Here is a 144179-nt window from a genome sequence, read left to right on the forward strand (position 1 = left end):
GCTGCTTTAACAGCACACTGATAGGCCACAGATAGTGAGAACGCAGCTTCGGAATCAGACATGGGCTCTGACCTTGCTAGACAGCGTGGCAGAGATTACCATAGTGTGAGAGGCCCTGCGTCCACTACTGAAGGTGACAGCGACTGACCGTTATGTTGTTGTGGAGACAGCTGACACTAGAGTAGCTCCCCCTGACAGACTTCATGAAATAGTCCTATTCATTGAAGGTGACATTCAACGTACCATAGAAGAAGTATTTTGGGAGAATCTTACGACTATAACACAAATGAATAACTGTGGGTCTAAGAAACTACTAAGAACTACTGGAGATCCTTTCCAGACTCAGGTAGAATTGTCTAAATTCTTCAGAAGAATAAGGCTTCATTTTTTCTTTTTCAAAAGTTGACAACGTAGGCACAGTGGAACAAAATACTGGGCTTAAAAGACCCTCTCCAAAGCTGAACAGGAAGCCTTGACCAATTTGACAAAGGATACCTCTGTGACAATCAAACCCACAGATAAGGGTGGTGCCACTGTATTGATGGACACCACTACTTACAGAGAAGAATTTTTATGACAACTAGGTCCTATAGCCCTCTGGCAGAGGACCCTTTTGAGAGACTATGTACCACCATTGGGCATATTGTTGAAGAAGCTCTATCCGAAGGATGAATTACCCCTAATGAAGCAGTCTTTTTGCGCACAATACATCCGGGGATGCCATATTTTTGTGTGCTCTCGAAGGTTCATAAAGAACAACGTCCTCCACCAGGACGCCCAATAATTTCTGGCATCGGTTCCTTGCTCAAACATTTATCGACATTTGTCGACGTCTTTTTAAGACTTATGGTGAAGCTCATGCCGACATACCTCCAAGATACTAAAGATCTATTGAGGATTCTCCCAGACATCGAATTTGATACTTCAACTGATCTATTAGTATCTTTTGATAACGAGTCACTATACACATCGATTCCCCAAAATGAAACATTGGAAGTAATAGAGGGACTACTACGAGAGAGAGATCTGGACTCCATCACGCCGGTATCTTTAATAATGAATTTGGCCACTCTAGCCATGAAAGAAAATTTCTTTCGATTTGAAGAAACAATCTTCCTGCAGATCTCAGGGACCAGTATGGGCAGTGTTTTTTCCCCGAGCATGGCAAATTTGTACGTACACAAATTCGAACAGGACTGTGTGCTGAAACCAACTATTCCCTTTAAACATCTGTGCGAGTTTGGAATCGCTACATCAATGATATTCTCGTGGTGTGGCATGGCACTACAGCTGAGTTAATGGCCTTCCACAAACGGTTAAATGATCAGAATACCTTTCTACTCTTCACTGTGGAATATGACAAACTCTCCTTAGCCTTCCTTGATCTTCGAATCACGGCAACACCGGATGGTTTGATATCTGAGCTTTACAGGAAGCCCATGGCCCGCAACTCGATATTGCAATATGACAGTTGCCATCCCAAAGCACTGCGGGACAACTTGCCTTTTGGGCAATTTTTGCGTATTCAACGCAATTGCTCAACCAAGGAGACCTTTCTCACACATGCCAGAACTCTAGAGAAACAACTGATCTACAGGAAGTATCCAAAAAAACTAATACGGCAGTCCTTGAAAAGAGCAGCAAATGATAACCGAGAATCACTGCTTGAACCTGCACCCCCAAAACCAAAGAATGAAAGGATCACCTGTGTAAAAACATTCAGCACTAAGTCCAATGCCATTCAACGGATCGTGAGGAAACACTGGAGCATTCTAAATACTGGAACAGACACTTTACGACAGCCCTTGTTTGCATTCAAAAGGGGAACCAGCATAAGAGACCGACTGGTCCACACCAGACCGCCTCCGAAAATGACTCATCAAGTTGGAACATTATGGGACATGCCACCAGTTGAGGGACATCACCCTTGCGGTAATTGTTCTGCTTGTTACAGACCTCTCGCTCCACTAGCATTGACATTGGGAGCAGCCGCCAATGGGAACAAAGGCGGTTCACGAACTGCAATAGCAACAACCTTATTTATATGATCACATGCCTGTGTCATTTGAAATATGTCGGGATGACGACGAGAAAGATAAAAACCAGAATCACGGAGCATAAAAGCACCATCAGGTGTAAGAAACAGGCCACCCGCCTCACTAACCATTTTGTAGAGGTAGGGCACAAACCCACTGACTTCACCTGGACGGTACGTGAACAACCCCGCATCCCTACACATGTCACTGACATCTCAAAACACCTATTTAGTTCAGAGTTTTCCTTGTTTTTTACAGAAAACATTTGGCTCACTAGCCGGTGGGGGAGAACGCAACAGAGGTCGAGGTGCCCCGCAAGAACATGAACATCGTCTTCCGGCTGACGGTAAAGGCAAGCAGAACGATTTTCCACATCAACGCCCTTTGTTTCAGAAAAAGAAAGTTGCTGCATTATTGGCAAGGGAATGCCACAGACGGTAAGAATTCAACTTCTGAACATAACATGGTCAGTAACGATACTAGACAGCGCAGCAGAGCTTTCAATAGTGCGGCAAGCACTGCGTCCACTTCTGAAGGTGACAGCAACTGGCACTTTCATCACAGTAGAAACTGGCGACACCTGAGTGTCTCCCCCTGACAGACTATGCAATATAGTATTTTAACTGAAGATGACATAAAATGCATAGTTAAAAGGAATTTTTGGGAAAATCTGATTAATTCTTATGACATCTTATTAGCAGAGGCAGATTGGCCCCCGTCTTTTGTTTTTGCCACTCCAAGGGGGGAGGAGGTAATCCTCCCTAGTTTCTCACACACTGCCCAACAAGCATGCACTAAATTTTGCGGAAGAGTGGGCTCTAGTGCTTGCACCTGTTTTGTATCATACTCAGGTTGGGCGGGTGGGATAAACTTTAGCCCCAACATGAGATACCTTTGCGGTCTATGCCACAGCAACAAACCCAATATCCCCTCCAGTGGGAGACATAAGCTCCTGTTGCTAAAATCCTTGAACAATTGGGATATCATGGTGTGACTGAGACAGATGTGTTAGCCATGAATAACCCTCTTTTCACTGCTACCAAACCATATGGGTAGTACCACCTAGTTTTAGATTATCGACACTTGAACTCTCATTGTCAAACCTGTGCGGTTCAGAATACCCATAGTTCTGCCCTTGTCGACAGTCTTGTGAGAAAAAGGTTTAAAACCACACTCGACATTTCAAATGGATTTTTTAGTCATAACCTGTCTTCTATTAGTAGTCAAGGGGCAGCTTTTACTTCTGGCAGAAAACAAAAACAATTGGCTATAAAAACAGCCCAGGTGTTTTTACTGCATGTATTGTCTCTTCGTTAGACAGCATTGACCCAGATCCGTATTCGTACGTTGATGATATTTATCTCATGGGCGACGAATTATAGCTGCATCTCTGTGATGTAGACCACATCATAGTTCTGTTTGCGGACTACGGTTACAAATTTAACTTTGCAAAATGGCACATTGCAGAGAACATAGTGCTGTTCCTGGGCTATGCGCTCAACAATGAAGGTCGGTGTCTAGTTCCTCCTCTCCTGGAGAAAGGCACATGTTTGCGTTGTCCTACAACTCTGAGAAAACTACAATCTTTGCTGGGTTTTTAAAATTTCGGTCAAACTTACATTCCAGATTATACCAAGCGTATCAAGCCGCTGTATTTCTTGATACAACTTACTTTTACCAAATCATGCTGGCTTCCGTAACATTCTGCTATTCTGCAATATCACAAACCTGGGAATAAGAACTGTGACAGGCGCAGTGGGTTTTACATAATTGACGTTTAATGAAGGGGACGCAGTACCCTTTGATAATAAGTCACACTTGTACACCTTGGCTGAAATTCGATTTTCGACTGTTGAGAACGTTTTGACAGCAATACAGATTCTAAAAGAGAGGGAAAATACATGTTGGTTGTTAAAACTTACCCTGCCCTTGAGGCAGTGACGAAAGTCAGTGTATCAAATTCAAAAGCTATACATCCACGTTGGATCTCCTGATGTCACATGTATCTTTATCTTTGATTCCTCATTGCAAACACAGGAGTTTTTACAGTATGATTGTGTTCATCCTGCTCTTCTTTCCATGCGCCTCTCACAATTGTAATTCACACTCTAGGTCACCAGCGCGTATGAGTACACGCTGCTTGCAAAAGTTTAGCTGACAAAGCAGCAAAAACAATAGTAGCCACATAGCAGCAGCAGTTACAACGTCTAAAGGTAAGATTGGTGATGCCATCTTGGCGGCTATTGCTGCTACAGAGAAGGGTGTCAATTACCCCAATGGTTTCCCTTCTAAATATTCTTATCAATTAAGTCCAGATATTGTTGCCTATGTGAGAATTAACGTGGTCGGTGACAGGTTGATTCCCAACGTGGACCGCAGACTTTCGTTGATAACAGCCACTCAGGAAGGCATGGCCGTGGCTCATGCAGGCAACTCAGTGACTGTTTCTATCGTACAACAACGTTACTGCTGGCAGGGCTAGTATAATCAAACTTGTGATTATATCCTTTCTTGTGACATTTGTCAGCAGATTACACCTTCCAATACTGCACGGCCACCACAAACACAGCTGTACATATCTAATAAACCACTGGGTTGTGATTATTTGGATCACGGTGGTCGTTTTTCACCTGATACTGCGTATAAGTGCATCATATTTGCAGTGGTATCGTGCACATGCTTTCTAAGGGTTTGGCCACAACGCGGTGCTGGTGCATGAACTGTCATCAGGGATTTGCGTGTCTTTGCGGTAATTTTTTCATGTGGCACCTTTTATTCTGACTAGGGTCCTGTGTTTGCCTCTAAGGCGCACAAGGAGGCCATGAGGTCCTTGGGGGTGCAGGTCACATTTCCATCTCCATACCGGCCTGAGGGCAATTCTGTAGTGGAGCAAATGAACAGTGACTTAAAGTGAGTTTTAGGTACTAGCAGGAACTGGCTAACCCATTTGTATAGCGTACAACGTGTACTTAATAATCTCGCTAGGAGATCTATGGATGGGCCAACCCCATACGAAATGCTCTTTGGCATAAAAATGTTTGTTCCGGACTTTGATGGTCTAGACATAGTGTCGACAGCCGCACCCTTTGACGTAGATAAACATTCTGCTGTATTACAGTACCTACAATAGACTTGTGATAGTCTTACAAAGAAGCATTTGCCCTCCACAACTGATGTTGAACTACAGATTCCGGTAGTTGGCTGGCTATCTCGAGTCAGTGTCCTGGTCAGTGAGAGGTTGGAGAACAAGAAGGAGTTTATAAATAAATAATCCACATTTGTAAAGCGCGAACCATCACCCGTTAGGGTCTCTAGGCGCTGGGGGCCGTCGGGAAGATTAAACAAGCTATCGCCTAGAGTCACATGGTGCTGGGCTAATCTGCCGCCGGCCCAGGGATCGAACTGTGATCCCCAGATTCCGGAGTGTGTCACCCTGGCCCCGGCTCCACACCTCTCCCTGACCCCTCTTATTGTGCACCGGTTCCAGTGCTTGGTGTGCAGGGTACTAGATCAGTACTACCACTTCCTGGTCACACGCATAACAGGTACATCTCTATTGACAATGTCAAGCTGCAGCGAATGGCCGATTCTTCTTAGTATGACTCCAGCAGTTTCCTGCCCTATAATGATAAGGAATTCTGTCTTGGCCTCGTCAAACAACATCAGACGTCATTAAGATGCACAATGTTACTAATCCATTACTGAATCCTGTAGCTGCCAGTCCTAATGACTATACAGAGTATACTTACCCCTCTGCTGTGTCATTACCTGGTGTCCAAATGAATGAGAACAACCAGTCTTGTTTTGTATTTGAATTCTGCGAATTACGCTGACTTGTTTTACTTCCTGCAGTAGGCCATCATTTTCTGCATAAAGCTAATACCTTTAGAAATGTGGTTAATTATACACAATGGAAACATACTTTACTGATTTTAACCCCTCCGGTGCTCATGACGAGCTGAGCTCGTCATGAGGCACGGTGCTCGTGTTCTCATGACGAGCTGAGCTCGTCATGACCACACCCATTATCATTATGGCCCAGCACAGCAGAGGAATATCCTGCACAGCCAAGGTGTTAACCCGTTCCATGCTCGCATAGTCCAATGGCCGACGAGCACTACCTAAAAGCTTAGACTTCATATTGCCGCTTTTGCACATGACACTTTATGCTTCTGTTCCCGTAAATAGACTGCTTGATTTTCTTCACATGAGAACAGTCTGTTTTTTACAAGTACGGGCTTACACTGTGACCTTAGTCTGCACAGAGTGTTGAAGGTCGAATAACAATGTATGCTGTTAATTCATGTTGCAGCAAACAAATGATGGACGGAATGCTGACAATGCAATCATTCTCCCCCAGTCCAAAGATCTGGGTTAAATCCAGTGTTCTTTTGCCCACTACACCACCTCAGTTTGGACCCAGCCATATGCAATTCAGTCTTGAAACTGTGCCCCATGGGTACAGTCCAGACCAAATTGCCAGAAAAGGTCCTCCCTGTACCGGAAACGAGCAGCCTGGGACCGGTTTCATGGTATGTCACCCTTCTTCAGCCAGGTTAGCTTGAATCCAGTGGCACAGTGAGCAAGAGACCCACATCTGGGCATACCCATCCCACTTAGGGTGAAAAGTGTTATAGCAAACAAATGATGGACAGAATGCTGACAATGCAAACATTCTCCTCCAGTCAAAAGATCTATGTTAAATCAATTGTTCTTTTGCCCACTTCACCACCCCAGTTTGGACCCAGGCATATGCAAATCAGTCTTGACCCTGTGCCCCATAGGAACAGTCCAGACCGAAATTCCAGGTCAGGTCCTCCCTGGACCGGAAACAAGCATCCTGGTACTGGTTATAGGGTATGTTACCCTTCTTCAGCCAGGTCACCATGAATCATTTTCTGCATCTCTTGCTTCTTTCTACAACTCACTTGCCTCTTTCTGCACTTCTCTTGCTTCTTTCTGTACCTCTGTTGCTTCTTTTTGAACTCTTCTCGTGTCTTTCTGCACCCTTTGCGCCCCTTTCAGCACCTCTGTTGCTGCTTTCTGCACTTCTCTTTCTTCTTTCTGCACCCCTACTGCCTCCTTCTCTGGCCAATTTGTGCATATCTCCTGCCTCTTTCTTCACCCCTCCGGCCTCTTTTTGCACCTCTGTTAGTTATTTCTAAACAGCTCTTGCAACTTTCTGCACCTCTTTTGCAAATGTATGCATACCTCATGCCTCTTTATGCACCCCTCTTCCCTATTTCTCTACCTTTCTTGCTTCTTTTGGCACTTCTCCTGCTTCTTTCTGCACTTCTCATGCTTCTTTTCACCTCTTTTGCAAATATCTGTATACATCTTACCTCTTTCTGCAACCCTGTTCCCTCTTTCTGTACATTTCTTGCCTATTTATGTACTTTTCTTGCCTCTTTTGGCACCTCTGTTGCTTCTTCTGTACATCTCTTGCCTCTTGGTGGACCCCTCTTGCCTCTTTAAGCACCTCTGCTGCGTCTTTCTGGACTTTTCTGGCTATTTTCTGAACCCTTCTTTCTGTACCACTTGTGCCTCTTTGTGCACCTCACCTGCCACTTCCTACACCTCTCTTGCCTCTTTCTGTTCCTCTTTTGCTTCTTTCTGTACTTTCTGTCCCTTTCTGTAACTCTTTTGCCTCTTTCTGCACCTTTGATGGTTCTTTCTGCACTGCCGTTACTTCTTTCTGCATCTCTGACTTTAATGTAGTTTTCCCTGTGCCTTGTTATGTACTAGGGCCTAACATGGGAGGTCATGCCATTTACTGGGACACCCTAGCCATAGTGAACTCTAGTGTATGTAGGTATTTTCACTGTATTCTTTCTGTTCTTTAGCATAGCACTGGCACATGGCCAGACTAGTCAGAGTCAAAAAGTTGGGGGGTCAGGATGACTCTGCAACAAGGCCACTTTGAGCACCTCTGTTGGTTCTTTCTGCATGTATATTGCTTCCTTCTGCATATTTCTTTGTCTTTCTAGATTTCTGTTGCCTGTTTCTTCATTTCTTTTGCTGATTTCTGCACCTTTCTTTATCTTTCTCCATATGTCCTATCTATGTAGGCATAGTTAGAAATTAGCATTTAAAAAACCTTTGACATTTGCAGAGCAAATACATAAGTTTCAGGGACGTTACAGTTAGAAAATACCATTTAAAAAACCTTAGAAATTCACTAAAAAAAAACAGGTTTCAGGGATGTTATAGTTAGTTGTACATTTCAGTTGTACAAAACCAGAGAAAGGTGGCTGTTATAGTTAGTTAAGGTACATATAACTTGCGACCCGCAATGCACTGCTAACTACGTCCAATTTTACATCCCTTTTGACATGGTTTGTGACATCACTGATGACATCTCAAATGACATTTTATTTATTTATTTATATAGAAGTTTTCTATAGCGCTAACAAGACCCGAAGGTAGCAGAGCGCTTTACAATAGAGGGAATGAAAAAGAGAACAACATGACACAAACCCAATAAAAGCGATCAGCGAGCGACAATTTGGAATGGGGAAAAGTTCGGACAGCAGGACTTCTTGGTAACAGGATTCAATGTTACCGCATGGATTCAGGGGACGCTTGCTGATCCAAGTTACCCGCAACCAAGGGAACGGATAAGGCACAAGGATTTGAGTTGGCTCTTGAATTCTGCATAGGACGGTATAGTTCTGATGTGCGGGGGGATGGCGTTCCATATTTTGGGGGCATTTCCTGAGAAAGAGCAGTCCGCAGTTCTCTTCTTTCTGGTTTTTGGTGGGATGAGCAGCAGGGAGTTGGAGCTTCTCAAGTTTCTGGCTTGGCCTGCTTTTTTGAGCTTGTTTGCCAAGTTTTCCGGTTTGCCGGTGTGGAGGGCCTTGTGGGTGAGGCAGGCCGTTCGGAAGGTGCTCCGCATTTCCGCAGGGAGCCATTCGAGTTCTTTGAGTGCCGGGGAGATGTGGTCAGATTTTTTGCAGTCTGTGATCATTCTCGGTGCCGTATGAAGTGTTGTTTTTAGTGGGGCCAGATGCGATTTGGGGATGCCTGTTAGGATTGAGTTCCCATAGTCCAGTCTTGATAGAACTAGAGATTGCGTGGCTAGTTTGAGGTCCTTGTTGGGAATGTAAGATTTGATTTTGTTCAGAAGTCTGAGGTTGAGAAATGAGCTTTTCGCCGAATTCTTAATGTGGTTTGTCAGGGTTAGTTTGGGGTCTAGGGTGAAGCCCAGGGATTTGACGGAGTCGGCTAGCGTGAGGTTACCTTTGAGAGCATCGATCGACTTTAGCCACTCGGTGATTTGAGGGTTGTCTTCTTTGTTTGAGATGAGGAGTGTTTCTGTCTTGTCGGGGTTGAGTTTCAGGTGATTCTTTGTCAGCCAATCTTGAACTTCATTTAGGACATCTTTAAGTCTGTGGATGTCTTTAAGAGAAGAGGTTTCCAGGTAAATCTGCGTGTCATCCGCGTAGAGGTGGAAGTGGATGTTGGCGTTCCTGAGTAACTTGGCGAGCGGTTCCATGTAGATGTTAAAGAGCTGAGGAGAGAGCACTGATCCTTGCGGGACACCCTTGTTGACTTGCTGGGTTTCGGAGGTGAAGTTCTTCATTTTTATTATTTGCGTACGGTTATGTGAGAAGGAGGAGAACCACTTGAGAACTACCTCGCCAAGGCCGGCTCTTTCTTGAAGAGTCATGATGAGGAGCTTGTGGTCCACCGTGTCGAACGCTGCGGAGAGATCAAGGAGTATGAGGAGGCAGCACTTGTCTGCGTCAAGAGAACCATGAATGTCGTCTATGATGTTCAGCATCGCGGTTTCTGTGCTGCGGCCTTGTCTGAAGCCGGATTGGAGGGGGTCCAGGAGATTGATGTGATCCAGATGTTGCGTCAGGTGCAGGAGTACGCAGCGTTCAAGTGTTTTCGAAAGCAAAGGGAGGTTGGATATCGGTCTGAAATTGTTCAAGTTAGTTGAGTCAAGACCGGGTTTTTTCAGCAGAGGAGTGACTTGCCCCATTTTTAGACAATAGGGGACCACTCCGCTTTGTAAGGAGCTGTTTATGATTCTTCCCCAGATGGGCGCTAAGGTAAACTTCATTTTTTCGATTAAAGAGGGGGGAATGTGGTCTGAGACGTGTGCTGATGGTTTGGAGGTCGAGATCAGCGAGATTATCTCAGTTTCCTGGATGGGACGAAAGCTTAGCCAGGGGGAGGGAAAGGAGTAGGATGGGATTGCCAATGGGAAGGCCGAGTTGCTCTTGTGGAGGTGCGGGTTGTTGATGTCTAGAGATAGTTCAATCTTTGAGACCTTCTCATTGAAGAAGTTGGCGAAGTTATCACAGAGTTCTTTGGATGCCTGCAGGGATGAGGGCCGGGGCTTGGATGTTTGTTGTCTGATTATGTTGTAGAGCTCTTTGGGTCTGTTTGTAGAGCTCTTTGGGTCTGTTTTTGGATTTGACCTGTGCCTCGCGGAAGAAGCTGGATTTCTTGTTTTTGATATGGTTGTTGTACTTCCTACGGGCAGATTTTAGTTGGAGGCGGAGAATGGCGGTTAGGTTGTTTCTCCACTTTCTTTCTTTGGCTCTCAAGTTTCTTCTTTCTGCGTTGAGGTCCGCAGTGAACCAGGTTCTAGATGGAGTGGCTTGGCTTCTTTTGAGCTTTAGAAGAGCTAGATTGTCGAGTATGGAGACTAACCCCGCGTTGTAGTGGTCGACGAGATCATTGGTCAGAGGTGCAGTGAGTTATTTGGAAGAAGTGAACTTAGCTGACCTTCCAGGATATCTTGGGGTACTTGGGGGAGGTTTCTCGACCATTTGGGGGGGTCTTGCGGAGGTTTAAGCGAGATGATGGGGTGATTGATATGAAATAGGATCATGTGGTGATCTGACCAGTCAACGGGTAGTATGTGGTTGACCGTGATAGAATTCTTTTGGGCAATGATGGCATCCAGTGTGGCTCCTTTGTAATGAGTCTCCTCAGTACAGTGTTGGGTGAGGTTGTTATCATCTAGGAGGTTAGATAGCGATCTGATTAGAGGGTTATGGGTCTCATTCCATCGGAGGTTCAGATCACCAAGAATTAAGATTTTGGAATCGCCAAGTGCGTCTTGAGCAATCAGGTTTGATAGTTGTTCTCCAAACTCATTATTTCTGCCCGGGGGGTGATAGAGTAGGTGGCACAGTAGAGAGTCGTTGTCTTTTGTCTTGATGACGGTGGATAGACATTCAAACGAGTTGTACTCGAAGGAGGAGGTTTCTGTGATGCTCCAGCTATCCTTGTCGATGATAGCGACCCCACCTCGTCGTTTTTTAATCCTGTCTTTGAAGATGAGGGAGAAACCAGGTGGAACCAGAATGTCTAGGCAGGGAGGGGATGTCTTATTATGCCAGGTCTCCGTGAGGAACGCAACGTCAATGTCATGTGTGAGGATGGCTTCAGCTAAGTCTGTTGCATGTAGTGAGGCCGATCTGCAATTGATTAGGAGGCAGTTGGTGAATTTCTCCTGATTGCTGGTGGTTCTATCTTTAGTCTCTCTGGGTATAGCGGTGAGGACTGGTCATCTCTGTGGTTTGACCATGGGTAGGACTTTCCGATGACCTGTGATAACTTGAATTTTGGATTTAGGAGAATCAGCAATGGGGCAGTCGTAGGTGGCGGCTAGTAAGGCTGCTTGCCTGTCTGACATGGGAGCTTCTGATCTAAGCAGCCTGGAGGTCAGGTGTTTTGAGCCTGCTGGAGTGGGAGAAGAAATGGAGAACAAGGGTCTGGTGCAGGGGGCTCTTGTTGTTTTTTTTTTTTTTAATCGGAACCCTGGACCTTGGGGAGGGGATCCAAAGGCTGGGCACTGAGGGCTTTTAAGGGCCCTTGGGAGATGATGGTATTGGCGTGGAGGGGGGTCTGGGGAGAGGGTTTATGGGGGTTACAGACTATACCAAGGTTAGAGAGGATTTCTGATAAACCTTGGGTGATAGTGTCGACCTGGTTTTCCACAAGGGAGGGGATGTGGGCATCCGGAGTGGGGTCGAGTGTGGTAGGGTTCGCGAGGGTGGGTTGGGCGATAGGGGTCAGGGAGAAGGACAGGGGGGTTCGGGGGGGGCCGGGAGGAGGTTTAGACAAAGGGGAGGTAGGGAGGAGGACAGGAGTAGGTTTGGGCAGGGGTGGTTTGAGAATTGTAGGGAGATTCGTGGGGATGAGGCTCGTTGGCTGAAGGCCGCATGTTGGCGTGGGGGTGATTGTCGTAGGAGGCTGTCGGAGACTGAGGCGGGGGGAGGTGAGGTAGTTGGAGGAAGGGGTAGAGGGAGGGGATTGAGTATCCTGCTGATGTTGGGTGGCTGTGTGTGGGGGGTGAGATATGGCTGGGTGAGGGGGAGCCTGTCGGACTGTATAAGAATCGTGGAAGGGCGTATCAAGGTCTTCTCTGTTAGTTGTGGTCGTGGTCAGAGGCAGCGTTGGATCGAGGTTAGAGGGGGTTGGGAGGGCTGACCTAAGTGCGGGAAATAAGGAGTCAAAAGCTTCCAGGTTCTCGTTGTTGGCTTGGATGAGGACCGTGCCATTGGTGAAGATGGTCACAGTTATATGGCCTCTACCAGCTTATCTGAACGGGAGAATCGCGGTTAGTATGCAGCTGTGGAGAGTGGAGGTTGTTTTGGCGATAAGCATCTGCGATCTAATCGTGGAGATCCAGTATTCCGGTCTTTCAGTGTGGAATATTAGGTCCGTCTTTGTTGGTCCATTGGAGGCCGAGTGGTAGATGTCAGTAATTAGGGTTTCTTTATGATTGCGAATGAGTTTCTGCTTGAAAGTGCGTCGCAACTTAGTAGAGAGGAGTGGGGGGAAAATGATGGTGCAGGAGTTCCGGCTGTGAGGTTTAAGGTGGGCAAGTGGGACTGGAGGAGGGGGTGGGGGCTGGTCCCGGGCCATCGTGGGTGTGGTGGAGGGGGGATCCTGATTAGGTAGCGGTGTGGCGCTAGTAGCTGGGGTGGCCCGGAGGGCAGGCGACCGGCCGAAGGGGCGGTTCAGTAGGACACGTGATTTGGAATCATGTGGGGCATTGTAGGTCCTCCTGGTCCGCTATTCTGAGCAACGGCGTGCAGGTGGTGGTCGGGGCAGGGCAGATAGACCAGGTGCCTCTGCCTAGGTGGAGGGGGTGATCTCATTTCCCCGTGATATGCTTCCCCGTGGCAGCCAGTAGTACAGGAGGGGAAGGCTGAGCTAGTTATCAGCTATTATGGGTCAGCACTTTATTAATGTGTAAGATGTAGGTTGTAGAAATGACAATTTATTTATTTTCTTAATGCATCATTTGCTATCCAGTGTTGGTGAGAGTTGTCATTCTGTGCCTTTCCCACTTTATATTTCCCCCTCTTCTTTCCTTTCCTTTCCTACTCTCTTCCTCCTCTTTTTTTTCTCTTTCTTTGTTGGAGTCCTACTTCTATTTTTCTGAAGTGTCCCGGTTGTAAGATCCCAAGATTTGAACACACTGGCGATAGGGCACGGGCCCCTGTAACTCCTTGTGCCCCCCGTATCTTCCAGTACCTCTTGGGGTGGAAAGAGGTGGTTCCGGTGGAGGCTCTAGTCAGGCGACATCCTCTTTGGCCAACATTTTAAAGTCAGGCAGGGGGCTGGCGGAGGCAGGAGACAAGGGGCTCCAATGAGGAGGCTTTGATTACTGGAGTAGCAGAAGCTTGGTGGTGCCCAAATAAGAGTCAGTAACTCACGGGGTGGGAGAAGAGCAGCTGTGGAGTCGGCTCCGGTCAGGCGACGTCCTCTTTAGCCGCCATTTTAAGCCAATCGCGGGTTCGACAGCTTTGGGGAGTCTTGGAGCTCCGGTGGGAGAGTTTATTGACTTCCAGTGGTGGTCGGGGCTGTGGCTGATGACATCATCCATGTGATAATCTGATGTACCTCCTCACACCCTAATATAACCGTTGATACAACCATTCCAAACTATAGACTACCATTTCAAATCCAAAGACACACCAATTCCAGTTACTACATACCAACACACTGATTCCTAGGACTATTTACATCTACTCATTCACCTATACAGTCATTCACACATGTAGTCACTCATCAATGCCGCATTATCATATGCACTCATATACCTATACAGACACTCACACACTGCCACTCACCCATAGAATTACTTACACACATAGTCAGTCATGCAGAGAATCAATCACACTCCCATTTACTCACATATACAATTATTCACACACCACCTCACTTATTCATACAGATACTAACACATACTTACTCTATTATACAATCACTGACACAAGCACATACTCTTCCATACATGCCATACATGCACTCTCACAGTCAATCACTCTCACATATAGTCATTTATATAGTTTAACAGTAATATATACTGACTTTCACATATGTAGTTACTCACACTTGTAGCACTGGGACATCTAAACACTGACCAATACACCCATACACACACTCACCCACACATACAACCCTTCACAGATACACTCTTGAACCCTTACACCGGGTGGATCACCCAGTCACTCATCTATGCACAGTCACACACCCCCTCCAACCCACACAGACATTCAGACACTTATACAGATATTCAGACAATAAATCAATAACCCATACTGACACTCATGTAGCTACCCACCAACCCATGCAGCCGCTTACACACCAACTGACAGACTGATACAGACATTCACACAGTTTATTTACTAACCCATGTATTCAGTAACCCACATTTAATCACTCACTTATACAGGCACTTACACACCTGAGGCCTGAGCCTCCGACGAACCATGTCTGGAAAACCCTCTCCCATGCTGAGGAAAAAAAGGCTATGTCGACTGGCCCGGGAGCTGGCAGGGTCATGTAAGCTTAAGGTTCAACATGGTCTTTGTGTTGTGCAATCCACCTGAGTTAGAAGAATAAATTAAAAAAGGAGCACTTTAAAGCACATAAAAAGAGAAAAATATGAGAAAATGTCCACTACAAAGAAAGTGAACTAAAACATGTTTTCCTAGTTTAGTATAAACTGTTGAAAATTGGAAAAGGGTATTAAGTATCACCTTTCTCTACAGAGGCATGACTAGAACAGCAGTAATATTATTCCCTTTAATAGGTCACCTTATAGAATGCGAACAAAGGTACAACCATCTAGGCATTGCCACTTTTGAAGAAGAAACCTGTGATGATCACATTATTTTTCTTATTAAAAATGACTAACTGATCAACAGATTAATGCAGTAAAGTAATAATTATCAACTCCTCTTCAATATCTAATGCTACTGCAGAAAACCCACTCATAGCTATTAATCTCTGCTATAATTGTTCATATAAAATACAAAATTGATGAATGACATCATTCATTGCTGATTGCAAGTATATATTTATTTTATTTTTGTTGAACAGAAACAGCAGCAACTAAGGCACAGCACTAATGTATGGAAACTAACCATCTAAACATGGAGGAAATATTTTGTTGCATGTACAATATGAATAGAGGGGGGAACAATACAATTAGAATCATGGTATAAATCATAAGAACTCTCTTCCTTTTTAGGCATTGGCCTAGTTATGTTATGTTGAGACTTCACTTACTCCAGGACACTAAAAAATATCATTTCTTTTACTCGCAATAAGCAGAAAAAGTGCATTTGCATCTGACACTGAAAATAGATTATTTTCAACACGTGCATTAACTTCCAATGATTTAATTACATAACCAGCATCTCTAATTGCACATCGCAAAAATTCTTCATCCATGCATAGACTTGGAAGCTTGTGTGTTCCAGTCATGCGAAAAGTGCTTCCAAGTACCCCAAACATTACAAGGAAACCTTCTGGTTTCAAGAGTGATGACATGTTCTTCAGAGCACTGCAGTAGTTTTCCTTGGTGAAGCAAAGCTTTTCCAAACAATGTAAAGCAAGAATACAATCTGCTTCCGGAAACACCCCTGGAGCTAATGGATTGCTTTGAAGCACATCAAATTTTAGAAAACATTTGATCTTTCTTTTCAGTATCTCTTCTTTTTCAACCCACTTTTTCCTACGTAAAAAACGAAACAAAGTTAATAGCTGGTGAATTTTCACAGTTCATTCAGTTTTTAAAGGAACATTTTCTTATTAGAAGACCTGTGTATAACTACATTTTAATATATATTCACAGAAAACATCAATGGTGAAAAATAAATATTAGGAATCCTTTGAAAAAAAAAAGGTTAAATTAAGTTTACAGTTAGGTCAATATGTCAGTGACAACATAAACATTTTGATATAAAAAGTCACACACATTCCCCAGTTAATAGTTAGCATAACTACATATAACGTGCTGCTATGCACCGCTTATGGGTTTCATTCATTATTATTTTGCTCACCACATCACTCCAGTTTAGGCCCATATATTAGCAAATCAGTCTTGACCCTGTTCCCCACCCATATTGGCAGTACCTCCCTGAACTGGAAACAACCATCCTGGGACCAGTTTGGGGCTATCACCACTCATCAGGCAGGATTGAATCCAGTGTCACAGCAAGCACGGAACCTCACATAAAACATCACTTTTGACATTTTCTATGACATTATGCACAATGCCTTCATTGGCCTGGGCACAGACTCCATCAACGGGCTGTTTCAGTACAATGTTCCTATCAAGCAGCTTAGGTCGGCAAGTAAAAATCTGCTGATAGTTTCAAAGTTCAAGAAGGCTAGATGGGGAGGTAGGGCCTTTTCCATTGCTGCTGCTAGTCTGTGGAACTCCCACCCAGATGATCTGTCAGGACAAGCGTCCCAGTCCCTCTTCCGCAGGGCTTTGAAGAGCTAACTCTTTACACAGATATCAGTCTGAGTATATTATATTAATTCGGTAAAATTGTCTCTCCTGCAGCACCTTGGCACCTGTCATCATCTAAGCTTTTTTTTTACACATTGCTCTTTGAACGTGTATGCAATTAGAGCTACGAACATTAGTGAAAAGTAGCTCAGAATGATATGAAGCATCTTTACTGCTATACTGCACACAACCCCAGTTTATATTAACAATGTTTCCATAGGAAAAATATTTTTTTTGTATGCCCATTTCTTTGGAGCTCTTTGTATGTATGTATGTATGTATAGGCATTTATATAGCGCACTACTTACCCGGAGGGTCCCAAGGCGCTTGGACCGCTGCGAAACCCTTCCTGGCTTCCCTGAGAGATGGTCCCTTAATGGGTATCTCCACGGTGAGACCAGGCATCCCCGGCGGTCTGGTGGGGCCGTTAGAGAAGATGAGGCAAGCTAATGCCCAGAGTTGCCGAGTGTGATCGCTGATCAGAGTGGGCACCGAGGCGAGAGAATTATCGAGTCCGCTGACCCTTTTCCAGAAACCTGCCGCGCCGGGATTCGAACCCTGGTCCTGGGCCGTCCTCTGCTCTCGGGTCTGCCGCCTCTAACCAGTGAGCCACACTACTTCACAAAAAAAAAGGTAAAAAAGGTCTTTCACCCCGGCTCCTAACTAAAAAGTTTTAGGGTGATCATCCATCAAACAGGGGCTGAGAATCAGGGGGTGTCCCAGGAGGCATTTTTCCTATTAGTTTTTCAATAGTAAAATTATACACAGCTACAGGCAAAACCACTGTACGGAATTATACCAAATTTAGAAGAAAACAAGATCCTGCTCCTGAAAGTGTTCTTTTTATGAATTAGTGTAATCTCATTCAGTAATTTTGGAGATATTTTGGCTCAAAAACATTGTATATTTCATGCTGTGGAGAATCCATGGAGCCGACAGCTCTCAAAGTGAGATCTGATTTGTTGCCATCACATCAAGATTGATATGGTGACAGCCACATTAGGACACTGAGACACGGTCCGCTGTCATTCATTAAAGTTAAAAAGATATAAGAGCAGAGTTAACATAACCTGCCTCCACAGGCCTGGTTGGGATCTGCAGATGGCCCTCCCTGGGGCAAAACATTTTTTTTTCAGCACCGCAGATCCCTTCAAGATCCATGGATCTGTGGATGTGATTAAAAAAAATAGTGGTCTACTGCACCCCCCCAAGCCTCAAAGAGGCACTCAGGACCCCATTCCCTAGAACCAGTGTTTATCTGTTGAGACTGGGATTATGCGTGTGGTGCCCCTTTCTGAAGATCAGCTCCAGGGCTCCCATTTCTTTGAGCAATCTTTTAGTCCATTCCCAGGAACCCAGTGGTTAACTGACTGGTGATTACAGGCATACCCTGCCCCACTCTTCCGCGCCTGGACAATAAATTTGCTTCTGCACTGGTGGGAACAGTGAAAAATTATGCTCTTGCATGGGAGCAAAGGAATTGTGTCAGCTTCCATCAGAATTCAGTATGGTGCTCGCAAGGGAGCTAACTGGTGCTCCCAATAATTCTTCCTTTTTCTCTTTGCCCCTACTTTAGTGATCATCCCCAAACTTTACTCCTGAGGGTCCTTGTTTGCCAATGACCCCTCCTATTACCTCCAGGAAGTCCCGCACAGCTGGATAGCTGAGGAGTTGTTGGATGCCATCTCTCCTTTCAACACCACTCTGCAAATGCTCGTTCTGGCACAATACCGGATGGGGGAAAATTCCACTTTAACCCTAAGGCCCTCAGGAGAAAAATGGCATTTATTTCCCAACCAGTAGATGCTTTTTCAGAGTGGTGGAGAAGGGTGACATGGCCTCCAAAGACCGCTGTGTAGAACTTAATGTGGGAAACAGGAGGGCATGTTGGCCCCCAAGGACACTCTGCTGCCAAGGGGACTTTATCCCTCCACCAGCAGTGTATCAGGAGGCAAGTTTGAAGAGCGGTGGAGGGGGCAGGCCTTGGTATTCTTGCCCATTTGTTTAAAATATATATTTTGTATTCCCTGGGCTGTTTTAGGCCCTTGGGACCCCATCCCCATGGCCAGCTCTTTTTTTCAATAGGGAGGTGGGCTGTGTGACACTCTCTTGGGCTAATTTCGTCCCCAGGGCCCCCAATCCTCTGGGATAGGCATTTTTAAAATAAAAAAGTTAAAGGGAAGGCGGCTGTGTGGCCACTCTCCCAGGCCGATTTCATCCCCAGGACCCCATCCTCGGGGCTTGTCTTCTAGTCTGGGTGCCCTGGTGCCATTCAGGGCACCAAGGTACTTTGTTGGGGACCATGGGGGAGCCTGAAGGACCTTGGGTGGGACTGAAAACCCCTGAAGACCCTGTCGACTCCCCACCTCTTGCGAGAGCTGGCATTGATTTTGAACAGAGTGAGCTGATGAACATGCTGTCTACAAGCAATTGACTACGCCAAGCCATAGCAAACTTCTGTGTCCCAGGGAGGGCACTCCCAGACTTTGCAGTAGCTGGCCTGGAGTGGCAGTCCCCAGGAACATGTTAGCTCCAGTAGGGGAGACTGTGCGGCCCCTCCTTTCTTTCTATTTCCCCTGAGGATGTGGTGGTTCTCAGTGCTGGTTGGGGCTGAGCACCCCCTGCATTATTTCTAAATAAAGTGCCAGGGTTGTGACAGCTCCTGGGGTGGCAAGTGGGTTCATACCACCCCCACATATATCAACTCAAAGCCCCAGGGACATGGCAGTACTGGGGCTACGGGGGGGCACATGGCCAGCCACATGGCCACCCGCATTATTTCTAATTAAAGACCCTGGGAGGTGGCAGCCCCTGGGATGTGGGGGATCTGTATGACCCCTACATTTGTTTCAAGTATACCTCCACGTAGGTGGTGGTACCAGGAGCTTTAGAGTCTAAGAGACCCTACAGTTTTAAAATGAGAACCCCTGGGGATGTTGTGGTCTCGAGGGCATTAGTAAGCTCCAGAGAGGGGACCATGTGCCTCGCCTCCTATATTTGCATAATTTCCCCAGGACCTGGCCCATCTGAGGACCGATAATGAATGAACCGCAGAAGCCCAAGCTTTTTTTTGACGTTTTTTGTTGGATTAGCAGATTCTGATGAAAATGTAAAAATAGAGGCCTAGAAGCAAGGGTGTATCACTATCTACCCTGCCCCTTTTCTTTTTAAATTTTTCTGGGGGGAGTTACTTGGTTCAATTGAGTCACAAGATGGCTGTCAAATCTTCCTGGTTGAAGTATTGGCAGGCAATCACATTGCAGTAGGGTTCCAGTAGGATTTTTGGCTCCCAGATATCAATAATATTAAACCTAGATATCTCTGAAACTGTGGAATAGATTTACACCAAATCACAAAAAGCCCACTTTCTGGACCAACATCTAGCTTTCATCCAAAGTTTATGTAATTCTGTTCAGCGGTTCGAGCTGTAGTCGAGTTAAAAAAAAGAAAAATCCTCATAAACATGATATGGGGAAAATGTGCTTCATTACTCCGAGTCTTAGTCTTCCTCGCCACAGTAATAACAAGTGAGCATTCTGCTCCCACTGAAACTCCAAATAAAAAGTTAACATACTAGTCATCCTATCCCTCCAATATGGCCTCCCGTGGCAACAACCAATCATATAAAAGGACAGAAAGTCAGAGTACAACCTGTAAGCAAAGCCGTAGACATGAAGCCACAATACAGGGCCGGGAGAGAAGGGAAACTATACTGTGGTAAGGAAGACTAAGACTAGGAGTAATGAAGATTACCAGTAAGTAACCAAGCACTACCGCCTCTCCCGTCTTCCTCACCACAGTAATAACCATTGAGTAGATACCAAAGCTATTTCAGCTTCATGGCTAGAAAACACAGCCCACATATGGAGGGCAGTAGAAAACAAAATGTATTGATAACAATGGAGAGAGACACATCTGTAGAAACCACAGAGTCCAGGATCGAAGAGGCAAAGGCAAGAGAAGCCCCACCCCAAATCTCAAGCCGGTAATGAGACATGAAGTTATGAGGAGAAGGACAAGTGGCCGCCCTCCAAAAATCCTCCATGGAAACACCTTTAAAGGCGGCCCAAGAAACAGCAACAGATCGAGTAGGACACCCCAGAATAGGATGAGATGGAAACACAGATTGAGTATCATACGCAAAAAGAATTGTCTCCTTTATCCATCTACTGAGAGTGGAAAAAGACAGCTTGAGGCAGCATCGAGCCAGACCAAAAGTGACAAACAAATTGTCCACCTTACAAAAGGAAGCCATGCAAAACAAATAAATCATCAAACCAAGCTTAATATCCAAAAGGTGCAAGAGAGACTCCTCCGCCGATGAAGGAACAGGAAAGAAGACTGGGAGGACCACCTCTGCAGAATGATGTGAGAATGAGTCCACCTTAGCTGCAAGATCACTCTAGCCTCCAAAATCCCAAAAAAGGAGCAGACCCAAACTCCACTAACACGTCTGGAAGAGGTAATAGCCACCAAAAACACCACCTTAAGTGTCCAAAACTTCAAGTTCACTGACTCTAAAGGCTCAAAAGGAACCCCTTGCAAGGCCTGCAACACCAACGGAAGGTCCCAAAGGGGAGGAGACAACACCAGACAAGGGTGTTGAAAAGCCAGAGATTTGAAGAGACGAGCAACCAAGGGCTCCACAGACATAGAAGGGAAACCATGAAAAGCACAAATGGCAGCCCACTGGACACGGAGGTTAGAAAGGGCCAAGCAGCACCCGCCGCAATGCTAAAAATACAGGATAGACTTCCAGGGTGGCGGTCACATCCTAATTAGCACGGAGAGACCGCCACTGCCCCTGCGGACGGTCCCTCCTCCTCTGGGGTGGCGGACGGACGCAGGTCTGTCCACCATCCTAATAGGCCCCTGAGTCCTAAAGTGAGCCCCAATGTACGTCAGATCCTGAGAAGGAACCAGTCAGGACTTTTTCTGATTCACCAGAAATCCATGACCCTCCAGGATCTGACAAACATCCTGGACATGGAGCTCCGCCTTAGAAAAAGAAGAAGCAGAAATCCACAAATCATCCATGTAAGGAAAGATCTTAATACCCCTCCCATGAAAATGACCTATCGTCGGGCCAGACCCTAGGGGAGTAACACAGGCCAAAGGGTAAAACCTTGAACTGAAAAATCTTGCCCATAACATAGAATCGGAGAAACTTCTGAGAGTTCAGATGGACTGGTACATGGAGATTAGCATTCTGCTGGTCGATGGAAGCCAGAAAAGTTCCCTGAGTGATCAGAGGGAGAATTACATGCAAGCACACCATCTTGAATGTTATGGGAGGAATGAACCAATTCAACCACTTCAGATCCAACACAGGTGGGAGGGTCCCTGGTATGTTTCTCTACCAGGTAGAGAATAGAGTACACTCCCAGCCCCCACTGCTCCATGGGCACCAGAACGACAGCGTACTTTTCCACAAGAAAATGAATGCTTTCAAACAGAGCCACCTTCTTCAGCGAGTCCCTTGGTTAAGGAGTGACCTGAAAACAGTCTTGGGTTGTCTGTATTAGCCCAAGTTTAAAACCTTCCAACACCACCTAATGAACCCATTGATCCGATACAGTTCACCTCCAGTTGTACAGAAAGAGAGGCAGTCTACCCCATAGATCCCCGAGCAAGACAGTCAGGACTTGGAGGTAGCAGATTAAGATGAAGAGTTGGAAAAGAACCAGGATTTGTCAGAGGAAGGAGCACTCTGGCCAAGTCACCTTCCACAAAAGGGCTGAGAAGCCTGTCCTTGACATGCAGGACCAAAGGCCCTACAAACCCCTAAAAAGCATGAACGCCCTGCTCTCTCCGGAGCCAACAGTTTATGATGTTCAGCAGACTTCTTTACCATATCCTCCAAAGGAGCACCAAACAATTCAACTCCAGTTCAACGCGCAGCATCAGCTTTCCAAGAACGTAACCACAAATGGCGATGAGCTGCCACAGAAGATCCAGCTGTAAAAGCAGCCACACCCACAGAATCCAAGGAAATGTCAGAAAGCAGCCACACCTGTTGTTCCATTAGTGCCCGAGTGGGAGAAACGTCTTCGCCCTGGTCCCTCAAGTCAGCCAACGACTGGATGACATAGGATGAATAGTTAACAGCCCTAATGGTAAAATTGGCAGCATAAAAATTGCGTTTCACTGCTGCATCCACCTTTTCATCAGCAGGATCTGCTGGGGAGACATCCTCAGAAGTAACAGTAACCTGAGAAGACATGCCAGCAATCAAAGAATCCACCTTCACTGAGGCCAGATATTTAACCGCAGAGTCCTGTAACGGATACTGTTTGGCCAAAAACCTGGGAAAGTTACTCTTATCCAAATCCTTCCATTCAGTTTCCAACATCTTCAAGACAGAGGAGTGGAGCGGCAATGACTTTGGCTCTTTCAATCATTGGATCAAGCCAGGGAAGGGATCATGTCCATAGACCCAGAAGACTCCCTAGTGTGAGCAGAAGGCAACCTAAATCTAGGTTTGATAAAAAAAACATTCAGTGGTGAGAGAGCAGTGGAAGGTTGTAGATGTGGCTCTGTTGAAAAGACATTGGCTAATAAAGAAAGGGCATTACAGCCGTCTTCGGCCCGGCTTGCTTGAATCCTGATGGTGCAGTGAGCAAGGGACTCTTGTCTGAGCATACCCTTCCACGCTTATGGTGGACAAAACGATTCAGAAAAGGGGGGTGGTGATGGACAGAGTATCTGAATTAGGCAGAACACTCCTACCCAGTCAACAGATCAGGGCTTGATCCATCACCGTTGTTTAGCTCACTGCACCATCCCAGCTCAGAACCTGGCTACATGCAAATTTCCAGATTCATGGCACCCTTGGTATAAATAAGGTAAAGAAACTGTAGCTGTTGTGGACTATGATGATGTTTGGAGTATCTCCAGGTTAGTGAAGTTTAATGATGCTCAGAGAAACATTGTACATGGAACCTTAACAAAGAATGGCTTCTCTATTTTGAGGAGCAATAATGATTTATTTGAAAATTTGAAGAGAAAGAGCAGGGTCAGACTAATTGGCAAAAGGAGTTTGTAATGAGATAATTCTTCTCTCATTGTATTTGTACAAGATTTAATTTGCAATTTCTTGCCTGTTAAGGGTAGTTATTGTTGCTTTGTTTCCTGCATTTTATTTGTGATTATATTTTTCTATGCACTGTAAAGTTTAATATTTTGGGGGAGGGAACAGTGTTATGGATTATTGGCATGTCTAATATTGTGATGCTGCTACACTGTAGCTAGGAATATTGGACCTCATATGCTTCTAACTCTAGTGGGTGTTCTGTTTAGGCAGTTGAAGAGACGCTGCTTTGCTATGATGATGCTGGTGTGTATGCTTCTCAATAAACAGAAATATAGGACCTTCATTTACCTGTTGGACTCGGTCGTCTCTGCAGGGTCATCCACAAACGTTTTCCATTCAACCTCCCTCCCGTTTCTTGTGCTTTTTACCACTGCTAAACAATGCTAATGTGCTAGTGCTCTCTCTTCTGGAAAATTGGGGAACAACCAAATGGTACTGTTAAGTGGTACTACAGGTAACCACATCCTGTGATCTGTCAAAATAAACCTTTTTGCCAGTCCTAATATTTCCTTTTTAATACATATAAGTCACCCCTAATTTAGGATCTAAACATCCCATAGAGCTGGGTGCATTGTATTTTAAAAGTTGGACATGTTCTTCTAAGTTTTGTATGTCTTACTGGTAAAAATCTCTTAAATTTGTGTGTTTCACTGTGGCAAGACCTACTGCTCCATTAGAATAGCATTCGGTTTAATTATTACATCTAGTAAGAGGTAACTTTCAATTATGAGCAGTTAGGATGGCCTATGTTGGTGCTTAATAAATTGTAATATAAAACTCTATTTGATCTTAAAGTTAGATTTTAAGTCACAATTCTGAAAATGCCACTTTTAGAAACTGGGGTGATGTAGTAGGCAAAAGAATGATGGATTCAACCCAGATCTTTGGCCTGGGGGAGAATGTTTGCATTGTCAGAATTCCACCCATCATTTGTTTGCTGTAACACTTTTCGCCTAAGTGGGATATGTATGCCCAGAGGGAGGTCCCTTTCTCACTATGCCAGTAGATTCAAGCTAGGGTGACATACTCTGAAACCGGTCCCAGGATGCTTGTTTCCGGTCCAGGGAGGACCTGACCTGGCAGTTCGGTCTAGACTGTTCCCGTGGGGCACAGGGTCCAGACTGGTTTGCATGTGGCTGGGTCCAAACAGGGGTGGCGTAGTGGGCAATAGAACAATGGATTAAACCAAGATCTTTTGAATTTTCAGCATTCCGCCCATCATTTTTTTGCCGTAATACTTTTCGCCCTAATTTGATGGGTATGCCCAGACATGGGTCCCTTGCTCACTATGCCACTGGATTCAAGACAGCCTGGCTGAAGAAGGGTGACATACCCTGAATCCATCCCAGGATGATTGTTTCCGGTCCAGGGAGGACCTGGCCTAGCATTTTGGTTTAGACTGTGCCCACAGAGCACAAGGTCAAGACTGATTTGCATATGGCTGGGTCTAAACTGGGGTGGCAGGGCGTGGCTAAGATGGCGGCTTGAACGGACGTGTTTCGCATGGCTCCACGGCCCTGAACCCTGTAACACCCCGTAATTAGCTGAAATTCCCCTGAAACTGCTCCAAATTTGCACAGTGGGGTTGTGCCCCAAAGCGACACACTCCAGGTTGAGTTCTGCTGTGGCGGCCGGCGCCTACATCTCATAGCAGCCAAGACCTGCGAGACCGGTGCAATGGCGGCGCCGAGCTGAGTCTTCCCGGCGGAGCTCGCGGCAGGAAGGCGCATCAACGGTGGGAGACTCTGCCCTGCCGGAGACATCGAGGGGCTGCTGGACCTCTGACACAGCGGTGAGGTCAGCGATGGGCGATCTATGGGCCCGGGGGCCAAGTGCGACTCCGGCCGGTCTCCGCTACTTGAGGCTCCGACGTCGGGCCTGGCCTGGATGCCTACGAGACCTGGTCCTGCGGAGGCATGACCGAGCGGGGATTCCACGCCGCATCTCCAGAGCGACCACAGCCTGCGGACTGCTCTGGATCTTGGGCCCGTGCATGGACGCCAACGGGGGGCCTGGTCCTGAGCCCGGGGATTACCCGCCTGCTGCCGGCTCTTCCGCCGGGTTGGTGCCAAATTGAGACCCCGGTGCCGGGCCTGGTTTGGCGGTGGTGGGCCGCAGAAGATAGGGAGGGTCCTGGCGACTCCTGGATGCGCGGGCGGGCCTGCCTGGGCAGCGTTTGCACCTGGGGACCGATGCACCACCACAAGAGCCCACAACCTACAGACTGCTCCTGACTCGATGACAAATATGCGCGCTGCTGGGGACCGGGCCTGGTGAGGTCCTGCTCCAGCGTCTGGTGCCCCCCAGCTCATACCAGCGCAGAAGCGCACAGGTGCACCCCCTACGCTGCCCGACACACAAAATAAGGGCGTCTGCCCTCGGCCGGCCTGTGGGCGGCATACGAAGAGTGGCTGGCCTGGCACCTGAGTCCCCGGCTTCGGACCTGCTTGGCGGCGGCTGGAGGGATCGCATCCTTGGTGCCCAAGCATGTTGCATTGCACCCGGCGTCCTCGCTGGCACTGCTCTCAGCTTCCGGACAGTCGCGAGTACTCCATCATCGAAGGACTGGCCCTACCAGACCGGGTCGGCTGTATTAGCCACATGGGCCTGGTCCTGACGCCCGAGGAGGCCTGCACCACAAGCGGGAGAAGCACGCGAGTGCGGTGGTGCCCAGTATAGCTGCCCCGCCAACTCTTGCCACCCGAAGGCACCTCCATCGCTCTACGGGACATCGGGCTTGGTGGTGAGTGGAAAATCCCTTTGTTTGTACCCCGTTGCCCGACGCCATCTGGAACTGGCCAAGATAGACCCTCACGGGCGTTGCCCCTATGCCCACTTGCCCCATGCTTCTCTGCCTGGGCCCCTAGAGAACGTTCTCCCTTTCTCCCGCCCGGCTGGAGAAGGGCCCTCCCGCCCCACCCCGGTGAGCGGGGGTTATGGCCAACACAGGATGCAGGGCAGGACGCACAATACCAGACATGCTGGCTAAGAGCGCCATGAAGGGGGAGAAGACTCGCACACCTCCCTCGCCCACAACCCTGGCCAACACTGCACCGCAGGAAGACAGGAGTGCCCCTATCACAAAGGCATTCCTGGAATCCCTATTCAATACCCTGCGCAATTAATTTACGGCCTTGAAGCAAGATCTAGCCGGGGAACAAAGAGAATTGCGCAGGGATGTGGATGGCCTGGGTGAGTGAGTGGCGGCAGTAGAGACCGCAGACCAAGCACGCAGCGAAGAAGTAAAATGTTTGCGGCAGGAGGTGCTCCAGCTCCAGGAACATCAGGTGGACCTTCAGGTGCACGCGGAGGACCTTGAAAACTGTTCCCGGAAGAACAACATTTGTGTGCGGGGTTTTCCTTCAAAAGCCGAGGGTAACAGCGTGTCATGCTGCCTGCAGGAGCTCTTCAGGGAGATTCTCGGGGAGCCAGCCGACTTCGAGGTCCGCATAGACCGTGCACACAGAGTGGGTCTGGCGATGATGGCCCCTGCCCCTCCACCGGACATTCTGGTCTTTCTTCCAGATTTCCCTTTGAAAGAACGTATTCTGAGAGAGGCGCACCATAGGCAACCTCTTAGCTTCCGAGGCCACTCCGTGGCCTTATTTCAAGACCTCTCGGCCATCACGCAACAGAAGCGGAAATCCTACTGTGCAGTCACGGCCTTTCTCCAAGATAAAGGGATACCATATTCATGGGGTCATCCCTTTCAGATTATCTTCAAATGACAGGGGGCCCTGCATCAGATGCGATCCCTCCGCCACACATACACCTAACTAGGCATCGACATTGAGGAGGATGATTCGCCTGGAGGAATGTCACAGTGGCTGCTACACGAGGGTCCCTCATCATCGCAATCTGATGGGTGGCAGCAAATATGGAGGCGACGCCATCCCAAGAAGGGCCTCAAACCCGACCCAGAGACAGTAGCCCAGGAACCGGCAGTGGCTATCCAAGAGGTGGTCAAGGACACAACAAGCTCTGACTGACATATCGAGGTTTGGGGGTTGATTTAATGCATTATACTCACAAAGGAGGGGGAAGGGGGCCGGGGGGCCATTGGGGCTGCTGTTGCCACATTCCTCCACGTTGAACTTTCACAGGTCTGGGACACTGACCTGAGACTGGGGGCTGAAGGGTCGCCGGCGCCAAGCTTCCCAATACTGACCTGACCTATGGGCCTCCACGAACTTGTGACCGGTCCAGGACAATGTTGTTCTTTGGGGACTTGCCAGTTGGGGTTAGGGAGGGAGTCAAGGGGGAGTTGGGGAGGGGTTGGGGGGGAGTCCAGAGCTCAATTCTTGTATACACACATTGCTTGCATCTCAACACTGCTCGGAATTTGCCGTCCGGGGGGAAGCCTCTTCATTCATTAATATGGGTCGCTTCGGGATGCCATAGCCTCATCCCACCATCTCACACATCACGATGCCACACACCTTTAAAGTATTGACACTTAATGTGCGGGGTCTCAACAACCCAGTTAAAAGGCGAGCGATCCTCTCCTCTTTGGAAAGTACACACGCGGATAACTGCCTCCTCCAGGAGACGCACCTGCTGGCCCGGCATTGTCACAGGCTTCGCTCACGAGCGTTCCAGGGACAATTCTCCTCCTGCGGGACCACTAAAACTGCCGGGGTAGCACTTCTAGTAGCAAGACATTTCAAGGGGGAAGTCCTCCACAAAATAGTAGAGCTAAAGGGCAGACTCCTAGTGTACCGAGTGGTCCTGGGGGGAGTGACTTACACAATAGGTTCTTTGTACAGTACCAATGAAGGTCAGGAGAAATTCCTACACACTGCTCTCACAGAGATAGCGGCGACTTCGGATAGACACATTATAATAGGCGGGGACTTGAATGTTGTGTTTGACGCAACCTTAGACCGGTCTTCCCCACGCACCTTCCACGCTAGAAGCCTCTCAGCCGCTTGCACAGACAGGCTACGTGACCTTGATCTACATGATCTATGGCGGCAGTGGCACCCTGGGGAAAGAGAATACTCCCACTACTCTGCGGTGCACAAATCGTACGCACACATAGATCACCTTCTAGTGACGAGTCCGGTGAGTTCACTCACCTCGTTGACCGATATGGGATTCTTATTTTTGTCGGATCATGCCCCGGTCTCCATGACTGTTACCATCACGCCATCTCAACCGTCTCCTAGAGTGTGGCGACTCCGAGACACGCTCTTGCACAGACGGGACATGGTGAAACAGGTTCTGGAATCCATACAAGACTTCCTGCAGCACAATGCGAACCCCGACACCACGCTAGCAACCCAGTGGGCCGCATTGAAAGCTGTCAATCGGGGAGTATTTATTGCAATCTCCTCGGCCGACAACCGAATGCGAATGGAAAAAAGAGAGGAGCTCACTCTAAAGGTGCAGGAACTCGAGCGCAGGCACCAGCAGACAGGGGCCCCAAGAGTCTGAAAGCAGCTCAAGGTGGCTCGGGGTCACCTTGCTGTTCTCGACACGGACCGGGCAGAATATGCGGCACTGAGGCTGAAACATGCCTATTACACCGGCGGAGACCGGTGTGGGCGGTTACCGGCCAATCGGCTCAGAGTAGCCCGGCAAGATCAGAAAGTGAAGGGAATCACGCGCACGGACTGATCCACTGTATCAGAGGATGCACAAATAGCGGAGACGTTCCGAGACTTTTATGCTAACCTTTACGGGGGCACGCCTCCGAATGTCGCTGCCACAACTAGATATCTGGACTCAGTCATACTCCCATCTCTGGCACTGGAACAGTTGGAATGGCTAGAGAGGGAAACCCGCATCGAGGAGGTGGTCGCTGCGATAGCGCGGCTCAAGGTGGGGAAGTTGCCTGGACCGGACGGCTACTCCTCCTCCTTTTACAAAACGTTCTGTACCACCTTAGCGCCGTTGCTCACTCATTCATTCACAGACCCAGGAGCCATCCCACCAGATCTCCTGTGCGCCTCTATCTCTGTCATTCCAAAATCAGGGAAGGACAGAACTAAATGTGGGGCGTATCGACCAATTTCCCTCCTTAATGTGGACCTCAAACTATACACTGGCATCCTCGCCATGCATCTGGCCGCCCATCTGCCAGGCTTAGTAGACCCCGATAAGGCGGGCTTTGACCCTGACAGGCAGACAGTTGGTAACACTAAGAGAGTAGCCCACCTGATCAAAAAAGCTTCCCGAATACCTGGGGAATACATGATATTGGCAGTCAACGCTGAGAAGGTGTTCGACTGGGTTCACTGGCCCTACCTAGAAATGGTATTAGCCAAGTTTGGGATAGGAGAGAAGTTTCTAGCCCTAATCTTCAACTGCAACAGCGTGCCCTCCGCAGTGGTGAGAGTCAATGGCTATACATCGACCGCGTTCTCCATCGAGAGGGGGGCGAGACAGGGGTGCCCACTGTCGCCACTCCTCTTTGCCCTCTACATGGAACCCCTCGCTTATCGGATCCGGCAGCGTTAGGAGGCTCTTGGCATCAAATTTGGCAGCGATCTTCAAACAATCAGCCTCTATGCGGACGACGTCCTATTCACCCTGGATCATCCACGGACGGTGATATTGGCGTGGGTTGCTGAGCTTGAGGAGTTTGCCACGGTGTCCGGATTCAGGATGAACGCAAACAAATCTATAGCATTAGACCTGTCCCTTACGGCCTCGACACGAGCTTATCTGCAGACCCTTCAACCCATTCAATGGGCTACAGATACAGTTCCATACTTGGGAATTCAGCTCACCCCGACTCTAGTCAAAATGGTTACGGCCAACTACACTACTTTGCCCACCCGCATCTGAGGAGAGATGGATCGGTGGCGACATCTTCCCCTATCCTGGCTGGGTCTCATTGCTGCAGTTAAGATGACCATCCTGCCACAAATTGTATATCTCTTTCGTGCCCTACCACTTCGGCCTCCAGTGGGCTGGATACGACAAACCCAATCGGACCTAGCCAAATTTATTTGGCAGGGTCGGAAACCCCGGTTGAAGAGAACACTCGCCACTTTGGCTCCTGAGGAGGGAGGTTTGGGCGTTCCTGACCTGTACAAATACTACCAAGCGGCCCAATTGTGCTATTTGCTGGAGTGGAGCAAGTGGGAGTCTGACAAACACTGGTTCTTTCAGGATCAGGCGATGGTGGGGCGTCCGCTGCAAGAGATACCGTTTTTACCTCGAGCTTATAGGCCGCCCAACCTCTATGCTTCCTTAATCACCCGGGTTCCCCTTGAAGTTTGGGACGCGACTAACACACTCCACGGCCTGACCAAATTCCCCTCTCCGCTCACTGGTGGACAACCCTGACTTCACCCTGGGAATGGCTAAAGGGGTCTTCGCACACTGGAGACCGGCAGGTTGCCGCTTCATGTATCACATATACAGCTCGGAAGGGGAGCTTCCTTTCCAGCTCTTTAAGCAAGAATATAACCTCTGCGAAACAGAGGGTATGAGATACTTGCAGGTGCGTCACTGGGCGTTGCAGCCGCAAGTCCGAGCATCGGCCAACAGGAAATTCACCCTGCTCATCCAATCATACTGGACACACATCTTAGATGAAGTGGACGTACACTTCCAGATATAAATACCCCACTTTCCTGCTTATATCATTCTGGGCCTTCCCAATGCACTGACTTACCCACTGCGCTCTCGTAGGGCCGTCAAACAGCCATAGCCATTGGGTCTGCTCTGGAGAACATCCTTGCACACTGGCTTACCGCCAATGTCCCCACCACCACAAGCTAGCTCCACCGGATGTGGCATGTGTTGGGTATGGAGAAGCTGTCACTCACCGCAGAAGGGAAGGGGGAACAGTTTGAGGAACTCCGGCAGTCATTTAGAGCACTACTGCTGACTGAATTCACGGAGATAACTTGTCCTAGATATCTCAGGCTGTTGCGCCTGACGTCACCCATAGCTGCTGACCCCTAGGTATTCGAAACATGAGAAGCTCAGAAGTTACATGGTTGAGCCGTAAGGAGTTTGATGGGAGCTTTGGACTGGGTGGAGGGAGGGGGGACAAAGGGGGGATTGGAAGGGAGGGTTGGGTTAAGGGAGGGCAGAAGTTTTTCCAGGATTTTCCTAGTTCTACTATTTCCTTGGTACAGTGCATTTTCATCCCCGACAGGTTGTACACTGCTGTTATTGCCAGTATTGCATTGAACATCATGCCTCCGTTGAGGATTACTACTCGTATCTGGTGTAACCAAACTGCTTATTGTACTACATTGCACTGTCTCTCAATAATAATAAAAATATTTAAACCTATACTCGGGTGGCATAGTGGGCAAAAGAACAATGGATTGAACCCAGATCTTTTGACTGGTGGAGAATGTTTGCATTGACAGCATTCTCTTCATCATTTGTTTGCTATAACATTTTTAGTAAGTTGGCATTTCCTTGTCCTAACCCTTTGGTGTCTGCAGCATGTACCCTGAAACCCATGACTGAGGGTAGCTGGCTGTTGGTCTTTGTGTATTGCTACCAGATGGTGAGAAAAAGGGGGAATATGTGTCAACAGGATGGTAAGTCTCTGGCTTCAATAGGGGGCTACCTCACTTGCACATCACAAATGCTCTGCGTGACCAAACACAAAAAGGGTTTGATACTAGTATGCTTTGCCCCCAGACAAGCTGGGTCCTGGGCAGTAGGCAGAAAATTCCACACCTCACCTGGTAAAAACCATTAAAAAATTCCACCATGAGGTATAAATAGTGGACCTTTAGTCCTAACTCATCAGATTACAGATGTCTCTGCCTTGGGAGTTTTTCTGTTTCTGTTACGTGTTTTTTTTTGCAAAGCACCGGGACACTCCTGGGAGTACCTGCTCACTTTAAAAATACAAAATTAACATAACCTTACTTCAGGACCTGTGGACTCTGCCAGGAAGAAGGACTGCCCAGCTGTGAAGTCTGCATTGCTAATCAGCTTGCCGATCAAGGGCTGCTTTTTTGCCACGCAGCCTGCCGTTGCTGTACCAGGATTCTTCTGCTGCTGTGAACGACATGTTGAATCCAGCTTACCTGTGTGGACCCAGAACTCCAGTAAATCTCCTAGGGTCCACGGGTCAATTGTTTGGCCACCTGTTCTAAGCAAAAGGGACACAACAGACTTCTTCGAAACTGGTGCCTCTTGAAGGGCATTGATGCACCTCAATCCGGCACAACTCAGCTTTGACTCTGATCCAGCACAACGCAGCTCCTCATTGATGTCACCGAATATCAGCGCAAATCCTTGCAAGCTACAATGACTCCCTCGACACAAATGCTTCTACCTACATGATATATCTCCTTGAAAACGGCCCATCAACCTACTGCTGTATGATGCACCTCGATGCCTGGGCCTTGCTCTTAAATGCTGTTCCATGCAGCTCCATGGAAGAACTTCACATCTCAATGCCCTCGGTAAGAAGGTACGTTCTTAGCAGACGGAATTCAGTCCTGTATCCAGTACTCACTTCATCACAATCATCCTGAACGTGGACCCCAACTATTGTGGGTGATGCTTTTTCCTTCTTAGAGCTTAACTTTCATAAAACATTTAAAATTGCACATCTCCAATACTACTAAATGGGTTTTTGCATTTTGGGTCAAATAGTTTATTACAAATTCACTCTAATTTTCTAAATTTGGTGTGGGATTTTCTTGTGTTGTGTTTTACCATTAACACAGGCTGAAATTCTGTATCAATACTTTACACCTTGCTTCTAAGGTAAGCCTGATTGCTTTGTGCTAATCTGCCAGTAGTTTACGCAAAGGTTAGTTTAGGGTTTGCTTTTGTTTCACCTGACAAGAATGCTGGTTGCTGCTTGGGTAGAGTTTTATTTATTTATTGATTTATGTTATGTTATTTATGAGGTGAAAGCCGGGAGTACGTGCTCGTATTTTTATCTGTTTAACATTGCTTTGTACTTGTTTTAAAATCACTTGCCACTCACCCCTGAGCACTTTCCCTGGGGAAACGCTGCTGGAGATCACACCGTACAGTGGACCACAGCGCTTACGGGTAGGGACAAACTGCGCCGCCATCGCGCGTCAAACCCCCTGGCCACGCCCACTGCTTGAGGCCACGCCCACTCCACCACAGGCTTCATAAGCGCTCTGAGTGCTAGTTGCGCTATTGACACCTAAGCTCCTGAGGCGGAAGCCGGGAGTACTTGCTCGTATTTTTATCTGTTTAACATTGCTTTGTACTTGTTTTAAAATCCCTTGCCATTCACCCCTGAGCACTTTCCCTCGGGAAACGCTGCTGGAGATCACACCGTACAGCGGACCTTAGCGCTTACGGGTAGGGACAAACAGCGCCGCCATCGCGCGCCAAACCCCCTGGCCACGCCCCCTGCTTGAGGCCACGCCCACTCCACCACAGGCTTGATAAGCACGCTGAGCGCTAGTTGCGCTATTGACACCTAAGCTCCTGAGGCGGAAGCCGGGAGTACTTGCTCGTATGTTTATCTGTTTAACATTGCTTTGTACTTGTTTTAAAATCACTTGCCACTCACCCCTGAGCACTTTCCCTTGGGAAACGCTGCTGGAGATCACACCGTACAGCGGACCTTATCGCTTACGGGTAGGACACAAACAGCGCCGCCATCGCGTGCCAAACGCCCTGGCCAAGCCCACTGCTTGAGGCCACGCCCCCACCTATCTATAAGTATGTGCATTCCCTGGACGCGCAGCGGACGAGAGCAGCGGGCGCGCCGTCAGCGCGCCGAAGGTGCGCCTAAGGCAAGCCCGTCTGCGCCCGTCCGCGCCAGGCCAGGCCCGGGGCCCTAAACCCCTGAGAAAACGGTCCATCATTGCGGACCTATTCATCAGACATGCTACACTCTCTGAGACTCCCCGATAAACATAATTGTAAGATCTTACAGAATGACCGCCTGAGTTCTACCTCATGCCCATCCTGCAACTTCCATCTAGAGGTCCCTCAGTGCTGCCAACGCTTTACCATAAGTTGCCAGCCTAAACAGAAGTGGTTTCTAGGCAGCCTAAATTGCTGATCTCTCTGCAAACATAAAAGAGACATCCACGACCTTCTGTCGGAAGATACATTGGATGCCTTGTTTCTCACTGAGACTTGGCTACATGATAGTGCGGGCCCTGATATTGCAGAAGCATTACCATCTAACTTTGCAATTATAAGAAAAGACAGAGTCATCGGAATGGGGGAAGGCATAGCAGTCATTTTAAAAAAATCATTTCATTGCACCTTGGAATCAATTCCATTAATTGCCTCTGAGACGGCCCTTTTCAAACTACAACTGCACCCTAATTTCACTCTCATTGGTCTGTTGATCTACAGACCACCTGGTCCCGCCCAAGCTTGGGCCACCCAATTCGTGGACTGGATTGCCTCTGTCAGGATCAACTATGACAGTCTGTCTATCATAAATGACCTAAATATACACCTGGATGACCCATCAAACAAACTAGGCAGTAATTTAATCCATGACCTTGCGGCCATGAAAATTGTGCTGTGGAACTCGGGAGCAACACACAAAGCAGGCCATCTCTTGAAACCTATTTTTTCCAGCATCTCCCTGTCACATTGCCCTCCTGCCTTACCTTTACACTGGTCTGATCATTTTCTAGTTAATTTCAGCGTACCCAATCCAACGGTTTGCAGGCTATCCAGCCCGCCGTTACTGCTTCGAGATAGGAATTGGAAGAAGCTGGATATAAACCATCTCATCTCCGTCCTAGACTCCGCCCCCGTGGGCGAGATATTTAATACGGAAGATATTGAGACAGTAGCCACTAAGATTAACGATTGGCTGTTAGGAGCCTTAGACACATGCCTGCCCCAGGCTCACAAAAAACTTAAAACACACAACCCTCCAGCGCCATGCTATAATGAATCACTGACGGCTATAAAATCCAAATGCAAACGTTTGGAACGCTTATGGAGGAAAGAATATTCCAGTGTAGCTGGTACGATCTACAGAAATGAACTTAAACTTTATCACAAAGCCTGTACCGTGGCTAGGACAACCTACGTGGCAAAGACCATCGCCGAGGCCTCAGACAAATCTAAAATACTGTTCAATTTAGTAAAGGACTTAGCAGGTGCTAACACCACAGCCAAACCTCTTCCGCTGAACGATGTTCAATGTGAAGAATTGGCACTGTTTTTTACAAACAAGATTGAGACCATCTATCAGGATATTGTCATGCAGCAACAGACTCAGGCCAAAACGCATCCAGAGCCTGATCCCAGTGAGGTGAACACCTCCTGCCCGATAGACTTGTCCTATGAGCCGTTGTTATCCTGGCCTGAACTAAAAATGTAGGACCTTCAAGCCATCTAGAGGAAACTGAAATCAGGTTCCCCGATCGACCCCCTCCCTATCTCAGTACTAAAACTTCTTGACACTTCGCAACTTTCTGTAATATGTCAGACCCTGAACCTATCCCTATCCACAGCAAAGGTTCCATCTATGTGGAAACACGCAATGGTCTCACCACTGCTAAAAAAAACATCGGCTGACCCCAAAATCCTGGCCAATTTCCGTCCTATATCACTACTACCTGCTTTCTCCAAAATTTTGGAGACACGTCCACGGTCACCTTGCCAAGTACTCGGAGAAAAACGACTTACTACACCCTTCCCAATTGGGTTTCCGCCCTGGTTTCTCGACAGAGACAACATTGCTCGGGGTGATGGAAAATCTTTGCCTCCTGGTCGATAGAGGGGATTCTGCTGCGCTGATCATTCTGGAACTCAGGGCAGCATTTGACACCATCTCCCACCCCATCTTGTTAAAATCTCTCTCGGCCATGGGCATCAGGGGAACTGCACTGGATTGGATTGCATCATTCCTTACACTTAGGACTTTTCAGATTGCTTCCAATACCTCGACCTCTAAAATCCATTGATCCCCCTATGGAGTCCCCCAGGGATCAGTTGTGAGTCCCCTGATTTTTAACCTGTAGGTAACCCCTCTTGCCCAGATTGCGGAAGATAGAGGATTAAACATGTTTTCCTATGCTTTCCACATTCTAAAGGTGATCAGTACGCCTCCTCTTGCCTACAAATCGGCCTCAGAAAAATTGCAACCTGAATGAGTAATAATTTACTCAAGCTGAATGGTAACAAAACGGAGGTTCTAATATTGGGTCCAGACCACAACCTTTGGAATCCCAGACACTGGCCCTCTGAAATGGGGTCACTACCTACCCCGTCAAACCAAGTACGTAACTTGGGAATTATTATTGACAATGGTTTAACCACGGAGCCACAAGTTACCAATGTAACTGCCACCTGCTTTACCATTCTGCGGTGGCTCAGAAAAATCATCTCGATGTTGCCAGAAGACACTCAGAAGACAGTGGTCAATGCACTGATCACCTCCCGTTTAGATTACGGCAATGTCCTATACATGGGATCAGCACAAGCAGTCATGAGACGCCTCCAACTTGTCCAAAATGCCGCTGCTAGACTACTTTGCAAGTGTCACAGAAGGGAAAGAATATCTGGAAATATCAAGGCACTCCACTGGTTGAAAATCGAAAACCGTGTCAAATTCAAGACATTGAGCCCTATGCACAGAATTAAATGGGGAAATGCCCCAAGATATCTACAATCCCTCGTGCAGGCTTATATGCCGGCTCGCTGTCTTAGGTCAGCATCTCAATGCCTCTTTTGAGTGCCGAAAGTGCGTAGAGCAAAGATTGGAGGAAGATCTTTCTCTTTGCTGGACCCCAAACTACGGAACGCTCTCCCACTGAACTTACGTCTGGAAACCCGCTACAACTACTTCCGCAGAGCCATCAAAACATGGCTCTTTAATCAGTAAGTTGCTCCTGCTCCCTCTTCAGAGTTGCACAATCTGCTCATGAATATAGTGTCTCTCAGCGCCGGGAAACCCTTCTTGGGTAGCTGTCGCGCGTTAGAAACCTAATAAATAAATAAATGATAAATACATTTATGTATTTACTTAAAAGGTTTTATATAGTGCTGGCTGGTCACAAGAGCATCAGAGCACTTTAATGGATTTGATAATACAGAACTGCAGTTTAACTTTTATACATTGAGGTAATAAAACAGGGCAAACAGTGTTCATTTCAAATGAGGAAAATTAACTAGGAAAACATAAGTTTAACAATGTACTGAAGATAGTAGTAATGTAAGAAAGCAAAGGAGGGGGGAGAAAGTGTAAGGCGACTGTGGAGTGTAAGGGGTAAGGGGAAAGAAGATGGAAGATGGTTATCTATGCTAAGAAGGGGGTCATGAATGAAATAATTTGATGGGGGAAAGGGGGTGAGACAAAAGTAGAGGGGATTTATTCAGTCAGGGTATTTTATCAGAGAGGTAAGATGGGGTGTTTTGATGGAGGGCTTTATGCATGATGCAAGCAGTCTTGTAAGTGGATCTACCTTCAATAGGAAGCCATTTAAGGTCTTTGAGGATGGGGGAGATGTGATCAAACCAGTCAGTAATAAGCCTGGCAGCAAGGTTAAAAATGGATTTGATAGGGGATAGGTGAACTTTAGGAGAGTGGCATTACCATAGTCGAGTCTAGATAGGATCAATGATTGTACCACTGATTTCAAGTCATTAGCAGGAATAAAGTGTTTAATTTGTTTGAGATGGTGGAGTGTGAAGAGAGCACTTTTGGCTGAATTTTTTATACAGGGAGTAAGACTGAGGTTCTGGTCTATGCTGATGCCGAGGGATTTGACTTAGTTAGAGATGGAAAGAGAGCAGTTGAGAGCTTTGATGTCAGAGATCCAGTGTAGAATAGGGAGTTTGAGGTGGGTGTGATGGAACCAATTGAATCTTAGTGAAGGGGTCATTAAGGTATAAGACAGCGGCATGGGGTTTGATCTTATAGTAAAGTTGGGTGTCATCAGCATAGAGGTGGTAACTGATTTCATCTTACTTAAGAATGAGGGTGTGGGGTTATGTGGAAAGGTTGAATAGAGTGGGAGAGATAATAGAGCCCTAGGGGACCCCCAAGGTTACCGGCAGAGGTTTGGAAAGGCAGTTGCTGACTTTCATTTGTTGGGTTCTATGTTTGAAAAAGGAGGTGAACCATTTGAGAACAGCACAAGGGAAGCTAAAATGGTCTTTGAGAATGTTGAGTAAGGCAGTGTGGTTAGCAGCATCAAAAGCAGCAGAGAGGTCAAGGAGAATGAGAAGGGAGGATTCGCCCTTGTCTAGGGAGTAGTGGATGTCACCAATAATTGTGAGCATGGCTGTTTCAATGCTGCAGCCCTTCTCGAAAACCTGATTGTAATGCGTCCAGGAGGTTGAATGAGTCAATGTGTTTGTCCAACTGGAGCATGGCACATTTTTTGAGGGCCTAGATAGGAAAGGAAGGTTAGAAATAGGGCGCAGATTATTTAAGTCATTAGGGTCAGCTGTAGTGTTTTTGATGGTGGGGGTAATTTTTCCTAGTTGGAGAGAAGCAGGGACACTACCGGTGGCTAGGGAGGAGTTGATGATAGTGGTCCAATATGGGGCGATGATGTGTTTTAGGTCTTGAACAAGATAGGTTGGGAGGGGATCTCTGGTATGCGAGGATGGTTTAAGTTTGGTGATGAGGCTGAGGACATCCCGTTCTGAAACTGCACAAAAGTTATTCCAGAATGCATTGTTTAATAGTTGGGGGAGGATGTAGAAGGGCTCAGAAGGGGTATCACGGGGGAGGGGGGTTTAGGAAGAATCTGGGGGAGGGGAAAGGGTGGGTGGAGACTTAAAGGAAATTTTGAGAAGGGGTCATTGGCTATGTGTGAGGGGAGTTAGAACAAAGTATTGACCAATCTTATTGATTTCATCTGAGATGAAGCTAGTGATTTCTTCACATTTCTCGACCCTAGCCATTAGTTTGGGGGGGGAGCTGAGGTATTTTGGCTTTTGACAATACTAAAAATTTCTCTAAGTCGGTTTCTTGCCTGGTCAAGTTGTGATCGGAAGAAGTAAGTCTATTCAAGTATATTCAATAAAGATGTGATTAATCCTAATGGTTTAAGGGTTTAATCCTACCTCAACAGTTAACCCAATTGCCTACACTACCTTATTGAATTTATCTGTTCATTAAGATGCACATAACATTTGGTTCAAGAAAATAAGAACAAATCCTTTAACATGCCTAGGAAACACCTCTAAAATCTTGAAACTGTAGTCGATACATTCCTGTCTGCTGCTCAATTCATATGTGCATGCATAACTGTTTACTGCACCATATCGGTTTAACTGTCTTAAGTAAACGTTCACACTATGCCCTAATATGTATACGTGTTCTTTATCTTTTTATGTATTTTAAGACATGTGGTCCACTATAAACAGACTGTAAAATCTTTATCGTAAATTGGGGTGGTTAGCTCGTAGCCTAAGAGAAATCTACCTTTCTTTGTCATTACAAATTTTCCACAAAGCTACCAGAAGGCACTTCATTGTATAGCTGATAGCTATGCCTATATATTCATAATTCGTTGTGACAGCTTGAATATGCAACATTAGCTGGGATCCATAGCAGAAAAAGATTCTGATTTAGAGTTTGCTGAATATGTCACATGTCAAAAAGCAGTGGATGTTGTGTTCATCCCATTCACAGTATATAGTACATATTTACTCTATAGATAGGGAAAATAGGACATCCATCTCTTTTTGGCAGATGTCATTCCTCTCCCAAGCTCTAAATATGACATACACAGAAAAATGGTCGGGGTATTCAACCTATCAATCAGTAGACTTGCAGAGTGTGATGTGTCACAGGTGAAGGTATCCAGGTTTAGCAGGGTCCAGAGTCTCAGTTAAAGAGAGGAGGTTTTCAGAATTCCTCCAGAGTAGGAGAGATAGAGAGGTGAAAGGGGTAGGCCATTTCAGGCCCTGGCTGCAAGGTAGGGGAAAGAGTGTCCTTCCTTTCTGCTGTGGCGTAAGCAGGGGGTTGTGAGTAAGCACCATGAAACATGAAGGCAGAACAGTGGTGTCTCGAGGGTTTGTGAAATCTCAGGTGATGGATGATCTAGGCAAGTACAGAGTCGTGCAACAGGTAGGTGAAAAGCTTGAACTGGCATCTACTGTGTATGGGGAGCCAGTGGAATTCTCTCAGGTGGGGGCTGATAGCGATGCAATGAGAGAGATCATGTGTGAGTTGTCCTGCAGCATTCTGGATGGTCTGTAGTCTTTGAACGTAAAGGGACTCAAATAGAGTGAGAGTATTGATTAGATTCCAGTCCTCTGTGATGTGTTTGCAGAATGCAAAAAGAACAGATGATGGACGTAATGTTGAACAATTTAAACATTCAACCCAGTCACAGATCTGGGTTAAATCTAGTGTTGTTTTGCTCACAGCTCCATTCTATTTTTGGGGTATCACCCCTCATCAGACTGTTTTCAATGAGAAAGAGGGATAATATGAAAAATGGAGCAAAAGACAGGAGGCTGTAATGAGCAGAGCATGAACATACGGGTGCCAAACCCAAAAGGAAAGGTGAGAATGATGCAAGAGGCAGAACGTGTAAAAAAGGAGAGTAAAATTGGTGCAAGCAGTAGGAAAGGATGGGAAAGCAGAGCGAAAAGGGAGAGAAAGAGGGGCAACCAACAATTTGCAAAGAGGGTGAAGAGAAGGCAAAAAACAATAATAGGAGATTTGCAGTAAAATACGAGTCAGAAATGGAAATCGAAGAAGAATGCAGCAGTAGGGAAAAGGTCTAAAGGATAAGCAGGAGAACCCAGATCCTGGAGTTGGCCTTGACGTAACTCGGAGGTAGGTTGAGAGCTGGGCCTGGTTCTTCTAGGCACTAACTATAAGAATTAAATAAAATTGCTGTTTTTATCCAATGGATTCATTAGTATTACAATAATGGCTCTCAAAACAAGCAACAATTAGAATGCATGGTGACTGAAGGAGTCATACTTTAATTGGTATGTTGTTCACCATATTCTTTAAGATTTCAGAATGTTTTGCTAGCCTTTTAATGGCATCAGCAAATGTTCCCTCTCAGGTAAATCCCTAAATGGCTGTAAAGGCTTGGCAATTCATTCCAAATACATTTTGAGTGTAGGATGTATAAGTTTCATCTAGGGTGTTGTTAAAAGAAAAGAACCATAGTTGCCAGAAGATGAGGTTACCCATAATACAGACTGTATATTGGTGGATTAAAAGACTGATGTGCGAATCCTCTCTTTGCTATGGTTCTTGCAGTTAGCATTTCTCATTCTCATGTGCAAAGAAATTCACCCAGAACAGGATTGTCCAAAAATGGCAACATTTGTTTTTCATTTGCAGATACATGGTTTCTGATTGCAGTAGAGTTAGAAATTTAAATGGCAAATATCAGAACTATTTTTCTCTCTCCATATGAATTCCTTCAGTGAACTTACCATATATAATATTATCTGTTCTTGGAAAGATAATGGTATTTCTTCAAATCAGCTAGGGTGCATTAACAAATTTGATTCTTTAGGATTTAAGGTATTTAGAACTATTAATTTGAAAAGTGAGCCTGCCTTGTGTAACCTCCAAATGATGCATTCTATTTTTTTAGGTTCACATTTTAATTCAGAGCGTTGATATCATTATTTTTTTGTTAATTTAAATATTAGACATAGTTGGGCATAACTCGTGTTACTTACTGTCGTATAGTTATGTACACTTACAGCAAAATTATGAACGATTACACAAAATAATGCTGGAAGCATAACCCAGCATTTAATGTAATTTTCTTACCTCAAACTTAACGCTTGTGTCCAAAATGGATCTTAGGATGGATTTTGCACTAAGAAGATAGCGCTAAATGGATGAGCAGAAGCCAAATGCCACTTGCTCTCTGTATCTGAGCTCTTCAGATAGGCAGTTTTTCCACAAATAACTGAGAACCTTACAAGTGGGTGAAATTGTGTAATTTTCAGTAATTTCATGTTATCGACGCTTAGGGCGAATCGCGCTGTTTTAGACTAGCTCACCTCTGAGACGGAAGCCGGAGGCTTGTGTTGTGTTTTTAACTGTGTGCATTTGGGAAACCTTGTTTAAATCAGTTATTTGACATTGCTTTTAAAACTTTACCTGCCTCACTGCCGATCGCATCTCTTCTCCCAGCGCAGCAGACTACGTTCTGATGCTGTAGGAGAGTGGGCGGATAGCCGCCATACTGGAAGGAGGTTGCGGTCCAGTTGATGGCCGCATCCCGCCCTCCTTAGCACAGGATATAAGGACGATGTTATCCCGTCCGCGCAGCGGGAGGGCTCAACGGGTGCGCCGTCTGAGCGCCGTCTGAGCGCCGAAGGCGCGCCAAAGGCAAGCCCGTCTGCGCCCGTCTGCGCCGAGGTAGCGCCTTGTGCCAGCTACGCTGCCTGTTTCGGCCCAACAGATTTTGATCAGCTACCATCTGGCCCTCCCTACTCGAGAGAGATGCTTATACAACTAGGTAAGCTCCATGCAGATAAAGGAACATTTACACTGTTGCACACGGCCCTCCCTCGAGCCAACTTTCTGGGTGATGATCTTTTAAAATGTGGGCTTCTGAATGTGAGGTCCCTGCCTAAGCACAGTACAGAGATTCAGCTATTGATTGAAACTCCTCTTCATGACGGAAACGTGGACTCGTCCTGACTGTTTGGTTGACCCCGGCTTTGCGTGTCCTCCTGGGTTTAAATTTCTACATACTCCTAGGTCTAGTGGGAGAGGCGGGGGGGGGTAGGAGTGATTTTTAATGCAACCTGTAGTATTAAGGTTTTCGTTTTAGACCCGACTGAGGGTATAGAGCTTCTAGGTTTATCGATCCAGGCCCACTCCGGGACTACTGTTACCGGGGTATTATGTTATCGCCCGCCAGGTGCGTTTAGCCTTCAGCAGCAACAAGCGCAAATAGCTACCCTGACTAATATCGCAGTTTCCCTTCACAAGCTGTTTATTCTTGGTGACGTAAATCTATGGCACAATGGCTCCCTTGACTCGGGACTTTGCAATATACTCCAATCTTGCGAAAGTTTCAGACTTTCCCAGCTGGTCAAGGGGGCAACCCACAAGGCGGGACACCTTTTAGATTTGGTGTTCGTGGCTCCTGACCTGGTGGTTATGGGGGAAACCTTATCTATGGAGTAGACAGACCATTTACTTGTTACATTTTTATAAACATAAATGGTGGCCATCACAAGGCTCCTGCGACGACTAGGGAATTTAGGTGCAGAGACTGGAGGGCTTTTGCACGTTTGCATTCCTTAGGTGAGGTGTTCCATGTGGAGCAGCTCTTTAATGGGGAAAAGCAAGTAGAGGAAAATTATGCCTCACTATGCACTGGAATCACAGCTGTCCTAGATGCTCTTGCTCCTCAAAAAACACGTAGCTGTAAGGGTAATGACTCTGCCCCCTGGTTTAATGATACACTGAAAAACCTGAAGCAAGGATGCAAACAAGAGAAGGTGGAGACATGACTATAAGGAAACCTTTAAGGAGGTGTGAGAAAACAAGGTTCTAGAATATAAGAACCTGATTAAGAAATCCAAGGCAGAATATTATTCCTCTCTGATTTGTAACTCCACCAACAATTCCAGGAGCATTTTGAATATATTGAATAGTGTTACTAACCCTGAGTGTTCCAAGAACGCTATTTTACTGTCCCAAGAACTCTGCGAGAACTTTGCTGAATTTTTTAAGGAAAAAATTGAACACATCATTAAAGATTTGGAAGTTTCTCCGGAATATGTTCCTCCCTCTGACTTAAGACTTGGGTCTCCAGTGGACCGGATGGCTGTGCCAGCCTTGGCTCTGAAAGAACTTTTACTTGAGTTCCCACTTCTTACGTACAAGGCTTTCAGGAAGCTAGCCAGAGGGATTTCCTCTGGGTCTCCTCTAGACCCTGTGCCTCATAAAATTTGGAAGGAATGTGATGAAGAACTATTTCCTTCACTCCACCTAATATGTAACCAATCTCTAGTGACTGGTACCGTCCCAGCTCAATGGAAACGGGCGTTAGTTTCTCCTCTGCTGAAAAAACCCTCTCTGGATCCGGATTGTTCAAAAAACTATAGACCCATCTCCCTGCTACCTTTCCCAGCCAAGATTGTCGAGCGTTTGGTTAGTAACACTCTTTCCAATCATCTGGAATGTCACCAATTACTAGATGTTGATCAATGTGGCATCCGGCCTGTCCATGGAACCAAAACAGCCCTAATCACCGCTATGGACGAGCTTCAGAGGCGTGCAGACAGGAGGCAGGCAGTGTTCCTGATCCTGCTAGATATGTCTGCAGCCTTTGACACGGTGAATAATAAGATCTTGATGAGGTGGGGGTGAGAGGTACTGCTCTGCTGTGGTTCCAATCATTCTTGCAGGATAGACAGCAAGCGGTGTCCATGCCCCCTTTTCAGTCAGCTTTTACTCTGATATCGCATGAAGCTCCTCAGGGCTCAGCAATTAGCCCAATACTTTTTAACCTGTATCTTAGACCTCTGATTTTACTCATTAAAAGCTTTACTATCAGGATTGTCAACTATGCTGATGACATGCAGATGATCCTCTCCTTGGAGGGAGAGGATTCAACATATGTGGAGGTCCTCCACAACTGTCTGCGTGATACGTCCTGGTGGCTAAAGGATAACTCCCTCCAGTTTAATGCGGGGAAGACGGAGGTGATCTTCAGCGCCGGGACTAAGATCTCCCGGCTGTTCCCAGACAACTTTTGGCCCCCGGAAACAGGGACCTAAGTACCGCCTGTGGAATCAGTCCGCAATCTAGGGGTCATGTTAGATCAAAGGCTCAGTATGGAGACGCGTGTACAAAAGACGACTGCCTGCTGTTTTGCCATCCTACGCTCCTTGAGGAAAGTCCTGCCTCTTTTACCAGCCCATGCTCGTGCCCAGGTGGTAAGGTGTACTATCAGCAGGTTGGACTATTGTAATGCCCTTTTGCTAATGTCCCCTAGGTTCCTGCTGGATAGGCTCCAAAGGGTCCAATCAGCAGCTGCTAAGCTGGCCTTGGGGCTTCCGAGAAGATCACACGGGCCGTCCTCACTGGGCAAACTGCATTGGTTGCCGGTGAGACAGAGAATACAATTTAAGGCCCTATGCATAGTCTTTAGGGCTCTCCATGGAACTGGCCCGGCCTCCTTACAATCAAAATTTGCCTGGTATATTCCAACTAGGCAGCTTCAATTTTCTGCGGCCAAGCTGGTAGTGGTACCCAGATTTAGGAAAGTCAGAGCCGGAGGTAGATCCTTCGAGGTGGCAGCTGCCAAACTCTGGAATACGCTCCTGGTTGAGATTAGGCAAATTATGGAACTTCTCCCGTTCAGGAGAAGGATTAAAACCTGGTTATTTCCCAGGGTAACCGCCTGAAAGCTCACTCTCCCCTCAGTCACTTCCGCTTCTTTCTGAACTAGTCAGCGCCAGGATGCCTGCAAGGTGACAGTGTGCTTAATAAGTGTCTTAAATAAATAAATAAATAAATAATAGATAAATAATAGGAGCTCAAGTGTATCCAGATTATTCCGTCATACCTAAAATTTTACTCAGGCCTAATAATATTCTGGTCTCACAAATAATGCCCTCATTGGGTCAAATGGGCACCGTATCACAAAAATCACAGCAAACAGAAGAATTCCTATACATTTATATGATATATATTTACTTAGAAAGCTAGTAAATGGATCACATATGCAATACCAACAGATGCGAAATGTGTATTTGTACAGTACCTGTCATCCTCAGCCTCATATGAAAGCTTTAGAAGTTGTGCCCAATCAAATGCTCCAGGTTCTTTGTTCAACCATTTCTTGATTTCCTGAAGGCAAGTGTCAGTGTACTGGGCAACAATGATCTCGCGGAATGATTCACAAGCTGGCAGGTATTGGAAAATGGTGGGTGGTAAGGACAGTCCAATCAGAATATCTCCTTTCACATCACCTGAATTACAACGTTTAAGGAGGATAGTTATTGTGCAGCAAACATAAATATTCCTCAAGCATCACATACAATTTACCATTTAATGATCCACAAATGAACAATACAGTCAGCACAGGTGGGGTGTCTATTATCATATTGAGTTTTAAGTACTGTCTTGTCAAACATTTAGGCCTAGATTTCCAAACACTTTGCATCAGGTTTGTTTTACTTTTTTTAACAAAGACCCAACGCAAAGTGTTGTGTTGGCATGTACAATCCAATGTAAATCATGATTTGAAATGAATTTTAAGATGAAGCAACACAAAGCACTACAATGTGTTGCTTTGCATTTGTTGAGTTTCAAGGATGCTGTCCATGGGTGATGCTTGGATGTTTTTGGGCATTCATCCATGAATTGTGATGCACATCTGTATCTACATAGATATGTATACATGGATTTTCACCAAACTGTGCATTCGTGAGGCTAACATAAGGATAAGAAATGTGTTTCCTCATGTTCCTCTGTGCTTACATGCTTCACAAACAAATAGAAATTACTTTTCACTATAGTTTCTGTTTGGGAATGGACCCCTCGCAGCACAAAAAACTATGCCGATCTCAACAGAAACACCATGGTGCAAGGGTTTTTGCATTGGTACATGGCTGCATAATGTACATAAGCACAGAGAGACAGTAGAACTATAGAACAGTGCCACATCTTTGTTTATATCTCTATGTTCTGCTCTCTCTTGTTTATACAACACAGCACTGTTATTTCACTTTCTGTAATGTGTTAAATGATTTAAGTGTAAATCTGTACCTATATTCAGAAAGTAGAGTACCATAATATTGTGAATATAAGTATATACAGGTAGGTATAAACTCCTAAATCTAATCTCACTACTTTGTGCCTGCACCTACCTTAATTTAGACTAACCTTCTAACCAAGGAGGTGAGAGATGATTCTAATGCTATAAGAGGGAATAGGTTAGCCAGCAGTTTAGGGGTGGTTCTCACAGGCAAAAATAAGTGATGTTTAGGATTCTGCTTTGAGAGAATCTGTTATGCCCTTCAACCTGCAAACTTATGATCTGGAAGCGTGAATACCAGTCAAAGCAAAATGACTAAGATGCCTTCATATAATACACTATCAAACAACACTGCATGCATTCCTGAGACACCACATGCACAACGCAATTCCTAAAAGCAGTGCCACTATGTTTAGATGGATAAAATGGGCTCCAATTGTAAGTCCTTTGAAGAGATTACATCATGGATGTTTCAAATAGGTCCAGCAGCTCTATTCTTATATTCTTTTTCTTGACATCAAGGACTTTGAATGAAGCAATAGTATAGAAGAACATTTTTTTTAAAGTGAACTCAATCATATTGGACAGCAAATCATGTGTGCTCTAAGTTAGAGGATCAAAACAATGAATAACATAATTGCATTACATTCAATAGCAATACATCACTTCTGTGTAGACAGTGATTTAGCCACAATCTGGCTACATTTGCCACAACAAATAAGGACTCCTCACTGAGAGACCATTAAAGATGTGCACTTGACATACAGCCCCATGCAAAGCCCTACCACCATTATACAACACTTTCTAAACTTCAGGGGTCTGGCTGTCCTAATGAGGATTGGGCATCAGGCCAACGTGCTAAGAGCATTACGCAACTGACATAAACCTGGCTCAATATATTACGCATTTGTTGAATTGAGATCGGTCAAAAAATTAAGACAACATCTCTCTGATACCCTGATCTGAGGCTGTTTTCATTTGTATGGCAAAAACACCATCCTCTGACTTAATCCTGTTGACTTGGACGTTTAAACCAGTCTAGAGACAAGAAACAACAGATAACTATGTTGACACTGTTGAAAAGTATTCACAACTCTCTTCTCAGATTAAGGAAGGATTCACTGACAGGGAGGACATGAAGGCCACAACACTCAGTTCAAAGGGTCAACCAATTACTTATTTTGGATCCATTTACTGCCATTCAGGCATGTACGGCTGAGTTCCAAACTCTTTAAAGCATTCATGTGTGTTGCTCTGTCTACCTCCACTTACCTGATACATAAAAGACGACGGAACTGCAAGATAGAACAAGCCATCCATTTTTGCATAGACTGGGGCGCTAATTGTGAACTAGAGGTCAAATACAAGTACTGATGGACCTCTGACATTTTTTTTCTCTAGAGCATCATATATGGAAAATGTGGGTTTTCAGGATTTCAGGATGAGAGATTTAATATTATATATGAAGCAAAGCTAAATATATGCTTTAATGTATAAAAAATGCCAAACTAGGCTAATAGAAAGTTAAGAACTATAGGGTCTATTGCACAAACAACACTTTATACTACATTTGACATTACTACAAAAGTACTATGCACATATAAACAAATAGTATTCACTAAACTACGTGTGGTAGTCTTTGTCCATACTGCTCCTATCTGTATTGCAAGCATATTGAGGATTTGGGGGCACTCCTTGATGCAGGTCTTTGAGAAATTGGGATATTAGTTGAGAGATGTGAAAGCCCTACTCAAATAATGAACTCAATCCTTTTAAACAAACAAGCAACCCCATTTTAAAGAAACCAAAAGTGTATCTCACCTGCTTGGAAAATTATTGCCCCATATCCCTACTTCTAAAAACATTTAATATGCATCTCTCAGAATTAATTGAAACCATAAATAGACTTTACTCCACCTAAACCGCTTTCTGGCCTAACCAAAGCACTGAGACCTCCTTCTAGAGGTGGTGGGGGGAATGCTCAAATAAGGCTTGTTCGAAGTGACATACCAGCAATTATCCTTCTTGACCTTAGAGCTGCCTTTAACACTGTCAAATATAAAGTTCTTCTACAAAAGATGTATCAGGTACTGCCTTGTATTGGCTAAACAACACTCTTTCTTATAGAATCTTCCAAGTTTATGAGAACTACTTTTACTTCTCCTTCATTAATGTTCCTCTCCATAGGACTTCTCCTTAAGCTATACATGCAGCCACTGGTGGATATTGTGAAACGATTTGTGGGGGATGATACCCAATTGGTTTTCTCACCTACAACAGATCAAGAACCATCTTCTCCAAATCTGGGACCTTGCATGTAGGCGGTGGCCAGATGCAGAACGGCAGTTGATGATTCTAGGGAAATATCATTTTCCCCAATGGTCTATGGGCTGACACGACTGTTTAGGTTTTCCCACTACTCCCAAAACATCTATAAAAAGATTTTGGATGAATAAAACCCTAATGGTTGAGAGCAAGGCCACAAAACTCACTGCATCATGTTTTGGAATTCTCCGAATGCTTAGGAAAATACTCCCTTTGCTTCCCATGACATCCAGAAGACTAGTGGTTCAGGCACTTATCCTTTCCAACCTGGACTATGGCAATTATCTCTTCCTGGGAGTACCCAATTAGAAAATTACATGTCTTGTAGAATGTAGATGTACATACTTTCTTCTAAATACCAAGACATACGTCAGTGAGAACAGGTCTTAAAGACCTTGATAATTTAGAATGACCCCCAGGCATTCAAATGTAAGGTTTATTGTATTGATTTTAGTGAACTTAGAGGACAGGGAGCTTCCATCTTACGTCAACTCATATACCTCTATACCCCGACAAGGGCCCTTCATGTCAGGCACTGATCTTATGCACCTACATTATGGGCCAAAAACAGGAGTTCCAGGTTATACACTACAACTCCCAGAAGACTTCCATCTGGGAGGGGCTTAGGAGTATTTAAGGTAGGTGACACACAATAGCGGTGTGCATAATACTAGGATCTATTGGAGTTGTGGAACAGTGCTACAGGCTCTATCCAAGAGAGCCATTTGGATATCATAAGGCAGCTGTAGTCAGCTGTTGAGGGTGTTGCGGCGCACAATGAGTGAGTGTGTTCTGTGCACTTGGTGTAGTTATGGATTCAGTGGCATGAGGTGTTCCCAAAGGTGTCCTTGCTTCCTGTTGTGGCTCGGGCTCAAGTTACAATCCTTACAGGATAGGAGTCTGGAATCCCGCCTCCTCCCAGACCCACATTTCATGAGGTACAATTTAGAGTGGCTCTAATAGGGTTTCAGAGCCAAAGACTTGACCCTTTCTTTGCACTAACTGTGGTAATATAATTTATCTCATCCAATTTCTATGGGAGAACATCTGTTTATCATGGAACATTGTAACTGGAACCAAGCATTCATATTGGTTCTGAGGGGTTGTAACTCAAGCCTTTCTTTTTGACTATGGATAGTTAAATTCATGTTTTCTTTTCTTCCTTTTTGATGGGAATGTAAGAAGTGTATGTATGATTTATGCTTGGCTTATTATCACCGGAGTGAGAGAGGTGAGAACGGAAAAATTGCCTACGCTTTGTTGTTATAGGTATTTCATTTTTCCAGGATAGAGCAGAATCTTTACTGGATTATAAAGTGAAACACAGTGACTACTTGGTTCTTGTTATGAGGTACCAGTCACATTAGTGAGACTTACTGAGATTAGACAGTGTTATAGAACTATGGTATATGTGTTGTTTTTTTTGTTCACAGGTGTCCTGTTCTCTGCTGTTCTGCCCAAATTCCCATCCCCAGCTTGATTGCCTCAATACTCTGTATAAAATAGGTCAGTTTTTGGGAAGTCAAGAGGTGAACTCTTTTGTGCATCGCCCGGATTCTGAGAAAATCCGGTTCACGTTACAGAATTACACACCCACGATACTTACTCCTCCCAATCTGGGCGAATCACGAGGATGCCATCTATAGATGAAGTAATGCAAGCACTGGTATTGTTCCAACAGGAATTAGTTGCATTGAGAGCTGAATATGCAGCTCTAAGGGACAAGGTAGATAGACAAAATAAGGAACCCTTTCAACGCAAATACATTGGGATCGCAGATATAGTTAAATGTACCTCCACCCATTCCCTTAACTAGTCCTGAGAGATATTCAGGTGGTAGCCCATTTGAGGGAGGACCCCGCGGATGCCCCAGCCCTGGCAGGGGAGAAGACCCCCTACCCTCCTTTTTGCAGACGACACCCTCCTGATGTCCAAAACTCCTACGGGTCTCCAAAAACTGCTGGATAGATTTAGCCTGTTTTGTGATGAGCGGGGGCTAACTGTAAACACCACCAAAACCAAGTTAATGGCGTTTTCTTCCCAAAATAAAGCGAGGAGAGTGTATATAACACTTAATGGGTCCCCGTTAGAGGTGGTGGAGGAATTTGACTACCTGAGAGCAAGGATTAATGACAGAATGAAATGGGACTCCCACGTGGCCAAGATGCTACTAAACCTCAAAAGGACCTCTGGAGCAATTTTGAGGAATCAGCGTATTTGAGTGGTTCTGATTGGATTTGGTTTACTTCTATGTTAGAGCGGTATGTCAGTTAGTAGGCCTATAGCTCCAGCTTTAGCTGTCTATGAAGGCAAGGCACTGGCCTCAGCGGTGTATGGTTCTGAATTATGGGGCTGTGAATGCATCAAGGACCTGACAAGAGCAGAGAATACGTTTGTTAGGGATTCAGTTTCCCTCCCTCACTCAACACTCTTGAAACCCCTTTTTAATGATACAGGTAAACGCCCGATTGCTGACATAATTCGCCTTCGCCCCTTGCTATTCTGGGTGCGTCTGAGAAGGACACCAGAACTGGAAAATCATGCCAAGGTCTTGGATGAACTAATTGCCTTGAATAGTTCAAACAGGATACAGTGGCTTAATAAACTAAGGCAGCTGATTATGATCCTGTGGATGGGCAAATATTGGGATTCCCAGTCCCCCCCCCAAGCAAATTGTCAAAAAATCTATTGGGAATGGGTACAGGCTGAGGATATAAAGAGTACTAAGCGGGGGGTACTTACCATCAAATTTCTAGAACACAAACCAACTAGAAAACTAGAGCCCTTCTTAGACTTTATTCAAGTCCCGAGAGATCGATCCCTCTATCTGAAAATGAGATACGATATACTTCCTCTCAACAATTTTATAGAGGGGTGGAAAAGATTGAGGGACCAGTGCTTCACCTGCCCAGGATGTCCATATGTGAAAGAATCCCTACCCCACTTCTTGTTTGCTTGCAAGGCATACAAGAGGTCAAGGTCAAGGTGGCTAAAACCAGTATGCAAGAAGCTGGGCGTTAGAGATTTTAGGATTAGCCTACGTATCCTCTTAACAGACACTTCATCTCTGTATATTGTATTTGGGGTCGCAAGGTTTCTTGCCAGTGCTTGGTTTATACGCTCAAGGCTGCTAAATGGAATTAAAAACTAGATCATGCGGCTGCATTTTAACCTGTGTAATTACTCTTTTAAATTGTATAGTGTACTACTGTTTTTAAGTAAAGAATTAGTTAGAATGTTTTTAAGCAACAATTTTTTGTCTGGAAATGTCTAAATGTTTGTACTTTTATGATATGAACATATCGAATAAAGTATTATGATAATGATATTCAGGAGAGCCCCTTAAAATACAAATCTTCCTTACTCAGATCATGTTAAATTTTTTCAGCCATCCAGCTTCATTCCCAAACAACCACTCTCGAATGGCTTTTGCCATTTCATATATGACGGGGGATGCTGCTAATTGGGCGGTACCGTTGGTGAAATATGCCAACCCTTTACTCTCTGACTGCAATGCCTTTCGTAGAGAATTCAAAAGGGTATTTGATAGACGTGCCACTATGTTTAGTGCAGATAGGGAACTTTTAGGGCTAAGACAGGGAAAAAAGAGATTTGATTACTTATTTAGGTTTTTCAATCGTCTGATAGCCGAAAACGCTTGGCCTGTGGAGAAGAGGGTGTCCCTGTACTATTGGGGACTCTGAGATGAAATGAAGGAAGCATTATGCTCACCGGGAGAGAGGTGCGGCCTGGCAATGTACCCATGGATGTGGGAGCCATCAGTGCACCCTTGTCTAAAGCAGAAAGAGAGCTTCATCAAGCACAGTGTCTATGTAAGTATTGTGGTAAGAAAGGCTATTTTGTGAGAGAATGCACCCATAAACCAGAGACACAGGATTCAAAAAAAGGTAGTGGTTGCAGTAGTACATACTACAGGTAAAGGGGTCACACGAGAGATGGACTTAACTGCAGAGACTCATCAGAGACAGGATCTAAACTTACCTTTACTAGCAGGAAATGAAGTAAAAAATACAGACTCACATATAGTGCTATCGATGACCCTTACGAACGGTCATCATGAACACCAAGTGTGGGGGATGATAGATTCCGGAGCCACCTGGAAATATATTGAATGCTGCTTGGTACAAAGGTAGACTTACAAAGCCTTCCCAGAGAAACCCCAGAGAAAATATTGGCTGTGGATGGTAAACCTTTAATATCAGGTCCTATCACAAAACAAACTGAGGAAGGTAGGTTGATCTTAAAGTGTGATTAGCAGGACGACATAGAAGACTAAGGGGCAGATTTATGTTAACTGGTGCATCCCGAGGGATGCGCCAGTTAACATGCGCCACAGTGCGCCACAGCTACGCCACCCATGGTGCGCCGCATTCACAATGCGGCGCACCATGGGGCAAAAACGTCACAGATGCGTCACGCATCTGTGCCGTAAAAGTGACGCATTGCTGGAGTTGCGTCGCAAGCGTGACGCAGCTCCAGCAATGCTCTTGGGGGGCCTATTCTTTCAATGCTGCCTCAAGCCTTACGCCTGCTTCAAGCAGGCGCAGGGTTTTGACGCAGCATTGCCCTGAAAGTGACTGAGTGAAATCTCATAGATTTCACTCAGCCACTTTCAGGAGGCGTTCCTGCGCAGGAACGCCCCCCCTGCGCAGGAACGCCTCCTCATGGCGCAGTGCTGTACAACGTGACGCATCTCCTAGATGCGTCACGTTGTAAATAGGGCGCAGGGATGCGCCACGTTTCCGCGCCGTTGCGTGACGCAACGGCGGCGTAAACGTGGCGCAAGCCCTTCATAAATCTGCCCCTATATCTTGAATATCATTGAAGTTCCCAAGTATGAGGTGCTCCTAGGCATGCAGTGTTTATGGCAATACAATCCCGAAATTGACTGGATAAGGAAAGCAGTAGTTTTTCTGTCAGCGGTGTGCAAAATACATTGCATGCGATTTCCTGGCTCCCATACATTAGCGCTTACACTCAATCAATCAATCAATCAATCAATGACACTTGTAGAGCGCGCTACATACCCGTAGGGTCTCAAGGCGCTGGGGGGGGGGGGGTGCCGCTACTGCTCGAACAGCCAGGTCTTCAGCTTCTTTCTGAAGGAGAGGTGGTCTTGGGTCAGGCGCAGGTCGTCGGGAGGGACTTCCAGGTCTTGGCGGCCAGGTAGGAGAAGGACCTTCCTCCTGTGGTCGCTCTTCGGATGCGGGGGACGACGGCGAGGGCGTGGTTGGCTGATCGGAGGTGGCGCTTGGGAGCGTAGAAGTTGATCCGGCTGTTGAGGTAGTTCGGGCCTTGGTCGTGTAGGGCTTTGTGTGCGTGGGTGAGGAGGCGGAAGGTGATTCTTTTGTTGACGGGGAGCCAGTGAAGGTCTCTCAGATGTCCGGAGATGTGGCTGGTTCGTGGGATGTCGAGGATGAGTCTGGCTGAGGCGTTCTGGATCCGCTGGAGTCTCTTCTGGAGCTTGGCGGTGGTACCAGCGTAGAGGGCGTTGCCGTAGTCCAGTCGGCTGGTGACGAGGGCCTGGGTGACGGTCTTCCTGGTCTCGGTGGGGATCCACCAGAAGATCTTCCGTAGCATGCGTAGGATGTTGAAGCACGCCGAGGAGACGTTGTTGACTTGCCTGGTCATGGAGAGGGAGGAGTCCAGGATGAAGCCCAGGTTGCGTGCATGGTCTGTCGGTTTGGGTGCGGTGCCCAGGGCGGGAGGCCACCAGGAGTCGTCCCAGGCGGAGGGTGAAGAGCCGAGGATGAGGACCTCCGTCTTGTCAGAGTTCAGTTTCAGGCGGCTGGTCGTCATCCACTCGGCTACCTCTTTCATCCCTTCGTGCAGGTTGGCTCTGGCGGAGGCGGGGTCGTTGGTCAGGGAGAGGATCTGCTGGGTGTCGTCGGCGTAGGAGATTATGCTGAGGTTGTGTTTGCGTGCGATGGCCGCGAGGGGGCTCATGTAGACGTTGAAGAGGGTGGGGCTCAGAGATGATCCTTGAGGGACGCCGCAGATGACTTCGGAGGCCTCTGACTTGTACGGTGGTAGGTGGACAAATATTCCACATTGACACAGCCACTGAGAAGGATACATTACTTCCCTCTGAATATGCATCATATAGGGAGGAATTTTGTGAAGCCAAAGCAGAAATAACTCCTCCTCACCAAGACTACGATCGTTGGATAGACGTGATTGCAGGAGTCAGGATCCCTTCTTGTATGGTCTATGCCTTGTCTGATTTGGAGACTAAGCATTTAAGAGAATACCTAGATTACTATGTTGACATAGGTTTTATAAGGCCCTCTCGTTCATCAGCAGCCTCACACTTTTCTTCATTATGGAGATCTCAGAACATGCATTGACTACCGCATGTTAGACAAAAACAGAGTGAGAAAGTGATACCCTCTCCCGCTCATCCCAGAGTTTTTGGACCAGCTGAGGGAAGCCAATATTTACACTAGGCTTGACCTCAGAGGGGCTTATCATCTGGTTCGGATACACGAAGGGGATGAGTGGAAGACTGCCTTCAAAACACGCTATGGGTTATTTGAGTATCTTGTGATGCCCTTTGGGATATGCAATGCTTCTGCGGGATTTCTATACTTTCTAAATGATGTGCTTAAAGAGTATGTAGACAGAGTTGTGGTTGTTTATACAGCCGAAATCTTCACCTCATCTCCCAATCAGGAAATACATGTCAAACAATTTGCCCAAAAGTTAAGAGAGCATAGTTTGTTCTGCAAGTAGAGCAAATGTGTGTTTCATGTGGAAGAGGTTGATTTCCTGGGAGCTGTATTAAATCCCCCGGGAATAAGCATGTCTGAGAGAAAGGTGACAGCTGTTCAAGAGTGGACTATTCCTAAGAGTGTGAGAGACATTCAAAGTTTCTTAGTTTTCTCCAACAATTACCGGAGATTCAGCTCTCATTTCGCTCATCTGGTCTCACCTATAACAAGACTGTTGAGAAAGGGAGTGAGTCTGAGTCAGAATAAAGTTTATTTAGATCATTAATCTTTAAACCACAAAAAATACTAATTTTTTCAAAATTCTTAAAATAATTACAAAAACATTTCATTCCATTAACATCTGTGGAATTTCATATCCTCCATCATAGATATAGTAAAACCATTTCATACAGCAGCTAAATAACATTCAATTATCCTATAAAAAAATAGCTTGCACTAAAAACCTCTTTTAAAATGTTAAAAAGGATAAACCTTCAATCTCTATTCCTCATTACTCAATCTATCTCTCCAGTCCCTATTCCACGTACAACCTTTTGAAAGCCTGGATAAACTTTGCCACAGCTATGGCGATATCAAGGTGATGCATATCAGTGAGGAGCTTGATTGCTTGCAGACGGGACCTAATACTATATTTTATGAAAATCGGTCGTAAAAACTGTTTTCGCTGGACTACTCATTTTTGACAATCCATTAATATATGCAAGCAATTACATTTCAAACCGATCCTGCATGTGCATCTGCTATCTGGACCCATCAATTCCTTTTTTATTTCGCTATTTGACCGAGCTGGATTTGTCCCAATTCTCACCCTTAAAAGTTCCATTCTAAGCCCCTGATTTGGTATGGTGTCTAAGTAGGGATACCAATTTTATTTCCTCCAGCTATTTATCATGGGTTGCGCCAACACTTTTTTTTAGAAGGTAATCAATATCAATATCATTCAGTCTAGAAAGTTCCTTCCCACATCATTACTTACCTGTTTTAGATAGATGTCCCAGTGCTGAACCTAGGAGTCCAACACTGGATTACAAAAGTAACGTAAACATACTTTATCTGGAAACTGAATTTCCTTCCATAGGATAACATTGGTAATTTCAACTGAACAAGTTTCTCAGTTTCAACTTTTAAAATACAATAATATTCCTTAAAAATCACTACTGTAACCAAAATGCTTTTACTTAACTGTTTACAGGACATGTCCAAGGACTGAATCTAGGATCCAGTCCTGTGGTTAGAAAAGTAATCTACAAAGTAACTAATTCTATGTAACTAAAAATGCTCATTGACCTCAATGTTGCATTGTGTTTGAAATAGTGTTGACTATTTCAACTAACTGTGACTATTGTATTCAAAGAGTCTAATTGGAAAGCATTTAAATGAAGTAATCGATTCTGAGAAAGTATATGCTGCTACTTTGTTGGTTCTAAAATAAAACAACTATATCTTTTGATTTCAGTTCAGTTCCTGAGTGTGTGAGACCATTTGCTGACTGTGTGTGTTCAACAAATGCTTTACACTGTCCTCTGATACTGGCTTACTGCTCGACCATACTACCACTTTAGACATTAAAGTTATATCTAACTTTAGCCTCTGCCATACCTCTGGGAACAATGGTCTATGTGCCTTACTTTTTTCCAGTATATACAGAGTATATGTAGTGTCACTTGGGACCCGTGTCCCACCTTTACGAGAAGACGTGATTTGACCTTGAAAATACTGAAAAGTGGGAAACCATCTGATCAAAGCCATCCGAAGCATCCACGGCCTCCTGCCCAGCTGCGCTTGCCAAGTGTTTACTCTCACCCCTACAAAGTGTGTCAGTTCTTAAAATCTGATGCCCATATTTTCCTTTGAAACAAACCTCCACTTACGACCCAATATTAAGACTTTTGACTTGGCTTTTAGCTTGATTTTCGGTAAAATGTTATTTTACATTGTTTTTTGGTATATTGCTATATTACATTGTTTTTGTACAGCCCACTTCACTAGTTGTATACATGTGCTTTACATGTCAAATTAACTACTTGTACATGACACGTTTACAACAACTACATTTGAAAATCTAAAAAATCTTTTCGGGAGATCAGAAAGAAGGGTTGGGGTGGTGGAAGGTGGGAGGTGGGCATAGGGGATCTTGTGGAGATTCACTACTATGAACATCTGTTACATGATAATTTCATAATTCATCCTCAAAATGTACTAGACAGTCATTCATCCACTAGTGAATTGCACACTGAGGGCACAGCTATGGGTTTGATGGTGCGGCTGCAGGACCGCCCCACCTCCACACCTACGTGAGGACCGTCCACCCAATAATGACTTTTTTTCATCGATGGAACTGCTATGCATGCACACAATGGGCACATGTTTTCCCCTCCTGTGTGCATCGACAATGTGTGAGGTACAAGAGGGCCCTGCAGCGCCCCATTCTTTTCTCACAACCACTGTTTTCATGGAGAAAAGACCTCCATGAAATAAGTGGCAGTGATAAAAGTATTAATGTGCTTGGCAGTACCACTGTATACATTTGTCTTGGCTGAATTGGTGGACCCAAAGTGGCACGACTACTAGGGTTGAAATGTGGCATGGTGGTGCAGCCATCGCTGCACCACCATGAATGAGTCTGGCAGTCCTCGGACTGCCAGACTCATAATTGGGCCTTAAGTGTTGACCCTAAAGACATGTTATGGAAACTGTTATGCATACTTATCTCTGATGTGCTACATCTTATTTTGTGGATTGTTTTATGCATTTTTTACACTTTGGGGCCAGATTAAGCAAGGTTTTGTATCACACTTAAGCCACCCAAAGGGGCCCAAGGGTGATGCAAAATCTAAGTGAGATTTATCAAGCCATGCAATGCCCCCGTGCACGGTCCTGCACGGCTTGATAAATCTGGAGTAAAGCAAGGCATCAAAAACTGCTGTTCCTCTGCCCCATGGATGTGTTCATGGGTGTTCCCACTCAACCACCTATGGATTTGAGCACAGTCACAGATATTGGTGGTAGACCTGGCAATGCGTCAAAATGCTGCTCCTTCTAAGGTGAAGCAAAATGAGGAGAAATATCTTTATTTCTCCTTGTTTTTTTTTCCTCTTTCTACGTGTGATGCATTCTTCCTTCCTGCACAATAACAATGTAGGCACACTTGCACCATGATGCAAGGGTGCCTGCGCTAGGCAGCCAAAAGTGCGCCAGTGCTAGAAAAGGATAGTAATGTGCTGTAAAATGTTATATACGTTGCATTCCTGCCCTTTCATGCAATGTAGCACAGCAAGGTGGTTTGCTGTGTTGCGTAAAAAAGTGATACATGTGGGCCTTGGTTTTTGCACACACCCTGTGCCTCAATAGGAGCATATGATTTTTTATTTTCTTGTTTTTTTTACCCATGCTCCTAAATGGCCACCCATCGATGCTTCAGTGAGACCTTCTGTTTCCCTTTTATAAGGCATCCGGACCTTGGAACATGTGTCTCCAGTTCCACCAATGTTCACTTTGGCAGATTAAATATAATGCAAAGTCTTCCACCAGAAAAGAATACCAACAAACAATGTTTTCATTAACATCAAAAACTCATACTAAATACCAAAGTTTGTACCCTGTTTAGAAATTCAGCATGATCCTCCCAAATGTATGTTTCAAACTTCCTGCTAGCTTTGCATTTTCCGTCAGTGCACCTCATAAAGCGTTTTCATGCAGCAAAATGTTTCTTTTGCAGGAAGATAAGCAGCAAAGTTCCAATAAAGGGACAAAATTAAGGGCATTTAAGGATAACAATCCCTAACTTAAGGACAATCTTTGCTTTAGTACAGCAGCATACTCACCTGAGGTAAACACTTTCTCCAGCTGTTTCAGAGGCTTCAGGAATAAGTCTTCAAGGAATGGACCTTGGGGTTTAAAGTATGTCTCGAGTATAAACTGTGCGTCATAATATTTCTCATACATACTTTGAATGGACAAATCTGCTTCCATTTCTGTTATAAACTGACGTGCAGTTACAGTGACTGCTGCTTCTGGTTGAGACATCTAAGTATATCCAATACGCCTCGGGAAGAGCATGTGTTTTATATGTTTCTGAGCAGGACCTACATCCTGTTTCTTTCTTGTCTTTGCTTACTCACTGCAGAGCACGTATTATTAGTGCATTGATTTAAATCTACAGTTATGTAAATGTTCAGAGACACCAGCGAGGTCTGTAATAAATGTACCTGCACTTTCAAATGCAGCACGGCTTTCAACAGTGCGATTTGGAAACTTATCTTTCAACACTTCTGCTTGTAGTTAGGAGTGTCAGTACATGGAACCATGAGAATCACTGTTGATGTGAGCTGGCGTGGAAGAAAGACGAGAGAATACAAGTAAGTGCATATGCCATAAAATTGACCAGAAAGGCAAGATTGGGTGTAGAAGTCTCTAGGACACAAGAGGACCTCATCGCCCCACCAGCAATATGCCAAGAGACTGGTATAAAAAGGGGTGTGGTCGGACCACCTCTCAGCAATCCCGCTGTGTGGGGCCTACTGGAGGTACTTGGTGGGGTACCTATCCCCCTAAGACCCTCATGAATCAAGGGGAGTTAATCCCCCAACCCAGAACGCGCAAGGAAGCACGTTTGCAGAGTGGTGTAAGGAGGCGTCGGGCATCCAGCGAGATCTTTTTGCATTTTTAGAAGGGGGGCTGTGTAGTTCCGCTTCTTTTAGTATATTTTTGGGCCCTAGGGACACAATCCCCAAGGGTCTGACCCATTTAAAACAAAAATATGGGAAAGGGGCAATTTTGGCCCCAAGGACCCCATCTCCCAGGGAATGGCCTGGTTCATTTAAATCTTTTTAAATTATTTGTCACAAAGTGGGCCCTTTCCTAGGCTATTTTTGGCCCCAGGGTCCCCATCTCCTGGGGCTTGGCCATTTCCTGTTTATATATAATTTTGTAAGGAGGGCCGCGTGGCCCCCCTTCCCTGGGCCTCTCTTGGTCCGGGGACCCCATCCCCCAGGGCCTGACCCCTTAAAAAAGAGCAGGAAGTGAGCAGTTACCGAGTCACAGGATGGCTGCTAATACTTCCTGGTTTGGTGTGTTTGCAGCCAATCAGAATTAAGCTTGTGCTCAGGATGATTTGCTGCTCCTCCTCGGTGCTCAGATATAGATATTTGGATTTTTTTAATTTCTCAAAAAATACTGAATGGATTTAAACCATTTTAAAAAAGGTCGCTTTCTGAACCAAGAGCTACCTTTTTGCCACATTTGGTGTAATTCTGTTCAGTAGTTCGGGCTGTAGCCTGTTCCAAAATTTCCTATGGAAAACATGTTTTGGTACCCCCATTTTAGATCAACCACTGCTTGACAAATCACACCCAAACTTTCAAGACAGGAGCTGACCTGAGCTAGTCATAAGTTTTGAAAATTTCATGAAGATTCATCAAATGGCTCCAAAGATATTGGCAAATCCATAAACACTTTTTTGAATAGAAATAAGGTCTTAACTGTAACTACCTACTGGCGAACGCCAGTAGGTAATATATACATATATCTACATGTATCTATATTTGAGTTCAAAAATAAGAGATATATGGGAGCCAAGATGAGCTTCGGGCACTGACACAAATTAAATCCTGACAAACAATGTTGTCTTCTGCGCGGTCAGACACAAAACACACGAAGACGCGGAGACTCAAAGGTCCTTGCAGTGCTTGAGCAGCAGCTTTGCGGCAAATATTAATATTAATATTGTGCGTAATTAGCCGCTGCTTGTCAGTCTGTAACCCATTTAATTATGTTAAGATAACAATATTATCTGAAAGATGAGCACCATGGTGCAGCATACCTAAGAGCATTAAGAGGAGGCAGGTAGTTGCATGTGAAGTGCTACAATAAAGCAGACTCTATCACCGGGGAGCAGATCGAGTCACCCTGCAAAGCACTCCTCACAGGAATCACCAGCATTTAAGTCCACTTCATTACATGTGGCTGTGGGTTCAAACTCAGGAGAAAACTCATACAATAATAACAGTGTCATTACCGTACCTGCCCCATTGGATTTTGGCATAAGTACCTTCGTGTAATCTCATGATCAAGGTCAGCAAGACCCCTGGGACTCCTAAAGCCGCAAGCACTTCCCACAGTTTTGCCCGTGGTACCAGGTCGAAGGAAGCCCGCAGATCGACAAATGCGGCATAGAGGCTGCCTCCACCTAGCACCATGGTCCTCCACTGGATCAGTTGAAAGCGAAAGACTTGATCCACAGTACTGGTTGCCCTGCGGAACCCAGCCTGGAAGGGAGATAAAATATTGTGATCCTCCGCCCAGTCGAGCAATCTGTTTACAATCACTCGCCCCACGATTTTTTGGACAGTATCAATTAGACTGATTGGGCGGTAGTTGCAAGGCTGGGCACGATCTCCCTTTTTATATATCGGGATGATTACAGCCCCCCGCCATGATACCGGGATATCTGCACCCCTGGCAATGTGGTTTATTAGCAGGTAAATATATTTGCACCACCTTCCAGTGTCATTTAGAAAAACGTCCGCAGGGACCCCGTCAATGCCAGGAGCACGGCCACTGTGTACAGTTTTGAGGGCAGACAGTATTTCACTCTGCGTGAAGACATTGTCTTCTGCAAATAAATGAGTGGGACAAATACTACTTACAATCTGGTCCCTAGTAGCATACTGTTCACTGAAAAATTTAACCCAGGCGTCCTGTGGGACATTGTTGGTACTTGACTCTTCAATCCTTTCTTGACCCCATTTGACAATGTGCCAAAATAATCTAGAGTGTTTTCGATCACTTGCACATTTCAACTTATTCCAATGGGCTTCGTCCCAATCTCTTTTCGCCTTGGCAATGCAGTTTTTATAATGCTTCCTAGCAGATCGAATAACCCCCACAATTTTACTCTTAATTGCGGCTCCCAAAGAGGTTCGTGCCACCTTGCAATCATGATTATACCACTTAGCAGCTCTATAAGCACATACCCTCTTTCTGCTTACAGGTTTTAAAAAATAACATTTAATTTCATTAAAGAGAATCTCATGTACTTTAGTAGTATCGTCTTGGCCCGGAAGATACCCTGCCACACACTCTAGGGCCATGATAGCCTTGTCAGTTGCCACTCCTATTTTTTCTAAGACCTGCTGGTCTGTCCTAACACTTGTCCACCTCAACCTACGCATGTCATTTGTTGGTACAATCAACGGAGGTAGAGGTTCTTCACAGGGAATAGAAACAATATCTTCTGACAACCACCATTTGTGAAAAACACATAAAGGGTTATGGTCGCTCTCAAGCCTTTCCATTACAACCATATCGCTAACAGATGACCAAAGAGACATACTACAAATGACATAGTCGATGCGGCTTTTGTTTCTCCCATTGTTGAAAGTCATGGCTGGTACTCTATCTGACTTTGTTCGGCCATTCAGAGCTCTTAACCCTTGTTCCAGGCACATTGCATTTAGACCTAAAATATCCTGAGTCCAGCGAGTTACTGGAGTAGAATCTAGTGCAGGAATATCCCATTGCTTATCTTCCTCTGCACCTAAGAAAGCCTCCCCAGTGTCTAGAGGTTCAAACGTGCGATTTAAGTTGCCTGCAATTATTATGTTCTTCCTGGTAGAATGGGTCTCTAGAAGATTATATAGGGTCAGGAGGACCTCAGATTTTCCTGTACTTCCACCTCTAGCGTATATGTTATAGATGTCGATGGAAATGGATGAATCACTCATGAGTCTAATGAGCTGGATATCTTTTTGATGAAGCTCCACACTTTTTAATACAACCTTTAGGGACTGACGGACCCATATGGTAAGGCCCCCCATCGGGCGCCCTTTTGGGCCCTTGATGGCTGGAACATAGAAATTTAAGTACCCTAAAGCGAAAACAGGATCACAGGCCCATGTCTCTTGGAAAATGCAAACATCATACTGGCTAACAAACCCAAACCAGACTCCGCAATCCAGCTTGGAGCATAGCCCGGCCACATTCCAGGACAATAGATTCCCAGTGCCGTTTGCCATGACAGGTTTAGGGCTAGAGACAAACCCATTCAACATCGTGTCATCAATACTAATGTTATTTGCATTTTCATTGATTGGTCCAACTGTGTCCTCAGAGTTGACTGTCTCAATTCGAGCGCCTGCTATATAACCAGGCTCCCCAGTAGAACATGCGTCAAGGGTATTTTGCAACAAAGGCTTGGGGTTAAATGGTTGTCAATCACAGGCATCCAGGTTTGAAAGGGCAGAGAATCTATTTTCCAAGCCTAGGCCCCACTCAGTAAAACCAACATCCTTACTGCCCCTTTTGGTCACAACGTTCCATTTTGTTCTTAAAGTGCTAGAATTCGGGCCCCTTCCTTTCCGAGGATAGAAAAAGTCCAAAGTCAATGGGACAATTGAAGTTGATCTTCGCTGTGGGGGTAAGATGTTGGGCAAGATGTTTGGCAAGACCTCAGGGTCTGAAAAGTTAAGGACAACACAATCCCCCTTGAACCTTTTGACCCTGTTACCAATCCACTCTACCCTTCTGGCATTTACAAGTTCTTCAGATAATTGCTGCTTACCCCAGGAAGAGATTACCATGTTGTTAGTAAGCCATGATAAAGATTTGTTTAATAAAGATGATGTTGATTCAACCTCTCCAGATGCTAGTGGGGGGACATTTGCAAGGACGAGAACTAATGGAGAAGCTTCTACTACAAGCTCGAAGGACCCTTTCCCAGTATTAAAATCACCAGTGGGAGGAACGGGGGGTACAACACCAGAGGCACCACCAGGTGGATTAATCAGTGGTACCATTAGAGGATTTGGCACAGGAATAGGTATAGGTCCACTGTTTTCACCAGAGGGTGTTTTGCTCACTAATGGCTCCACCCTGGACACAATGATTTCAGGGAGATTTCCTACCTCAACCAAAGTTTTCTCTAGTAAACCTTCTAGTCTACTGACCTCAGCGGTAAGTTTATCTATTTTACTAACCAGGGGTTTAACTATACCTTTAATTTTTGTGTCCATCATGCTCCATAGTTTATTAAATTGAGCATTGGAGAGGGTCACATAAGCTTCACTAGACAGATCATCCTCCTCATCTTCAAGTATTTTCCTTGGTGGGGTTGCAACTTTATTTCTAGCAGACCTTAAACCCCCCCGTTTTTGTGTAACCTTTCTTTTGCCCCCGGTAACCCTCGGGGCTGGAACAGGGGCTGCAGTAAGGATAGGGGACTCGTTATTAGTGGATATCACTGTCACCGCTTCGCTGTCACTATTGTCTTCAGTAATAGCAACTATGCCACTAGGCTGGATGGTATTTGTATCGTGGAGAGAGTCGTGTATCACACCAGATGTACTGCTATTTTGTAGTGCGAAAGAATCCTCTATCTCTTTATCGTCCAAAGGAGATTGATTGGATGAGTCTAATCCCAATGAGGATCTCCTGTCGCTATTTATTTTTGCCACGACTTGACAAAGATAGTTATCGATTGTGTTATTGGCTGGGGTTTGCTTTTTCCCGGGCATGATTAGGATGGACAATACTCTCAGAGCAAGATGGTTACTCACAGGACCCAGCAGCTGTTATAATTACCCAGTACAGTGTAGTTCCAGATGGACTATATCCAGAAAGAGGTTGAAAGGATTTTCAGGCAGGGTTCCTGGCCCAACCCAACCTAGTCCAACCTCGGACGGCCTCAGACGGCCCGTCCTTTGCCCGGGCTTCGCCCAGCGTCCCGCGAGGCGGGGCGAACGCTGATTTTAAGCGCCTCCTGGCGCGGTTTCAGGCGTCGCAGCCCGTGTGGCTGCTGGGTAATGTAGTTCCTGCCCTGCGCTCCACTCGGCGGCTACGCTTCACCAGCGAGCGGCCGGAGGCGGGCAGGACGCTGCAAGGCTGACAATCAGGTGATCCACAAGGCGAGCTCCCCTCAGCAAAGTGCTAGGCGTCGTGGCGGCAGCAGAGCTTCAAGGTACTAAAGGATTCCCCCCTCGTCAGGGCAACGCTGATTTTAAGCGCCTCCTGGCGCGGTTTCAGGCGTCGCAGCCCGCGTGGCTGCTGGGTAATGTAGTTCCTGCCCCGCGCTCCACTCGGCGGTTACGCTTCACCAGCGAGCGGCTGGAGGCGGGCAGGACGCTGCAAGGCTGACAATCAGGTGATCCACAAGGCGAGCTCCCCTCAGCAAAGTGCTAGGCGTCGTGGCGGCAGCAGAGCTTCAAGGTACTAAATATATCTTTCCCGGTCCACTTTCCTCCCCGAACGGGAGAATCCAGGGGCGGAAGTGTGTAACGGAGAGCCTAGGTGGGTGGAGTGGGCTGCACCTACTATTGAATAGTGGGTTGTTGATTCTACTACCTCTCCCTCACTTTACCCATCCCAGAACAATTGGAGCAGTGACAAGCGTCCTTTATGGTCAATGCAGGAGGAAGAAATGCGGGAAGGTTACTTTACCGGGTGCATGAGGAGGAGGACACGCCCCAGTTAACGCAAGGACAGTGGGATTGGCTAAAAAGGAGGAAGACTCGAAGATGGCATGTGATGTCACCGGAGAGGAGAGTTTGACATGGAGAGGAGTTCAAACAGAGTTTGGAGGCGAGGATGGAGATAACCGGTATCGGGAGGCGAGAGGAGTACCTTCAGAGGCCCCCACAATTCACCATGCCACAATCCAGGAGGAGAAGCGTGGCTTCCGCAGGTACGGCAGTGGGTGTCTTGCTGGGTTGGGAGGCGGGGAGACTCGTCTCATTAGAAATACTCAACCGGCCTGCTCGAGCCTATCGTCCCCATTTGTATATACTCATTCCAGCCCCCTCTTTCCTATTGTTCTCTTCCACCCTTTCCTCACCATCGTATACCTCACGCCCCATGTGCATAGCATGGAATAGAACCACTGGTGTCCAACCCTTACCACTGTATTGAGAAAGAGCCATCTTTCTTGGATGGTATGCCCCTACTTTTTGCTGAATTGCTGATGTAATTTAACTGACTGTGCCCCGGGCTTCTGCCAATCAAGTGCCCACGGCCAGTGTTCCTTCCCTAAAACTGTGTTGAAGCTAAACCCCAATTGGCACCTCTGGCCACCTGTCAGCCCCTGGTATTTTTTTCATTAGATACCAAGGAAATTGTGACCAGAGAGGAACTCTAAGGGCAGCAGCACATATTGTGCCACCTTAGGGGCCCTGACACACACACACTGCCTGCTGCAGAACTAAACATAGAGTCGACATGACACACATCTCTGTGTGCCATGCCCACAAACCCACTGCCTTGGCATACATCAGTCACCCCTCTAACTGGGTGCCCTATGCCAGTTGTGCGGGCACAGGTGCATGAACCTTGTGCCCTAACAGTACCCAGGGCCATTCCTTGGCACTGTAAGTGCAGTGATGCCATTCAGAGTATATGGTGCTGGGAGGTTGTCATTATGAACTCCACAGCACCATAATGGCTACATTGAAGACTGACAAGTTAGATACTAAACTTCTCAGCACATTAAACCCACACTGATGCCAGTGTGGGATTTCATATAACATGCACCAGAGAGGGATTCTTAGAGATGCCCCCTGAAACATAACCTACAACCCACGTCTTGTCTGAGAGGTTGCTTAGGCTGCCACACAGCAGACATGTTGCTGGACCCCTATGTGGGAGCCCCCCGCTCCCCTGGGCCTACAACAATGCACATCTTAGGCAAGGTGCTAGGTCTCCTCCCCCAGGATGGGCAGGGGGAAGCCTCAAAGGCATGCCGCCTTTAGGAGCTTCTCCAGGCCACTTTCTGTACTCAGCAACTGGCCCCTACCAGTTCTCACTCCCACTCTGGTGGGAAGACTGGCGGGAAACCCTACATCAGGAAAGGGAGTGTGCCAGTCTGGGCCAACTCTACCCATCAGCTGGGAGAGGTGGAGTGAAGCATAACTCCGGGCTACTGCCATCTTGAGTATGGGGTACCCTGCCCACTCACTGCTAGGCTCCTGCCCCATCCCACAGGAGAGGAGCAGGTTAGGGTAAAGTACCCATCCCAGAACAGGGACCTATTTGTCCCTGCCCTGACCCTACCTGTAACGCCCCTAAGTTTAGTATTTAGGGGCACCCTGAACCTTCCTTCCTCAGATCCCGATTTCAAAACAAGAAACAAGACCAAGAAGAAGAATACCTGCCGTGCAACCGCTAACAAGAGGACAACACCAACTGACTTGCCCACAGCCCTACAGGCCTGTTGATCCTTGAACCAGCTCCTGCTAAATCCTGGCATCTCCAGCAGGCAACAACCTCAAGAACCCAGAGGACCTGCCTGCTTTGACCCTTTTAGAGGCTGGGACTCCCATGAGCAGTGGGTCTGTCCAAACAGCAATGTCCCTGGTGCCAGCCAGGAACCACAAATCCAGCCCTCTCTGCACCCACCGAGCCTGTCCTGTGCCCAAGTGGACGAATACCCTGAGGACGTCCCCCCTGTGATTCTGACCTGGAATCCAGAGCCCAAGGACGATCCTCAACGACCCAGATGATGCCTCCAGCTTCAGAACCAGGAACCCCCCCCAACTGTGACTAGGAGAGGGTAAGATTCCCTGACGCCAAAGAAACCCCTGCACTCGGCACCCCTTGTGCCCAACTCCGGGGTGCCTACCTACCCTCCAAGATCCCAATGTACCCCTTAAAGTGTTGGTCACTCCAGAAGATCCTCCGTCCCCGAGCCTGCAATATTTGTTCACTTTTCAAGATTTCCATTGAATAACATTTAGCACCCGACGGCTGAAAAGCGCCCTGCACCCAGCCCTGGTAGTGCAACCTTTGTCCTATCCTACTTCCCCATTTGCCATGAGCAAGTGACCAGGAGCCCACAGTTGCGTGGCCTGCTAGCCAGCAGCCACCAACCAAAGCCCCCTGCCTCTCTTTAGATAACATTAGACCTAACTACCTCTGCTCCCGGCTGCCCTTGTGCCATTGAGGGTGTACCAACTGTACCTACCTGACCCTTGGGAGACTGCTGAGTCTATGCCCAGGACCTTATCTCTACCAGTTGAGTACTTACCTAAAAGCCGATAACCCTCTTTTCTTCCATAGGCTGACATTGACTGGTTCTGCATGGAAATACTTTTAAGTGAGGAGTTTTGGAACTTTAAAATATTCATCTAAAATCAGCTGAACAACGAATTCCAATTTACTCACCTGTTATCAGGAAAGACCTCAGAGCTTCATCTTTGAGCCCAGTACTGACCCTGAAATGTAATTCTAACCATACTTACCAGTAACTTGAATTTCCTTCCATAAATTATCATTGCCTGCTTTTCGCTGAAAACGTTTTTAAGTGTCGATTTTTGAAACTTACAAATATTCTTTAAAAATCATGCCAACGATAAAAACATCATTGCTTACCTGTTTTAGATAGATGTCCCAGTGCTGAACCTAGGAGTCCAACGCTGGATTACAAAAGTAACGTAAACATACTTAACTGAATTTCCTTCCATAGGATAACATTGGTAATTTCAACTGAAAAAGTTTCTCAGTTTCAACTTTTAAACTACAATAATATTCCTTAAAAATCCCTACTGTAACCAAAATGCTTTTACTTAACTGTTTACAGGACATGTCCCAGGACTGAATCTAGGATCCAGTCTTGAAAAGTAATCTACAAAGTAACTAATTTTATGTAACTAAAAATTCTCATTGAGCTCAATGTTGCATTGTGTTTGAAATTGTGTTGACTATTTCAACTAACTGTGACTATTGTATTCAAAGAGTCTATTGCCTAATTGGAAAGTATTTACCTAAAGTAATCGATTCTGAGAAAGTATATGCTGATACTTTGTTGGTTCTAAAATAAAGCACCTATATCTTTTGATTTCGGTTCAGTTCTTGAGTATGTGAGACCATTTGCTGGCTGAGTGTGTACAACAAATGCTTTACTCTGTCCTCTGATACTGGCTTACTGCTCGACCATACTACCACTTTAGACATTAAAGTTATATCTAACTTTAGCCTCTGCCATACCTCTGGGGACAGTGGTCTATGTGCACACAGTGCCTTACTTTTTTCCAATATATACAGAGTATATTTAGTGTCACTTAGGACTCGTGTCCCACCTTTACGAGAAGACGTGATTTTACCTTGAAAATACTGAAAAGTGGGAAACCACCTGATCAAAGCCATCCGAAGCATCCACGGCCTCCTGCCCAGGTGCAGTGTTTACTCTCACCCCTACTGTGTCAGTTCTTAAAATCTGATGCCCATATTTTCTGCTTCTGATGTTGGATGTAGCTTGAAGTTGCCTGGCATTTTGCCCCCCAAAAAATTTACACAGATAAAGATACATTTTCCTTTGAAACAAACCTCCACTTACGACCCAATATTAAGACTTTTGACTTGGCTTTTAGCTTGATTTTCGGTAAAATGTTATTTTACATTGTTTTTTGGTATATTGCTATATTACATTGTTTTTGTACAGCCCACTTCACTAGTTGTATACATGTGCTTTACATGTCAAATTAACTACTTGTACATGACACGTTTACAACAACTACATTTGAAAATCTAAAAAATCTTTTCGGGAGATCAGAAAGAAGGGTTGGGGTGGTGGAAGGTGGGAGGTGGGCATAGGGGATCTTGTGGAGATTCACTACTATGAACATCTGTTACATGATAATTTCATAATTCATCCTCAAAATGTACTAGACGTCATTCATCCACTAGTGAATTGCACACTGAGGGCACAGCTAAGGGTTTGATGGTGCGGCTGCAGGACCGCCCCACCTCCACACCTACGTGAGGACCGTCCACCCAATAATGACTTTTTTTCATTGATGGAACTGCTATGCATGCACACAATGGGCACATGTTTTCCCCTCCTGTGTGCATCGACAATGTGTGAGGTACAAGGGGGCCCTGCAGCGCCCCATTTTTTTCTCACAACCACTGTTTTCATGGAGAAAAGACCTCCATGAAATAAGTGGCAGTGATAAAAGTATTAATGTGCTTGGCAGTTCCACTGTATACGTTTGTCTTGGCTGAACTGGTGGACCCAAAGTGGCAAGACTACTAGGGTTGACATGTGGCCTGGTGGTGCAGCCATTGCTGCACCACCATGAGTCTGGCAGTCCGAGGGCCTAGTGTCCGAGTGTCCGAGTGGCCTTAAGTGTTGACCCTAATGACATGTTATGGAAACTGTTATGCATACTTATCTCTGATGTGCTACATCTTATTTTGTGGATTGTTATGTGCCTTTTTTAAATTTTGGGGCCAGATTAAGCAAGGTTTTGTATCACACTTGAGCCACCCAAAGGGGCCCAAGTGTGATGCAAAATCTAAGTGAGATTTATCAAGCCATGCAATGCCCCTGTGCACGGTCCTGCATGGCTTGATAAATCTGGAGTAAAGCAAGGCAGCAGAAACCGCTGCTCCTCTGCCCACTGGATGTGTTCATGGGTGGAGCGCGGGTGTTCCCACTCACCCACCTATGGATTTGAGCACAGTCACAGATATTGGTGGTAGACCTGGCAATGCTTCAAAATGCTGCTCCTTTTAAGGTGAAGCAAAATGTGGAGAACTATCTTTATTTCTCCTTGTTTTTTTTCCTCTTTCTACGTGTGATGCATTCTTCCTTCCTGCACAATAACAATGTAGGCACACTTGCACCATGATGCAAGGGTGACTGTGCGAGGCAGCCAAAAGTGCGCCAGTGCTAGAAAAGGATAGTAATGTGCTGTATAATGTTAAATACTTTGCATTCCTGCGCTTTCACGCAATGTAGCGCAGCAAGGTGGTTTGCTGAGTTGCCTGAAAAAGTGATACATGTGGGCCTTGGTTTTTGCACACACCCTGTGCCTCAATAGGAGCATGTGATTTTTTATTTTCTTGTTTTTGTTACCCATGCTCCTAAATGGCCACCCATCGATGCTTCAATGAGACCTTCTGTTTCCCTTTTATAAGCCATCCGGACCTTGGAACATGTGTCTCCAGTTCCACCAATGTTCACTTTGGCAGATTAAATATAATGCAAAGTCTTCCACCAGAAAAGAATACCAACAAACAATGTTTTCATTAACATCAAAAACTCATACTAAATACCAAAGTTTGTACTCTGTTTAGAAATTCAGCTTGATCCTCCCAAATGTACGTTTCAAACTTCCTGCTAGCTTTGCACCTCATAAAGCGTTTTCATGCAGCAAAATGTTTCTTTTGCAGGGAGATAAGCAGCAAAGTTCCAATAAAGGGACAGAATTAAGGGCATTTAAGGATAACAATGCCTAACTTAAGGACAATCTTTGCTTTAGTACAGCAGCATACTCACATGAGGTAAACGCTTTCTCCAGCTGTTTCAGAGGCTTCAGGAGTAAGTCTTCAAGGAATGGACCCTGGGGTTTAAAGTATGTCTCGAGTATAAACTGTGCGTCATAATATTTCTCATACATACTTTGAATGGACAAATCTGCTTCCATTTCTGTTATAAACTGACGTGCAGTTACAGTGACTGCTGCTTCTGGTTGAGACATCTAAGTATGTCCAATACGCCTCGCGAAGAGCATGTGTTTTATATGTTTCTGAGCAGGACCTACATCCTGTTTCTTTCTTGTCTTTGCTTACTCACTGCAGAGCACGTATTATTAGTGTATTTTTTTAAATCTACAGTTATGTAAATGTTCAGAGACACCAGCGAGGTCTGTAATTAATGTACCTGCACTTTCAAATGCAGCACTGCTTTCAACAGTGCGAGTTTGAAGACTTATCTTTCAACACTTCTGCTTGTAGTTAGGAGTGTCAGTACATGGGACCATGAGAATCACTGCTGATGTGAGCTGGCGTGGAAGAAAGACGAGAGAATACAAGTAAGTGCATATGCCATAAAATTGACCCGAAAGGCAAGATTCGGTGTAGAAGTCTCTAGGACACAAGAGGACCTCATCGCCCCACCAGCAATATGCCAAGAGACTGGTATGAAAAGGGGTGTGGTCGGACCACCTCTCAGCAATCCCGCTGTGTGGGCCCTACTGGAGGTACCTAGTGGGGTACCTATCCCCCTGAGACCCTCATGAATCAAGGGGAGTTAATTCCCCAACCCAGATTGTGCAAGGAAGCATGTTTGCGTCGGGCCTCCAGCGAGATCTTTTTGCATTTTTAGAAGGGGGGCTGTGTAGTCCCGCTTCTTTTAGTATATTTTTGGGCCCTAGGGACACGATCCCCAAGGGTCTGATCCAATTAAAACAAAAATATGGGAAAGGGGCAATTTTGGCCCCAAGGACCCCATCCCCCAGGGAATGGCCTGGTTCATTAAATTTTTTTTAATTATTTGTCACGAAGTGGGGCCGTGTGGCCCCCCCTTCCCTAGGCTATTTTTGTCCCCAGGGTCCCTATCTCCTGGGGCTTGGCCATTTCCTTTTTATACATAATTTTGTAAGGAGGGCCGCGTGGCCCCCCTTCCCTGGGCCTCTCTTGGTCCGGGGACCCCATCCCCCAGGGCCTGACCCCTTAAAAAAGAGCAGGAAGGGAGCAGTTACCGAGTCGCAGGATGGCTGCCAATACTTCCTGGTTTGGTGTGTTTGCAGCCAATCAGAATTAAGCTTGTGCTCAGGATGATTTGCTGCTCCTCCTCGGTGCTCAGATATAGATATTATTATTTTTTTAATTTTTCAAAAAATACTGAATGGATTTAAACCATTTAAAAAAAAGGTCGCTTTCTGAACCAAGAGCTAACTTTTTGCCAAATTTGGTGTAATTCTGTTCAGTAGTTCGGGCTGTAGCCTGTTCCAAAATTTCCTATGGAAAACATGTTTTGGTACCCCCATTTTAGATCGGCCACTGCTTGACAAATCACATCCAAACTTTAAAGACAGGAGCTGACCTGAGCTAGTCATTAGTTTTGAACATTTCATGAAGATTCATCAAATGGCACGAAAGATATTGGCGAATCCATAAACGCTTTTTGAACAGAAATAAGGTCTTAACTGTAACTACCTACATGTATCTATATTTGAGTTCAAAAATAAGAGATATATGGGAGCCAAGATGAGCTTCGGGCACTGACACAAATTAAATCCTGACAAACAATGTTGTCTTCTGCGCGGTCAGACACAAAACACACGAAGACGCGGAGACTCAAAGGTCCTTGCAGTGCTTGAGCAGCAGCTTTGCGGCAAATATTAATATTAATATTGTGCGTAATTAGCCGCTGCTTGTCAGTCTGTAACCCATTTAATTATGTTAAGATAACAATATTATCTGAAAGATGAGCACCATGGTGCAGCATACCTAAGAGCATTAAGAGGAGGCAGGTAGTTGCATGTGAAGTTCTACAATAAAGCAGACTCTATCACCGGGGAGCAGATCGGGTCACACTGCAAAGCACTCCTCACAGGAATCACCAGCATTTACGTCCACTTCATTACATGTGGCTGTGGGTTCAAACTCAGGAGCGCACTCATACAATAATAACTTAAAAAAAACACTGTCTACTGCACACATTAAGGGCTTTAGCTAATGAATGCTACTACTAGGTCAACAATACGGGTCTCAGAATAATGGAGGTTCCGTCTGTGATGCGGCAGTTCAAACTTTCCGATTGCAGAACTTGCCAGTGGAAAATGTTTAACTCTCGAAACCATTCTCCTGTGCAGAGTGCCTGATAGGCACTGCAGGGATGCCGGGGCCCTTAGCTCCTTGCATTGGTGTACACTATCAAGAGGAAGCAAGCCTGTGTCTCCCATATAGACCTCAGGAAACACATTGGTGAAAATGTTGCCATAGCCTCTGGGGTGTCTAACACTGGTATGCCACCAATGGGACTACAGGTTATGGTAAGAAGCCCCTGGGGTGGCCAAGTTCAATGTGCCATGGATGGTTGGGGGTGTGTAGGCTCATCTCAATGGCCACTGGGGTGGTGAACGCCAATGTACCATGGATGGGGAGGGGTCGTTTAGGAAGGGGTGTACAGGTTGGAGTCAGTAGGCCCCAGGGTGGCCACGGCCAAAATGCCATGGAAGGGGAGAGGTTGTCTTGACCAAAAGTAGGTACAGATGGGGTAAGTAGCACCTGAGTGGCCCTCCTCTGAAGAGGCCTGTGGTGCAGTCTTCCATGTTAAATCAGTTCCCTTCTCTCTGTCCAGGTGAAGACTTGCCAAGTGAAGCCAGCAGAAACAGGTAGGGAGGGTATGTGTACACATCATCTGAAGGCTGGTTAACGTCTCAACCTCAAGGATATAGATACAGACAGTGCGGCGGGATATGAGTGTGCATTTACGCAGCACTGATGCTCAAAGCTGTGTCGACACTATGCTGATTACACACACACTGATTGTTCAGCAAACAACATGTCCAGATGCACACACCATCTAGATAAGGGCTTTGTTGTGCATTACCAGGCCAGGCTTCATTGGAATATTAATAATTCCTTTAATTGACCAAGGAGGGCATCAGAGCAGGGCTGCTGCTGATGCTGCCAGGGAAATAGGCCAGCACCCGCCAGCTACGATCGGCCAGCCTCACCCTCGCCGCCGTTCCACGCATCCGCAGAGCCACTACCGGAGGAAGATCCTTCTCCTACCTGGCGGCCAAGACATGGAACTCCTTCCCCATCCACCTCCGGCTAACCCAGGACCATCTCTCCTTTAGGAAGCAACTCAAGACCTGGCTTTTTGAGCAGTAGTGGACCACTCTCCCCAGCGCCTTGAGACCCCTTTGGGCGAGTTGCGCGCTATAAAAATATCATGATTGATTGAATGCTTGACAGTAATCTTGTTTCTTCCTGCGAGACAATCAGCGGTGTTTACCCAGAAGCGCAAAGGCTAACCGAATCGGAAGGCATTGCTCTTCTGGCACAACTTCCAACCATGGGTGGATATTATTTAATAGCAACCCCTGAGGACTTAACAGTGTGTAGAGGTTGTAATACTGTGGCATAAAGTGATTTAGAAAACTATTCTTAGAAATGATGACAATATGGGTGCTTTGCATACTCAAGTGCGCTGATATATTATGTATGTATGTATGAATGTATGTATGTATGCATGCATATATGTATGTGTGTATATATGTATGTATGTATATATGAATTCACTGAAAAAACACAAGTTTTAGGGACGTTATAGTTAGTTGGACATTTCACTCTTACAAAATAAGAGAAATTCGGCCGATATAGTCTGTTCAGCTAACTATAACTTGCTTTCCCGCAATGCACTGCTGATGATGTCACATATTACATCATTCATGACATGGTCAGTGACATCACTGATGACATCTCAAATGACATCATGGATGACATCATCCAGTGACTGTGTGTTTCTGTAAAGTTTAAATATGTTTTATCTATATAAAGGCCAAGATGTATTGAAGAATGAGTGGGTGTATGAGTGTCTGAATGGATGATTTCGTAGGTGCGTGACTGAATGTATAAGTGTGTGATTAACTGTGTCTAACTGAATGCATGGGTTAGTGACTGATACAACATTCACACAGTTTAGTTTTTCAGTTGGTTTGTAAACGATTGCATGGGTTGGTGAGTAGCTAAAGGAGGGTCAAAATGGGTTATTGATTGCTGTCTAAGTATCTGCATGGGTGCCTGAGTGTCTGTGTGGATGGGTGGGCGTTGTGACTCAGGGCATAGATGTGTGAGTGGATGATTCACTGGGTCCATGGGTTCAAGAGTGCATCTGTAAATGGCTTTATGGGTGGGTGAGTGTGTGTATGGGTGTGTTGATGAGTGAATGGATGACTCATTGGTATATGTATGAGTAACTGCATATGTGAAAGGCAATATATGTGAGTGTTGGAGTATATAAATGAGTATATGTGAGAGTGAGTGATTGTGAGAGTGGCTGTATGGATGAGGGGGTGCTTGTATTAGTTATTGTATAAGAGTGTAAGTATTTGTTAGTATATGTTTGAATAAGTGAGTTGGTGTGTGTATAACTGTATAGGTGAGTAAATGGGAGAGTGATTGATTCTTTCATGACTGACTAGGTGTGTGTGTAACTCTATGGATGAGTGGTGGTGTGTGAGTGTCTGTAAAGATAAGTGAGTGCATATGATAGTGCTGTATTGATGGTTGACTGCATGTATGAGGGACTGTATGGGTGAATGAGTGGATATGTGTGTAGACCTAATAATTAGTGAGTGGGTTTGTACTAACTGGTATTGGTGTGTATATGGTGTTGAAAATGGTAGTCTCTATTTTAGAGTGGGTGTATCAAAGGTTGTATTAGGGTATGAGGAGGTGCATCAGATTATCATGCGGATGATGTCATCAGTGATGTCATAAGTTATGTCATCAGTGATATCATCAGTGATGTCATTGACCATGTCATGAATGATGCAATACCCAACGTCATCAGCAGTGCATCGTGGGGGCGTGAGTTATAGTTAGCTGAACTAACTATAACGGCTGAATTTCTCTTGTTTTGTATGAGTGTAATGTCCAACTAACTAAAATGTTCCTGAAACCTGTGTTTTTTCAGTGAATTTCTAAGGTTTTTCAAATGCTAATTTCAAACTATAATGTCCCTGAAACCTTTTTTTTTTCAATGAATTTCAAAGGTTTTTTAAATGCTAATTTGTAATTATAACTTCCTGAAACCTGTGGTTTTATTACCGAATTTCGAAGATTTTTAAATGCTAATTTCTAACTATGCCCACAAAAGTAGGACATGTGCAGAAAGAGGAAGAAAGGCACAGAAAGAAGCAAGAGAAATGCAGGAAGAGGCAACGGAAGTCAAGAAAGTCAAAGAAAGGTGCAGAAAAGAAGCAAGAGATGTACACAAAGAACCAACAGAGGAGCAGAAAAAGGCCTTGTGGCATAGTCATCTGGTGCCCCGAACTTTTTGATGACTTGTACTGGAGGTAACTGACTCTGACTAACCAGGCCCGGAGCCATTGCTATGCTGAAAGGCACTGAGAATACAGTGAAAACACCTAAATACACTAGGGGTACCCCTGTAATTGGCATGACCTCGCCTGTATAGCAATAGTCATAAAAGGGCAGGGTGAGTAAAACTACCTCTAACTAAGAGAATGAGGCAAGAGTAGTACAGAAAAAAGCTGAAAGAGGCAAGAGAGGTGGAGAAAAAAGCAAGTGAAGTATGGAAAGAGGCAGGTGAGGTGCAGAAAGAAGCAAGTGCAGTGCAGAAACAACCAACATAGGTTTACAAAGAGGCAAAAGGGGTGCATAAAGCTATAGGATAGGTGCACCATGAAGCAAGGGAAGTATAGAAAGAGGCAGGACAGGTACAGAAAGAAGTATGAAAAGTGCAGAAAGAGGCAAGAGAATTCCTGAAAGAAGCAAAAGTGGTGTAGAAAGAAGCAAGATAAGTGCAGAAAGAGGCAAGTAAGGTGCAGATAAAAGCAAGAACAGTGCAGAAATAAGTGCAGAAATTCCAATGCAGAAATAACTAACAGAGGTGCAGAAATAGGGAATAGGGGTGAAGAGAGAGGCAAGAGGGATGTAGAAAAATGTAGGATGGGGGCACAAAGAGGCAAGAGAGGTACAGAAAAATGCAGGAGGGGTGCAGAAAGAAGGAAGAGAAGTACAGCAACAGCCAGGACAAGTACAGAAAGAGGCAAACGAGGTACCTAAAGAGACAACAGAGGTTCAAAAAGAAGCAAGACAGGTGCAGAAAGAAGCATGGAAAGTGCAGAATGATGCAACAGGGATACAGAAAAAGGCAAAAGAGGTGTAGAATGGAGCAAGTGAGGTGCAGAGAGAGCCTCAAGAGGTGCAAGAAAGGTGCATGAACAGGAAAAAGAAGTCCACAAAGAGGCAAAAGAATTACTGAAAGAAGCAACAAAGGTGTAGAAAGAAGCAAGAAAAGTACAGAAAGAGGCAAGTGAGATGCAAAAACAGGCATGGAAAGGTACACAAATAGGGAAGATGAGTGCATAAAGGGAGAACAGGGGTTCTGAAAGAAGCAAATGAGGTGCAGAAAGAGGCAACAGAAGTGAAGAAAGAAGCAAGAGCACTGCAGAAAAAGTCAAGAATATTGCAGAAAGAGGCAAAATAGTTATATAAAGAGACAACATGGGTTCAGAAAGCAAGACAAGTGCAGAAAGAAAAGAAAAGTGCCGGGACACCCTTCTTGGGTAGCTGTGCGCCTTACAAATTTAACAAATAAATAAATAAATAAAGACGCATGGCAATTGCAGAACGAAGCAACAGGGATGCAGAAAGAGGCAAGGGAAGTGTAGAAAGGAGCAACTGAGGTGCAGAAAGAAACAATTGAAGTGCACAAACAGGCAAGAGGACTGCTGAAAGAAGAAACAGAGGTGTAGAAAGAAGCAAAAAAAGTGCAGGAAGAGGCAAGTGAGATGAAAAACAGGCAGAAAAGGTACAGAAAGAAGGAAGACTAGTACAGAAAGAGACAACAGAGTGCAGAAAGAAGCAAATGAGGTGCAGAAAGAGGCAACAGATGCAAAGAAAGAAGGAAGAGAACTGCAGAAAAAGTTAAGAAAAGTGCAGAAAGAGGCAAAAGATATACACAGAGAGACAACAGGTGAGCAGAAATAAGCAAGACAGGTGTAGAAAGAAGCATGGAAAATGTAGAGGCAACAGACAAGAAGAAAGATGGAAGAGCGCGGCAGAAAAGGCAAGAAAAGTGCAGAAAGAGGCAAAATAGGTATATAAAGAGCCAACACAGGTTCAGAAAGCAAGACAAGTGCAGAAAGAAGCATTGAAAGTGCAGAATGAACCAACAGGGATGCAGAAAGAGGCAAGAGAAGTGTAGAAAGGAGCAAGTGAGGTGCAGAAAGAACCAATTGAAGTGCACAAAGAGGCAAGAGAATTGCTGAAAGAAGCAACAGAGGTGGAGAAAGAAGCAAGTAAAGTGCAGAAAGAGGCAGGTGAGATGCAAACACAGGCAGTAAACTTACAGAAAGAGGGAAGGCAAGTTCAGAAAGAGACAACAGGGGTACAGAAAGAAGCAAATGAGGTGCAGAAAGAGGCAACAGATGCAAAGAAAGAAGGAAGAGAACTGCAGAAAAAGTTAAGAAAAGTGCAGAAAGAGGCAAAAGATATACACAGAGAGACAACAGGTGAGCAGAAATAAGCAAGACAGGTGTAGAAAGAAGCATGGAAAATGTAGTATCAAGCAACAGGGGTGCTGATAGAGGCAACAGAAGTGCAGCAACAGGCAAGAGAAGTGTGCAAAGAGAAATACTGAAAGAAGCAACAGATGTGCAGAAAGGAGCAAGAAAAGTGCATAAAAGGGGCAAGTGAGATGGAAAAGAGGCAGGAAAGGTACAGAAAGAAGGAAGATTAGTACAGAAATTGAAAACAGGGGTGCAGAAAGAATCAAATGAGGTGCAGAATGAGGCAACAGATGTGCAGAATGAGGGAAGAGGGGTGCAGAAACAGGCAAAAGAGATACATATAAAGGCAACATGGATGCAGAAAGAAGCAAGATAGGGTGCTGAAAGGATCACGGGAAGTGAGGAATGAAGCAAAGGGGGTGCATAAAGAGGCAAGAGAAGTATAATAATGAGCAAGTGAGGTACAGAAAGATCCAACAAAGGTGCAAAAAGAAGCAAATGAGGTGCAGAAACAGGCAAGAGACGTGCAGAAAGAGGGAAGAGAGCTGCAGAAAAAGGCAACAATTTTTCCCCTTCTCCCCAGTGGGGCAAGGAGAATGGTAGTCCAGGCCCTGATTTTATCACACTTGGACTATGGTAACTCCTTGAACCTGGGAGCGCCCAAAGCCACTATTAGGAAACTCCAAGTCGCCCAGAACTGTGCAGCAAGGATGCTGCTTGGAGTGCCAGGAACGCAATCTGCGGAGCCTTGCCTGAAAGACCTTCACTGGCTACTGATTCTGGAAATAGTGAAATTTAAAGTACTTTGCATAGCCCACAAAACCTTGATGGGACAAGGCCCCACCATCTTTAACTCCTTTTAACATTTTAACAACCCCGGAGATCACTCTTTTTTGCCAGCATGAGTTTGGCTGTGGTGCCGAAAATTCAGCGAACAGGGAGCGGGGGTTTATCCTTCTTTTACAGCATAGCCAAGCTGTGGGACACCCTACCCTTGAAGATACTCTCAGAGACTCATCTCCTCATTTTCTAAAAGCATCTGGAAACATGGCTATTCTCAAAACATTTGCTGTAGACCCTACCTCCATTCCACTCCTATTCCGCCAGCACTGGGATGCCTCTGGGCAGCTATGCGCTCTAAAAATATTAAGTAATGATAATATTAATAAGAAAGGAGCAAGTGGGGTGCAGAACGAGCCAACAGAGGCTCAAAAAGAGGCCACAGAGGTGCAGAAACAGGCAAGAGAAGCGCACAAAGAGGCAAGAGAATTACTGAAAGAAGCAACAGCGGTGTAGAAAGAAGCAAGAAAAGTGCAGAAAGAGCCAAGTGAGATGCAAAAAAACAGGAAGGAAAGGTGCAGAAAGTGGGAAGGCGAGTACAGAAAGAGACAAAAGCAGTGCAGAAAGAAGCAAATGAGGTGATGAAAGAAGCAACAGATGTTCAGAATGAGGGATGAAAGGTGCAGAAAAAGGCAAGAAAAGTGCAGAAAAAGGCAAAAGAGATACATAAAGAAACAACACAGGTGCAGAAAGCAGCAAGATAGGGTGCTGAAAGAAGCATGAAAAGTACAGAATGAGGCAACAAGGTAACAGAAAGATCAAGAGAAGTGAAGAAAGGAGCAAGTGAGGTGAAGAACAAGCCAACAGAGGTGCACAAAGAGGCAAGAGAGTTGCAGAAACAGGAAAGAGAGGTGCATAAAGATGAAAGAGAGGTGCAGAAAAAGCCAATGCAAGTGCAGATAGTGGCAAAAGAGGTACATAAAGAGACAACAGGGGTGCAGAAAGAAGCAAGACAGGTACAGAAAGAAACATGGAAAGTACAGAATGAAGCAACAGGCAATAGAAGTTCAGATACAGGCAAGAGAAGTGCACAAAGAGGCAAGAGAATTGCTGAAAGAAGCAACAGAGGTGTAGAAAGAAACAAGAAAAGTGCACAAAGAGGCAAATGAGGTGCCGAAAAGGCAAGAAAAGGGTGGAAAGAGTCTAACGAGGTACATAAAGAGACAACAGGGGAGCAGAAAGAAGCAAGACAAGTGCAGAAAGAAGTATGTGAAGTTCAGAAGGAAGCAACAGGGGTGCATAAAGTGGCAAGAGAAATGCAGAAGCAGGCAAGGGAAGTGCACAAAGAGGCAATTGCATTGCTGAAAGAAGCAACAGAGATGTTGAAAGAAGCAAGAACAGTGCAGAAAGTGTCAAGTGAGATGCAAAAACAGAAAGGAAAGGTAAAAAATTAGGGAAGACAAGTGCAGAAAGAGACAACAGGGGTCCAGAAAGAAGCAAATGAGGTGCAGAAAAAGGCAACAGGGGTGCAAAAAGAGGAAATAGAGGTGGGGAAAAAGGCAAGAAAAGGGTACAAACTGTCAAAAGAGGTACATAAAGAGACAACAGGGGTGCAGAGAAAAGCAAGACAGGTGCAGAAAGAAGTATTAAAAGTGTGTATGGGCACTAGGTTGCACACAACCAATATGGCTGCACACCTGTGAGGCTCCAGCTGCTTGGCTCCATTATATTATATTTATCCTCGTCCCCTGATAAGTCACCAGGGTATGATTGCCGGGAACCGGTAGCGTAGACTCATCACCCACTCCGGTGCGAATTTCCGCTGTAACTGAGGCCCGTTGCGGAAGGAAGAGCCTTGTGAAACGGATGGTGGAGGGTCATTGTAATCTGCTTGGAGCTCTGTCCGGCTGCAGAGCAACTGGAATACCGAGGCTTCCCACATGGTAGCCAGGCTGTGTTGTATCAGACTGCAGTCGGCGGGTGACACGCGGGGATAACATTCAGGAGCCTCTGACCACATAATCGACAGATTAGCAAGTGAGAGTGGTGAAGGCGCGGCTTGGCCTCCTGTCCTGGATTTTGTTGTGAGACCCTGTAACACGGGCAGTGCGGCACTGTGAGGTGCAGGCGCACCTCCCCCTAGGCCTAACGAACAGTGAGCGGTCCCAGGATGGGTGGCCATTTGGATTTGATGTGGCTGATAGGGTCTGGGGCCCGAACATGCACCTGCCTTGAATCGTAGATGTGATTTACTAGTTTGCTACCATTACTATGCGAGTTCTGAACTCCCTCAGGTGCGAACTGCCCACTCCCTGCTAAACACTAGATTCCCACGGGGGATTGACGGCCTGCTGGCATCGGCTTACATCAAGGCATCTTTTCCAAGGTTGTACCTACATCTTATAACAATACATCATTGTAGTGGTGTGGAGCTGCTTTCTGAGTCTGCCTGCCTCAGGATAATGCAATAACCACAGCGCCTACTGTACATATACTCCTTCGGGTTTATGGCTTTGGGCTCTTACTCAATGTACGGTCCCTTTGCAAGCACCATACAGAGATTGTTCTTCTCATTGAGTCCTGTGGACTGGATGTGCTTGTCCTCACGGAAACCTGGACACGGGTGGACAGTGAGGTAGAAGTGGGCTTGGCCTGCCCTTCGGGGTAAAAAATTAGGCATACTCCTCGCTTGAAGCACAAAGGTGGCGGAATAGGATTCATCTTCAGGGAAACCTTAGCCCTCTCGCAGTTAGAGATCAAGGAGGTACCGGGATTTGAGCACATGGGCTTCTTCTTTAAAGGGCAGGAGAGAACTTTACATTCAGGGGTTCTCTGTTATAGACCGCCGGGTAATGTACCATCAACTCTGCCGGAATTTATTTATCTCATCTATAACCTCTCTAACTCCCATACCAGATTGCTAGTTCTGGGAGATTTTAATCTGTGGCCAAATGGGCCTTTGGATAATGCCTATATTGATCTCTGCCAGGTCTGTAGCAATATCCAGTTGCAACAGCTGGTCCTTTCTGCTACCCACTAAAGGGTCACGTCCTGGACCTGGTTTTTGCTGACGCTCAGCAGGTAGTGGTGAATGACATCATGCCCCAATGCTGGACGGATCACGCACTTGTCTCCTTCTATCTCTATCTACCAGCGATTTCTTCGAGTGATACAGGGCGGAGACACACCAAAATGGGCAGATCTTGGGCTAGACTCCTAAAATCTCCAGCTCTGCCTACTCTCCTGCCTGAAGGATTTATACTGGGAGGTAGTGTTGATGAAAGCTATGCCAGCCTGTGTTGGCAAATATTCAACTTCTTGGACAAGGTGGCCCCACTGCGCAGATCAAGGGACAGACAGAACCAAGCTATGCCTTGGTACACCAACGACCTCTTGCAACTGAAGCTGAGATGCAAGCGGGCAGAGAGGGCCTGGAGGAAGCACTATTTAGATGCAGTGAAAGTTACCTTTAGGCTGGCACTAGAGGAATATAAAGCACAGATCAAGTGTGCAAAAGCGGTCTACCTGGAGGACATGCTGAATCAGGCGACCAACAAGTCACAGACCTTGTTTAAGTTTGTGAACGATCTTTCCCACCGACTGGTGCCATGAATAATATTCCATTCTCACAGGCCTTATGCGACTCTCTGGCAGCCGCCTTTGACGACAAGATCACCACTATCCTGAGCGGACTTGCTGGATCGGCCCCGCCTATGTCAGCTTCAGCGGATAATCTATTTAGTCGGGGTGCTCCAGAGGATCCTCCATGCTGTTCCCAGTTGGGAGCTCCGGATGAATCTTCCAGCCGGCCCCAGCTGAGTTGTCTTCCTCTCAGTCTGGGAGCTCCGGAAGCACCTTACAGTTGTCCCCAGCTGAGCTGCTCCCCTCCCAGTCTGGGAGCTCTGGAAGCACCTTCCAGTCGACCCCAGCTGAGTTGCTCTTCTCTCGGTTTGGGAGTTCCAGAAGAACCGTCCAGCCGACCCCAGCTGAGCTGCTCCCCTCTCAGTCCGGGTGCTCCGGAAGTGATGGAGCAAGGATTTGCACGTGAAGCGCCTTGCCCCGTACAAGAACCTCGCCAAATGTATAACATTACTAAAATTCATTATTGTCGTTTATTACACGTTTTTCCAAACACGCAGGTGTCCCCGGATGCTTGCCTGTATGTCTTTTTCCATATTAACGAAGCTTGCGCTAAGGAAAATGGCTGCTTCGCTGAAATTCAGTCTGCGCATGCGTCGGTCATACCCATGTGATGTGACGCACTCGCATTCTGGAGGGAGTTCTGTGCACATGCGCATTGTCGCTAATATGGCCGCTTGACTCTCACCACGCTCTCTGCTATTGCTGCTGCTTCAGCCTATCTATCTTTTCGCACTAAAACCTTAATGCTATAGTCATTATAAAGTAAGGGTTGGATAAAATTTTTCATGGTATACAGTGTGATCATTCTGGATGTGATATTAATTTGTTTTCGCTTATTTTTCATGTACCGCGTCTTTTGGGGCTGGGAGCTCTTAAGCTACGCCATCTTTGACTCTCTTCTGGGGTTTGCCATGTGACCTGGGAGAAACTCGACTGCGCAGAAGCTAAACCAAGCCAGCTGGCTCCTGAAGCAAAATGCGCCTGGGAATCCAGCACCCAGTGTGGACAATCACCTTGAATTTAACAAACTTGTTGCAACTGTCTTATGCGCTCATACTTTCTGTTGTACTCTATGGATGGGAACGTGAACCCGGGGGGCGGGTATGAAAACCTGAATATTGAATCTGGGAAAGCTGAATTTTAGGAGGTGGTAATGATCGCACCACCTCTCCTGACCAATCAAAATATGGGAAACTGTCACTTGCAACATTAGTGGGTGGTCTGAGGGACCCCAGAACTGTATAATTGCCCTAGTTTAGCTTATGGAAATTGTCCGACTTGTCCGAGTAGCAGACCTGTCACTGACCCTACGATCTCAATAGGTGCTCAATCTGAAAGTGCTGCGGAGCACTTTGTCCATACTTTCCACAAACTTCTAAGGGGTGGAAATTCCTAAGTGCTGGCGAAGCACTTTGCTGGGAGATTCGAAAATCCAATCGGGGTTTCTGGCGGATTACTTGCAGAAAGGGGTAACGCAGGCGTTGCTGTCCGAAGCTGTGGGTGTTGGTCGTTCCCTGGGAGGCCCAGTCCTTTGACCCGAACCTGAGGGGTATCCTGTCCTGACCTGTCCGTGGGTTGTACCTGTTCGCATTCTGGTGTTCCTTTTCCGAGGGTCCTTGTCCCCGTCTTCCCATCTGACCCGTGGCCAGGGTTAGACTTCAAATCTGAATTAGGTAAATATCGTTTGTGGGTTTGCGTACTTTCTGTAGCCTGTTTTTTTTCTCTCTCTTCTCTCTTTCGTATGATCTATTAAAGCACTTTACCTGTGATATTGCTCTATTGCCGTTGCTGATTTAGTTTGGTTCCTTCTCTCTCTCCCCCCTTCCTTTAGGAGCTCATTGATTTTATCATAAATAATAGTATGTTCCCGTTTTTCCCTTTCCTTTAGTTGATTGCAGTGAACTTAGAAAGAATAGTTTAAGGATTAAGTACATGTTTAGGTCCCAACCTTATACCTCGTGTCCTAGTATAACGTTGCAGTGATTAGTTCTGTTCCAAATCCTACCTCTAGTTTTTCCCATATATCTTAATGGTCGTGATTTTCTTTGTGCAAAGTTACCTTTTGATGTTGATATTAATGTTTGACATAGTGTTCTGCATATCGCTTATTGTCTTGGCATCTTCTTTTTGAATTTTCTTATAAAGTGTCAAAACTTCATCAGGTGTCTGTGGTCATTTACAGAAAGTGGATAAAATATATGGACGTAAAGAAATGTTTTAAGGTCCTGTCTACTATTTTCCCTTTTAGCTCTAGGTCCATCGAAAGTTTGTGCCTGTGGTAAGTCAGGTGCATGGTAAGCAGAGGTAATTCTGAACCATTGATTACTCATAGTAGCGTGCCAGGATCTCACCCGGTTCACGAGAATCACTGATTGAAACTAAATGCACGCCGGGGCCCAGTGCGTGTAAGAAATTGGTGACCCGGGTGAACTGCGCGCTCTATCAGAAGAACCTCCCAGTCAACCCCAGGTGAGCTGTTCCCCCCTTTGTGTGGGAGCTCCGGATTAATCTTCCAGTCGACCCCAGCTCAGTTGTTCCCCCCTCAGTCTGGGAGCCTCAGAAGAACCTTCCAGTCGACCCCAGTTGAGTTGTTCCCCCCTTAGTCTGGGAGCTCTGGAAAAACCTTCCAGTCGACCCCAGTTGAGTCGCTACCCCCTCAGTCTGGGAGCTCCGGATGAATCTCCCAGTCGACCACAGCTGAGTTGTTTTTCTCTTCCTCCTTTTGATGAGTTTTGCAAACTGGCGCATAAATTCTGGAAACTGTTCCAGAAAGAACTTTTTCATCCACTGTATTCCATCTGCCACCAGTCGTTTGCCACCGCGACTGTCCCGGAGAGTTAGAAGTTGGCAGTGGTCTCACCCCTCCTGAAGAAACCAACACTCGATCCCACCTGCTTGTCAAATTACAGGCCCATTTCCTTGCTCCCTTTCCATGTTAAGATCATGAAGAAGCTGGTTACACGATCTCTATCCAGATCTCAACACTTGGTTGGATGTGGCCCAGTTTAGTTTCCGGCCAGCGCGCGGGATGGAGTCTGCGCTGGTGGTCGTGCTGGACAATCTTCGCTCGCGGGTCGACATGGGTCGGGCAGCCTTTCTAGTGCTGCTTGACATGTCGACCGCGTTCGACACGGTCAGCCACTCCACCCTTATCGGGAGGCTGGAGGAGATCGGGGTCACGGGGTTGGCAAGGGACTGGTTAGTCTTGTATCTCAACAACTGGCAGCAGGTGGTGGCATTGCCGCCTTTTAGGTCGGATGTGCAGAAAGTTGGGCAGGCGGTGCCCCAGGGCTATATTATTCAATCTGTACCTCCGCCCTCTGATCCAATTGATAAGCTCCTTTGGTATTTCGGTGTTTAATTATGCCGATGATACCCAATTGGTCTTTTCTCTGGAGGGCAAAGACGCCGTCTCCTTAGAGACATTTCACCGCTGTATGACAGCAACAGCGGACTGGCTACATTCCAACTCCCTCCAATTTAATGGGTCAAAAACGGAGATGCTGCACTGCTCAAATGATCGTGTTCCGTGCTCATAGCCAGATGATTTCTGGCCTTCCTCTTTTTCTGGGGCAGTGACTGCAGCAGAGTCTGCTCGTAATCTGGGGGTCATGTTTGGCCCCAACCTGCAATTGGACATTTTCGTTAATAAAACCGTAGCCACCTGCATGATGCTGCTTCGGATGCTACGAAAAGTCCTACCATTGCTCCCAGCGCAGGCTAGGCCAGAGGTAGTGCGAGGTATCATTCTAAGCAGACTGGATTATTGTAACGCACTGCTTCTGGAGGCGCCTAGAGCGCTGGTGGGCAAGTTGCAGTGGGTACAAAATATGGCAGCCAAGCTGGCACTTTCTCATCCGCGCACTGCCTCTTCCACCACGGCACTACTGGATCTACACTGGCTGCCTGTTCATCAATGGATCCTTTTTAAAGAATTCTGTCTGGTTTTTATAGCCTTGCATGGACAGGGTCCAGTTTTGCTGCAGAACATATTTTCATGGTACTCTACCTCTCGGAGCCTACGCTCTTCTTCTGCGTGTCTGATGGCGGTTCCCAGAGTCCAGAGGGTAAGGATGGGAGGTCAGTCGTTTAGCTTTGCGGCTGCTAGACTTTGGAATTTTCTCCCGATATTGCTGCGGAGTCAGGTTGAATTTTTAACCTTTAAGAGAAGTTTGAAGACCCACCTGTTTCCAAGAGCAGTTTGATTTCTTCATCGATGGTTTCGGCTATGCTGAGTCAAAGCGCCAGTATACCCTCTGGGTGACTGTGTAGCTCTATATAAGTATGCAAATACATACATACATACGCCCCTCTCCCTACTTAATACTGGATTCACGGGAGGTACTGACGACCTGTCTACATTGGCTTTCATCAAGTCGCCATTTCTGGGGCTGCATCTACTCCCTCTGCTGAGCCTCCATTTAATCAGTGCGGAGTTGCTTGCCCAGTCCACCCTCCTCAGGATAAAGCAAAGCACACAACGCCTACTGAAAACTTGCTCTTTTGAGTCTTTGACGCCAGACGAGTTGCCCCCGTATGGGCATTGATTGGTGCGGAGCTGCACGCCATACCTCACTTGCCTTTTAGGTGGACCGTCTAGGACTGGGTGTCAGATTGGGAGAACCACGATCACTGGTAGGGTGACAACGCATAGCCATGACCATGGCGATACAGCTGATCACTGCCTACCTGCGCTCATCGGCTCTTTGGTTTCATTAACACCTGCAGGAGACAGAATACGCAGGTACATTGCCAGCCATGGGCAAACCAGACGGTAGGCAGCCAAAACTGGTATTTGACGCTAAGAGGGTTGCCACACGCTTGAACTCTGATGACTCTACTCCAGTTTCGGGAAACATGGTGCAGACTCAACCCCCAGCACAGGGAGACAATGTCAAATCGCTGCTTCTAGCTCTACAACACAGTACAACGGCTTGTCTGAGAATTGGACACCATGAATTTGCGCCTTGATTTCCTCATCCAGAAGGTCGACAAACACAACGGACAGCTGAAAGAAGAGGAGCGACGTATATCAGACATTGAGGATACTACCTTGCTGCTGCAGAATCAAATCGACTAAATGGATAAACTACATAAAGTCATCGCAGCAAAAAAATGACAACCTCGAGGCCCGCACCTGCAGCAATAATATCAAAATCATGGGCATTCCAGAAAGCACTAATGTGGGCCGCATGGGGGAATATGTGGAGAGGCTGTTGCGTGGTGCCAGTGATGACAATCCCTTCTCATTCCAGTTCATAGTCAAATAGGCACACCGCCCCCTAGGTCCCTGGCCACCCCCTGGAGGGCCCCCACGACTAAGAGTGGCATGTCTCCTAATTTACCACAACCATGATACCGCTCTGAAGATGATCAAAGAAAACAAGAATCTGCTATATGACGGAGAGGAGTTTACTATATTTACAGACTTCACTGTGGCGGTGCAGGAAGTGCATCGCTAGTTTTTGGGTGGCAAGCAAAAACTCCGGGAAGTGCGGATCAAATATGCCCTACTGTACCCGACATGCTTGCGGGTCACTCACTGTGGAAAAAGCTACATCTTTACTAACCTGCATCAGGTGGAGGAGTACCTTAAATCAATCAGCGGCACTCTCCAGGAACTACATCAGAAGATCGACCTTCCAGATCGCCCTCTCCGCAAACAGATTGATGCCCTTTCCTCTGCGGGTAGGGAGTGTAGCACAGTGTAGCCATTTTTTGTGTTTTCCACTGTTCTGCCTCTCCTTGATGAGTCTCGCCACTCAGAGCCCCCACCCCTTGGATCGGCAGGCTTGGAGGAGATGATGTGAAAGACCGGAAACAACAGATGGACAGATGGCGACTGACTGCAGATAAATGACTTTATTGATTCCCGGTTATTGATTTCATCCTCGGCTGTCACCACTATTTGTACTTTTTTTCCCCTTGACATGGCAGGAGGTAACAATCCATGATGAGCAGGGTGACCTTCCTCCCCTCATCCCCTGCCTGGCCTTTTTCCCACTCAAGCCAACACATACTCCTGGCCTTTGGTGGAGAGATGAGTGTCTGTTTCCGTGTTGCCCTGGTGAACCCCCATATGGGAAATCCCCCTTAACACTTGCTGTTTTTTGGCTGTAACTTTCTGTAATGTCTTCATTGATTATGCTTACATGCTGTTAAACTGGGGTTTAGATGAGTGGGAGCTTCCCGGCATGATTGGGGTGCTATGGTGGGTGGGGGTAGGTAATGTTTCGATTGGAATAATTTCACTGTTTCAAAATGATACAGCACTAATTGAATACATAGGTACATAAGGCACAGCTTACACTACGGTCCTCGCTTATGGCATCATATACTTTCCATTTCAAAAATATACATGGCATCAACACCTGACCCCCTGAAGATGAATCTACCCACATGGAATGTCAGAGACCTGGGAGATCCCCTCAAATGTTGAGAACTTTTATCCTACATGGACCGACACCAAATACACATATCTGCACTTCAGGAAACACACACCACCCCTCATGGTGAGTCCAGTTTTGGAAGTAGGTAGGCGTTGATAAGGATATTCTACTCGTACTCCTCATACTCAAGACTCACGTTACTATTAATTAAAAAAGGCACCCCCTTAGTCTCGGGAGGCTCACTTGGCGATTCCACGGGTAGATATTGGATACTCTGGGGCACTTTGGGCATGCAGTCCCTCATATTAGTTTGTTGCTATGGTCCTAACATTGATGTCCCTGACTAATGCACTTGGTTTTGGGGACAGATTCTAAACATGGGCTCTACACATATCATATGGGGAGGGGACGCAGGAGTGTCCCAGACAATTGCTCCAGGACCATGGATTAGCAGATACATGGTGACACTGGAAGCCTGGGAGGAGGGAAGGCATGCATCACACAACTGCCCGAGGTGCCGGGTCCCATCTAAGCTACTAGTTAGTTACCAGAGGTGTATCCCCTTGGATAACATCTGTGATGCATATGGCTAGAACATTTTTGCCCCACTCGCCTGTGTTTTAACAGATAACTCTCCCCTGACAATAAGGCATCCACGTTCATTTGGAGACTGGCATCTGAAGCACTCTTAGATACAGTATTTAAGTCTGAATTGGGGGAAGAGTTCTCAGACTGATATTGCCGCAATAAAGGGTTGGGGGCTAGTATGGGTACTCTTTGGGAGGCTTTTAAAAGTGAAAATCCACGATTTCTGCATGGACATAAGGCGTAAATTACGTAAACTGGAGGGAGAACTCAAGAAGTTGGAAGCAGATATGTGGCGAGACACAACATGTACAAGGAGGGTGGACCGTTGAAATAAACTCCCTGAAAACATAAACACTGCTAAGTGGGAGACCCGGTTTCGAGGGAAACATTTCACTGCATGCCACTATGGTGAGGGTGACAGGCGAGGCAGAGCGCTAGCTCAGAGCATACAAAAGCCACAATTTTCTAATTATATATTGGAGATACTGGATGCGTCTGGAATGCGCCACAAGGATGGTCGCGATATTCTCCGCACATTCACCTCATGCTATGAAAAACTGTATACCTTCAAACGCATTGCTCCCCTGAACTTCTGCCTCTTTCTAAATGACATCACTTTGGGTTGGATGGGAGACACGCAAAAAACATTTCTAGCTGCACCCTTCGATGTAGATGAGTTTAAAGAAGCGATTATGCAAATGAAATCCGGTAAGGCACCGGGGTATGATGGGTTACCAGTAGACTTTTACAAAGCCTACATTGAACAGCTGATGCCCATATTAAGGGAAGTCTAATAGGAATCACTAGAAACTCACCTTTTACCGGCCTCTATGAGAGAAGCTCTTATTATCTCCCTGTTAAAACATGATAAACCTACAGATTGTTGTGATTCGTATAGACCACTTTCCCTAATTAACACGGATGCGAAGATCCTTGCAAAGCTTTTGGTGAATAGACTCAGTCTACTAATGGAGAAATTGGTTTTACCGGATCAAGCGGGTTTTATACTGGTAAGAGCAACATCTCACAATTTGCGTACATTGTTTTCGGTTATGCACAATGTTGACCCGCAGCTGGCGATCGTGGCTGTCTTATTAGATGCTACAAAAGCTTTGGAATCAGTGAAGTTGGACTACCTGTTCACCGTGCTGCAGTGCATGTGATTCCAGATCAGGTTTTTATTGTTGATCCGGCTCCTATATACCTCCCCCACGGCCAACGAATGCATAAATGGGCACATCTCCTCTTCCATTAGTCTCATGAGAGGAACTCATTGGGATGCCCTATGTCCCCGCTGTTATTTACCTTTGCAATTGAACCACTCGCAGCGAGACTCCGGCAACATCATTCAAAAAAAGCCCCCCAGTGTTTTCTGCGCCCCATCTTAGCCTCTTTATATGCAAATAACTTCACTTTATACGTAAAAAAAACAACCCATAACCTCAACTCGTTGCTGCGCAAATTAATAAGATTCAGTGGACTGTCTGGTATCACCATAAATTGGGCTAAATCACAACTATTTCAACCTACTTCAGTTGTGAAGCCCTTTGCTACTGAGTACCCTATAGTCTGGTGTGCTGAACAGGTGACATATCTGGGGGTGCAGGTCACCAATGATTGTGCAGTGCTTCTGCGTAGTAATTATGGATGTGCATTAGACCAGATCACCAATTGTATTACTAGGTGGATAGCTTTGTGAGATGTCGGGATGCATCTCGCTTATCAAAATGATTATACTTCCCAAATTTCAATATCTTTTTTTAAACATTCGCCTATACCCTAGGTGATCCTTTTTTAACATGCTTAGAACAGAGCTCTTACGACTCGTCTGAGGGGGCAGGCATCCCCGATTACAGTGGGAAATCCTCACTCTGCCATATTCATAAGGGGGTTTTGACGTGCCGAATTTCGAGTTGTATTATCTGTGCGCACAAGCACACTTTGCACATTATTGGTTCCATCCCCCCAGATACACACCTTAGGTTGCAACAGAGCATTGTTTGGCACATCCAATTCCACTGGACGGAGTAATCTTAGCAGTACCTGGACATAGGGCTGTAGGTACGACTTCAGTAGAATGTACTATTATAGCCTGGCAGCGCCTCCTCCAAATACTTAAGGTACCAATGCTATATTCTCCAGCGCTCTCCTTACCTATCACTCACATTTTCCACTGTTATCTGAAGGCATTTTCTCCAAGGCCAAATCTAAATTCCAGATTTATAGCTGGGGCGACCTTCTTCATAATGATTCCTTTAAGAACATGACACACCTTTTTCAAGAAGCACAAGCTTCCTCTATGGTTATATTTCTGTATGTCTGACTGAGACAGGGTATTCAAGAACACACTCCATTAGACCCCAGAAAACCTCCTATAATGGCAACACTGCATCATGTGTTGGCGCCCCTGATACCTCCAATCTAGTGTCGACCCTATACTATAGCTTATACACAGATATTGAATATAAGCCCTTCCCAGCTCATGCTAAATGGTGCATGGAACTAGGGTGCAATATCACTGACCAGCAATAGGATTACTGCTGTAAGCAGACAGGGCTAATCTCTTCAAACAGCTGACTCTGCATCACACACTACAAATACCTACATAGAACTTATTATATTCCTGCCAGACTGCACCTCCTTGGCCTACCAGACCATGCAAGATGTGATAGTTGTAACACAGACAATGCAGATTTCCTTCATTTAGCATGGTCCTGAGGAGTAATATATGTGTACTGGCAACAGATATTTGAAGCCCTGAAACATATGACCCTGCTGTACTTATAGATGTCCCCTGTGCTAGCTCTGCTGGGATACAGTGAGTCGGTCCCAACTGCCCAACACAAGTTTGTTGATTTTAGCATTTTATTAGCCAGACGTAGGGTGACCTACAGATGGGGCAGGGGAAGGGCTCACAAACTTAAGGACTGGCTAGGGGATCTGATCCTGTGGCAAGAACAGTTGAATACATATGCTGAATTGATTCCCGAACCTTCCAGACCGTTAGATATTTGGGCCCGCTCACTATGAACCTTTTGGAGCACTAACTAACGGTACAGGCAGACACAGCTCCAGTGCCCACATAAAGTACCTATGGATTCTATGCTCATTCTCTCTTCAGGGTGTGGTAATAATTCACCCAATTAATGTCAATCATGACTGGGAACAGGCCCTTTGCTGGCAATTCTAGTAGACTACGGAAAAACAGATTTAGAGACTGATGCTTATAAGAATACATTTTTCCTATGTAATGTACCAATATTCTCTCATCATGCGATGTATTGTCGTGCCTCAATGTGCTGGGAATATGATTTGAAAATGTTTGTTATTACTGAAGAAAACACCAATAAAATAAATAAAAGTATCGAAAGCGCAGAATGAAGCAATAGGTTTACAGAAAGAGGCAATAGGAGTGTAGAAAGGAACAAGTAATGTGCAGAAAGCGCCAACAGAGGTGCAAAGAGAGGCACGAGAGGTACAAAATCAGGCAAGAGAAGTGAACAAAGAGGCAACAGAATTGCTTAAAGAAGCAACAGAGGTGTAGAAAGAAGGGAGAAAAGTGCAGAAGGAGGCAAGTGAGGTGCAACAACAGGCGGGAAAGGTACAGAAAGAGGGGGGACTAGTGCAGAAAGAGACAACAGGTGTGCAGAAAGAAGCAAATGAGGTGCAGAAAGAGGCAACCTCTTTTGCATCTTTCTGCACGTTTCTTATCTTTTTTGCACCTCTATTTCAGCATTTCTCTTTGTGCACTTCTCTTGCCTGTTGCTGCACTTCTGTTGCCTCTTTCAGCACCCCTGTTGTTTCATACTGCATTTTCCATGCTTCTTTCTGGACCTGTCTTGCTTCTTTCTGCTCACCTGTTGTCTCTCTATGTATATCTTTTGCCTCTTTCTGCACTTTTCTTAAATTTTTCTGCAGTTCTCTTCCTTCTTTCTTTACATCTGTTGCCTCTTTCTGCACCTCATTTGCTTATTTCTTTACCCCTATTGTCTGTACTTGCCTTCCCTTGTTCTGTGCCTTTCCTGCCTGTTTTTGCATTTCAATTGCCTCTTTTTGCACTTTTCTTGCTTCTTTCTACATCTCTGTGACATCTTTCAGCAATTCTCTTGCCTCTGTCTGCACTTCTCTTGCCTGCTCCTGCACCTCTCTTCCCTCTTTCTGCATTCGTCTTCCCTCTTTCTGTACCTTTACTTCCTGTTTTTGCATTTCACTTGACTCTTTCTGCACATTTCTTCCTTCTTTCTACACCCCTGTTGCTTCTATCAGCATTTCACTTGCCTGTTTCTGCACTTCTCTTGCCTGTTTCTGCATCTCTCTTTCCTCCTTTTTGCTCCTTTGGTGGCTCTTTCTGCTTCTCACTTGCTCCTTTCTATATTTCTCTTGCCTCTTTCTCCCACCCTTTTGCTTCATTCTGCACTTCCCATGCTTCTTTCTGCACATTTCTTTCTTCTTTCTGCACCCCTGTTGTCTCTTCATGTACCTCTTTTGCCTCTTTCTGCATTTTTCCCGCATTTTTCTGCACTCCTTTTCCCTCTTTCTGCACGTTTGTTGCCTCTTTCTGCACCTCATTTGCTTCTTTCTGCACCCCTGTTGTCTCTTTCTGCACTTGTCTTCCCTTAGTAAATTTTTAAGGTTTACTGTTCAGCTCATCCCTGAGTTATGTTCAAATTGGAGTTAGAATAGTAAAATATTATGTTTTAATGTCCAGAACTTTTCCTGAGTTATGTGGGACTTGGAGTTAGAATAGTAAATTATTATGGTGTACTGTCCAGCACTTTCCCTGAGTTATGTTGGACTTCGAGTAAGAATAGTAAATTATTATGGTGTACTGTCCAGCACTTTCCCTGAGTTATGTTGGACTTGGAGTTAGAATAGTAAATTATTATAGTTTACTGTCCAGCACTTTCCCTTAGTTATGTTGCTTTTGGAGTTAGAATAGTAAATTATTATGGTTTACTGTCCAGCACTTTCCCTGAGTCATGTTGGATTTGAAGTTAGAATAGTAAATGTTTATCGTTTAAGGGTCCAGCACTTTCCCTGAGTTATATTGGTCTTGAAGTTAGAATAGTATATTATTATGGTTTAATGTCCAGCACTTTCCCTTGGTTATGTTGCTTTTGGAGTTAGAATAGTAAATTATTATGGTTTACTGTCCAGCACTTTCCCTGAGTCATGTTGGATTTGAAGTTAGAATAGTAAATGTTTATGGTTTAATGTCCAGCACTTTCCCTGAGTTATGTTGGAGTTGGAGTTTAGAATAGTTAATTTTATGGTTTAATGCCCAGCACTTTCTCTGAGTTATGTTGATCTTGGAGTTAGAATAGTACATTATTATGGTTTAATGTCCAGCACTTTCCCTGAGTCATGTTGGTTTTGGAGTTAGAATAGTTAAGTATTATGGTTTACTGTCCAGCACTTTCCCTGAGTTATGTTGGGTTTGGATTTACAATAGTAATTTATTATGATTTACTGTCCAGCACTTTCCCTGAGTTATGTTGCGTTTGGAGTTAAAATAGAAAATTATTATGGTTAATTGTCCAGCATTTTCAGTGAGTTATATTGGATTTGGAATTAGAATAGTAATGTATTATATTTTACTATACCATATTTTCTGTCACTTTAATTTTATTTGGAGTTATAATAGTAAATTATGATTATTGAATTATTTTTATAACAATATTGTACATAAGTACAACTTTTTATAGTTTGAAACATTTGATTTGAATATTGTGTCATGTATTTTGAACTTTTAAACAAATGAATTACAAATTTTTGTAACATTTTAATATTTATTTGTAATGAAGGTATCATTATAAGAGTTGGGGCAAGATGGCGGCCGTGTAGAATGGCTGTGTGCGATGAAGCGGTGGAGATGAGCGAGTAATCTAGTTCTTCACGAGAATGCTTCATGAAAACCACACAACGGCATAGTAATCAGTCTGGGAGGTGATATCGGCAAAAGTGCTCATGACCTCCTAGTAAACGCCTTTGTCCGGATCTGGGTCTGAAAGTGAGGAGCAGCGAAAGGCAAAAGGCGAGAGGCGGAGAGCGGCAGAGATTCGGCGATCCGCTAGTGACCTATGTTCCTGCCTCTCACCTGCCGCGGGCCCATTGGTCGATTGCTCTGGGAACTAACGCTAGCAGTGAGAGTGTTGGCAGCGGGAGGCAAAGGTTATACATCAGGGAGGAGCCCAGCGGTACGAAGCCCACGGAGCTCACGGAGCCTAAGGAGAAGGCAGGAGATCCCAGCGGCAAGAGGCTCGCGAAACCGAGGGAGCAACGGGAACAGCAAAATCAAAAGACGATAAAAATCGGGAGGAAGTCATGGCACCGAAATTAAACACGACCTCTAAAGCAGCAGCTAAAAGGAAAGCCGCTGCTAAAGCTGCAGCTGAGGTTGATGAAGAGGATATCCATCAGGTGAAGCAGACACCCCCGGTAAGGAAACTCCAACTTGGGAGCAAAGCTAAGCCGGCTGGTACCCCTATAGTCGAGATGTTTGCTAAAGTGGGGAAAGGAAAGGACCCTTAAGGCTGTTGTGGTGTCAGTGGAAAAGGAGCAGGGAAAAACGGCTGAAGAGGTCTCAGCAGGTGTGGATGCTGAGGGGGGGATTTAACTGTTGAATCTACTGAGCCCCTCTCATAATAGAGACTATCTTAAAGACTGCTGGGCAACCTAACCAGCAACCTAATGAATCGCCCTCAGAGAAAGAAGTAATTATGGTTCAGGAGCGGGCAGGAGAAAACATAGAGGCTGCAATTCTGTGCTCTAAGTGTCGCGTTCTAATCTAGGACCCTGATCAATATTGTGACCTTATGCCCCTATACGGCTATAATCCCTTTGTACCCCTATATTGGCATAACTGATCAAATGCAAAATTCAGAAACTCGTCTCTGGCCTAACACGAACAGAGCCAAATTTCAGAATCACTTCCTCTGCAGCTTCCTCTGCAGCTCATTAGAGCAAATTACACAGCAGAAGCCACTATCTAAGATTCCTAGATTACACTCCGAGTTCTTCAACAAGATAAAAACTCAGCAACCCAGGAAAGCCCTACTTGCTATGTTTTGATTAGTAATAGAACTCTAATGAGCACTGAGAGACGATCACTTCCTAGTGACATCTTTATTGACGTCTTATGTCCAAAAACTTACGTCAACCCAGGCACCTTTCAGGTATAAATATTACCAACGTTGCCTTAAGCAAACGCTGATTCGCTGAAGCTGAAGCTATCGCTGCCGCCCTGATACTGATGCTATCACTGCCTTAACGACATCAGCGAGCGATGGTGTGGTGTAAGTAGGAGCAGAACAGCTGTCCCCTGCAAGAGCCCAGCAGATGCAAGCTGCCCACGGACGCTGCCCCTCCTCCTCTTCCTCGACGCGCTGAGAGAGACGCTGTCTTTTCTCCTGCAGAGAAAATCCAGCTCTGGCGTTTCCAGCCTACTCTTGCGAGTGACTGGGATATCAAGTCCCTGGAAGGAGATACCAGACCTCCAACATTCTATTCCAGAGGTATGGTGTTGACTAAACCCTTAGAGACAATTCTTGAAGCAAACCTTGGCAAAACCAACTTAACTTAAAGCTACTTACTTACTCCCCTCCCAAGTACTAGGCTTAGGTCTGGTACACTGGGGTAGGCGTAGTTAGAAGCACCAGTTGAGTACGTTAGCCTAATGTATATAGGAATGTATATATGTTTTATTCATTTTAAACCATTGTACGGCTAAGAAACCATATCAATGCTTTTACAGTATTATTTCGCAATCCTCATTTTACTGTACGCACTTTTTATAATAACTAGTCTTGCAATTGTGGCAATTCATTTCTATTGTATGAGAAGAAAGACTGTTCAATAAATAATACCTTTTTATTGAAAACGCCCATCTCTCTATTCTCTGCATATTGGTGAAAGTAATCTGCACAAAACTGACTGAGTAAAATAACTGTCTATTGTTTCACACGACTCTAGAGATTGACTCTTATTCTAAGGAGCAAAGTTGTCATGTTTATGCGGTTGTTGGAAAACTGAATCCCTTCCTGTCTGTATCAGGGAAGCTGATCACTTCCTATTCAGTCAAGAAAGTTTCCAGTGACCTCTGAGCTAGTTGGTAACAAACCCAATTAAGTTTAGCATAGTCAGTGGAGACCTGGAAGATCCGCACTTCTACGTCCATACTACTGTTTATGTTATTCCAATGCGCAGGGCCTATTGGGAAAATAGGAACTACACTACATAAGGAGGCAACGAAAGATAAAATAGAGCCTGTACTGTCTCAGAAGGATAATATGGTAAATCACCCTGGCCCTGGAAAAGTAACAGATAAGGATAAGGATAAGGAGAAAGCCCCTAGCGAATGGTTCTTTTCTGTTTCAGAAGGTGGTGAGTGGTTGGATGATGACAGATCTGAGCAGGAAGTTAGTAATTTGGATACAGAAAGTGAGCCAGAACAGGACCCGGGGTCACATATATCTGCAGCAAGACCACCTGCTGGGGGTAAAGTCCAGGAGCTTAGCTGGGACCACTCGTCAGCCACTCCATTACTTGGGAGCCCACATGGGGATGCCGCACAGATGTCCTTCCTAGAGGTGATACACAAAGAGATCCTTGCACACAGGGAACAAACTCGACAGTATAGCCTCAAGGCACTGTGAGGAAACTGTCTAAAGTCTGTGTCAACTTATGCAACCGAGTGTCAAACTTAGAGGAAAGAGTGGTCTCAACGGAGGCAGAGTCAGCAGCAGCCACCACCAGGGTAGATGCCCAAAATGCTCAAATAACGGACATCCAATGGAAACTGGAGGACCTAGAAAACCGAGAAAAGCAGAATAACCTCCGGGTGCTAGGGGTACAGGAGGGGGCTGAAGGGACGGATGCGAGAGCATTCGTCATTAAACTCTTCGAGCAAGCATTTGCAGATTTGCCAGGATGGAACTGGGCAGATGAGATACAGCGGGCGCATCGCACCCCGTTCAAGCCTAACAAACATTCAAAGGAAGGGGATAAGCCCAGAGCGATATTGATATTCCTAGGCAACTTTCTGCTGAGACAAGCGATATCGGAAAAAGCAAGACCAGATTCAAGAAGGACCGTTGGAGGGAAATAGTTTTGTGTCAGGCCCGACTTCTGTCATATAACAGTGGAGAGGCGATGAAGGTTGAGGCAGTTGATTTTACCTTTTCAAGCTAAAAAGATGCAGGCTTATTTGATCAACCCGGCACAATTGAAAATAATCAATGCTGGCAGAACACTGTATTTCACGTCGGAGGTAAAAACTAAAGAATATCTGGACTCACAGGGGGCATGAGTTTGTCGAAACAACTCTTTTTCTGAATAGGATGTGTATTTGCATATTTATAAGTCTTGTTAAGCCTGCAAAGAAGCCAAATGTATTATCTTTTCAGCACGGTATTATGGCTGCATGAAGTGTGATGTGTGGTTAACTTTAGGCATTTAGGTATTCATCGGTGGTTTATCTATATCCAGAGTATGGATCTTATGTACGGTTTTGAGCAACGTCATCTCCACCGCTCTAACCGCCTCTCCATCGTGTGCACAGACTAGGTCTGAGCGCCTTACTTGAGTGGGTGTGTGGGTGGGGGGTGGTGGGGGTGGGGGGGAAGGGATGGTGTGGGGGGTGGGAGGGAGAATGGTGGGAAGGGATGGGGAGGGAGGGGAGGGAGGAAAAAGCAAACAATGAGATGTTTGGGTACAAGGAGGTTTCGGGGTTCAGTCAGAGAATATCAATAACAACAATCGATAAATCAAGACTCTGCTCTCTATACTATCATGGAAAGATAATCCAAGTTTATGTCACACATTAAAATTTGCTCCATCAATGTTGGTGGGTTAAATGATTGGAGGAAACGTCAGAGATTGGGTCACTTTGCCAGCGATAGTATATTAATCTGGATATTCTTTGTGTGCAAGAGACCCACCTCCCATGGGCTAGGAAAAATCTATTAAATATTAGGGGATATGAGATATTGGCCTGTTCATCATAAACTTCAACGGTCAGGGGGGTGGCTATTCTTGCCAAATAAAGTCTAGGTGGGGCAAAGAGAGTGAAGGCGGATAGCTCAGGAAGATAGGCAATAGCAGATTTGACCCTTGGATATACACTGTGTACAGTGTATGGGTCAAACTATGATGACCCGGAAGTGTTTGATATCCTAGAGGAAGAGCTGGCAGATTGACCGACACCGATCATAATGTGTGGTGATATGAATATCTTGGCCGATTGGAATAGGTCAGGTAGCTATTCAGGATGTAAGCCAAAAGTGTTTAGGGCCCTGACCTCACTCTTGAGATCACATGGACTTGAGGATGGATGGAATGAGAAAAACCTACTGAACAGGGCTTTACCTATTTCTCTTTCCCGCATTGGAAATACAACAAATTGGACTATTTCCTGCTCTCCTCAGAGAAGCTTTGCAAAGTTAACATCATGTATATATCAGATCACAACCCACTGATCCTAACATGTGTGGTAGATAATGTTGAAAGGCGGATAACAAACTGGTCATTTGAGAGAAAGCTTCTCGCCGATGATAGGTTTGTGAAACATATAAGAAAATGGACTAGTGAATTCTTCGAGATTAATCGGTATAGTGCTTCTCGTAATGTAGTCTGGGATGCTTTTAAGGCGTCTCTGAGGGGTGAGACAATAAGCTGCTCAGCCAGATTGAGGAAGGAGGATAGGATGAAGGTTGAAACTCTGATTGGGGAGCTAGGAATAGTAGAAGCACAACATATCAAAGAGATAGGGCAGGGGGCTGATGGTCAGGCAAGTTCAAACAGAATGGCTACGATCAAAGCCGATCTTCAGGGGGTAGTGATGCAGAAGGAGTCTAGGGAGTATCAGTCCTCTAGGGCAAAGCGATACGAGATGGGGGAACAGGCAGGAAGAACTTTAGCACTCCGGATTAGGCAGGAGAGATCTAAAAACTTGATCTCCAGCATACAGGAAAATGGGATCGAATATACCGAACCTAAGGAAATTCTGAGAGTTTTTCAGAACTTCTACCAAAACCTATATGATGAAGAGGGTGGGGGGACTGTACAAACCCCAGTCCTCAAAGATGACAGCCCAGAACTAGATGAAGGAAGTAGGGAGATGTTGGAACGTGACATGACTCTGACTGAGATAAAGATGGCGCTTCAGGAACTAGCAGCTGGTAAAGCTGCGGGACCTGATGGGATCCCCCTGGAAGTTTATAAGGGCTTAGAGGAGGAAATTGCCCCTATCCTACTGGATCTGTTTATTGGTATAGTATGCTCAGGTCTAATCCTTGATACCTGGAAGGAGACAAATATTGTCATATTTCATAAAAAAGGTAAACCTAAAAATAACCCAGGATGATATCATCCGATTTCCCTTATTAATGCAGACACAAAACTTTATTCCAAGGTCTGGGCTAAAAGATTGGGAGGATCATCGGTCGATTGGTTTCCCCGTGGCAGCATGGGTTCGTGCCAGGTCGAGGCACTACGGATCACATAAGGCGTGCCATAGCATTATTCGATGCCCATGCTGCCACGGGTGGAGATATGATCATGATCCTCCTCGATGCTGAGAAAGCATTCGACCGTGTGATCTGGGAATGTCTGTGGGGTATCGTGGCTGGAAGAGGGTTTGGGAATAAGAGCATGAGGGCAATCAAGGCGATGTATAATGACCCGGTTGCTAGGGTTATGGTTATGGCTCAATGCTCGGATGAAATAATAATCAGAAGGGGAACCCGGCAAGGATGCCCTTGCTCCCCGATATTATTCTCGTTGTATATTGATCCTTTAATCCAAAAATTCTGATGTCTGAACAGATTATTCCAGTGATACTTAATAGACATACCACCAAACTAATGGCATACGCTGATGATCTTGCATTTATAACAACAGCACCCCAACAAGCTATGATCGAGATATGTCAGCTGGCTAAGGACTTCGGTGCACGGTCAGGGTATCGCCTGAATGAGGAAAAAACACAGATCATATGCACAAATAATATCACAAAGTTGGATCAAAGATATGTGGAATCAGCGGTGTATCTGGGTGTAAGGGTGAATGCTAATGTGAATAAGATTATTGAGGATAATTATTTTCCATTGATAGACTCAATTGAAAAGGAGCTTAAGAGGATAGATGTATTACATTTATCACTGATTGGCAGGGTAAATGTATTGAAAATGGAGAAGCCCATGAGCTCAAAGCCCGGTACCTCCTTGATCTCTAGCTGCGAGAGGGCTAAGGTTTCCCTAAAGATTAATCCTATTCCGCCACCTCTGTTCTTTAAGCGCGGAGTATGCCTAATTTTATAACCCGAGGGGCAGGCCAAGCCCAGTTCTACCTCACTGTCCGCCCGTGTCCAAGTTTCCGTAAGGAAAAGCACATCCAGTCCACTGGACTCAATATGAAGAACAATCTCCGTATGGTGCTTACAAAGCGATCGGACGTTAAGTGAGCCGCATAAAAGCGGCTCCGGCATATCAGTAGGAGTATCCTGCTGAGTACAAGGTGTCTGGGTCGGTCTAAACTTCAAAAGTTCTATCCTAGAATAGACTATGCGTGAAGTGTTTGAAAGGGCAGCGTCGCCGGCCCTAGGCGCGCCCGTTGCGCGAACAGGCGCAAACGGAATTACCTCTGGCGCACCTCCGGCACGCCTACGTCGCGCCCTCTGCGCGCTGACAGTGTGCGCTGACGCTGCACGCTTGGGAGGTGGCCATCTTAAATACTGGAGTATCGCGGGAGTCCTGTGAGGGCAAGCCACTGGCCCCTCACACAATATGGCGCCTACAGATAGTGTAGACCTCCTGAAAGCCCAACCCATTATGGCGGCCAAAAGCGGCGCGTTCCAAAGGAGCCCCCAAGCTATCCCTCTATCCCAGTAAATGAGGGTGCCAACTATTATCGTGTGGGTAAGTTCTATCTAAAATACCCCAGACACAGGAAATAGAGCATCTGCTTTCTAAGCGCGAGCAGCACGAAACAAATTAATGCCAAGTATAATTGATGCCAAACAAGTTTTTAAAATATTTAAAACAAAGCAGATAGTTGCAGTATAGTAGCGAGTAGCGTAGCAGGCAAGTAAATCTACCTGACTGAAGGGAGACAGCTTACTTAAGTAGACTCCTCCTCCAATGCGGGAGTCCTGTGAGGGCAAGCCACTGGCCCCTCACACAAGATGGCGCCTACAGATAGTGTAGACCTCCTGAAAGCCCAACCCAACATGGCGGCCAAAAGCACCGCGTTCCAAATGAGCGCCCAAGATATCCCTCTATCCCAGCAAATGAGGGTGCCAACTATTATCGTGTGGGTAAGTTCTATCTAAAATACCCCAGACACAGGAAATAGAGCGTCTGCTTTCTAAGCGCGAGCAGCACGAAACAATTTAATGCCAAGTATAATTGATGCCAAACAAGTTTTTAAAATATTTAAAACAAAGCAGATAGTAGCAGTATAGTAGCGCGTCACGTAGCAGGCAAGTAAATCCACCTGACTGCAGGGAGACAGCTTACTTAAGTAGACTCCTCCTCCAATGCGGGAGTCCTGTGAGGGCAAGCCACTGGCCCCTCACACAAGATGGCGACTGCAGATAGTATAGACCTCCTGAAAGCCCAACCCAATATGGCGGCCAAATGCGGCGCATTCCAAATGAGCCCCTAAGCTGTCCCTCTGTCCCAGCAAATGTGGGTGCCAAACTATTATTGTGTGGGTAACTTCTATCTAAAATTCCCCAGACACAGGAAATAGAGCGTCTGCGTTCTAAGCATGAGCAGCACGAAACAAATTAATGCCAAGTATAATTAATGCCAAACAAGTTTTTAAAATATTTAAAACAAAGCAGATAGTAGCAGTATAGTAGCGCTTCGGGTAGCAGGCAAGTAAATCTACCTGACTGAAGGGAGACAGCTTACTTAAGTAGACTCCTCCTCCAATGCAGGAGTTCTGTGAGGGCAAGCCACTGGCCCCTCACACAAGATGGCACCTACAGATAGTGTAGACCTCCTGAAAGCCCAACCCAATATGGCGGCCAAAAGCGGCGCGTTGCAAATGAGCCCCCAAGCTATCCCTCTGCCCCAGCAAATGTGGGTGCCAAACTATTATCGTGCGGGTAAGTTCTATCTAAAATACCCCAGACACAGGAAATAGAGCGTCTGCGTTCTAAGTGCAGTCAGCACAAAACAAATTAATGGCAAGTATAATTGATGCCAAACAAGTTTTTAAAATATTTAAAACAAAGCAGATAGTAGCAGTATAGTAGCGTGTCGCGTAGCAGGCAAGTAAAACAGAAACAGTCAAGGGGAATGATAGAAGACAGTTAAACTTCATGACACAAAGGTAGATCAAATAAAACAAGAGGGGGACTCAGAGTTTCCATTTTACCTCCAGTGCAACACAGACACACAAACACACAGCAGCATTTCATAAATCAAAGCACCTCTCTCCATTCCGAATAGCGGATTACTATGCCTCAGACTCAACTTTGAAGCCAATAACATCTTGCTTCTACCTGTTGATGAGATAGTCCCATGGCTCGCACACTGAGTTCTTGCATCGTCCTCCTGATTCTGAGTTACTCCATCCCTGAAAGGTCATGATTCAAGCAATATTGACATGCAGTGCACTGGTGTTGTAGAACAAGTAGAAAAACAGAATTACAGTATTTTGCATAGGTTTTTGTTTGTTAACTAAAGTGACTGTTCTAGAAAAAAAAGAGATCACTTAAAGTAAATATGGCTAAGTATGAAAGCGTTAATCACCTAAAAGGAAAAAAAATATTGCCCATCATTTAGACCTTAACATTACAAATCAGATGATTTTACATTACACATCAACTTGTAAATCAAATTATCTCATGAGCCAGACCTCCTAAGTGATGAAAGAGCAGAAGGCTCATAGGAGTGGAATGAAGTGGTTAATTTTTATTTTACTAAGTACGTTTTTAAAGGCCAATCCCCTCTGGGAAACAAAAATTATCACCCATGATTCAGGCCCCAAACATTGTAGATGATGTCAAGAAATTTCCCAAATCACAGTTCAATCCCCTCCCTTACTGTCTTCCACCATATATATAATCAATCATCACCCACCCAATCACTCACTCACTCACTCACTCACTGTTGCAATAGTTGTAGTTCCCTCTTCCAATCCAAGCACAGGTAGGTTAGTTAGTAGGTATTATTGGAATTTGGTTTTGGCATTGTTGTAAATCAATGATCTTCTGGGATATCCCTGCTAGTGCTACATGATCCAAAAAAAGGATAGGCATGCATGAAGGGTAGGCATTGTCTCGATTTGTTAAATGAATTGTGGAAGCTTCTTAAATGCACACTGGTCCAACTGCAATTCAGCAATATATGTGACCAAAAAATGGTGGGGCAGCATAAATCTGGCACAATTCCATTAGCGACCATTTTTGTTTTGTTTTGCAAAGATGGATGTTTAACTAGCAATAATTCAAACATTCTATGTGGCACCGGGATACTCCATTTGGGAAGTAGAAATTTATCTCAAACTCAAGTCATTCTCCCAGAAGTTGGTCAGCTAACAGACATAATTTTGACCAATCCTGCTCCTCCTCCTGTGCTATTTCAGAAGCAGTTTAATTGTTTTTTTGAAATATCGGTTAATTTTGATCATAGTCAATCTCTCCATGTTTTAAAGTGAGAGATGGGTCCTTCCCTCTGTGACAACTGCACTATCTACACTGAACAGACGCTCAGCAGACACACTAACTACAGGATAAACCAGACACATTATTGAAGTCTGTTGAACTTTGTACTTTGGTTCATCTTCCCATACCAATACATAAATGGGTTTTGACCCACATGGAACTTTGTTGGATCATCTAGATACTCCTTGGTACTTCCTGTAGATGGTCATTGGTGCTACCACTTGTTCAACCTCTTTTGCCTTCACCTCTGCACTGGACTTAAGCTCTGTTGATTGAAATCAATACAATGCAGAGGTTGGCATTATTCATTCTGTTGCTGTTGTTGCCAGCATTCTGGTGGATGGTGTTGTTGACTGCTCTCTGGAATTTAAAGAATGCACCCCAAAACTGTGGTGTGGGACTCTAAGTTTCAGACATTTTTCTTCCAGGTCTCTGGCACACTCAACAATACATCTCTTATATTTTGAAATATCTCCTTCAGAAAAGCAATGAAAGTGGGCAGAATATTTTGGATCATAGATCAAGTTGTGTGGTACAGATGTAGTCTTTAGATGAGATTATGAGATTTTGCAACTTTCCATTACCAGCTAAGTGAAAGAGTAAGTTCTTAATCAAGCGATGCATTCCCACCTGCAGGGGCAAACTTCTCAGACACCTTCTTTACCTGGCTCTCCTCACCACCATCAACATGTTTAGTAAAATAATGTTGAGATGCTCCTCCCAATTGATTGTCTGGTGCTTTTCCTGTAGGTCATTCTGCATCTAGCTAATTTGTACTAGGTTTACCTTGACAAACATTTGTATTGCAAATGCTGCATACTGCAATGTGCTCCCTCTTTCCTAACCGTGAAAAAAGTCTCAAACTGTGGAGAAGTACTTTCTTACTATGCCAACGCCTGAAAAAAAACTGGAGGTAGGTGGGCATATCATTTATTGCATCTCTGTAGTGCATACTTCTACTGAGTTAGTGGGCATAGTGCAGGGCTCTGCTGGGGCTTTGCAAATGCAGGGGCTGGTGGTGCTACCTGTGCTCCAACCCTCAGAGCAGGTTGGATAGCAATGTTGGACTCCTTTGTGTCACCTTCCATAACCATTGCCTTGTTATTATCATCCTCTTCACCATCCCCTTCCATGAGTTTAAGGCTTCCAGGAACTTTTCCATTGTCTCTCAAATGTTTCTCCTGGACACTGCTGGGGTCCACTCCATGTACCTATTGTCATGACTAGAAGTGTTGCTTGGAGAAAGGTGAAGTAGTACCCTTCCTTTTCCTAGCTAGACATCTAGGAGCCAATGATTGTAAAAAAAGAATTACATGAGGAAAATGCACTATTGCTGGCTGCAGCTGATATCCACTTTTCTCTATTCCTGAAATGATTGTGTAATACTTTGCGAAAAGGACAAATCTATTTAAGTGTAACTGTTCGGTCTGCATCAACAGGATTGCAGTGACCACCTCACTGACAGACATGGTCTTGGGCTTATGCTGGGGTGCAGCTGTTGATGCGGGGGTGCTGGTATCAGCTTATTTCCCAGAGATTGGAACGGCAAGGACACAGCATTGTTGTCCAAAAAAGATTTGAGGTAACATGCCACTGTTGGAAAGCTGCTTCTTCTCACTGACCACTTTCTTGAAGGCCCACCTTGCAGTTCTCAGTTGGCAGTTGCACTGTGTTGTCCGAGCAGAAAAGATCGGATGATGATGTGTGGCTGACAGGCCTTCTGTTTGGCCCTACTACAGGTGATGTCTCTTATGCACCTAAAAGCAAACAAACAAGAAAAACATTTTGTATGAAATGTGAAATTGATTGTAGTTTGAATTAGTAAGGACAAAGGCAATATTATTGTGGTTGTTTTGTTTACTTAGGTAACAACTTAAAAGTCAAACCACACCACACTACCATAATTCCCCATCAGAATAACACACAATATACAGAGTGCTAGAGCTCTTTCCTTTATTTCCATACATTCTAAAACAGACACATGTGGTGGCACTCAGGGCACTAAAAGGGTAAATGGAATAATAATGTTTTTAAAAATAGAGGTTCGTTTGCACCTATGGCAGGAAATGTGCTCCAGGGACCGGAACAATCATCGTCATTACACAAATGAATGATGCTAATATGGCTACTCTAAAGTGCACCACAGCCAGGGTGTTCAGGAGGGAATGGGAGTATGTACCCAACAATGCTGTTGCACGGATGTGTGCCTATGGTGGATGAATGGATAGATGATGTATCAACAAAGGCAAATGGAAAAACAATGGAAAAAAATACAAATAGAAAAGTTGCAATAAAACAATTAAATTCAATCAATCAATCAATCAAAGGCATTTATAGAGCGCACTACCTACCCGTAGGGTCTCAAGGCGCTTGGGGGAGGGGGGTGCCGTTACTGCTCGAACAGCCAGGTCTTGAGCTTCTTCCTGAAGGAGAGGTGGTCTTGGGTCAGGCGCAGGTCGGCCGGGAGGGAGTTCCAGGTCTTGGCGGCCAGGTAGGAGAAGGACCTTCCTCCTGTAGTGGCTCTGCGGATGCGTGGGACGGCAGCGAGGGAGTGGCTGGCAGATCGGAGGTGGCGTTTGGGAGCGTAGAAGTTGATTCGGTTGTTGAGTTAGCTCGTGCCTTGATCGTGTAGGGCTTTGTGTGCGTGGGTGAGGAGCCGGAAGGTGATTCTTTTGTTGACGGGGAGCCAGTGCAGGTCTCTCAGGTGTCCGGTGATGTGGCTGTTCCGTGGGATGTCGAGGATGAGTCTGGCTGAGGCGTTCTGGATGCGCTGGAGTCTCTTCTGGATCTTGGCGGTGGTTCCGGCGTAGAGTGCGTTGCCGTAGTCCAGTCGGCTGGTGACGAGGGCCTGGGTGACGGTCTTCCTGGTCTCCGTGGGGATCCACCAGAAGATCTTCCGAAGCATGCGGAGGATGTTGAAGCACGACGAGGAGACGGCGTTGACTTGCCTGGTCATGGAGAGGGAGGAGTCCAGGATGAAGCCCAGGTTGCGTGCGTGGTTCGTCGGTTTGGGTGCGGTGCCCAGGGCGGGGGGCCACCAGGAGTCGTCCCAGGCGGAGGGCGAGGAGCCCAGGATGAGGACCTTCGTCTTGTCTGAGTTCAGTTTCAGGCGGCTCGTTGTCATCCACTTGGCTACCTCTTTCATCCCTTCGTGCAGGTTGGCTCTGGCGGCGGCGGGGTCGTTGGTCAGGGAGAGGATCAGCTGGGTGTCGTCGGCGTAGGAGATTATGTTGAGGTTGTGTTGGCGTGCGATGGCCGCGAGGGGGCTCATGTAGACGTTGAAGAGTGTAGGGCTCAGCGAGAATCCTTGAGGGACGCCACAGATGACTTTGGTGGCCTCTGACTTGTACGGTGGTAGGCGGACTCTCTGTGTTCTTCCGTCGAGGAAGGAGACGATCCATTCCAGTGCCTTCTCCTGGATTCCGACGTTGCTGAGGCGCTGCACTAGGGTGCGGTGGCAGACCGTGTCGAAAGCCGCGGAGAGGTCTAGGAGGATGAGGGCCGCTGTTTCTCCATTGTCCATCAGGGCCCGGATGTCGTCGGTGGCGGCGATGAGGGCGGTCTCGGTGTTGTGGTTGGCACGGAATCCGGAATGCGATGGGTCGAGGGATCCATTTGTCTCGAGGAAGGCGGCCAGCTGTTTGTTGACGGTCTTCTCAATGACTTTGGCTGGAAACGGGAGTAGAGACATGGGGCGGTAATTCTTGAGTTCGGTGGGGTCTGCTGTAGGTTTCTTGAGTAGAGCGCTGAGTTCGGCGTGCTTCCAGCTCTCGGGGAAGGTGGCGGTGTCGAATGAGGTGTTGATAATGTCCCGCAGGTGGGGTGCGATGACAGCGTCGGCTTTGTTGAAGACGTGGTGAGGGCAGGGGTCGGTCGGAGATCCGGAGTGGACGGAGTTCATCATGCGGACGGTGTCTTCGGTGTTGACCGGAGTCCAGGCGCGGAGGGTGGTGGTGGGCGGCGTTGCTGCGGTCGTGGCGTGCGTCGGTTGAGTGCTGAAGCTGTTGTGTATGTCCACGATTTTGTTGTGGAAGTAGGAGGCGAGGGAGTTGCAGAGGTCTTGCGATGGGGTGATGTCGTTGTTTCCGGCGTTGGGGTTGGAGAGCTCTTTCACGATGTTGAAGAGTTCCTTGCAGTTGTGTGTGTTGTTGTCCAGTCGGTTCTTGAAAGCCGTTTTCTTGGCGGTGCGGATCAGGTGGTGGTGTTTCCGGGTGGCGAGCTTGAGGGTGGTCCTGTTGTCCAGTGTGGGTTCCTTTCTCCAGGCTTTTTCGAGGGCTCGGCAGTTCTTCTTGGAGCTCTTGAGTTCGTCGGTGAACCATGGGGCTCTCTTACTGCCAGGTCTGCTGGGCGGGATCCTCAGAGGGGCGAGTTCGTCTGAGCATTTGCTGATCCACTTCGAGAGGTTGTCGGCGGCCTGGCTGGGGTTCGCGGAGCTGGCCGGAGGGTGCTGGCTCAGGGAAGCGGCGAGCTGGTCGGCTGTGATCTTGTTCCAGCTTCTTCGGGCAACCTGTTGCTGGTGGTGGTGGATCGTTGTTCTTCTGAAGGTGAAGTGGATGCATCTGTGGTCCGTCCAGTGGAGTTCTGTGGCGTGGCTGAAGGCGATGTCTTTGCTGGATGAGAAGATGGCGTTGAGTGTGTGTCTGGCGAGGTGGGTGGGGGTGGACACCAGCTGCTTGAGTCCAAGGTTGGTGAGGTTGTCGAGCAGGGTGCTGGTGTTGCAGTCGTTGTTGTTCTCCAGGTGGAAGTTGAAGTCCCCCAGGAGGATGTAGTCAGCGGAGGGGAGGGCGTGCGGGCTGACGAAGTCGGCGATGTCCTCGCTGAATTGAGTGCGTGGTCCCGGATGTCGGTAGATCAGGGTGCCTCTGAGGGTGGTCTTCGGGTCGGTGTGGATCTGGAAATGCAGGTGTTCGGCAGAGGGTGGGGTGTTGTCGGTGCTGGTCGTGATGCAGATGGTGTTCCTGTGGATGATGGCGATACCTCCTCCCACCTGGTTGGTGTTGCGGTCCCTCCGGGTGATCTTGTAGCCTACTGGGATGGCGATGGCGATGTCGGGCGCTGAGGAGGCGTTCATCCAGGTCTCGGTGATGAAGGCAACGTCAGGGGCTGTGGCGTCTAGGAGGTTTCAGAGTTCGATGGCGTGTCTGTGGACGGAGCGGGTGTTGAGCAGGATGCACTTGAGGTGGTTGCTGCTGGTGTTCGGCTTGGCAGGTGCTGGTGTCGGGCAGGTCCGGATGCAGGTGAACTTGCAGGTGTTGCAGCTGAAGGGTCCGTGGACGCGTCGTGGGGTGGCTCGGTAGCATCCCGGGACTCGGCCGGTGTTGAGTGCGATGAGGGTGGCGGCGGTGTACGTCAGGCGGGTCGGTCGGGGTCCTCGTGGGCCAGGGGTCCTGGCACTGGGCGCGGTCCAGGCGCGGACGGGCGTAGACGGGCTTACCTTTGGTGCACCTTCGGCGCACAATCGGCGCACCCGCTGCGCGTGACCGCTGCGCGTTCGCACGGTCGCCATATATGGCGAAGTGCGCGGGTGGGCGGAGCAGCTGGCAGGCGGGAGCGGGGAGGGTACAGAAGGAAAAAAGGGGAGGCGTCAGCGGTGGTGGCGGGAAGCGGGGAGGGAAGACGGAGGGCGGCAACTGGCAGAGAAAAACAGGCAATACACAGGGAAAAAACAACACTCAGAACAATAAAAACAATACAAAACAGAAATTACAGCAGGGGCACAGGGTGAGAAGCGCCGAGCACGGACCATGCCGCTTGAAGGAGGGGGCGTGGTCACGAGGCGGCAGTCGGGCAGCGAGGCAGATTACAAGGGGAGGCACACGCAGCAGCTGGTGGCCGTGCGGCGCGGGGGTGTCCTAGAACTAGGTCATTTGAAACAAATAATAAAAATAGCTAACTTAATAATAATGAAACAATTACCATTAAAACAAATAAGGATTCAATAAATACATTATATTAAAAAATGAAGATAAAAAAGTGAAATAAAAAAGAAAATGAAGAATGACGGTAGAAGAAAAAATACACATCGATAAAAAAACAATAATTGCTAATGTTCATATGGGAGGATGGGAAGAACCTATTTGAGGTGAAAAAATGCATGTAATATATATAATCACTGTTCATCAAAATCATATCCTATATTCTTTATCGTAGTTCGCGGAGTCGGACTCCGCGGAGCTACGCGAAGACGTAGTTGCACTCCGCGAACTACGCGTAGCTCCGCAAGCATGCGGAGTTGCTTGCTGGGCCCGTTCGCGCGCCGTTTTTCGTCTTCGGGAGCGCGGTGCGCGTGTTCGGGGCGTTGCCTGCATGCTCGGGATGGCTAGCGCGCTAAATTACCCCAGAGGTTTGTGCCGCCTGCTTGCGTTCCCTTATTTCCTGTTCCAGGTCAAAATTAACGTGGTCGCGTTGTGCAAGACATGTTCGGGAACTCATCTTCTCGTTCGCACTACAAAAGTGCGTGATCGCGCTAAATATCGCGCGAACCTACCCATGCGGTCGCGATGGGCGCAGCCATCTTGTGGATCACACACTCTGGCTATGGTTTTGGGCCTACTTTTGCATCCTGTTAAAATCTCTTTAATCCTTGTCTTTTTACCCACTTTTTCTAACTTTCTTTAGTTATTACCTATTTCTCTCTGTGCCTAGGTTTATATTTTTCATTTTATTTCTACTTTTACAACTTTTCTATTGCTTTTTACTTCCTTCTTGTTCTTTTACCTTGCTTCTTCTTTCCCCTACCTTTTTGTCTTGAACTTTTAGTTTTCTTCTACCCTCCACCCAGAACCATGGTCAAGGGCGCCAGCAGCAGCGGCGGCTCAAAGGGCAAGGCGCCAGTGCCCCAAAAAACTAGGCTGCCTTGCGGCAGAATGCGCCCCCAAGGGGTGAGGCCCCGCCAACTTTTTGGGGAGGAGGAGGTGGCTGCCATGGTTTTTTTTATCCAGCGCTACCTCCCCTTGATGTTGGCAGCAGGTGGCAGGCCCGGCTCCGGCTACCAGCATATTGAGGAGCGTCTCCGGCGGTGGGTGAAGGTGCGCCGGGCAGTCTTCCGCTGCTCCGGTATCCGGCGTACCCACCACCAGCTGACCCACCGTTGGGCAGACATTTTGGACCGGGAGCAGGACCTGTTGGACCTGCTTGGCGTCGAGGTCGTGGGTCTTGGTGAGTGGCTACCCAAATAAAAAAAGTGTGTGTATAATATATCTCTATAGTAGTATAAGTATTGTTGTTGTATCTTTGTAAATCTTGGCTGAATAAGTAACGCAATGACTGGTGCTCCTAGTTACATTTCCGATGTATTCCGTTATTATATCTACTGTAATTGTATGACACTGGTCTATGCTGCGCTTCTTCATCTTCACTGACTCTTGCGTGTTCAATTTGGCGCTAGCTTTTGCTGTTTATTGGTGTGAGATTTTCTTTATTGTAGAGAACTGAAGTTAGTTAATGCTAGTATTAATAGAGTCTTGTCCTTCCTTTGTCCGTCAGTGAAATAGCCGTTGATGGATAATTGTACGTGTTTGCAATGCATATTGTATCTTTTTTTCACGGCCTTCTCTTCTGCATGAATAATACTCCTCTGGCAATGAATGCAAAAGTTACTTTGTTCTTCTTACCTCAGCCAGGGCCGGATTTAGGCATGTTCAAGCTGTGCAACTGCACAGGGCCACCAAACGCCAGGGGCCACCCCACCAATATATATCCTTAATTTAATAATCCTCAGAGGATGGATACATATTTGCGTGGCGGCCCCTGGCAGGGATTTGGTGCCTCCGGCTCTGTTTCACTTCCAAAAACCCTGACTCCCCCCTCTTCACTGGCCTCCGTGCTCCGCCCCGACCTCCTCTTCCGGGCCCCCCACCTACGCTCCCTGGCCAGGAGTCCAGGACCACCATGAGCCTATAGCCGCCCCTGCCTCAGCCCTCCATAGAACTGATGTAGTTTGTTTATTGAGTGGGTAGGGCAGCAGTAGCATTCAGTCAGTAGCAAAACAAAATATGATGCCATTAACGTACAATTTCGTGTTAGTTAGTATGCACAAAGTTAAGCATGTCTCCTCCTTGCGATCTATGCATTTTGCTGGCAAAAAATGAAAAAGAAATGGCTACTTACATTCTTGAATCTGTGGTGTTGTTCAGGTCTTACTGCCTCTGTGTTACTTAGTAATCTGCAATCAGAATGTTTATGGAACATTTGATTTGTTTTCACCAAGTACACTAGTCAGTGAATCATGCAAGGCAGTAGTCATTTGGTAGACCAATGTTTGTTTCTTTTAATGTTGTAGCAGTGGTTTTTGAAATGCTTGCTGTCTATGTTTCACAGCACTCAATGTTTTCTCTTTCTTTATTATTTCTTACATGAACCACAGAACCCAGGGGCAAGCAGAAGGCTGGGACCGAGTCGGCGGGTGAACGTGATTGTGAACCACAGGCACAGAGCTCCTCTACTGAGGATCCTGCTGCTGTCCCTAGTAAGGCCAACAGTGTTTTCTTTTGGAACAATGATATTTCCCTAACTTTCTAACGGAGCTTTTTTTCCAACCGATTAATGACATTTCACCTAACTGTTTAGTTAAGGTATCAATCTTTTCAAAAAATCTGTGATCGAATAGCGGAAGGCACAGGGTCCACTCCTGTCTTATGCTTTTTCCTCTGTAATGTCTCTTCTTTGGCAATTGACACCAACCAAGTATGCATGCAGATGTTGGTCTACTATATTGTAAGCGTTAGTAATGAATACCACTACTACTCTTGCGGGTATTCTTCTATGCAGTGACATACATAACTATGTATGCACCCCAAAATTGGATGTTGTTGTTGATAGGCAGGTTGGACCTTACTAACTTACAGTCTTACACCTCAGTCACAGAACTCAGAGGAACCCACAATTCAATGAACGACAACCTATATGGGCTCAGTCATTGGTCAATTATTCAATTACCCCTTTCCTGAACCCCAATATGAAGATGCCAAATGCTTTTATTACACAATCCATAACCTAAGTAACCCCCTTTTTCTCACTCTCTCGTGTAAGTCTACAAGACAACAGACACTGAAAATATACTTCCGAGTCAATGTGGAACTTCAAAACCTTTATTTTGTTAGAAGTAACTAAGTAAGTAACATCAATGTTTTTAAGTTGTTCTGTCAAATACGTCAAGGGCAGGGCCACCAGAAGAAATCCAGAGTTAAAAAAGGCTCAATAAAAAGTATTCTACATTTGTACAGCTACCAGTGCACGATAGGGAAATGTGGGAAATGTCCGAGACCCCTCACCATTGAACGTATACTGGTTGCATATGCCTCTTGTTGGTAAGCTCTGCAAATCTTTGCTTCGTAGAAGTAAATCTTCTCATCTGCCGAAAGATAATGACAAAAGTGGTGCACGTTAGACAGTATGAAAACATTACATACATTTATTCAACTTTTTAGCTGTCATGCTAAAAAAAGGTGTAACCTGAGGCTGTAAGGAAACTGGATTCCACATTCAAAAAGTAAATACGGGCCTCTATTTTCCAAACTCTTCAGGTGTATGCTTTGAACTATCATGTGGCCTCAAAGGCGTCTCCTCGTACTGCGCAACAAGCTGTGAGGTAGCATGCGCAAAACTGTAGACATGTCATTGATGTACAAAGTAAACTGGTTAGGTTACATGGTTCAGTCTAACTTTCCAAGGACTAGAGTACCAGTATAGATGAGATGAGCTTGGGTACCATACCATACCAAATAAATGCTGATATGTGTAGTGTGTTACTTACTCTGCTGTACTAGGCAATGTGGACTACTAGTGATTACGTTGTACTTAACTGTTTTGCAGAACTCCGTTCTTGGTGAACAAGTACAATGGGGGCTGTGCATCCATCTAAAAAGGTGTACTTAATTACTTATTTTTATTTTTGCAGAACCGGTACCATCCACCAGTGCCGACGGGGGCAGCGGCGCTGCAACGCCGTCAGCAGAGGCGATCCCGGAGGGGAATGGAGGACCACCAGAGGCACCTACAGCAGCACCGGCAGCAGCGGGGGAGGAGACAACAACGGTGGGCGATGGTAAGTTACATTCAATAGTGATCCGCATTACTTGGTGGGTGGGGAAAACTTCCTCACTGTACTCTGATATTTATAGTGAACTTGAAGTTCTACTGGACAATATATGACGCCACTGTTCTCATTACCAAGCTTAGCAAAAGCATTACCACCGGCCAGAATTGATAAAATTAGTTATACATGCCTCTTCTATGTGACTACAACTCAGCTGTGAAAGGTTGGTGGCAGACTAAAAAAGTCTTATCCACAACATTACATGACCGCGATGGATTAACATGAGATTGATTTTAAGTATGATGAAAGGTGCAAGGAAAAAGCTCTAATCATATAATATAGAAGGATACTTTGGAATCAGCAATGCAGGTGTTTGAGAGCAGTTGGATGCGTGGGTTGTTGTGGAAGCATAGAAAGGGGAAAACACAGCTGCCTGCGTGGGTGGGAGACACATCCAATATTGGTGGTTAGTGGATAGTGGATACTAGTGTTGGCAGCGGTGTTTTGGTTAAACACAAAGGCAAGGGAAGGAGGGGACGACTGGATGCATTCCGGGTCGTTGCTGGCGAAACACAAACCACCTAACGTTTGTTGGCGATATAAAGAATGATAGTCTCTAGAGTAGACATTTATTAGTACTAGCTGGCCACTGTTAATTTAATGTTAGTTTGAGACTGTCACTTTTCCCGGAAGCACAGAGTATATGATATAAAAAAACGAGATATGAAAAAGACAGGTGTTCGTATGTGACCGTTGAAGTACACCCATGCTATGTTACTAGGGCAGGCATAATGCCGTGCCAAAAAGGCAGACAAATGAAGTATATAAGGCGTAGAATGTTCAAGATAGATAAAACAACATTTTAGGTACTCAACTTGCTTGCTATTGCTACTGTACTGTGCCGCCCACTATGTGTTGGATCCATTTTGCGTTCTTTATTTGCTGGGATTTTTGATTACAACAATTCTGTCTCTTTCTTTATAGTTACTCCTTCTAAACCAACGAGGAAAGAGCTGGCAGTCCGGGCCCGTCAGCGGAAACTGCAGGCCATCGTTGAGGCCTACCGCCGGCTGGTGGCTCAGGCCTAGGAGGAGGAGGAGGAGGCGGCGGCAGCAGCTGCTGCCTCTTCCAATGCCCCGGCCCCCAAGCCTGCAGGAGTACGTCGGCGTGCTCAGGCAGCCGCCCGCCGCCAGATTTTCCCCGCATCGTCCACCCCCCCACAACAACATGGCTGCCAATGTATGTGCCGCCAGTTCCAGCGAAAAATTCTCCTCCGGGTAGCCAGGCTGGAGGCTCAAAGCAGTCAGACTAAAAAACAGATAGAGGAGCGTGTAAAGATCCTGGTGGATCAACACTTAAAAGCCCGCCGGCTATGAGATGGACCCTGTTTGCCCCTTTTTCAATCCTTTTGTTGGTGGGTGGGAATTGGGTGTTGGGTTTTTACTTTTTTTTTACATGACATTGAGCGTGGGAATTTGGTTGGGGTTAGGGGAGGCGGGTAGGGGGGCAGCTTGGTGTAGGATTTATATATATTTTATTTTTGTATCATCTTTAGTTATATATTACATTATGTTAAAATAAACGAGACACAAAGTTATGTTAAAAAGAAAACATTTGAAGTTCATTTGCGTTTCTTGTGGGGTTGGAGGGGGGAGTGTTTCACCAAATAATGTACGTTGTGCAACCTCGCAAGGTTTAATTTGGCCATGCAGGTCGGCGGACAGTGCTTTTTAATAATTAAATATATTGCCCACATCTTTAACATGCAAACAGATAGATGCAGTAAACCCTCACCGAGTTATATTTGTAGTATTAGAAGAACGACCAGTCTGTCTTGCGTTATACCTCACTGCAAACTTATCTTACCTGTGATTGCTGATGAGATGATGATGATTTATCATGAAGTGTGGCACTGCAAGGGCTGCATTTGATTTCCAAGACAATGGCGAAGAATCTGTGGTTCAGAATCAGAACTTCTGTGATAGTAGTAGACAGACCCTGCCAGTAGCGACAAAAAGAAAGAGACAGTCATTTGCGTGACAGACAATGTGGGGGTAGTATAAGTAAGTACAGTACATTGCATGGGTGACCCAATATTGCAACTGCTAAACTGAAACAAAACAATGGTTTTGGGGACTGGAAACAAAGTGCAAGAGAAGATAAGAAGTTCAACTTTACTTGTTGTACTCACGGCAACGTCAAACTTTTCTAAATCATAATGCTTTACACTTTAAACCCAAAAAATTACGCCAATTCATTAGATGCATTCGTTGTTTGATGTTAATGGTAAATTATTTGGCGTTATACACAGAGCTTGAGTTGGGAAGCCGCAGAAGATCCTGGCCATGCCTTGTTGACATTTCACTATTGTTGCTTTGACCACATCTGCCCCAGCAAGCGCGTGATCAAATTGTTGGTGTATATTTAATGTAAGAAACATCACACCTCAATGTAACCACGCAGCCCGGGGGAAGAGGGTTAGGGATTGTTTAATGGATGGGTACGGGGGTTTTGGGAAAGGTTTGAGAAAGAAAAACAGTACGCATGGAGATTGGAGACAACAAAAGCAAAACAATGAAGACGATGATTTATGATGTTGATCAGCTAGCTAATGATTGTAAGCAATGGACGTAAGAAAAGGACACGCTGAATATGATTCTTGGTTTCCCGCAATCCAATTGCTTGATGATGAGGATCTGTGGTAAGGATGAGAGTTGATGCTCATACTATAAAGCAGTGGGTGAACAGTGAAAGATGTCCAGCCTGAAAAAGAAAAGGCAAATACAAAAGAATGTGAATGACCTAAACAAATTGTAATACAGTGAAGATAAAAAAACAATACAAGAGGAGTAGTCGTATCATATGAGAGGACTTTCAGACTGAGGCGGCTTGGATACAATTTGTATAAGTCTACTAGTTGCATATCATTATTAATCTAGAAGTACAAAAAAAGACAGGAGCCAGCACACAACAACAGGCCCACGACGACACAGGTTTGGCCGTTATACAAACTGCATTTCCCTAAAAATTTCAGAGCCACAGAAAGGTGAATGAAATTGAAAAAGCAACCTAGCATTTACAAAATTAATCAACAAAATCAATGCGTCATTCTCAGTCATCAATCATACCACTATTGTACTCTACCACAGCACTGTGCACAAACATGTAGTAGCCTGGGTCTACTGTGCTGTGACTCTTATTTGTATTTATTTATTACCTTGTATTCCACTCCAAGAAACATCGTGCATCAATCAGCTCAGATCCAACCGCCTGACAGCAAAGATAAATTAAGTCCTGACTGCATCTGTAGTAGTAGGAACACAAGTGCGTAAATAATTTCTATTATTAGTAAATAACATGGAAGAATTGGCTATCACGTGAGTCTGAACTGAAGTTACTAGTATACTTCAACTCCATGCACATTAGCTCAGAGTCAGCCAAAAAATACATCCAATGCAATGCATGGCATCATTCATTTTTATACCTGTTTTGCTCTTCTTCTCTTTCACTGTCAGAAGATTGATCACAGATGCTGCCGAGCCTTTGTAATGCGAGTCATCACAACAAGTTGACTTCAGTTGTGGATGCCTGCTCAAGTTTCTTTTGACACAGAAGAGTCGTCTCTGAAAAGAATGCCTGCAGACAGAGGTGGTAGCCTTAACAGTAAGACTCAGCAAGGCAGTTATTATGAGTTGCAGATTTCAAATGAAATAGAGGATGGCTGTAGTCATGTACGGTTCACTTATTATGGAGGGACTGTTAGAGGCTACATTATTGTTATTGTACTATACTCCATCTACAACATCAAATGTATGGCTGCCAAGATGGAATTGTATTGACTTGAGTGGGAGTCAAGAAGATGCAGCAAGACTCTGAGGAGTGCAGTCAACATGGAACATAAATGCACAGGCGTGCAACTCCAGGAGGTAACTAAAAAAGATACAGCGAAAATAAAATGCACAGGTGTGCAACTCCAGTAGGTACATTAAAAGAATGAGTGGTGGGGATGGATTTGGTTGAGCTTTTTATTTTAAGATTAGCAGTTTTGCACCAGAAAGTCATTTTTAATAAGAAAATAAATAACACAAATAAAAGAAGGGAAAAAGTCACAATTTAACAGCCTATTGGTCAGGGAAGAGGTGCTCGTCCTCAAACTCTGCGGGTCCGGACAGCAGTAGGTCATGTAACCCAGCAGTGATGAATTCTTCGGGCTCGCTTTCTTCATCCTGCTCTGATTCACGTACAGTATAGTCTGGTGGTATGAAGTGTTGATTCATTTTTATCATTGTCAGCCTCTCAACGCTTTTGGGGGAGAGACTGGTCCTTTTCGATGTCACAATGGCACCAGCAGCACTGAAAACCCGCTCAGAGGCGACACTGGCCTAGCCAAATACTTTATCGCCAGCCTGCTCAGCACTGGCCACTGTCTCCTTCTTTCATACCAATAGACCAATGGGCTTTGCTCCATGAACACCTCTGTTGTGTCATCCATATAGGCCTGAACCATCCGCTCAGTGTTGATTGGTGCTCGGCTTTGCTGCTCCTCTTTCCCCTTTGCAACAGCAACGGACTTACCCATTCCCTTCTGTAGATAAAAAGCAGTTATGCTTTTGGTTGTGTCTGCTGAATCAGATCGTGTAGGTGCTGCTTTTGGTACTGTTGGTGCCTGCTGGGAAGCGGATGCACCGCTCTCATGCTGTGATGAACTTGCCAGAGTTGCCTCAGGAGGATGACCTGGAGTACTTTGACTGTCCTGGGCTGGCACTGTCAGGCCTTTAAGTAACAGCCGTTCAGTTTCGAAATCATTAGCTTCCACAGCTATGGAACTTTTGTAATTGGCAACATCCCCATCTGAAAAAGGAATGACTGCGCTACTGCTGACAAACAATTTGTACCGTGGATCCAAGATTGTTGCAGTTATGTAATTTGGATCTGACACAATCATTTTAAGCCTTGCATTTACAGATAAGCGGTTGCGTAAGGCCTTGGCCAAGGTACATGCATCAACTTTTTCTTCGTCACCTTCGTATGTTTCACAGACCTCCTTCAGCTGTTGCTCGAGCATGTACAACAATGGGATGGCTTGGCCCATAGTACAGTCCTCCCTGCTAACTGCACGTGTGAACACCTCAAAAGGTTGTAGCATCTCTGTCAAGCATTTAATGATGTCCCACTGCCACATCTCAACGGTCAGGCTTTTAAGATTAACAGTAGGATGCACTAATCTTCTTGACATTACATAAGCATTCAGTGGTATGTACTGCTCAAAGAGACGCTCAAGCATGAAATAAGTCGAGTTCCAACGTGTTGGGACCTCCTGGATCAGTGCTTTGACTGGCAAATTATGCTCCCGCTGAATGACGCGTAGCAGCTTCCGCGCTTTGAAAGAATGGTTAAAATGCGTGCATATTCTTCTGCAGATGGTCAGTATGGTGCTGACTTGGAGTTCATTTTTCAGAAAGTCTTGCACGACTAAGTTAATGCAGTGTGCCAAACAGGGTACCCTGAAATACTGTCCATCTTTCATTGCCCTCACTACATTACTGCCATTGTCAGTGGCAACAAAACCAATCTTAAGGCCTCTTGGTTTCAGCCATTCAAAGACCTTGCTGTTAAAGTCAGACAAAATGTTGTCAGCAGTATGATTTTTCTCCATACCAAACATGGCTACAGTTGCATGTTTGCGAGTGTCATTGAAAATCCCAGCAACGTCAAGAAGGCCTGATGTTAACTTGTCTTTCACACCTGCAAAAGAGATCCAGTGTGCGGTGATGCACATGTAATCTGCTGTGGCTTCGCGACTGCTCCACATGTCGGTTGTCAGGTGGATACAATGGACAACACTCTGTTGTAAGGCTTTCCCAATCAATCCCAGCACGTCGTGGTGTAGTGCTGGAATAGCAACTCTTGCAAAATAGTAGCGACTGGGAACGTCCCATTTTGGGGCGAGTGTTGCCACTAATTGCCGAAATCCCACTGCCTCAACAAATGAAAATGGGAGAAGGTCCAGTGCCAACATTTTTGCAAGTTTCGCATTGTACAAACGTGCTATTTGGTGGTTACGCTCGTACTTTCCCTCCTGCCTAAACATGCCAGTAATGGTAAGCTGCTTGGTAATTCTGTCTGTTCTGCTAGACGGACCACCTTTCAACGCAGACTTTTCACTCCTTGCCCTTGGTGTCTCCGGCTGACTCTGGTGCCACTGAGAAGTTGCTGATGCTGAGGATTTGGACTGCACCACTCCAGTGCTGGCGACAGGGCTCATTGGTGTACCACTCCCAGATAGAAGGTCATCGTCTCCCTCTTCTTCCATGAGTGGACCTTGTAGTACTGTATCCTCCCCACCAACACCAGTGCTTACATCTTTTTGTAAGCTTGCAAGGTGGTTCTCCCATACAATTGTGTGTGTTTTTTTCATATGGGTCGTTGGGCCATAGTTTGTACCAATCTTACCACGACTAACATTGGTGTGACAAATGGAGCATATAGCAATGTTCTCCTGATGTGGGTGAACCGTAAAAAAATCCCAGACTGGGGAGCTAAACTTTTGTCTCCTGCCATAGGAAGAGGAGGACCCACTTCCAATCCCGGATGAACTGGAGCCTTTTTGTTGAATTCCCCTATGTGACAGTTCAGTACTAGTACTGCCACTACCTCCTTCTGTTGAGGTGGCGCTTGCGCTGGATGTCGCACGCTGCCGGGCCTTCGCTGATGCAAAAATGGGAGCTGGTGTTACTTTGGGCGCTGAGTGTGTAGGAGTTACACGTGCTACCTGCTCATCACTAATCGCAGCCCTTCTGGATAGGGTGAAAATGCTGGTCTCTACATCCTCTGCACCAGGAATAACGCTTGTGATGATGACATTGTCAGTGTCAGACCTGTCTTTATCACCATCAGTATCCTGTTCACCTACATCGAACTCCGGAAGTTCAAGCCTTGACGGATCCTTCCTTTTTCCCAGGCTGGTCTTTTGATGCCTCTCCTTTGAATGCTCAGTTCTTCGTTTTGGATGCCATTCCTTATCAAGGTCATCTGAAGGGATGCTATGCGAAGAACTCGATGCACTGCCACTAACCCTCCTTTCCTTTCGTAAATTTAAAGACAGTAGATCACCTCCAGAAGTGGCTTCCTCTTCTTCTTGCTCGGAATGAGGCTCTACTTCCTGAACTGCCCCGACATCGGGAGGAACAACTTCCACTATTGCGTGCGGAGACGGTGGTTGTTGTTCTTGAGGAAGTACTATAGCGTGCTGTGGTTCTTCAACAACTACTACTGTGGGATTTGGTTGTTGTTGTTGAACAACTATTGCGGGCGGTGGTTGTGGTTTTTCAACAACTATTGCGGGAAGTGGTTGTGGTTGTTGAACATCTACTGCTGGCGGCGGTTGTTCAGCACTTTCATCTTGCGTGGATTGTGTGCTACTTTGAGACAGCAATAAGTTAAGTTCAGGCTCAATATGACTGCTTTGTAACACTAGGTCGGCTACCTCTTCGACCCTCATGTGCTTGGCCCTGGGTTGGTGGCTTGCCCCCGCTAATGCGGATATGCTGGCTCCAGCTTGCACCATGGACACCGCTGCTGCAGGCGTACGTTTTGGGGGCCCAAAAAAGGTTTGGGGGTCCATACCAGCCGTAAGTGACACTTCCTTCTTCTGTACCTTCTTCTCAGCAACTTTCTTGGTGGTGGAGGACCTGGTACCTGCTCTCTTAGGACCCATCTTCTTCTGATGTCAGCAGCACACAGCAGCACTCAGTAGCACAAATTGCAGAGATGTGTGGTCAGATGAGTCACACACCACACGTGGCGTACAATTGAAGGACGTCCGTCTGGCAGTTGAACGGGCGATGGATGAAAACAGCCAGCACCTCCTCAGTCTTTTTCTGTGCACCTACAAGCAAAGAAGACAGAAAACGTCAGTCAAACAAGCAGTAAGCCAACACATGAACAATTGAAAGACACACAGGGCAATGTATAAAACACAAAAAAGAAGACTAATAGTACGAGCACCACAGCTCCCAGCCACATGAAGTCCAGAAATAACCAATAATAAAGTCAAGCAGGCCTATCATATACCAATATGGACAAAAAAAGGAGGTTGCCTGCTACACATGAGTCATGACAGGTTAATGCAAGGAAAATCAAAATACCCCATGGCTAAGAGTTTGTAAAACTTCACTGCAAAAACACATACAAGTCATAAAATTATTACACACACAAAAAAGTTACCTACCCCCCTGCCCAGACAACCAACTTGGAAATGCAATGGCATACACACATGCCGTAATGATGGTAATTAAATAGACCAAATAGAAACAGCTACATAAAGCAGCCCCGATAACTAGTAACTAACTACCACCTCTGGGACTCTGTCCTACTATCAGATCAGACCAAAAGCAGGGAGGCCAATGATAAATGCACAAAGGAAGTACCTACAAAATGGCCGCCACCACATGGCCTGTCCAGGAAGACAAAACTACAACCAAATAAGTAAATAACACAAAAATGAGGACTTTTTGGTAGCACAGGGGACACATTAAACATTTTCGAGGAACTTTTATGCAACTCGGGACATATTGTTCGCGAGAATGCAAAATCGGCGTGTTCGGCAACGCGAATCGAGTAAAAAGTCGTTATCGCGTTCCCAAGCCAGTACATTGAGCGCGCGAACAAGACAAAAAAGGTAAGGTCGCGTTCTCACACGGCGCGACGTTACCAAAACTACCCGAGCTGTATCCCTAGGGTTACCTAATGGCAGGGAGTGCCATAATAGCTACACACAAGCAACCAAAAAACGAAAAGTACCACCATTACAAAAAAATGTGAAGCAATCCAAAGCCATACACGGTGTAATTAAAGTTACACCACAAAAATAGTTGATTAACTTGAATGCACCTATGGCTGTGAGTGGTAGTACCTACAAAAGCCTTGGATGGCTATGGCAAAAGAAGAGAACCAGGGAAGGACACAGAAAATGGCCGCCTCCATAGGGCCAAGAGGACAGGGACACCCAAAAACAACATGGAAAGGGGATGCACCCAAAATGGCCTCCACCACATGGCAAAATCAGTCACAAAGGAAGCATAGACACAATGGCCGCCACCACATGGCCTGCCCACCAACAACAACATAGCAGAATCATCACAAAGGAAGTAAGTACACACAAAATGGCCCTCACCACTACATGCAAAGAAAGAGAGGACAGACAATAAATGCCTATGCCAAAGGGACAATGCTTAGCTTCACAAAATGGACACACCAGACACCACCCCCCAAATTGGTCACCCCAACCATAAACAAGAAATCATTACATAGAGGACAGAAAGGAACTGGGAGTGGCCCATGCTCCAGGAAGACAAAACTACAACCAAATAAGTAAATAACACAAAAATGAGGACTTTTTGGTAGCACAGGGGACACATTAAACATTTTCGAGGAACTTTTATGCAACTCGGGACATATTGTTCGCGAGAATGCAAAATCGGCGTGTTCGGCAACGCGAATCGAGTAAAAAGTCGTTATCGCGTTCCCGAGCCAGTACATTGAGCGCGCGAACAAGACAAAAAAGGTAAGGTCGCGTTCTCACACGGCGCGACGTTACCAAAACTACCCGAGCTGTATCCCTAGGGTTACCTAATGGCAGGGAGTGCCATAATAGCTACACACAAGCAACCAAAAAACGAAAAGTACCACCATTACAAAAAAATGTGAAGCAATCCAAAGCCATACACGGTGTAATTAAAGTTACACCACAAAAATAGTTGATTAACTTGAATGCACCTATGGCTGTGAGTGGTAGTACCTACAAAAGCCTTGGATGGCTATGGCAAAAGAAGAGAACCAGGGAAGGACACAGAAAATGGCCGCCTCCATAGGGCCAGGAGGACAGGGACACCCAAAAACAACATGGAAAGGGGATGCACCCAAAATGGCCTCCACCACATGGCAAAATCAGTCACAAAGGAAGCATACACAAAATGGCCGCCACCACATGGCCTGCCCACCAACAACAACATAGCAGAATCATCACAAAGGAAGTAAGTACACACAAAATGGCCCTCACCACTACATGCAAAGAAAGAGAGGACAGACAATAAATGCCTATGCCAAAGGGACAATGCTTAGCTTCACAAAATGGACACACCAGACACCACCCCCCAAATTGGTCACCCCAACCATAAACAAGAAATCATTACATAGAGGACAGAAAGGAACTGGGAGTGGCCCATGCTCCAGGAAGACAAAACTACAACCAAATAAGTAAATAACACAAAAATGAGGACTTTTTGGTAGCACAGGGGACACATTAAACATTTTCGAGGAACTTTTATGCAACTCGGGACATATTGTTCGCGAGAATGCAAAATCGGCGTGTTCGGCAACGCGAATCGAGTAAAAAGTCGTTATTGCGTTCCCGAGCCAGTACATTGAGCGCGCGAACAAGACAAAAAAGGTAAGGTCGCGTTCTGGCGCGACGTTACCAAAACTACCCCAGCTGTATCCCTAGGGTTACCTAATGGCAGGGAGTGCCATAATAGCTACACACAAGCAACCAAAAAACGAAAAGTACCACCATTACAAAAAAATGTGAAGCAATCCAAAGCCATACACGGTGTAATTAAAGTTACACCACAAAAATAGTTGATTAACTTGAATGCACCTATGGCTGTGAGTGGTAGTACCTACAAAAGCCTTGGATGGCTATGGCAAAAGCATAGAACCAGGGAAGGACACAGAAAATGGCCGCCTCCATAGGGCCAGGAGGACAGGGACACCCAAAAACAACATGGAAAGGGGATGCACCCAAAATGGCCTCCACCACATGGCAAAATCAGTCACAAAGGAAGCATACACAAAATGGCCGCCACCACATGGCCTGCCCACCAACAACAACATAGCAGAATCATCACAAAGGAAGTAAGTACACACAAAATGGCCCTCACCACTACATGCAAAGAAAGAGAGGACAGACAATAAATGCCTATGCCAAAGGGACAATGCTTAGCTTCACAAAATGGACACACCAGACACCACCCCCCAAATTGGTCACCCCAACCATAAACAAGAAATCATTACATAGAGGACAGAAAGGAACTGGGAGTGGCCCATGCTCCAGGAAGACAAAACTACAACCAAATAAGTAAATAACACAAAAATGAGGACTTTTTGGTAGCACAGGGGACACATTAAACATTTTCGAGGAACTTTTATGCAACTCGGGACATATTGTTCGCGAGAATGCAAAATCGGCGTGTTCGGCAACGCGAATCGAGTAAAAAGTCGTTATTGCGTTCCCGAGCCAGTACATTGAGCGCGCGAACAAGACAAAAAAGGTAAGGTCGCGTTCTGGCGCGACGTTACCAAAACTACCCCAGCTGTATCCCTAGGGTTACCTAATGGCAGGGAGTGCCATAATAGCTACACACAAGCAACCAAAAAACGAAAAGTACCACCATTACAAAAAAATGTGAAGCAATCCAAAGCCATACACGGTGTAATTAAAGTTACACCACAAAAATAGTTGATTAACTTGAATGCACCTATGGCTGTGAGTGGTAGTACCTACAAAAGCCTTGGATGGCTATGGCAAAAGCATAGAACCAGGGAAGGACACAGAAAATGGCCGCCTCCATAGGGCCAGGAGGACAGGGACACCCAAAAACAACATGGAAAGGGGATGCACCCAAAATGGCCTCCACCACATGGCAAAATCAGTCACAAAGGAAGCATACACAAAATGGCCGCCACCACATGGCCTGCCCACCAACAACAACATAGCAGAATCATCACAAAGGAAGTAAGTACACACAAAATGGCCCTCACCACTACATGCAAAGAAAGAGAGGACAGACAATAAATGCCTATGCCAAAGGGACAATGCTTAGCTTCACAAAATGGACACACCAGACACCACCCCCCAAATTGGTCACCCCAACCATAAACAAGAAATCATTACATAGAGGACAGAAAGGAACTGGGAGTGGCCCATGCTCCAGGAAGACAAAACTACAACCAAATAAGTAAATAACACAAAAATGAGGACTTTTTGGTAGCACAGGGGACACATTAAACATTTTCGAGGAACTTTTATGCAACTCGGCACATATTGTTCGCGAGAATGCAAAATCGGCGTGTTCGGCAACGCGAATCGAGTAAAAAGTCGTTATCGCGTTCCCGAGCCAGTACATTGAGCGCGCGAACAAGACAAAAAAGGTAAGGTTGCGTTCTCACACGGCGCGACGTTACCAAAACTACCCGAGCTGTATCCCTAGGGTTACCTAATGGCAGGGAGTGCCATAATAGCTACACACAAGCAACCAAAAAACGAAAAGTACCACCATTACAAAAAAATGTGAAGCAATCCAAAGCCATACACGGTGTAATTAAAGTTACACCACAAAAATAGTTGATTAACTTGAATGCACCTATGGCTGTGAGTGGTAGTACCTACAAAAGCCTTGGATGGCTATGGCAAAAGAAGAGAACCAGGGAAGGACACAGAAAATGGCCGCCTCCATAGGGCCAGGAGGACAGGGACACCCAAAAACAACATGGAAAGGAGATGCACCCAAAATGGCCTCCACCACATGGCAAAATCAGTCACAAAGGAAGCATACACAAAATGGCTGCCACCACATGGCCTGCCCACCAACAACAACATAGCAGAATCATCACAAAGGAAGTAAGTACACACAAAATGGCCCTCACCACTACATGCAAAGAAAGAGAGGACAGACAATAAATGCCTATGCCAAAGGGACAATGCTTAGCTTCACAAAATTGACACACCAGACACCACCCCCCAAATTGGTCACCCCAACCATAAACAAGAAATCATTACATAGAGGACAGAAAGGAACTGGGAGTGGCCCATGCTCCAGGAAGACAAAACTACAACCAAATAAGTAAATAACACAAAAATGAGGACTTTTTGGTAGCACAGGGGACACATTAAACATTTTCGAGGAACTTTTATGCAACTCGGGACATATTGTTCGCGAGAATGCAAAATCGGCGTGTTCGGCAACGCGAATCGAGTAAAAAGTCGTTATCGCGTTCCCGAGCCAGTACATTGAGCGCGCGAACAAGACAAAAAAGGTAAGGTCGCGTTCTCACACGGCGCGACGTTACCAAAACTACCCGAGCTGTATTCCTAGGGTTACCTAATGGCAGAAATTGACAGACACCCGAAACCTGACATACCCCACACATAAACATAAGATTTTCTAAATCAAACCAGTCCATCCATGATTTCCTAATTAGAGGTACACCAGAAAAACAGTTGATTACCTTTCATGACCCTATGACTAGTACCTCTGGCCTACTGGAAGAGTAGGCCACAAGTTTGGAGGCCTATGGCAAGACCAAAGTGGCTGGGAAACATAAAATGGCCGCCAACAACACATGGCCAGGCCAACCACAGAAAGTTATTACAATGAACTCAAACATGCCTACACACTAACTACATGGAGTACTAGGGTCAGCTATTGGCTTAAAAAAATAAAAAACTTTTTCATTACACAAACATAAATTCCACAGCAGACATTGCTATTGCATAATGATGACCATAATCCAATGCCAGCCATGATGTTTGTTTACAAACTTGAATAAAAATTTAAACACAGAATTATGATTTTACCCATGGGTACCCCTCTATGTAGCCTGGATGAAATTTAAAAAGAAATACAAGTTGGGACCTCATAAAAGTAGGCACCCATCAATAATTTAAATCAAGGAATGAATACTGTAGTTAAAAATTTTTAAATCAAACAAACACAAGTCTACAACATCATACTCACTCATACATTACTGAACTTACTTGAAAAAGAGAATTCAAAATCCAAAAGTCCTCAGTAAGATTAAAAAAAAAGCAGTAATGCAGCCAACACACACAGAAAGTGATCCTGCCAGCTCAAAATCCAAATGAAAGTGACCACCTCATGGACAAAGCACTGGGAGGAGCCTGGTGGACAGGAAGTTGTAAACTCCAGAGCCCTTCCTCCTTAATATTCAAAAATAGAGTAGAAACAGAAAGAGGACTCCTTCCCCCCAACAAATACATCCAAAGGTACAACTTTGAGGGGTTTTCACTTGTTTGCTAACCAAAATGGTAATTTATTATTATGGTTTAACTTTTAACATGCTCGCCAGTTATTCTGTGCAAAATTGCAGGTTCTGCGTGTTCGGCAACTCGATCTTACCAACAAACATACTTGCGCGTCCTTATGGCTTAATCGCGCTTCCAATGACGTTATCGCGTTCGCACAGCTGCACGGAAGGGTTTACAAACATGGTGGCAGACGCGACCGGGAAAAAGCGAACGCAGAACCAAGGTAAGCCATTGCCGCGCACGCGATAATGTTATTTAGCGCGCGACAATTTTATTTAGCGCGCGACAACTACGCTCCGCACCGGATAGCGGAGTTATCGGCAGCTACGCGAAATCCGCGGAACGCGGAGTTGCCAAAACTCCGCAAACTCCGCAAACGGAGCGTAGTTCTTCGCCCAGGGTTAGTATATACTACATTTATCCTCATTCATTCAGGTAAGCCTATGGCAAATGCACACAGAATGACTGTAAGTCAGTGCCACATGGTCAACAACAACAGTGAGCAAGAAGGCATTGGTACAAACAAGATACTCAGGCCTACGGAATAAGCACATTGGCTGGCCCGACAAAATTGTCACAAGCCACATGGTGAACAACAATAGCCAGTAAGGAGGCATGGCCATAACAAAGAACAAATGCATACGAATTGCAAAAGCACTGTGGCTGACTACATAAAATGCCCACCAGCCACATGCTCACAATGACAAGCAGGAGGCATGGAAAAGAAAGAACACATGTATGCCTGTGTGGCTGTAGGCCTAGAAAACAAAGAACACATGCAGGCCTATGGCAAATGCACACTGCACCCTCGCTAGCTATACAAAATGACCTCCAGCTACATGGTCACAGCAACAACAACAATTAGCAAGGAGGCATGGTGATAACAAAGAACACATGCAGGGGTATGAGAAAAGCACACTTGCTGGCTATACAAAATTTCCTCCAGAAACATGGTCAAACAACAAGCAGGAGGCATGGAAAACAAAGAGCACCTGAGTGCCTATGGAAAAAGCACACTGGCTGGGTATACAAAATGGCTGCCATCCACATGATCACAGCAACAACAACCAGCAAGGGAGAATGACCACAACAAAGAACACATGTGGAAAAGCACTCTGGATACCTGCACAAAATGGCCAAGAGCCACATGGCCAAACAAGAATAAGCAGGAGGCATGGAAAACAAAGAACACATACAGGCGTATGGACATGATATGAGGAACAAAGACAAATGACCTATGGCAAACAAACTCACATACTGGCCAGACCAGCGAGACATGGTAGCAGAAAAAGTAGCATTAATTCAGCAATTCCAAAGACGAAAATAGACTTGTCTAAAACAAATTACAACAACATACTTACATACATACATGCATCGCATCCAACTCTATCTCTGGCACCTCTCCAAATATCGCCCTGCCGTTCCATGCTTCCAAATTCATCATCCACCAATTAATGCTCAGTACGCGGCCTTATAGCTGGAAGGTCCATTGGCAGACTAGGCCCATACTTAATATTACAAATGTATTAAAGTAGTTGATGGGGTCAGAGATGAATTAAAGCATTAAGTTATTTATAGAAAAGTCTTTGACGGATCTGAAGATTTGGTCTCTTTCATGGTGACGTTGGTTTGTTGGCCGCATTCTGAGTAAAGAGATAGGGATGTTAATGTAGCCATTCCTGTCTTTGGTTGTCAATCCCCCTGCAGTAATAAGTGAGGAGCCAATTGAGGCCTCAAAATCAAATAGACTTCCCTGAAATGCTATGGGGTTCAATTAATACAAATATTGGACAGTATTTTGCAAAGGAAAAGCTACTCCAGCCCTTCCAACTAAGTTACTACATGTTACAAATGCACATAAACCACGGACAGTATTATGTGAAGGACACACTATTTCTATTTGCCCCTGGTGTACCTTTAACAAGGGGATTTAAACAAATGTTTGCCCTAGGGGCTGCAAACTAGTAAAAAGTAGAAGATTTTTAGAAGCAGCCACTTTGGTTTTCATTTTAGGTGACTCTAGACCTGCTTTTAAAAGTAAGGGAGAAATATGCACTGTAGTCATCTACTGTGAGTGACTGCGCATGCCTGCAGGGGGATGTCTAAGTAGTTTGACTTCCCAAACATTTCCTCTCCAAGCTCAATACCTCCATAACACACTACTGCTTGTCAAACTAATCAGAATGCATATTTCAAATTGCAAACTATGGGCTAGATGCAAGACACTTTCATTTTGCGAGTTGATAATTGTGGTTTTTACCAACTGATAATTAGAAAAAAAGGAAAGGTGCCCATCTAACGACCCATTGGGAATGGGTAATAACATAGGGATGGTGGCCTGCTGGGGACAGCAGACCACCATGTCTGTGTTTGCTTTTAAATAAAGCAACTTAAAGGAAAACAAGATGTACATCAAAAAGAAAAAATTCACTTTTCTGCTTCATTTTAAGAGTAGGCAGTGGTCCTTGGGTCCACTACCTGCTATTAAAAATGATTTTGCTGCCAGTCACAAAGTAGACAACCCCTTCCCCATAGCGACTGGATTACTACCTCGTTGATGTGGCAAACTGTGATTGTTTTGCGACTGCATTCAGTCACAAAACAATTGTACATGCCATTGTGACTCGATTTTAGCAGTGGATGCCGTTGGCATGCCCCTTCCTAATAGAGACTTTCAAACCCTATTTTGCAAGTCAACAGTATGCTACTAACTCACAAAATACGGTTGTTACATTACTCAAGCCATTTTAGCCATTGCAAATTGTCCAATTTTTCATGTGTGACTGCTAAAAGCGGCTCATAATTTTATAAAGGTAATAGCAATTATACTAACAATACTAACACTAAACATTGAGAGACTGTGTTGTAAATATGAATCAAGACAGAAATCTGAAATGTCAAGATGAACTTGGACACATAATATACATATCAACCAGGGACCTTCTTAGATCAATGCAATCCTGTGAGTATTGTAACTTTGGAAACATAATTACAAGTAGTGAGTAAGGTACAGGTGATCAGTAATCTGCACAATGACAGTACTACAAAAATGAAGCAATTTTGAGCCATATTCTAGCATACATGATTGTTTATTCCATAAAGAAGACTATACACAGGGAGGCTCCATCCCGTCAGGCCTAGTACTTTACGAGGATATAGACATAAGTCAACAAGGGGGTTGGAGCTTGGCCACAATGAAGGTGGTACCCCTATAAATGGCTTCATAACTAAGAACATGTTTACTTCAGTGGCTCCTCTTTTACTCTAAAACTGCTGGGAACTCTCACTGGGGTGTTATGAACAATCTTAGACAAGTGGGGTGGAGTTGGAGCAGGGGAGCACACTACCCACAATCTTCAAATCAGCAGGCATGGCATACAAAAGCAAGCCAGTAAGTGGAGCAGCTTGGGGCGAAGATGAAATCCAATGTGGCTCCTCAAATCACTGCATATATTGCACCACTGTTAGTGAGTTTGTTTTACAGCACCTACTTCTCAAACATCATTCAAACGCCACAAGCTTAAATATTCATAAGCATAAATTGGGCCCTGGGCAATGTACTACCAGATCCCTTCTTCTTAGTTTCAAATGCAAAGCTCTGTTTAAGTCAAACAACAAATATGGACACTGTTTGGTGTGTGTCTAAACATTTTATGCTCTATTAGTTCTTTCTTGGTGTACTCATAATTTTCTCCATTCTGCGTCTCCAAAGATGTCATAAATCATCACCTTTTATTACCACTCAGGCAGCAGCAACAAATAAATAGAATCAGAACACATAAAACTTCTAGAATTCTGAGCATGCATATCCACTTAGAACCTGCAGCCATCTTCCTCTTTTTTTGCTTCTCAGGCTACAGACTTCATAACTGTTGTTTTGTTTATTGACTAAAATGATGTAATAGAGGAATATTTATAAATGTAATTTATTAATGTTTAAATAGTTGTAATTGTTTTTAGCAATTTAATTATTTAAATAGATATTTTTAAATTTAAATATGTTAGATTTTAAAATTATTAAATAAATAGCTGTTTTTGTATTTAAGACCGTTTTTTTAAAAGGGTATGTACAATAAAACATTTAAAGAAATTGTTTGATAGAAACAGAGTTTAATTCAAAGGCTAGATCTTGGTATTTATTTTAACTGAGGATTCTTTTAAAAATTAATTTTGGACAGTTATGGTGGTGCAAGGATCGGGACATCATTTTTCTTTGAATTAGTGGTTTAAGGAAAATTATGTTTTTTTAATTCGATTTTTAATGGTCAAAGAGTAAAATTACCTTCTTTTAGGCAGTTGGGCGGTTAGATTGATTACCTTTGAAGCGCAGGGAAGCGCGAGGCATCCCAAATTTGTGCGGGCTTGAATACTGCTGATTTGGCGCGAGGCTGGTAACCTCAGAGCAGCGTTGCCATGAGGAACTGGCTCACAAGAGATTTTATGTCATTTACAGGTCGCCGTACTCACGTTACGTATGGCGGCCATATTATAAAGTCGGGACGTGTGAATTAAACATTATGTAGGAGATGGAATCCATGTTTTGGGCTATTTTATAACGAAGTCTGTCAGATCGAATGCCAGTTTCTGTCAGACTTCGGTCGAGAGTTAAGTGAGAGGTCACGTTTATCGTTTAGTGAGGAAGGCATTGATTTATTGAGGGTTAGTAAGTAAGGATTTGTTGTTGTTGGAGTATTTTTGTAATAGGTATTTGAAGGAAGTGGGGATTTATTTGTATAACTTTACTGAATTTATACTGTGAGTTTAAATGTATTATGGAGGGTGCTGAGGGAACTGTTGAAGAAAGAATGATAATCTATGTGGACAAAATGTTCGGGGAGGCGGCGGCAAATTTAGAATACTTTAGAAAAAAGTATTCAAAAGAAACAGAGAGTAATTGATGATGAGAGTTTCGAGACCAAAAAAGAGGTGGATATAGGTGCTGGAACTTCCAGTCATGGAGGGAAAAAGGGTCAAAAAAGGAAGCATATGGATGCGAATAAGAAAGGAAGAGAACCTAAGGTTCTCAGATGTGTCGCTATAAAGGCGAAACAAAGCGTAAAGAAGGGGCAAAAGATGAAACATATCACTGTGGCATTTGATACAAGCTCGAGTGGAGATGTAGAAATAACTTGTAGTTCTAGTCTGGAGGATTCAGACGTGGAGGAAGTTCCACTAAAATAATGTAAAATAGTTAAAAGAGAAATTATATTAGAAGAAAACGATATTATTGACCCACAAGATGAGGAAATGTTTGATCCTCTTTTAATTCAGCATCCTTTGTCAACACAATGGGCTCCAGTGGAGCACGTGGCCAAATATGTTCATTTCTGGATAAGAAGGGAAACACGTAAGGAAATAAGGACAAGAATGAGTTGTGAGTGTCCGAGGCCTAGCCTGGACAGTAAAGTTGCTTACATGCCAGAGTTAGATCAAAAGATTTTGGCGTTGATTAATGAATCAGGAAAGGATCCTAGAAGGGGCCTGGAGAAGGGTTAAAAGGGTGTCAGAACAGGCTCTTGGATATCTTGGGGCCTTTAACTAAGATCTTTGATATGTGCGAGGAGGCATATTCAAATAATACTGGAATTGATGTGACGGAGATGCGCCAATGGGTCCAGAGGGCTATATGCCTTTTAGGGAATGCAAATACAGCTTTGTGCATTGATAGGAGGAAGTCAATCTTGTTCAAGATTGATCCAAAATTAGTCGATTTGGCAAGTAAAGAGCAAGGGGAACGTTGTGAGGGTTTGTTGTTTGGGGATAACTTTTTTAAAGATGTGTCCCGGTACGTCAATACCTTTAGTTCCCTTGAGAAAGCGCAGAAAGACATTAGGAGAGTTTTTGGGGTGGCCAGGGGGATGCGGGGTCGGTTCCCCGGACGGGGTCAAGGAATTTCACGAGGAAATTTCAGAAGAAGCAGACCGTATAATTCAGGATATAGATCAAATTAATATGGTTCTAGCAAAGGAACAGACGGAGTTTGCAATCAGAGTGATAGAGGATTTGGGATTTTAGTGTAGTTCCTCAACAGGAGATAAGATTTTTATGTTTTCAGATTCAGAGATTGGATTGTGTATTGAAGTTGCCAATATTGAAAGTGAAGACAATCAGGAAGGAAGTGAAGAGGGCTATAGATTCAGAATGGATCACATTGAGACAGTTAGCTCAGTTGTTGGGTCTGTTGTCTGCATCGATTCAGGCGATTTTTCCAGCTCCTCTTCATTACAAAGCGTTACATATATTGAAAGGTTATCACATGAGGAAAGGAGCAAAATATTCTGAGAAGTTATGGTTGAATCAGGATTCACTGGAGGAATTGAATTGGTGGATGATGAATTTGGAAGCATGGAACGGCAGGGCACTATTTGGAGAGGTACCACAGAGAGAAAGAGTCGGATGCGAATCTTCAAGGTTGGGGAGCAAGGTGCGGAATGGTGTTAACAGGAGGGAAATGGTCCAAGGAAGAGTTGCAGATGCATATAAATTGTCTGGAACTGCTTGCAGGGTCTTTTGAGAGAAGAGTTTCATGAAGGATCAGATAAAGTGTTGTGTGCTCTTAAACCAGTTAGGAGGACCTCTGTCGAAAGGACTAGCAAACTTAGCAAAGGATTTTGGGAATTTTTGCTTGGACAAGGAGATTGTGGTTCAAGCTCAGTATATTCCGGGTCTGAGCAACATAGAAGCGGACTGGTTTTCAAGATATCTGAAAGATGTGAGCAATTGGAAGTTGAACAGGGAAGTGTTCAGGAGTTTGAAAATGAGATGGGGACCTTTTCAAGTAGATTTGTTTGTGGACAGGTTGAATTGTCAAAGGATGGACTTTTACAGTTGGTGACCAGATCCGGAGGCAAGGGGAATAGATGCTTTTCTACAGTATTGGAGTGCAGGAAGGAATTATGCCTTTCCCCCATTCTCTTTGATTCAGAGAGCATTAATGAGAGTCAGTAGAGAGAAGGCGGAGATCGTGATGATAACACCATACCAGAAATCCCAAGTGTGGTTTCCAGACATGATGGGACTATTGATGGAGGACTCGGTGTTATTACCGAATTTGAGAGAGAATATGCTGGATCCACAGGGGAATGTACACAATTTAGCAGAAACAGGGCAATTAAGACTTGTGGCGTGGCTGATTTCAGGAGAATTTAGCAGGTGCATGGATTATCGGAGGAAGCTGAAACTCTTATCACAGGTACGTGCTCAAAAGGAACTACAACAATGTATACGTCAGCATGGAGAAGATGGTCTGGTTGGTGTTTTGAGAGGGATTTGGACCCATATCAGCTCCTGTGGTAGAAGTGGTGAATTTTTTGTCTGAATTCTGTGAAAAAGGTTTAGCTTACAATTCAGTGAATATTAGCATTTCTGCTATTTCTGCAGGGCATGTTTTAGTGGCAGGCCTTCCAGTTGGACAACATTTTTTGGTACGGAGGTTGGTTTAGAGTATACTAATGATTCTACCTCCTATGGCAAAGTATGGTGTTCTTTTTGACGTTTCATTAGTTTTGAGAGAATTAGATAGTTGGGGTGAGAATGTGTCTTTGAATATGACATTTTTATCATGGAAACTAGCCATGCTATTATGTTTGGTTTATTTTTTATTTTTGACAGCATTTTTATTTTAAGCCTCTTTGCTTCTAGTACGCTCATGGTGCAGTTCCTGAAAATCTATACTTTATTGCTTTTTAAAACTTTTTTATTTGCTATTTTTTTTGTTTAAGAGATTTTTATTAGGATTTTGTAAATACATCACACAAGCCATATGAAAACCATATGAAAACATATGTTGAACTGAATAAAATAATACCTGAGGCATAACATATGAAAACTGTATACTAAAAAGACAGAAAGTTAAAGGTAAGAAGAAAGAGAAGAAAAAAAAAAGAATAGAAGAAGAAAAGAAAAGACGAGGAAGGGAAAAGGAAAGAGAAAGAGATTCAAATCAGGTATGAGGGAAATATTTGCAAGAGAAGAAAAGAGAGAATCATCGGAAGGGAGATGTAGAAGAAAGGTAGGTAGTAAAGGGAAGCCAAAGAAAATCAGATTTAATTTTCAAAGAAACAGAAGTAGAGGAAGCAGCAGCAATCCTGTGTTCATCACAAATACAATTCTACCAGGTAAGTAAAGACAGGTTAGAATTATCCACCTAAGAGGATAAAATAACTTTAAAAGCTAAAGCAATGGAAAGATCAAGTAATCTCGCATTACAGGGTATGATATCTAAATCAGGTGATAAAGAACCTAAAAATGCATTCAATAATGATAACGAGGTGGTAAACGTAAACATTTTCATGCAAACATTCTAAACAGAGTTCCAAAAGGATAAAACAGATGAGCATTCATATAATTGATGTTTAAGTGTGCCCGTTTCGTTAGAACATTACCAACAAAGTGGGGAAGAGGTGGGTGAGAACTTAAAAATACTAATGGGAGTAAGAATAACTGTGATAAATAAAAAACAAAGATTGAGTAATACGTGCAGCAGCAGAAACTTTAAACAATTTGGACCATAATCTATCCCAAGTTAAAACAGATAGGGAAACGGATAGGTCATTTTCCCAAGCAATCTCAACAAGTGACTTAGAACGTACAATAACATTAGTTAACAATAACTTATATACAAGTGCAGCTTTAGGTCGCTGAGTCGAAAATAAAGGGTATAGCGGAGAATTGGGAGTAAGAGAGAGTAGTGTAGATGGTAGTGAAAATGTAGACAAATGTGATTGTATGGCAGTAGTAATGATGGTATATTCACGTAAAAAGGAGTCTGGTAATAGATATGTGGTTTGTAGAACATGAAAAGGAATGATAGTGTAGTTAGAAAGAAATTGATGAACAAACAAGACATCCTTTTCTTTCCAATATTTGTAGTAGAAAGATTTGCCTTTGTATTTAAGAAATGTGTTATACCACACAATGGAAGATAAAAAGCATTGAAGAGGAGTAAAATCTTTAGAAAATGTGGTATAAAGCAATGTTTGGGAGTGTTTCAAAACAGGAACTTTGACCAAAAAAGAACAGTTTGACATAAAAACAATATGTTGAAAGGAAAAGTCCTTTAACAGTAAGCGTTCAAAAAGAACCCATCGGGGAATAGGGGTTTCCAAAAATGTCAAAGGCTAAAGAAAATGATTGTTTAATCAGAAAAGCTGAGTGATAGGTACAGGTTTTAAGGTTAGGGAAGCGAACACCACCCTCATTCTTGGAACGAATAAGTTTACTCAGAGCAATACGGGGGTGTTTATTGTTCCATAAGAATTTGGTGCAAATAGAGTTTAAACGAGAAGAATATACATTAGGAATTTTTATGGGGAGCATAGAGACAGTATATAATACATGGGGAGCAATCATCATTTTGATAGTATCGAGCCTACCCCACCAGGAGAGATATAAGGGGGACCAAATTTGGAGAAGGGATTGAAGTTTTTGCAAGAGGGCATTAAAGGTAAGCTTAAGCATGTCAGGTAGGGATGAGGAAAACCAAATACCAGGAAAAATCAGTATTGTTAAACATATATTGATAGCAAATAGAATTCAAGGGTAGAACTTCAGTTTTGGATAAGTTGAGCTTATAACCAGAAATAGAAGTGTATACACTGACCTCATCCAAAAAGTGGGGCAAAGACTCAACCGGGTTAGCCATGTAAATCAATATGTCATCTGCGTATGCAGAAATTTTAGTTTCAACAGAGGAGTGCTTAAAGCCAGAAATCCGAAAATTAGCCCAAATGTGTTCTAAAAAAGGTTCAAGGCAAAGAATAAATAATAAAGGAGAAAGAGGACAACCTTGCCTTGTACCTCTAGATAATGGGAAAAATCTTGAGAATTGGTTATTAACAAAAATACTGGCACAAGGGGAAGAATAGAAGAGTTTGACAAATGAAATAAATGAGGGACTAAAACCAAACCATTGGAGAGTTTCAAACTTAAATTGCCAATTTATACGGTCAAAAGCTTTCTCAGCATCTAAAGATAGGGCTGCAAGAGGAACTTTGAATTGTTTGCCAAGGGAAATAATATTGGAGAACATACGAGCATTATCTGAGACTAATCTGCCTTTTACAAATACAACTTGGTCAGTTTTAATCAATAGGGGGGTGATGGAATCAAGGCGGGAACCAAGAATTTTAGCAAAACTTTTACAGTCATAATTATTATTGATATGGGACGATTATTTTTGCAATTGGAATGGTCTTTGTCAGGTTTTGGAATAATGACAATCAGTGCATCCATAAAGGACCCAGAGGCCTTAGCCTCAGTAATAACTGAATTATAAAGTTGCAGTAATTTAGGAGCAAAAATGGAATGGAAAGTAGAATAAAACTCAACAGGAATCCCATCAGGGCCTGGGGATTTAGATTTTTCAAAGAATTAACGGCCTGAAGCACTTCCTGCAAAGTAATATCCTTCTCTAATTGATCAAATTCATCAGGAAGTGACACGGTGAGGGAAGACCATTGAAAAAGGAGGTTAAATTCTAGGTAAAGGGATGAATAGCTTTCCGTAAATCCTTGAAAACACATCTATTTTCTTCTTAAAACTGGATATCGGACCCTATGGCCTCTACTTTCAGAGTTCTCAGCGCCGGGACGTTCCGTTGGGACCGCTGCGCGCTTCACAAAATACTAATAAATAAACAAATAAATATCATCGGTATAAAGAGATCGATAATAATCATGGAAGACCTCAGCAATATCCTCATCCCATGAGACTAGTTTATGAATGGTTTCAATGAGAATAGGGCTAACAGATTTACGCTCAGATTTAATTTTTAAATAGTTTGCTAGCATTTTCCCTGCTTTATTTTGACCCCCATGGTATTTAGACTTTATCTTGAGTAGGGTGTTACATGCTTCAATAGTGGCAATTTTATTAAGCTCAGTTTTTGCATTAATTAGATCCTGAAGAGCAACATTGGACTTGGAGGTAAAATATATATGTTCTAGATTCCTAATTTTCTGTAGTTGATTGTCATATTTAGTTCTATTTAATTTCTTTTTTTTGAGACATAAGAAATAGTAAAAGCTCGAAAAGTGGCCTTAAAAGCTTACCAAATTGTTAGGAATAGATGTGCCGGACGGGTTATTGAAAATAAAAAATTCATTAATAAAAACAGTAACTTCCTTTATGAAGTCTTTATCAGATAAAAGAAAGGTATTGAATTTCCAATGGTTACATTTGGAAGAAGACTGGGAAAGGTCCAGGATAGCATAAACAGGAGCATGGTCTGAAATAAAAATAGAACCAATTTCGGATTTCTGAATAGAAGGGAGGAGAGATTTACTAACCAAAATGTAATCAATCCTAGAGCGGGTATGATGTACATTTGAGAAAAAAAGTCTACTCAAGGGTGTCGGGGTTCAGGTTTTCCAAACATCAAATAACGGACGAGAGGCAATGACCGATTGATCAGATTTATGGGATTTATCTGGTTGAAATTTACAAGAGGAGAGTCTATCAGAAAATGAGTCTAACCATTGGTTGAAGTCACCAGCAACCACAATATTGGGACAATCAATTGAGAAGATAAGAATTTTAATGTCATTCCAAAATTTAGGGTCAGGTCGAACAGGACCATAAATGTTTAGCAAAACTAATGTCTTATTTTGAATTACAATCTTAGCCATTACCCAACGACCATCATCATCATTTTGAGAGGATAAAATTTGAACAGGAAGAGCTTTATGAAATAATATAGCAACATCTCTTTTTTTGTTAGCAGTGGGAGAGAAGACAACTTGGCCCACCCATTGTCTTTTCAATTTAAGCGATTTGACATCCGTACAATGAGTTTCTTGGAGGAAAACAATTTGGGAATTAAGCTTAGATCAATGAGATAATACCTTCTGACATTTGACAGGGTGTCCAAGACCTCGAACGTTCCTCGTTACAAAATTACACATGACGAAAGGTAGGGAGGGTGGGAGACAACTGGAGTTGAGAAACTGCAAGGAGACAGTTACAAAAAAGAACACAATAAACAGAAATCCTACATGTAGACAAATTACCCAAAACATGCACGTAATATAATACATTACTTTGACCACAATAATAGAGGAGAAGAAGAAATATGGAAACCAAAAGGAACAGCAAAGAGATTTTTCAGGAAGAAAGCAGTAGAAAGATACACAAGGAATAAAATAGAACCAGAAGAGGAAAAAGAAGAAAAGAAAATATGGTAGAAGGAAAGAGATGAGAAGAAAAAGGATGAAATAAGTGGACAGTTCAAGGCGTAAGAGCCAGGTCTGAAAAGAGGTGGGAAACCGAAGCAACAGGAGCGCAATAATGCCATAGAGGAGGCGGACTCCAGCGAGCGGGAAGAAGGAGGTGATGAAACAGAACCTCAGAAGAATAAAATAAACATTTAATAG

The 144179-nt window shown here is 45.1% G+C and overlaps 1 protein-coding gene across 2 annotated transcripts; it reads right to left on the minus strand.

Annotated features, from left to right (window-relative positions):
- Positions 1–15352: 15352 nt before the first annotated feature.
- Positions 15353–73090, minus strand: LOC147718294 (nicotinamide N-methyltransferase-like). Of its 2 annotated transcripts, none has more exons than XM_086966682.1 (3): positions 72877–73090; positions 46537–46744; positions 15353–16032 (listed from the first exon to the last, which is right to left on the minus strand). In XM_086966682.1, exons 1-3 carry the CDS (start codon positions 73076–73078, stop codon positions 15594–15596), a joined length of 849 nt encoding a protein of 282 aa, XP_086822808.1. In that variant the 5' UTR covers positions 73079–73090; the 3' UTR covers positions 15353–15593. The 2 variants fall into 2 exon arrangements, with proteins under 2 accessions (XP_086822808.1, XP_086822809.1); XM_086966683.1 differs by lacking the exon at positions 72877–73090 and adding an exon at positions 60434–60647.
- Positions 73091–144179: the final 71089 nt, after the last annotated feature.

Source organism: Lissotriton vulgaris, chromosome 4_1 (assembly GCF_964263255.1).
Source record: "Lissotriton vulgaris chromosome 4_1, aLisVul1.2, whole genome shotgun sequence".
In the NCBI taxonomy this organism is placed as follows: Eukaryota; Metazoa; Chordata; class Amphibia; order Caudata; family Salamandridae; genus Lissotriton; species Lissotriton vulgaris.

Excerpts from the sequence above, each read along its gene's own strand:
- LOC147718294 (XM_086966682.1), bottom strand. The coding sequence starts at position 73,078 with ATGTCTCAACCAGAAGCAGCAGTCACTGTAACTGCACGTCAGTTTATA. Across the intron at positions 46,745-72,876 it reads GGAGAAAGCGTTTACCTCAT|GTGATGTGAAAGGAGATATT; the intron begins GTGAGTATGCTG and ends GTTGTAATTCAG. Across the intron at positions 16,033-46,536 it reads TATGAGGCTGAGGATGACAG|GAAAAAGTGGGTTGAAAAAG; the intron begins GTACTGTACAAA and ends TTTTTTACGTAG.